We start from the raw sequence: 131,103 nt of genomic DNA, 5'->3' as shown, positions 1-131,103 counted from the left end.
ACCATCATTTAAATATTTATAAGGATAAAAGTTTTGTTCTTGTGACTGCCTAGTGTATTCATTTTTATATGCCCGAAAGAATTTCGGGCATATTATGTTAACCCCCGGGCGTCTGTCCGTCCGTCCGTCTGTCTATCCGTTCGTCCGTCTGTCCGTCCGTCCGTTAGCAATTTGGTTTCCGGAGCATAACTTAAGTTCCATTTGGCCCACAACATTCAAACTTCATAGGATGATTGTCCATATTGAGTAGAAGACCCCTATTGATTTTGGGGTCACAAGGTCAAAGGTCAAGGTCACTATGACCCTAAAACTGAAAACAGTTTCCGGAGCATAACTTAAGTTCCATTTGGCCCACAGTGTTCAAACTTCATAGGATGATTGTCCATATTGGGTAGAAGACCCCTATTGATTTTGGGGTCACAAGGTCAAAGGTCAAGGTCACTATGACCTTAAAACTGAAAACAGTTTCCGGAGCATAATTTAAGGTCCATTTGGCCCCAGTGTTCAAACTTCATAGGATGATTGTCCATTTTGGGTAGAAGACCCCTATTGATTTTGGGGTCACAAGGTCAAAGGTCAAGGTCACTAAGACCTTAAAACTGAAAACAGTTTCCGGAGCATAACTTAAGTTTTATTTGGCCGCCAGTGTTCAAACTTCAAAGGATGATTGTCCATATTGGGTAGAAGACCCCTATTGATTTTGGGGTCACAAGGTCAAAGGTCACTATGACCTTAAAACTGAAAACAGTTTCCGGAACATAACTTAAGTTCCATTTGGCTGACAGTGTTCAAACTTCATAGGATGATTGTCCATATTGGGTAGGAGACCCCTATTGATTTTGGGGTCACAAGGTCAAAGGTCAAGGTCACTATTACTTTAAAAACTGAAAACAGTTTCCGGAGCATAACTTAAGGTCTATTTGTCCCACAATATTCAAACTTCAGAGGATGATTGTCCATATTGGGTAAAGACCCCTATTGATTTTGGGGTCACAATGTCAAAGGTCAAGGTCACTATTACTTTAAAACTGAAAAAAGTTTCCAGAACATAACTTACTTTCTATTTGGCCCATAGTGTTGAAACTTCATAGGATGATTGTCCATATTGGGTAGAAGACCCCTATTGATTTTGGGGTCACACGGTTAAAGTTCAAGGTAGCTATTACCTCAAAACTAAAAACAGTTTCCAGAGCATAACTGAAGTTCCATTTGGCCCACAATATTCAAAGTTTATAGGAGGATTACTATTTCAAGGAGGTAATACTTTATTTAATTTATGTAATGTCTTACAAATGCTTCATCCTTAGAAAAGAAAAAAAATACTTTCGGGCATATAATGCTCCGCCTAGCGGTGCTCTTGTTAGGTCATCAACAGATAAATGAATGAAAAATTCAAAACGAAGAAATGAAAATTTTGCCTGTGTCTCCCTTTAAAATGTTTTTCTAAAACTTTTAAAGTTTTATGCTCCCACCAAATAATTGAGGGTGCATGCTGTCACCGCTTTAATCTTCTGTAGTACTGTTATGTGTTGAGGTCACTTGGTTCAAGGTCAGATGTGTTTCATTTTTAGCTCAGCTTTTTTTTTTGGTGATACAGTGACTGCCATTCATCCAATGTGTCACTGCTATGTCCTTCTGTAGCATGGTCACTGGTGTCAAGGTCACACTTGCTGAAAATAGATTTTTACACTTTTGCTCTAACAGCCTCTTTTTATTGACCAATGTGTTTCATTTTAACATGACTTTTTCGATGATAAAGTTACTTCATTTGCCCATTGCGGGTTAGTTCTGTCTTAGATAGAGATTAGGGATTTTTGTTTTACAACTGTCAATGTACGACTGTTCTATGTTTAATCCTTTTTAGTTTACCTGACCATGAAGTGGTCAAGGTGAGGTATAGTGATGGGGCTATGTCCGCGTCTGTCATCGTGCGTCGTCAACAATTAAGTTGTTCACACTCTAGCAGTCACAGTTTTTATTGGATCATAATCAAACTGTGTCAGAATGCTTATCTCAATGAAATACAGGCCAAGTTCCAATATCGGTCAACTCGGGTCAAAAACAAGGTCACAGGAGCTAAAAATAGAATTTTTTTGTTAACAATAGCGACTGCAGTTTTGCTCCAAATATCCCGGAAATTGGTCAGGTAGGTTTTTTTAATAATATCTAGGTCAAGTTCAAATATGGGTCATCTCCAGTCAAAAACTAGGTCACAGGAGCAAAAAATAGAAAAATCTTGTTTACACTTTAGTGTCTGCTTTTTCATCCAAATATCCTTAAAATTGATCAGGAAGGTTGTTTGATGATTTCTAGGTCAAGTTCGATTATGGGTCATTTCAGGTCTAAAACAAGGTTACACAAGCTAAAAATAGAAAAATCTTGTTAACACTATTGTGGCTGCAGGTTTGATCCAAATATTCTGGAAATTTGTCAGAAGGTTGTTTTAATGATTTCTAGATAAAGTTCAAATATGGGACGTCTCTGGTAAAAAACTAGGTCACAGGAGCTAAAAATAGAATTTATTTTTAACACTCAAGTGGCTACTGTTTTGATCTAAATATTTTGGAAATTGGTCTTTAAATTTGTTTTGATTATGTCAATTAGGTCAAGTTCAAATATGGGTCAACTGGGGTCAAAAAACTAGGTCAAAGGAGCTATAAGAAGAAAAATCTTGTAAACACTTTAGTGGCTGCTTTTTTATCCAAATATCCTCGAAATTGATCAGGAAGGTTGTTTTGATGATTTCTAGGTCAAGTTTGAATATGGGTCATTTCAGGTCTAGAACTAGGTCACAGGAGCCAAAAATTGAAAAATCTTCTTAACACTAGTGGCTACTGTTTTGATCCAGATATCATGGAAATTGGTCTGAAAATTTGTTTTGATGATGTCTAGATCAAGTTCGTATATGGGTTACCTGGGGTCGAAAACAAGGTCATAAGAGCTAAAAATAGAAAAACCTTTTTAATTCTTTAGTGGCTGCAGTTTTGATCCAAATATTTTGGAAATTGGTTAGGATAATTTTTTAAATGATTTCTAGGTCAAGTTTAAATATTGGTCATCTCCGGTCGAAAAACTAGGTCACATGAGCTAAAAATAGAAAAATCTTGTTAACACTTTAGTGACTGCAATTTTGATCCAAATATTTTGAAAATTAGTTAGGAAAATTGTTTTGATGATTTCTAGGTCAAGTTTGAATATTGGTCGTTTCTGGTCAAAAGCTAGTTCACAGGAGCTAAAAATAGAAAAATCTTGTTTACACACTCTTATGGCTTCAGTTTTGATTCAAATATTATTGAAATTTATCAGGAAGGTTGTTTTGATAATATCTTGGTCAAGTTCTATTTTGGATTGTCTCCGGTTAAAAACTAGGTCACAGGAGCTAAAAAAATAAAACTTGTTAACACTTTAGTGGCTGCTTTTGATTCTAATATCCTGATCAGGAGGGTTATTTTGATTATTTTTAGGTCAAGTTCGAATATCGGTCACCTGGGGTCAAAAACTAGGTCACAGGAGCTAAAAATATAAAAATCTTGTTAAGACTTTGGAGGGCGCAGTTTTGATCCAAATATTTTGGAAATTAGGAAAGTTGTTTTCATGATTTCTAGGTCAGGTTTGAATATGGGTCGTCTCTGGTCAAAAAGTAGGTCACAGGAGCTAAAAAAAGAAAAATCTTGTTTACACTTTAGTGGCTGCAGTTTTCAGTGGTTTTTAATAAAATATTGAAATTAATCAGGAAGGTTGTTTTGATAACATCTAGGTCAAATTCGAATATGGGTCATTTTAGGTGTAAAACTAGGTCACAGGAGCTTAGAATAGAAAAATCTTGTTAACACTCTAGTGGCTGCAGTTTTGAGCCAAATATTCTGGAAATTTGTCAGGTTGTTTTAATGATTTTTGGATCAATTTGAATATAGGTCGTCTCTAAAAACTAGGTCACAGGAGCTAAAAATAGAAAACTCTTTTTAACACTCTAGTGGCTACTGTTTTGATACAAATATCCTGGTAATTGGTCTGAATTTTTTTTTTCATTATTTCTAGGTCAAATTTGAATTTGGGTCACTTCAGGTGTAAAACTAGCTCACAGGAACTAAATATAGAAAAATCTTGTTATTTCTCTTGTGGCTACTGTTGTTATCCAAATATCCTGGAAATTGGTCTACAAGTTTGTTTTGATGATTTCTAGGTCAAGTTCAAATATGGGTCACATTGGATCGAAAACTAGGTCACAATGCCCAAATATGGATAAACCTTGTTCACGCTCGAGGTCACAATTTTTACTCAATTGTCATCAAACTTGGTCAGGATGCTTGTCTAAGACATTGCTCGGATGAGGTTGATAGGTCAGTGGAGAAATCTAGGGCTATCTTGGCTCTCTTGTTAAAGAATATTTAATAGATAAAATAATTGTCTTATTGTGATTGTTCTTACTCTTTGTTTTATACAAAGCTTGTATTAGAAATGCTATTTATTTGTAATACATAATATTATATTTATGTAGATTTGTTTGTGTTTTACTTTGATCCTATTAAGCGAATAACCAATGATACTGTTGAATTCATTATCTGTTGTTTTTTAGCTCACCTGTCATAAATTGGCATGGTGAGCTTTTGTGATCGCTTTTCATCCGGCATCCATCTGGAATATTCCTTAAATCTTAAAATTTGTTGAAAGAATTAAATTCCATGCAGAACTCTGGTTGCCATCGCAATTGAAAGAAAAAACTTAAAATTCTTCTGTTAAGAAACCAAAAGAGCTAGAGCTTAAATATTTAGCAAAAAATATTGTCTAGTCAGTGTCTACTAAGTTTGTTCAAATAAAATCCCTGGTGTCAAAATTGGCCCTGCCTGGGGGGGGGGTCATTTATATTCCTTATATGTATATAGTAAAAACTTTAAAAAAAATCTTCTTTTAAAAATCCCAAAGAGCTAGAGCTAAGATATAAAGCATGAAGCATCTTCTAATGGCTGTCTACCATTTTTTTTACAAATAAAAGCCCTAGGGTCAAAATTGACCCCGCCCATGGGGGTCACTGATTTTCCCTCATATTATATTGTAAAACTTAAAAAATTTTCTTTTAAAAAACCAAAATAGCTAGAATTTAGTATATAACATGAAGCATTTCTAGTAAGTGTCTACTAAGTTTGTTTTAAATTTAATAAAAGCCATGTGGTCAAATTGGGCCTGTCCCTGGGGGTCATTGATTTTCCTTATATGTATATAGTAAAAACTTAAAAATCTTCTTGAAAAAAAAACCCCAAAATAGCTAGAGCTTAGATATTAAGTATGAAACATCTTCTAGTGGGTGCCTACCAAAGGGTGTAGATTTTCCTTATATGTATAAAGTAAAAACTTAAAAATCTTCTTGAAACCCCCCCCCCTCCCAAAATAGCTAGAGCTTAGATATTAAGTATGAAACATCTTCTAGAGGGTGCCTACCAAGGGGTGTAGATTTTCCTTATATGTATATAGTAAAAACTTAAACCATGACATCATGAAAAAAATTCATCATAAAGTCGTTATATTTCACATAGTGATTGGTCACATCTTTTAGATGACCCCTTATGATTTTCGGGTCACTAGGTCAAAGGTCAAGGTCACAGGGGCCTCAAATGTCAGAATGATTTCCGTTGATTATCTTGAAAAGTATTCATCACAAAGTCTTAATAATATTTGACATATTGATTGCTCATACTTAGTAGATGACCACTATTGATTTTGGGGTCACTAGGTCAAAGGTGAAGGTCATAGGGACCTGGAATGGTAATATGATTTCCGCTTATTGACTTGGTTACTATTTATCACAAAGTCTTCATATTTCACATATTGATTGTTCATAACTATTAGATGACCCCTATTGATTTTAGGGTCACAAGGTCAGTGGTCAAGGTCATAGGGGCCTAAAATGTCTGAATAGTTTCGCTGATTATCTTGAAAAGTATTCATCACAAAGTCTACATATTTTAAGTATTGTTTGGTCATATCTTGTAAATGACCAAAATTGATTTTGACGTCACTAGGTCTAAGGTCAAGGTCACAAGGGCATTGGATTGTAAAATGATCTCCCCTTATTATATTGGTTACTATTTATCCCAAAGTCTTCATATTTCACATATTGATTGGTTATAACTACTAGATGACCCCTATTGATTTTTGGTCGCTAGGTCAAAGGTCAAGGTCAAAGGGGCATCAAAGGGCAAAATGGTTTCTGCTGATTATCTTGAAAAGAATTCATCATAAAGTCGTCATATCTAACATAGTGATTGGTCACAGCTATTAGATGACCCCTATTGATTTTGGGGTCACAAGGTAATAGGTCAAGGTCACAGAGGCGATAAATGTCAGAACAGTTTCCTCTAATTATCTTGAAAAGAATTCATCACAAAGTCTTCATATTTCACATAGTGATTGGCCATAACTAGTAGATGACCCCTTTTGATTTTGGGGTTACTTGGTCAAAGGTCAATGTCACAGGGGCCTTAAATGTAAGAGAGGTTTGTGCTGATTATCTTGAAAAGAATTCATCATTAAGTCTTAATATTTCACATATTGATTGGCCATAACTAGAAGATGACCCCTATTGATTTTGGGGTCACTAGGTCAAATGTCAAGGTCACAGGGGCCTCAAACGGCAAAATAGTTTCCGCTGATTATCTTGAAAAAAAATCATCATAAAGTCGTTATATTTCACATAGTGATTGGTCACAACTTTTAGATGACCCCTTATGATTTTCGGGTCACTAGGTCAAAGGTCAAGGTCACAGGGGCCTCAAATGTCAGAATGATTTCCGCTGATTATCTTGAAAAGTATTCATCACAGAGTCTTAATATTTCACATATTGATTGCTCATACTTAGTAGATGACCTCTATTGATTTTGGGGTCACTAGGTCAAAGGTGAAGGTCATAGGGACCTTAATTGGTAATATGATTTCCGCTTATTGACTATGGTTACTATTTATCACAAAGTCTTCATATTTCACATATTGATTTGTCATAACTATTAGATGACCCCTATTGATTTTAGGGTCACAAGGTCAAGGTCATACGGGCCTTAAATGTCTGAATGGTTTCGCTGATTATCTTGAAAAGTATTCATCACAAAGTCTACATATTTTAAGTATTGTTTGGTCATATCTAGTAAATGACCCAAATTGATTTTTACGTCACTAGGTCAAAGGTCAAGGTCACAAGGGCCTTGAATTGTAAAAAGATTTCCCCTTATTATATTGTTTACTATTTATCCCAAAGGTGAAGGTCATAGGGACCTTGAATGGTAATATGATTTCCGCTTATTGACTTGGTTACTATTTATCACAAAGTCTTCATATTTCACATATTGATTGGTCATAACTACTAGATGACTCCTATTAATTTTGGGGTCACCGGTTTGAAAGGTCAAGATAACAGGTCTTTGAATGGTAGTTTGATTTCAGCTCATTATCTTGAAAGATAATTATCGCAAAAACTTCATATTTCACATAGTGATTGGTCATAACCAACAGATGATCTGTATTGCTTTTGGGGTAACTAGATCAAAAGTCAAAGTCAGAGGGTTCTTAAATATCAGAATAGTTTCCACTTATAATCTTGAAAACTTTTTATCACAAAGTTTTCATATTTCACATACTAATTGGTCATATCTAGTAAGCTACCCCTATTGATTTCGGAGTCACTAGGTCAAAGGTCAACCTCACAGGGTTCTTGAATGTTTGTATGGTTTCCAATTATTATCTTGAAAGCTATTTATCACAAAGTCTTCATATTTCTAATATTGATTCGTCATAACTATTAGATGACAACTATTGATTTTTGGTCACTAGTTCAAAGGTCTAAGTCACATTGGCCTTAAATGTCTCATTATCTTGAAAACTGTTTATCACAAAGTCTTCATTATTTTCCTTTTTCCATAATTGAACACTTCCATGTAACCATTTATGGCAAGTTTCTATCACAAAATTACCAATAATGTGAGTTAAGGGCTTGAAAAGGGGGCATTTGTGTCGCTCAACATTTCTTGTTAGCTTTAGAGCCCCCTAAAAGGGGCCAATGAAACTAATATGAGCAAACTTGATAAAAGACTACTTAAGACAGACAAAGTTTGGTGATCATCCATCAATTATTTCAGTAGGAGATGATGTTCAAAAGTTTTTCTACTTTTAGATTTAGCTGCCCCTAAAAGGGGCCAATCAAATAAATATGAGCAAACTTGATAAAAGACTACATACGAATGCTACAGACACAGTTTGATGATCATCCAACAATTATTTTGGTAGGAGATGATGTTCAAAGTTTTTTTTCTATTTTTAGCTTTAGCAGAGCTTAAAAATGGCCAATCAAATTAATAAGAGCAAACTTGATAAAACGCTTCCTAAGAATGCTACAGACAAAATTTGGTGATTATCCATCAATTAGTTCTGTAGAAGGAGTGTTTTAAGGTTTTTCTAGTTTTAGCTCTAGCGGCCACTATAAGGAGCCAATCAAATTAATATGAGCAAAGAATGCTACAGGCAAAGTTTGGTGATCAGCCATCAATAAGTTCTGTAGAAGGAGACATTTAAATGTTTTTCTATTTTTAGCTCATCTGAGCATATGCTCAGGGTGAGCTATAAGGATCACTCTTCGTCCGTCGTCCGTCGAAAACGTCGTCCGTTGTCCGTTCACACTTTTCAAACGACATCTCCTCTGAAACCATAAGGCAGATCATAATGAAACTTCACAGGGATGTTCCTTGTGTGAAGCCTTAACAAAGTTGTTCAAAGAATTCCATTCCATGCAGAACTCTGGTTGCCATGGCAACCAAAATAAAAACAAACTTTAAACATCTTCTTCTAGAAAACCCAAAGAGCTAGAGCTTAGATATTTGGCATGAAACATCTTCTAGTGAGTGTCTACCAAGATTGTTCAAATAAAATCCCTGGGGTCAAAATTGGCCCCGCCCCAGGGGGTCATTGATTTTCCCTATATGCATATAGTAAAAACTTAAAAACATCTTCTTTTAAAGTACCCAAAGAGCTAGAGCTAAGATATTAAGCATGAAACATCTTCTAATGAGTGTCTACCAAGATTGTTCAAATAAAAGCCCTGGGGTCAAAATTAGCCCCGCCCCAGGGGGTCATTTATTTTCCCTATATGCATATAGTAAAAACTTAAAAAATCTTCTTCTAAAAAACCCAAAGAGCTAGAGCTTAGATATTTGGCATGAAACATGTTCTAATGGATGTCTACCAAGTTTGTTCAAATAAAAGCCCTGGGGTCAAAATTGGCCCCGCCCCTTAGGGTCATTGATTTTCCCTATATGCATATAGTAAAAACTTCTTTTAAAGAACCCAAAAAGCTAGAGCTAAGATATTTAGCATGAAACATCTTCTAATCGGTGTCTACTTAGTTTGTTCAAATAAAAGCCCTGGGGTCAAAATGTGCCCCGCCCCAGGGGGTCATTGATTTTCCCTATATGCATATAGTAAAAACTTAAAAAAATTTCTTTTAAAGAACCCAAACAGCTAGAGCTAAGATATTTAGCATGAAACATCTTCTAATAAGTGTCTACCAAGATTGTTCAAATAAAAGCCCTGGGGTCAAAATTGGCCCCGCCCCAGGGGGTCATTGCTTTTCCCTATATGCATATAGTAAAAACTTAAAAAATCTTCTTCTAAAAAACCCAAAGAGCTAGAGCTTAGATTTTTGGCATGAAACATGTTCTAATGGATGTCGACCAAGTTTGTTCAAATAAAAGCCCTGGGGTCAAAATTGGCCCCGCCCCAGGGGGTCATTGATTTTCCCTATATGCATATAGTAAAAACTTAAAAAAATTTCTTTTAAAGAACCCAAAGAGCTAGAGCTAAGATATTGAGCATGAAACATCTTCTAATGAGTGTCTACCAAGTTTGTTCAAATAAAAGCCCTGGGGTCAAAATTAGCCCCGCCCCAGGGGGTCATTGATTTTCCCTATATGCATATAGTAAAAACTTAAAAAAATCTTCTTTTAAAGAACCCAAAGAGTTAGAGGTAAGATATTTAGCATAAAACATGTTCTTATAAGTGTCTACCAAGTTTGTTCAAATAAAAGCCCTGGGGTCAAAATTGGCCCTGCCTCGGGGGGTCATTGATTTTCCCTATATGCATATAGTAAAAACTTAAAAATCTTCTTTTAAAGAACTCAAAGAGCTATGGCTAAGATATTTAGCATCAAACATGTTCTATTAGGTGTCTACCAAGTTTGTTCAAATAAAAGCCCTGGGGTCAAAATTGGCACCGCCCCGGGGGTCATTGATTTTCCTTATATGTGTATAGCAATTACTTGAAATCTTCTTTGAAAAAACCCAAATAGCTAGAGTTAAGATATTAAGCATGAAACATCTTTTAGTGAGTGTCTACAAAGTTTGTTCAAATAAAAGACCTGGGGTCAAAATTGGCCCCGCCCCGGGGATCATTGCTTTTCCTTATATGTGTATAGCAAAAACTTGAAATCTTCTTTGAAAAAACCCAAATAGCTAGAGTTTAGATATTAAGCATGAAACATCTTCTAGTTAGTGTCTACACAGTTTGTTCAAATAAAAGCCCTGGGGTTAAAACTGGCCCGGCCCCAGGGGTGTCATTGTTTTTAACTATATGTGTATAATAAAAGCTTAAAAAAATCTTCTTTTAAAAAGCCCAATGAGCTAGAGCTTAGATGTTTAGCATGAAACATCTTCTTATGGTGTCTACCAAGTTTGTGCAAATAAAAGCCCTTGGGTTAAAATTGGCCCCTGCAACGTTGGGGGGGGGGGGGTGGGGGCCTATATACAGGTGAGCGACCTCAGGGCCATCATGGCCCTCTTGTTAGCTTTTGCGGCCTCTAAAAGGGAGCAATCAAATTAATATGAGCAAATTTGATAAAAAAACACTACCTTAGAAGCTACAGACAAAAAAATTTGGTGATCATCCATCATTTAATTTAGTAGTAGAAGATATTTAAAGGTTTTTTTTAGCTCTGTTGACCCCTTAAGGGCCCAATTGAAATGACATGAGTAAATTTAAGTGTGGGTGTCACAAAGATGCTACCAAATTTGAGGTAAATCTGTCAATCAGTTTCAGAGAAGATGATTGTTGACGCATGACGACGGACGCCGGAGTATACCCCCTTTGATACTTATAGCTCACCCTGAACCTTCGGTTCTTGTGAGCTACACATACACAACGCCAAGTTTTATTTACATTAATAATTATAACTGCAATAATATGATATTTGGTTCCAATGAATTTCTACAATTCTAAACATTTCATGTTAATGTGTCTCTTACGGCTATAATTTTCAGTCAAACACATGTGTGAAGTTTCCAAGGCATCCGTGAGTGAAAGGTTTGGAGTCATTTACTCCGTAATTTAAGCTTGTGACTTCTAAAATGTAATGCTTTTCCTTGTTTTCTTATATAATGTGGCTTCCAATGTTAGACATTTTGTAGTCTCTTGACTTCCAATTTTTTGGAACTTAATAAAGTCGCGGATATACATTTGATAGAAGCGAATGTAATTGTAAATGATAAAATGATGATGTGAGTTTAAACAAACATCCATTTCCACTACTTCCGTAATCTGCAGATAAGGTTGAAATATACACCGTCTTCATATTAAATACACTTATGCAATACAAAAACCAAAGCCTGCAAAATGACATATAACTTTTTCATTAAAGTTTCACTTATGGTATAAAATTGATTTGAAAAGACATTGAATTGTTATAGAATATTTGGAAAATCATTGTACACGTACTCAATTGTCAGAGTTTCATGTGTCAGTTAAACAGGCGAAAGAAAAGCATAAAGAAACGTGAGACATACATAAGGCATAGAAAAATATTTTCTAAAATGTAAAACACTATCCTGAATAATGTCCAAAAGAAATTGAAAAAATACGAAATTAATTGAACAATCAAATTGGTCTCTTCTTTCACTTTTTCTTTTTCGCGACCGCCAACTTGAAGGCTATATTCTTCGTTCAATTCGCATTGTGTTACCGGTATAACCATCCAGCCTGCGGTACATATAAAAAACACAAGTCGCATAATGAATCCACGGGTGAACGTCATTTTTGAAATCGTCTTCCTGAAAGAAATGAAAACTGTTCAATTTAAAATAGCATCAATTTTTTCGGTCTATTTAAAACGAAATCCTTACTTAGATGTAGCCTTGTTTACTTGTACGAGTACTGACGTGTTTAATGTTGTAATTTAGGTTTACTACAATCGATATATCCTTATTTTCTTTGGTCGGAAGAAAGAAAATGCATGAAAGCTGTGTTTAAAAAATAATAAACGGGCTTCAGACCATTTCAAGCTATTTTAACAAATCCATTATGCAAACAAAAAACTGAATCATAACTAAGAAAATGAAACTAACTTATATATGACATAAACATGAGTTTTTTTTCTTTAATAACAACGTTAGCTCAATATAGTATAGGATACACATTTGTCTACAAACTATTCAATTTATTTTTCAGAAAAAATGTACGTCTCACTAACGGTTTTCAAATCCAAAATCTAGAAATTCTATAGTCTTCAAATTGATTCCCCATATCGAAAGTTGTTTGGAAAAAACCCCGACGCTATAAATAGAACGTAGCTATCAACCGATGTTAACATAACATTCATAGTGAGTATAATCATAGGCACTTGGTTTCGGGATAAAAAGCCTTTTAGAGGTTTGTAGAACTCAAATTTGATTGAATGTAATGATTTGTTTTAACGTAGATGTCTCTTTCCTAAAACCGTCATTTTTCCGATATTACTAAAAAAAACACAGTGTTTTTTTAGTAATATCGGAAAAATGACGGTTTTAGGAAAGAGACATCTACGTTAAAAAAATCATTACATTCAATCAAATTTGAGTTCTACAAACCTCTAAAAGGCTTTTTATCCCGAAACCAAGTGCCTATGAGTATAATTTCACATGTTTGTAAAAACAAGGCACATTATGTTCCGGTAACAAATGAATTTTTCACTATGCAGAAAGGGCAATTTATTTGTAAATTATGTGTTAAATAATAGTGACATAATTGATTTAGAACATGTGAAATGTTCATCATGTTGAATTTGATAAAGATAGCAAAAATGTAAACAAAGTAGCATCTTAACTTCCATACAAAATACTTATTCACACTATAACAGTAATAATTACCGAAAAGCAAAAGAAAAAAAGATAGCTCAGAAATATGATCAATAGGTAACCTATGAAAACGAGAACAGGACATAAAACAGATCAAAGGCAAAAAAAAGGTAAACAATATATCATTTATGTGCTTTAATGGCCTAACGAGCACAGAACTTTGTCAGGGTACAAATTATAATTATTTTTCTAGTATAATATCAGGATTTAGTTATAACCATATACCGGTAATATAGTTGGTATTAACAAATTTTACGTAGGATCAAATCTAAGTGTTTATTAAAATCTAAGAAAAGACGTACAGACTTCTGTCAAATTAACTTGAAATTTAACTGATTTATACCACGACATACAAACGGTGACCTTATAGGTCACACAATCGTACTATAACATGGCTAGCGATTGGTTGAAATTAGTGCAAGAGAAAACCGTAAGATTCAATGGGACATCTGGTGATTGGGTGAAAATTTATGCGTTGTTTTTAAGTATGGAAACTTATTATACACGTTGTAATAAGTTAAGCACATTTTGATATCGACATTAAAAAAACCCCTCAAAATTCATGCTAATTTTCATGAAAATTTTCAAAACGTTTTAAAAATAAAATATTGACAAGTGAATGTAAAAAGTGAAAAAAATGTACACATTAAGCACTTAATATGTTCGAAAAATACCAAAAATAGGTCAGAATATGCCAAAATGCATATAGCCATTACTGAAATTAAGTCACGCAGTAGTAATGCTATAACGTTATCAATGATATAAATCATTTTGCGACAATGATGCTTTATGTTCAATCACAACACTACGCACACGCACGCATATACACATGCATGTACGTGTATGTTAATATGTAGTCATTGTTTCATCAGTCCTGTCCTTTAAGGGTTAATTTTGAAGCACAAAGTGATGATAATTTACCTGCATGCAATTTCCACAGTGTATTATTCAAATATATGAATTTTGAAAGAATGAGAACGTGCCGTCTTACAACGTAACATTGGTTCTTAGAACTATCATCTGCCGATGCCCTGTGTCTTCTTAATGACGTGCACGTATCGAGGGGAAGAGAGAAGACGCACATACACACCAACATACGAGGGTTGTCCCAAAATGTCGTAGACTACATTATTTTCTCTTCAACCTGACGTCATAACTTAATAAAATTTACCAGATATCTTCCTTGGTCATTTGTGAATTTACCAGCCAATATATTAGGTAACGCTTTTTTTTTATCAGCCTGAGGGTTTTATATTAAACAGTACAACATACCCGGAGCAAGATAAAATATTAGTCAGTGTTGAGAGCATGCTTCTTAAAATAATGCCTTTAACTTCTAGCATAATAATAATAATGGGAAATACATTCATGTGGAATTACGTCATTCATTTTACGTCATATCACCAATAGACGTTTATGTAACGTTAATTTGAAAAAGTCTGTAGCATAATACGTAACAGCAGTGCTATTTTGAAAATACCCAAAATGGCGACGTCAGATGAAAATGCGGCGCAAGCAATGTCATTGAATACTGTGTTAAGTTGAAGAAGCGTCCAGCGTTAATTGACAACATGGAGAACATTATATTTTATCAAGAGAATGCATCTTGCCATAGATCTCAGGAGACACAGATTGTACTTGATGTGATAGGTTTTCAGAGACTACCGTACACCCTAAGACTTTGCAGTGTTTCCTTGTTTGAAATCACAATTACGAGGTCACAGGTTCGAAAACTTCAGCGAACTCCGCCAGGAAACTCAACTCTGCGAGTGTTGAGTACGTTGAAGCAGGACTGTTTTGAAAACGTTTATGATAAATTGGTCGCCCCACACTGACAGTGCATTGCGAAACCCAGTGAATACATTGAAAAACATTTCTAAAAATCTTATAACGTTATGACGTTTATGACGGCGTGCGCCGGGTATGTAAGGTAGCATTCTTTAAATTTTGATAACTTGGTCAATTTTGGAGGTATTTTGATTTTATTTCGAATAGACACACATAAAAGGTGTATTGACTTTTCCCTAGTTGGAGGACTCTATTGTTTTATAACTGATTGAGTAACAGCCTTTGTCTACGATATTTTGGGACAACCCTCGTACATATACAACTTACAATTTGTCTAGTAACAAAGTAAGATACTAAATGTAGCAATTTCAAGTCTAGAAATATATTAACTACAGTTTGTCTTAAAGTAACATATATTCCTAAAATATCCACTATATAACTCCCAAGCAACACAACAAAACCAACATTCAATGCAAATTTTACTGTAAGCAATTTCAATATTCAAACGAGATCAAAAATAAAAGTACTGCATTTATATTATAGAAACCATTAACCTGGATAAGTAAAATAAATTTATACGTTATCAAATGCATTTAAGACACATTCAAATTCACTAGATTTTATAATCAATTTTGTCCAGCAGCATTTCAGTATTTTAAACGAATCGCGGTAAAGGATTACTACTCTAGTAAATTGACTCTTTATAGAAAACAAAGAATTTAAACACTCAAATTGGTTGCACAGCTAGTGTTATAGGTTACTGTTCATAAGATAGTATTAACTAAATTAAATTGGCTAAGAACGGCGCTGTCCTTCGATCAATTTATTTTGGTAAATGCTTACTAATGAACAATGAAGTGTTTGAAATAAATTTTTAATAAACAGTCGATTTACTAGACAGATTAATAGGCACATAATTTAACAAAGAAAATATGTAACGATTCATTTGAAATACTGCAATCCTACTAGACAAAAATGATTTTGCAAATATGCTTATATACCAATGAACACTGACATAAACTAAATTTAACAATTCACAATACAAATTAAAGTCCACAGATATTTCCTCTCTTTTTTCGAAACCTTTGTTACGATCACTATGGAGATATATGCTAAGCATCTGCTTCTATCATGCTGAACAAGTTGATTGCACTAGGCGATGTGCCTTAGATTAGCAGGGTACGAAGTTGATTTTAATAACAATTAAATCTATTACCGATTTACAAGATATAACAATTCTGAAACCATGTTCAGCAAGCAGACAGCACAGTTTACACAATATTCCATCAAAATACTCGTTAATTTTAAAAGCGTCCAAGTCACTTCGAACAATGAACTTAAAAGTTGTAAAATGACATAGACGATTGAGTTTTCTTCCGATAACTTTTCACAACGTATTACGTAATCGTCTGTCGCGAATAGAGTCCAGAGAGCCCAGAAAAACAACACAGTGCTTATTAAACACAACATCGCTTGCAAAGATGAGCAAAGCTGCCACATTTTGTCTCAAAAGATGTGTCCGAAAATCAGTTCCTGAAAAGGAAAGATAAAATCAGAAAGTATTTGAATTTATTTGAATTATTCTCGGTTTTCATGACAATCCCTGACTCGAAATATAAGAAATATAAGCTTCACCACCTAACAAAAACATTTGATTATTGGAGTGAATGTTTCAAATTAATATTTGTCTTTTAAGTTTGCTATATATGATGTTGACGCGTTTAACGCTCATGGAGACACTTTTTCGAGTCACCGTTGACATTTTTTCTCGTTATAAATTGGCCTTTTAAGCTTTAGTATTCAAAGCATGTACGATGCCGAATAAAATAAGCTAAAAATAACAATTGATCAATAAAGTAGACTTTTACAATTTCAAGATAAAAACCACTTTTACAAGCGTCAAGTTTAGCCTATTTTTAAGCCATTCGTGTTATGCTCGGATAATATGAAAAGATATTTCGGTGTAGGATAATTATTTTTAAAGTCGTTACAGGATCCGAAATATGTGCTGCAATTTAACCTGCGGACCCGTTCCCGAACTCGTATGGAATCAAAAAGGTATTAAAACAAAAGTACATCATGCACAACAAATCATTAATAATTTCCTTGAATACAACTTCTATAGTGTGAAGTACCTATGTAATAGTTTTACTGTTTTGCTTAGTAACTCATACACATTTTCGAATTCTGGCTCCTGTTCAAATAATTATATAATAATAGTTCATATTCTCAAACACCCTGTTTCTATTCTTTAACAAAGTTTTACCTTTAATCATCATATTAGAAAGAAATACGAAAGTAAGTTTATATAATTAAAAATCTTACTTGTGTTTTTCAAATCCTCCTATTTGCGTTCACTAGGAACCTTTCAAAATCATATAATTACATCGAAATAATAAACAGGTAGCAGACGAAACAATCTAGCAGAAAAGACATGTACACACTGCAATGTTGATAATTACCTCAGACAAAGCATGATTGACGTAACGTAAATTCTCTGTAACATGCACTTCCCGTATAGTCAAGAAAATGTAAGTACAAAATTATACTTATTTATAATTAACTTTATTAATTGAGATACTGTTTAATGTAATAAGATACATGTATCAAGCGTAAAACGTGGGAGAGTGAGATGCAACCTTTCATTGTCTCTATGAACTAAAACTTTGAATTTTCACGTATCTACATAGTATTTGTAAAAGTAAACAAGAGAAGGGAGAGCGGTGGCCTTGACCTCAAGTTGCTTACATGAATACAGAATCGTATTGGTGTAAAATGCTGTACATTAATGTAACGAGGTCCTATATATTCTCAAAGTTTATAGCCAGGCTTTAAGTAGTCAAAACCAAACCTCGGTGACATAGACCTTTGACCTAAAAATCAAATGGGGTCATTAACTACTCATGACCAAACTCCAAACTAAATATATGATATTATAGGTCAGAGTTCTTATGTTTTAGTAGCCGATATTAAACCTCAAAATAAATAAGGATCATTTACTAGCCATTACAACCCTCTACATCAAATCTAATGATTAAAGACCAAATCGTTCTTGAGCTATTAAACAGAAAACCTTTTGGTGGTCAAGATAACGGTACCTTGGCCAAATGTCCTGGAAGAGTTATCAGCTAGTTATTGCTATTCTCCTTTCCAAATATTTCAACTGTAGGCCAGATCTGGTCAGGCAAGTTTTTAGTAGTCAACGCTATTGTAACCTTTGACTGACCTCAGAACCAAAAGGGATCATTTACTTGTCATGACTACCCAATTCTTTGTAAAGTGGACAAAACCGGTCTCAATGTATTAGTCGGACAGGTTTGTCGTTAGTCAAGGAAAACAATGCCCTTTTAAACCTTTCCCTTTTAAAAAATAAAGGGAAGAATCTATTTACTAACCACTGTAAGGAAAAAGCAATTCCCGGGTTTTATTCAACAAAAAAGCTTTTTTTGGTAAAGGGTTCGGGGGGGAAATTTTTAAACCAATTTGACCTGAATACAAAGGGAGCCCAAAAAAACTAGCTTGACCAATTTCCGGGTTACAATTATTTTTTGTATTGGGGGGGTTTTTAAGCTAAAACCTATCAATCAGCCCAAATTTTAATCTTAGTCAAGGCCTTTCTTTGATTTTGAATTTTTCATCTACTTAATAATGGTCATTTACTTGTCATGATCACTCTCCACACCAAAAATTAAAGCTGCAGTCCTTTAGTGTTTCAGAGCCCAAAAAACTAGGGAAAAAACCAAAGGGGTTTAAAGGGGGAATTTTTACCAAAAAACTTGGCAACAGGCCCCAAAAATTTTTTTAAAAAATTTTGGGGGGAAAAAATATTTTATTAATATTAACCCCACCCAAAATTTCCCTTTTAAAAAATCTTATTAGAGGTTATGGTTTTTGAACATTGCATTTTTTCAAAATCCTCCTTTTTTGGCTCTTTGGCCTTCTCGTGAAACTAACAGGAACCATTTGAAAAACTTTTTGAAGGATACCACATAAGATTCATCTATGTGCAGTTTGGTCAAAATTTAGTCATTGGTTTTTGAGTATATGTTTTTGAAAGAAATTGTCGCAGAAGCTGACGGACAGAAGGCGAAGATGACCAGGAGTATGCTTCTTTTTTCTCCTCTTTTTCTATCTATTCGCACTCAATATTCTGATTATTTACAGCAGTCAAGGACGTGTATTCTTTACATGTTCATTTACATATGTTATATATATTCGTCTTAATAAGTATAGGAGGAAGCGATACAAGAAAAGCAATACCAAGAGGAAATGAATTCAGACACTGGAAAAAGGTGCATAGTGAGCCATTGACACTAAAATAAGGTAAGCACATTACATAACATTTACTAATGCCAGGTTATATAAAATAACGAGACAAAATATCAATACTTTGAGATTTTGTTGACAGTAAACAAACACAAACTTTATTTATCTACACACATTTCAAATTATTTTTTTTTAAATTCGATCACTTACAAGTATGATGAGGGAGAGGGTGGTTGATTGTTGAAGAGATGGGAGATATGTACATATTTTGATAACGGAAAAAGTCGACGATATAAATTTGTTATACAAAGAGGGACACGATGACCTAAGGACATCTCGAAAAGGTAATAAATTAATTATCAAATACAGAAGTATGGGTCACATTCTTAGTCATTCCAAGTCAAACTTTGATATCGTACTCATTAAAGTGTAGTGTAAGAAGGGAAAACCAAACCTGATCATAACAAAATTTTACAAGGTCTCCGAAACCACCATATTACAAAGTGTATTATTTTAAAGCTATTCTTGCACCTAACTTCTTCAAAATTTCAAATTTAAACTTGAAAAAAATAGTTAGGGAAACTGGTTTTGCTCAGGCCGGCTAATAAAAATATTTTTTATGGGAATAAACGTTCTAAGAATAAATATCAAGACGTCGAGTGATTTACCTTACGCTAATAATAGAAAGTGTAAAATTTTGTTTATCATCTGGCCCCCGTGTTCACAAAAGATTTAATGGATCAGGATCAAGAATCAGGATCAAATTTAAAAAAAACCCTATATTTTCATTGTTTATCCTCATAGAATAAATATCCTGATGTATAAAATTTGATAAAACTGGACTTGAAATAGCAAGTATTATGAAAATTTTAGAATAAATTAATTGTTAATTTTGCAAGATATGGGCATTTTACAGTTGACCCAAATATTGATCCTGATCCTAAAATTGATCCTTATTTTTGATCCAAATATTTTTTTATTTGGATGTTGTTATTTTCTTGATTTTAATCCCAAAATAGTTTTTTTTCTTTGCAAATCAGCATATTTTTACATTTGAATATTTACAATTTAATTCAAAAAAACACAAATAATTTTTAGTAACATTAAAACAATGAAAAATAAAATCAGGGATCACTTGATCCTGATCCTGATCTTTTCTTAGTGAACACGGGGCCTTTTGCAGCCGATATATTTCATAACATTAAGCGAATATTGTAGAAAAATATTTGATAATCATCAAGTAGTTTTGATAAATTGGTCCGATCAAAAAATGCCCTCTTTTATTTTTCATAGCATGATACTGAATACGATATGTTCTAATCGCTTAAAAAGTACAAAAATAAAACCACAATTTCTAAAATTAATCTTTTGATATTGGTCATTACTGAGCTAAAAACTATCCTATTTGTTTTATGTCTTGTTGTTTCTCCAAATAGTGAATGATACCGTGTTTCTTGCGTTACTAGCGTCTGAAAACTTCTTGTCACAAAACTGACACTGGTAACGGGATAAATTTTCCTTTCATGTAATTTCCCTTTAAATGACGGGTTTCCCAAATTGGCCAGATTACTTAAAAACTTTGAGCAGTTATATACACGTTAGATTCCTTCTCCATCTTTTTATTGTGGTATTACTTTCAATCTGTCCAGTAAGAAGTTGTGATGGTGCCAGGTCTTTCAGCTGGTAACCGTACGGACTTCTTCTTCCCTGTAAGAAAATTTTAAATGTAAACTGTAACAATGCAAATTTGGGCACACACAAAAATCACGAATTTTTGTAAAATTTCCGCTGGAATGGTAAAAAATAATCTAAGAGATTTTGTGAACACAAGAAGCGTTTACTACAAACAAAAATAACTACAAAATTGGCAGAACTCGGTTTGATCGAGTCCTGTACATGAGGGATAATGAAAAATTGCAATATCGGCTCACATCGCTTAGCAACGGCTTGAACAGTACTCATTTTTCAAACACTTAAAATGCTGGAATCAAATAACCCCGAAGGACTAGAAAAATATAACGACAACTAGAGTTTAGAACGGGGAACAACCTTTTACAGTTCCACAAGGCACGTGGCAAATCTGCTGATGTTGAAGTAATAAAATTTTGGAAAAAAGTGCACTTAACAATATTTACAAAAAAAGTGATTTTTTTTCAAAAGTTGAGTGGTACCGATGCAAATATGTGGCATTGGATGGTAGCATTCGATGGCTGTTCCCACTGTGTTGTTGACAAAAGCTTAAAAGCCAATCTTTGCTGTAAAAGTTTTACCTTTGAGCCACGGCGAACTTCGGGTATTAATTTAAATATTTTGAATTTTTTACTGATTCCTGGTGGCTTTGAGATCTGGAACATTTGCGAAGAAAATAACTTTTAAAATTCACACAACATTTGTTTCCTAAAAAAAGCACTGATCTTGTACAACCAACATTAAAAACAACTGTTTAAGGAAGCAAGTTTTACACTTTAAACTTGATATAGACTCTAAAACTTTAAGATATATCATCATAAAACTTTGCAGGTAGAAGAATCTCATTGGGTAAGGATGCACAGTGAAACAGAACCGTGACATTGCCATGCCTATTTTTGGATAATTGTCCTTTGTCCATTCTTTTTCAAACTTTGATCTTTGTGCGCTGACATTACTGTGAAACTACAAGAGGTATCTAATATCAAGAAAATTAAGTCGGTATATAGATGACTCATTGAGTAAGAAATGCAAGTGCAAAGAACAAAAACTCTTGTCTTTGTTTAAGCTTGGAATTATTGCACTTTGAACTTTGTCTGGGACCATAACTCTGAAACTACAAAAGGTAAACTTTTCTGTGTCCAAAACCTATTCGGGGGGAGCATCACTGTAAGAAACTATGCAAGCTACAGTAATAATATCAAAGACCTATTGGTTTTTGAGTATAAGTGAGCATAAAGGTATTTTTAATGCCTTCAAACAATCAATATTTTTTGTTCTTCAGAGAGAGACAAGCAATTGACTGTTTAATAATGTTTTAATCTGATGGATTTAAAAGCGGCCCTTCAGTTTTTATTTTCAGTGGAAAAAACAATTTCTATGTTGTTCAAATTTAAGTATTTCAATAATTTTATCTTGGAAAAGTGCATCATATCACTGTTCTTCTTCAAAATAGTCAGGCAGCATATTGTTTCTTAAAAATATGAGACCCAACGAAATGAATTCTTCCACTTTAAAATTTAAATATAGAAAGCAAAACGGTAAGATTAGAGGTATTGACATGGTTTCCTATATTCTTTCTACTTATTTTATCAAACGGCAAATTTCATTTTCCATCTTAATTCTTTTTTGATTTTGACAATTAACGAAACGAATTTTCTAAAAAATAACATAGTTACCTTTAGAAAAAGCTGAAAGGCCGCTCTAAAGCATGTTAGAAAAAAGCCTATCACTGGTAGAAAGTAGCACTGAAATGGTGAAGTCTCTGAGTGGCATTTATACCTATAAGCTTTTCCCTACATTTCAATAATTTTGATTATTGAAATCATTTAAATTTGCATAAGACCACTAAGGTAACTTAAGGTTTTTGTTCCTATTTGAACACTCGTTTTTGGATTACAGAATGTTTACCTTAGTAAAAGTAAGTGCCTGACTCAAGTAAACGAGAAATTTTCATGAAGAAAATGCAAATGTAGAAAAATGCAAAGGTAGACTACAGTTTTGAAGTTTATTCTTTTTATTTTTTATAAGAAATTCATGGCAAAACAAAGCATAAAAATTTTAATTTATGTAGAAAAAAAAGCATATCCATACATAATTAACACAATATTTAATTGGCAATTACCTTTGAAAAAGTAAAATGTAATCATATCCCTTAAAGCTGCATGCCTCCAGATGAGCCAAAATATTTCTAGAAAATCAAACTTTGGAAAAATGTACTTCGATTTTAAGAAAAAGTAAAAACATTCAAGATTCGAGTAACATTTTTTTAAATTTGATATGAAGAGTGGATATTTGAAAGAACTTTTTCCAGATAGTATTCCATTTCATGTTTAAAATTTCAGATCATTCTGCTCACTTCGTTTTTCCAGAATAATTATTATTCTATTTGTGTAAAATGAACCAAAAATGAAAAGCGTTGCTACACAAGAAATGCACAATTCATACGATTTACAATGTATAATATTTCTTTGATATCTTTTGCATATCTTTCCTTTTTAAGTGCACCAGCTGATCTGTGTAAGAAATACAGTTTTGCATGCTTTTAAGTTTTTTATGACCTCAGTGAAATTCCTCTAAGATGTACTATAATAAATGCCTTTTTAATTTCAGCTTTCAATTATAAATTGTAGAAATTTGTTTGTTTAGATTAACAATGTAACTGGGACTCCTTCTAATGTTACAATAAATATTGTCTAATTCAATACGTTGTCAGGCAAATAATTTTGTTTAAGTAAAGCTTTTTGTCAGTTCTTATTTTCCATGCTGTTACAGATTTTAACTGTGTATAATTTTTCCTCTTTAATATAATTGTTTTAATTTTTTTAAAGCTGTTCATGTATGTTAGTCACACTGCTCGAATTTGACAGAATTTTCCATATGAAATTAGCGTAACAATTTGTTGGTTAATGCACCATGTATTGGTATCCCACGTGAATTCACACAAAAACAGTCATAATTTCTGAGCAGTATCCATCCTCACTGAAACCAGATGTTCACACAAAAATCAGTCAATAATTTTTCGTTCAGGATTCCCACCATCTGCTGGTATTCCCATATGAATCCACAAAAAACACAGTCCACCAATTCCTCACACTGGTATTCTACAAAAACTGTAACACAGTCTACAGTTTCTCAGTATTCACCATCATTATCATTAAATTCCCACAGAGGCCATTCCTTTCTCCATAAATGAATAAATATGACAGCACGAATTTTAAATGCCTGGACCTCAACTTTTTGTGGGTTAACAGAAAGTTTTAAGTATTTTCCTTTGTTCAAAATTTTTTATTTAATTTCCTGGAAGGGCAAAGGCTTTTTCATTAAAAAAATTTGAATATATGGACAGACAATTGGCCAATCTAACACTTGTTTCCATTTTTGGCATAAAAAAGATTATCAAAATTTCACAGACAATTTTTTGGAACATGAAATTGCAGGGCCTTATTCGCTTCGCCTATGTCTTCTGCCTCTCTCTGTCCAATCTCATTTCTCGCGCCTCTGTTTTTTTCCTCCTCCGTCAAATCTAGAGACAAAGGTTTGTATCTTTTAAAAGGAAATTTGGTCCCCGTAACCACCCTTTGAGTTACACAAAACGTTGTTTTCCCATAAAAGTGGAAAAAGTTTTTTGTAAGGTAGTTTTTTTTTTGGGGAATTCCTGACAACAGAAAAAGAAAAGGAAAACTTTTTTTTAAATAGGTATGACATTTTTCATCAGCCTTTTGTTTTTTAACCTAAAAATTTTATAGGTGTTTTAGTTTTAAAGGGGAACCCCCACTGCGGTTTCCCAAAAACCTAAAATTTCATTTAAAAATTTGATTTTTTCCGGACAAAATCAACTAAAAGGGACCTTAAAACAGAAAAAGATATGCAAAAGAAAATTTAGAAAATAAAAACTCAGAATATATTGAAAAAAATATTGAAATCAAAGTTTTTTTGGGTTTTTTTAAAAAACAAAAATTTTAGTTTAAAAGTTTTTCAACCCCCTTCGATTCTTTTTTTATTATTATTTATTTTTTTTGAATCATTTTTTACAGTTTTAAAAAATAATTTTTGGAAAAAAAAATAAGGGGAAAAAAATTATCTGAAATTTTTGGCACACAAATTATTGGGGGTAATGGGCCTACATCAAAATTGGAAATTTAAACTCAAAAAATATTTTTAAGTCCCCTCAAAAGTCAAAAAAACGCAGTGGAGTCAATCTAAATACCTATAGTAATTTTTCCACATACAAACAGTATTCTCCCATGAACCCCAAAATCCCTAAATTTGTTTTAACAAAAATTAAAGTTTTGAAAGGTTTAAAATTTCTATTTCAAATTTTTGTTACAAAAATTAAGCAAAAAAATTTAAAGGCCCAAAATTTAATTTCCCCCCAGAAAGGGTTTTTTATTTTATTTCTCAAAATCTTTTTTACTTGTGGTGTTTTGTTTTTTAATGATATTTTTAAAATTTTAATTTTCCCCCCAAATGGCCTTACCGGAAATACTTTTGTTTCTGTTGCTTTTTGGCATTTGGGAACAACAATTATAGCAATTTTTTTAAATTAAGTATTTTTTTTATTTAAAAAAGACATAATACTCCCCCGTTTTAAACATTTGGCCCCTTTTAGGGGGAAAAAATAATTTCACTTCAGTATTTTAAAATTTTTCAAGTTATAAGCATTTGATATGCTTTTTAAACACTTAAAACAAACATTTTTGGGGTAAATTCATTTTTCCCCTTTTCAAAGGGCAAAGAAAAAAGGGCCCCAATATTGTGGGGGAAAATGGGGCCCGTAAAAAAGCTTTTGACAGAGATGTGGGCATTATAGATATGCATAAAAAAGAGTTTGGGCTCGGGGGAAAAATTTCAAGAAAATATTTGGTTATTTTATCACTCTGGGAAACTACCACCTTGCAAATATTAAGCTAAATTACTGTGTCCATTTGTAATCATGATAGTTATCTTTGTGTTAAAAATCCATAATAAATGATACAAAATGCCCCGTCCCAATTTTTAAACCTGTCTAGTCCCTTTTAAAATGGGGTAGCAGGGCCCCTGGATTAATTGCAAAATAAGCCTCACAAGGGGCTTAACATTTGGGGCCACGCAAATTTTAAAATCCCCTGATTTTATTAGAAGTTGGGCTCTGAAACAACTTTTTTTTAATAATCTAAGTGGCCCTTTAAATTTTAAACCTAGAACCTGGTGTATGCACGTGACACTGTTTTTTCATAGTGGTAACATCTCTATGAATTTTTCATTAAACCACCCCGGGGCATGGAGAAGATATGCTAGACAAAGTTTCTATCTTTTATCATATTTAGTTTTACAAATTTACCTTGCATAATTTTTAAACCAAATTTCATGTTACATACCAGTATTTTTTTAAAATCACCGGGTTTTTGTTTCAATTCCTCAATAAATGATAACTAAATGGGGCCAAATATACACAATTTTTATATTTTTATTTTTAAAAATGACCCCTATGTGTACCCTGACCTTTGTCCAAAAGGGACCCAAATTTTGCAAAACTACACTCCCCCCCCACAATGGGGGAACATTTTTGCAGAGTTAAAATTGAAATCTCTCTATCATTAACGTTTTGCTCCGGACAAGCCTTTTCAAAAGACCCTAAGTATGACTTTTACCTGTAGCCTAGCTCATACGCATGAAAACTGCTTTCACAGTGTGGATCATTTGTAACGAATTTCATTATATCCCTCCAAAAGTGTAGGAGAATGCGGCCCGGAAAAACCTATATTTTAAAACACTTTAGTGACCTTGAATATCAAACTTTTGTGAATTTTGGACTTTTTTATATAGCCTTAAAAACGTTTTCACAAGTAGACCCTGATTATGACTAGTCTGATTATGACCATTGTATTTCAATCCCTTAATAAAAAGAAAGAAATAATACAAATGTTAAAACATTTTCCCTACTTTATCTGACCTTTAACCCCTAAAGTACCTTGAAACCCTTTAAACGGGACCTAAAAATTTTTCACCAAAAACCCCTTCCCATAATTTTTCAAAGAAAAATGGGGCCCCACAATGGTTTAAATTTGGGGCAAAGTAAAATTAAAAATCCCCGTAAGCATGTAGAAAATTTTTCTTTGGACAAGCATTTTTTCCAAAAAACCTCTAGGTGTGAACTTGAACTTTGACCTAGAAAACCTGGTTTGTGCGGGGCAAACAGGGGTTGTAAAATGTTTTCATTTCTATAAAGTTTCAAATTTAAAAATTCCCTTTCCCCCGGGGGTGAGGGATAAAGATTTCCCGGACAAAAAATTGGAAAAGTTTTTAAACGGGGCGTTTTTAAAAAAATGTTTCTAAGGCATTATGTTTCCCTTTTTAATTTTTATTTATTTTGAATTAAAATTTAATTTTCATTTAACAAAAGATTTAAAATGTTTTAAAATTTTTTTCCTTCCCCTTTTTGCACGCCCCCTTTTTAAAAAAAGGTTGTATTAAAATTATTTTCCCCCTTTCGGGGCGGGTTTTGGGTGCTGGGCTGGCGTCGTCCGATTTTGTCCAGAGCATATCCCCTACCCATGGAGGAATTTTTTGTTAAATTTTTAAAAATTTTCACAATTTATGAGAACCCCGGGTGCCGTTTTGGCATGAAAATGCCAAATTTGGTCAAAGGTCAATGTCACACAAAGAGGTCTTTTCCCCGGGCCAAAAAATTTCCGCCCATCATACGGGGAATTCCAATTAAAATTGACAAAAAATGTTAAACCAAATTATGAGGCGGGGGTGTGCACCCCAAATAACCCTTTTTGACCAAGGTCAAGGTCACCCACGGGGGTTTAAACAAATTTCAGAAAAGAAATAAGGGTGTTATTCGGCCCAATTTTAGTCATCATTTTCTTGGGGGATAGAAACACAAATGGTCATTATCAGAGTACTGATGTGAAAAACAAGTTGTAATTTAGGTTAATATTAATGCAAGGTCAAGGTCATTAAATATGATAGTCAATGTCACAAAAAGAATAAAATATAGAAATGAAAATTTTAGTCCAGAGCCTACTCCTACACATATGGATGGACCCAATAAAAAAACTTCAAAAAATGGGTTCCAACACAATGAGAAAACCCAGTGTTATGTTGCATGAACCAGGTCTCTTGGTCAAATCAAGATCAAAGGTACCCACCACTTAGAGGGCTAATTAAAAAAAAGAGGGCCCAATGGCCCCCTAATCGCTTACCTGACCCCCAGATCAAAATCCATCCGAACCCAATGACCTAGATATAAGCATATTCTGCTGGACCACAAAGTTTCATGGGACAGGTGAGTTCAAAAATGTGAAACCATCTTACGTGTTAACAAGGGTTTTTTCCCAAAATTTAGGCGGTGTACCTATTTTTTCATCCAAAAATGAAACCCAAAAGGTTTAAATTTTACCCTTTGAAAACATCAAAACAAAATTTCCCGACCAAAATTTAAAAGGATATTTGGAAACCCAAAACAGTAGCCACTAGAGTGGTTTAAAAATATTTTTCTATTTTAGGGTCCCGTGACCTAGTGTTTTATCCCCAGATGACCCATGGGTTTGAACCCAATCCGAAACAAGTACCCCAGACAAGTTTTCTGCCCCAAATTTTATGACAATTGATCAAAAAATTTTGGGGGGCCCCTAGATGTTATTAAATTTTTTTTTAAAATTTTTGCTTTTGTGACCTAGTTTTTTTTAAACCGGGGATGAAACCCAATTTTTCGGGAAATTTATTCGAGCAAGTACCTTTGAAAAGCATTTTCCCGATCAAGTTTGATTTACAACTTGGTTGTCCAAAAAAAATTGTGACCGCTTAGAAGCTGTTAACCAACAGATTTTTTTCTATTTTTACTCCACGTGGCCTAGTTTTTCATCCAATAAGACCCCATGTTTTCCGAAACGTCATCCGCAGCTATCACCTAAGAATAGCCATCCTGCCGCCAAGTTTGATGAATAGATTGGGGGCAAAAAAAGGGACCGCTTAGAGTGTTTAAAAGGTTTTTTTCTTTTTTTTAAACCCCTCTAATATTTTTTATCCAGGTTTCGACCCATTCTCTATGTTGGCATTAGTGGGGGCTTGTTCCGAACTGGGTCCACCCAAAGCTATTTACCCCTAAACAAAAGCATCACGCCTGACCCCCCTTAAACCACCTTCACATTTTTTGAAGAGATGTGACAGACATGAAATGGGGTCAAAAAATGGGACTGCTTAGAGGGTTTTAATTAAAGGGTTTTTCCTAAATTTTTAGCTCCGGTCAACCTATTTTTTTTTGGTTTCCCAGCCGGATACACCCCGGTTTAACCTTCTGGCGGAACTTATATCCAAGCTATATCTTCAGAAAAGCATCTTAATTTAAAGGTTAATGCGGGAGGAATTTTGGGGGTCAAAAAATGGTGGACAAGACCCCTAAATTTGTAACAAAGGGTTTTTCTTTTTTTTAAATAGCTTCCGCTTGGACCCTGGGTTTTCATCCGAGAATGACGTCTTTTTTTCCCAAACCCCTCCCCCCCCCCCCCCCCGACGCTACACCCAGACAAAAAAATTTTCCTTTTTTTTTTTTGGGGCGGGTTTATTTAAAATGGTATTAAGGGCCCCCGAAAAAAAGGGTAAAACCGGGCTTAGGGGTTGTTAAAAAAGGTTTTTTTTCTTTTTTTTTTTAAAAGCTCCCCGGAAACCCCCCCTTAAGGTTTTTTCACCCAAAGATAAAACCATGTTCGAACTCACCCAAAACCCCTATCCCCCTTTAAAAAAGCCATCCCTAAACCCATTTTGGGAATAAAATGATTTGAGGGGAAAAAATGTGACCCCCCCCTTTTTAAAAAATTTTAAAAACCCAAGGTTTTTTTTTTAATCTTTTTTTAGGTCTTTTGCCTAGTTTTTTTTGAACCAACCCCAATGGCCCAAAAAACCATACCGGAATTTTTTAATAAAAATTTAATAACAGGGACCCCTGACAATTTTGATAATGTTTTGAGGCAAAAAATGGGGAGCTAAAAAGGTTTTCCCCCCCCCCAAAATTCTACTTTTGCAAAAGAGGAATTTTTTTAAAAAACCCAGGGGCCACATGGGGGTTTACCATTGTGGGGAAAATGCCCACGGGGAAAATTTTTTTGGGTTTAAAGGGCCCCCAAGGTCAATGTCATTTCCAGGGGGAGTAAAAGGGTTTCAAAATGTAAATATGAAAAGTGTTATTCAGACCCATTTAGTAATCATTTTATTGGGGGATTGAAACAAAAAATGGTCATTACCATAACTAACTTGGGGTGTGAAACATGTAATTTAGGTTTTAATGTAATGCAAGGTCAAGTTCACTAAATATGATAAAAATAAGAAATTTTATCCAGAGCAATTTACTTCCTCACGCATGGTGGGATTTCTAATGAAAACTTCATAGAAATGTTTCACTCACTTTGAGAAGCAGTGTCAAGTTGCAATGAACCAAGTCTCTAAAGGTTAAAGGTTTAAGGTCCCCCACTTCTTAGGGTTTATTGAAAAATGCTTGTTCGAGCCGAACTTCTACATAGTATCAGGGGATTTTAAATGTAACTTGGCACAAATTTCACCATTGTGAGGGCTTATTGCGTTACAGTATTCAGGTACCTAGTACCAAAGTCAAGGTCACATAGAAAGAGGTTTCAAAAAGTTTGTGAAATGGCGGACCAATTAGTCATCTTTCATTTGATGGATTGTAAACACTAATCTGATAACTATCATTGATTACAAGTGTGACATATGTAATTTAGGTTATATTTGCAAGGTCAACGTCCCTAGAGATGATGAAATATCCATATATTTTTGGGATTATTGGCCAGAATGCATATCTGTAATGCCCGCATCTCAGTCAAAAGCTTTTATGACAGGGCGTATTTTGCGACAATGTTGCCCTTGTTTAAAAAAACTCTAAAAGTCCTTAAATAAAACCCATTGCTTTACAAATTTGAAAAGTCTTTAAATACATGAGGTCTATGACTTCAGGTGTGCTGTAATATACAGAGCCAATGGTTATAGTTTCATTTGTTGCCAGCTGAAAGGTCCATGCTCTTTTTAAATTACTATGTGATAAAGGCTAATCATTTTCAATTCCTGAGTTTTGGGTACAAGAAGTCAAGTTTACCCAAAAGTTACAAGCACTTAAAGCAAACGTTTCACTTTACACATATACACATCAATGATCTTGTTGAAGTTTATCATGGTTACCAAAAAATTTCCCTGTTATAATAAGTTCAGCAATACTAGTAAGCCGCCTTAGCGCATGAACAAGTAAAATTTCCTTTATAGTAAATTACAAGCAAAATTACAAGCAAAATTTATGCAGTAATATTGTAAAAGCACTTTTCTATTTTCCCAAGCAATTTTCCAAGTTACCTTTATTATATATTGTACAAGCCATTTATTCTGTATATTTTCCATAGTTAAAGCAATTTTCTGTCACAAGCATTTTTTCAAAATTTACAATACATTAGCATTGAGTTTCTGTATATTGCCACAAGCAATTTTCCTGTTTACAAGCAATTTTTAAGGTTACACGCAATCTGCAAATTTCCCGGTTAACAAGCAATATGCCAGGTCACAAGCAATTTTCCCGGCATTACAAACAATTATCTATCAACAAGCAATTTTCCACAGTTACATGCAATTTCACTACATAAAAAGTTAACACTTTTACAAGAGGCAATTTTCAAAAGTGTTGGAGCACCATACTAAATACTGTATTCACATTGACTTATATACAATAATGGATGAATAATGTAAAATTTGGCATAAAAAGCAGTATTTTTCTACTAATTGTGATCATGATTTCTGCAAGCAACTTGGGGTACTACTCCAACACTTTTCAAGATAAACTTTATAGATTTCATTGAGAAAAGGCTTCATTACATTCAACAGTTTTTATGCAAAAAAATCACCCTGTAAAATGCCTGCAATCTTTATTAACTACGGACTAAGTGTGACGGCTAGGATGAGTGGTTTACACCTGGGACTAGTTATTTTAGAACTGTTGGCAGTGTGGGTTCAAACCTCGTCAGAGGCAGGCTTTTAATTGTCTCCTTGACCAAGAAACTTTACATTTAAGCATGCATTGCGTAGTACTGGTTGGTTTCAGGAAAGTATATGAGAGCATTTCAATAAGCTTATAGTTTTCAACACAATCAAACTAAAATAAATTTGTATTTTTTTGAATTTTTTTTTTTTGTGTAACAAAATGACTTTTGAAACAATTAAGCTACATACAATACAGTAATACTTTAATTACTAGTATAAGAGAACTAAACAAACAATATAACAACAAACAAAAAAAAAACAATATTAGTATGCAAAAACAAGAAAAAGCATGCAACATGAACGCAAGACCAATGACTGCTTCCCATTTTCTTTATGGCTAAGTCAGCTTAAAGCAGCCTTCAGCTTCTATTGCCTTTTAATTCAAATTGCCTTTTAATTTTTGTTGGAAAAACAATTCTTTCAAATTGCCTTTTAATTTTTGTTGGAAAAACAATTCTTTCAAATTGCCTTTTAATTTTTGTTGGAAAAAACAATTCTTTCAAATTGCCTTTTAATTTTTGTTGGAAAAACAATTCTTTCAAATTGCCTTTTAATTTTTGTTGGAAAAACAATTCTTTCAAATTGCCTTTTAATTTTTGTTGGAAAAAACAATTCTTTCAAATTGCCTTTTAATTTTTGTTGGAAAAACAATTCTTTCAAATTGCCTTTTAATTTTTGTTGGAAAAACAATTCTTTCAAATTGCCTTTTAATTTTTGTTGGAAAAACAATTCTTTCAAATTGCCTTTTAATTTTTGTTGGAAAAACAATTCTTTTCAAATTGCCTTTTAATTTTTGTTGGAAAAACAATTCTTTCAAATTGCCTTTTAATTTTTGTTGGAAAAACAATTCTTTCAAATTGCCTTTTAATTTTTGTTGGAAAAAACAATTCTTTCAAAATTGCCTTTTAATTTTTGTTGGAAAAACAATTCTATGTTGTTTCAAACTTAGTATTTCAGTAAATTTATTTTAGAAAAGTGCATCATATCACTGTTAGGCCTACTTCAAAACAGTGCCAAAAGAGCTATTTATAGGTGCTTTTCTATGTTACATAATTATAGAGAGCGATCCGTTAGACTAGAGGTCTTGATCGGTAAGTTCCTTATATTTGTTTATCTAACTCATCAACGGCAAATTTCATTTTCCCCTTAATTTTTTTTATTTGACAATTATATGAAATGATTTATTCTAAATTTAAAATAACATATTTAACCTTTACAACTAGAACTCTGTGAGTCGGATGTGTCGCCTTGTGAACAATAAAGTTTTGGAGAAATGGCCAGGACAAAAATGAAATATGAAAATTAACAAAGGGCAATAGCTCAAAGCAGTGCTCAGTTTCTGTGCACTGCACTTCTTTTCAATAAGATCTATCATCCTATGAAGTTTCAAGTCTATAGCTTTTACAATTTATGAGAAATGGCCTGGACAAAAATAAAGTATGAAAATAAACAAAGGGCAATAACTCAAAAAATAAAGAATGCAGAGTACCAGTTCTTGAGCACTGCACTTCTTCTTAATGAGATCTAACATCCTATGAAGTTTCAAGTCTATAGCTTTTATACTTTAGGAGAAATAGCTCGGACAAAAATAAAGTATGAAAATTAACAAAAGGCAATAACTCAAAAATCAAGAAGTGCAGAGTACTGGTTCTTGTGCACTGCACTTTTGGTCATTATAAGAAGCATGCATACCAAGTCTGAAGTCAATCCGACTTTAAATGACTGACTTATGATCCGGACAAGCTTAAGGGCCCGGACACCGACAACAGCGCCGACACCGCCACCAAGTAACCCCTACATGTACCCTTTTTCAAGGCGACACAAAAAACTGAAGGCCTCTTTAAAATCCACTGATGGTTGGCTTCCTAAAGATATAGGTTCATGATAGGTTTCAACACAAACTAAATATTTGATAAATCAAGCAATAAATGAAAGTGCTATGAGAAATGATATGCAAGAGTGATGCAACATGTGAAAGATTGATAGAAGGAGAATGCTGCATACATGTAAGCTCCACCCAGAAATATTGCAGAACAAAACTAGAAATGTGTCGTCATGCCACGGATGCCCCTGCATGCAGCCAAAACTTCAGATGTTATAATATTTAGTTCCAAATTTGTTTGCACAAATTATTTTTTTCCAGACACTGAAACTTTTCAGTGTTAACTTTTTGTAAATTGCATATTGCATATTTCTAGCCAAATTAATGTCTACATACATATCCACAAAAGTATGAGTGATGAAACTGAAAATTCAAAATTTTTCCAACATTCAAGGGAGATACATGTAACTTTGTGCAAAATCATTGAACCACGACCAAATTCAAACTTGAACTGCTTATTCCTAAGATGTATCTATATGTCAAATTTGAGTTGAATGTGTACAACCATTGGGAAGATAATGAACTGAAACTTAAAATTTCTGATTTTTTTTCAAAGTTCAAGAGGGATAACTCTGTCAGCTATCATCAAACCATGACCAAATTGGAAATTGACCGATGCATTCTTCTGAGATATCTATATCTTTTATTTGAGTTGAATATGTACAACTGTTGGGGAGATAATGAATGGAAACTGAAAATTTCATATTATTTTCAAAGTTAAAGGGGCATAACTCTGCCAAAAATCATTGAACCATGACCAAATTTGATCTTGACCTGTGCATTCCTTTGAAGTATCACATGTCAAATTTGAGTTGAATGTGTAATACTGTTGGGGAGATAATCAACGGAAACTGAAAATTTTATATTATTTTCAAAGTAAAAGGGGCATAACTCTGCCAAGAATCATGGAACCATGGCCAAATTTGAACTTGACCTGTATTTTTTCATGACATATCCATATGTCAAATTTGAGTTGAATGTGTAATACCTTTTGGGAGATAATGAACGGAAACTGAAAATTTCATATTATTTTCAAAGTAAAAGGGGCATAACTCTGCCAAAAATCATTGAACCAAGACCAAATTTGAAATTGACCTGCAGGGCCATTTTACCCTTCTTTGCTGTAGCCGGTATTCGGCTACTTCCCCAAGCCAACTTACTACCTTTTTTCCCCAAAAAACAGTCTAAAATTCCCCTTCTTGTGGAGATTTTCCCTTTCAGAGAAATGTTTAATCGAAGAAAAAAACTTGTAAGCAAACTTTCTTGTTTAAAAATAGATCATTGTTTTTGTCCAATGAAAGCTAATTATTCAATTACCCACTAGAGGGGTACCTCGATTCAATATAATTGAACATGGGAAAACCCCGCTGAAAGTTATTTTTTTAGTGCACATGTGATTTTTTTACGACAATACGGCGACCGATTTACGATGTCGCAAATGTAAACAATGTCACAAAACAAGAAGAAAATACGATTGAGTGACATTTGTAATTGTTTATGAAAAATTGGACAAATTGTTGACCTTCCTGTAAATGCAAGAGATTAGATGTATCCACTAGCAAGTTTGTGTGTCCTAGTAGCACAACATGCCCAAGTGTGGTAAATAGCGAGTCTAGCACAACAGTGCAAGTAACAGTGATACAGTGGGAACTGATAATAATATGTTCCCTCTGAATCAAATCAAGAACCCTCGCATGTTCCTACGTAAATTTTCTATAATTAAGAAATATGAGTCGATGTATTATTGGGCAAATAAAAAGTGGCAATAAATTGATCTGTAAAAAAATCCCTTTAACTTATGTTGGACAGAAAGCTCCTAAAATAAGTATTTGCAAATATATTACGATATTTCCTCCAAATGTATGATTTAAATAAGTCTTTATTTATAGTAATAATGGTTAAACTGCCAGTGGAAAATAAGATTTTTTCCCCAAAAGTATGAAAACCGAGCATTTTTTCCCCACAAAAAGGGCTAGGGCGCCTTCCCCAAAACTAGTGAAAAGGCCCTGACCTGTATTTTCTCATGACATATCCATATTTCAAATTTGAGTTGAATGTGTGCAACCCTTCCTAAGATAATGAATGGAAACTGATGATGACGGAATGACAGAAGGATGTAAGGAAGGAATGACGAAAGGACGGAACAGGGTAACACTATATGCCCCGGCCATTATATGGTGGGGGCATAAAAATACATAACAGCTAGGCATAAAATTATCTAGGTGATGTAAAAACATGTGATATATTAATATAGTAAGGATTCTTTGGCACTGCACTTTCTTTTCCAGATGTCTATTACTGTGTGAAGTTTTGATCAATATCTTTCACAAACATAATTTAATAATATAAAGTGAGATAATCAACATAATAAGCAATGACGAGTTTTGTTTCTTTGTCACAGCACTTCCTCTCTCTAGTCTCTACAAATGTATGTCATTTAAATGAGACATCACTGATAGTTTAGATCAGAACTGAGAAGTTATACTCATAACAATCATTTTCAACTTAAGGGAGATAATTAATAAATTAAGCATGATAGAGTTATGATTCTTGGACATTGCACTATCTTTTTATGACCTCTATGGTTGTGTGAAGTTTAAATAGAAATAGAAATAGTTATTCTCCTGACAAGAGTGTGACAGACCACCAAACTAACATTTGGATATATTAATTTACTTAGGTGGCTGTTCTCCCAATTGTTTATAGCCACATAGCCATATAACTGCTTACAGATTGAATGACATCAAAGAAAAAGTACAGTAACTAATTGTTCCTGTAGCCACCAACACATGTAAGTACCATAAAGTATGCACTGACAGAGATGGATTGAGAAGGCAGCAGGGCTTTTTTACACAGGCTAGGAAAGCAGCCCTGCCCTTAATTTTGGTGTGAAATTTAACGGTATATTTGCAAAAGGGGAAGAAACTTGATGTAAATTCAATTTTTGAGGAAAACTGCAAGACTTTAAAGAATTTTTCTTTGGGGAAGACCCTTGCTATAGAAGGTAAAAAAAACCTATGTGGTGACTAAATGCTTTCCTTCTGGCAGGAGTATAGAAAACACAAATAACTTACTATGTTTTGACTGGAGATCACTTGTTCCCATCGCAACACTAGTTTCATAGCTCATATCCCTGCTGTTATCTAACATGGTAGACATCCCATCCGTCAAGCTTTCATCTTGTATAAAACCACTTTGAGGCAGCTCCATGCCTGTGATCTTTAGGTCTGTCTCAGAATCAGTACTACACTCTTGTTTAATGTTCACAGTACCATCGCTGCCTATGTTTAAATTACTTGTTTCATTCTGAGTCTGTTCAGAATATGTATCTATTGAAGGCACGTGTTCATTTATACTTGAATTCTCCGTATATGATGCTGATCGACCTTGGTTATCTTCTGCTTCAGAGGTCACAACAGTTTCAGACACTTGTGGCAAAGATTGTTGCGAGTCCATTGAACCTACATGTAGATTAGCACCAAGTTTACCGTAAAAATTTGATTCAGGTTCCATTTTGTTTACAATGTTGTTTGACGAATCATTATCATGTAAACCTGGCGACATGCGAGGCGTCACTCTAAAATTTGATCGATTTCCTCGGCCCCTATTTTTCTTATATGGCTCATGTCTCAGTCCCAGATCTACCCTCTTTGAGCTGTAACACATCTCCGAGGAATTTGTCCGGTATTCTGGTAATGCAGCACCGAACTCCATGCTCGTAGATTCCCGGGATCCATCTTTTGTCTGAATTTGCTCCCTGCTTTTCATGTGAAGTCCTACAAAAGATCACGGAAAAATTATTTTCTACATGTATAAAGAATCTACCCAGCTATATTACAAAATGTTGGTATTTATACTAAGGTGCCCACTCTTGCCTGAAATAATAATCAGAGGGGTACCTGTGGTCTTTTTCTGGCTTGACAGCTTGACAGTTACCATATGATCATAACAGTGCCAGTGTCTTTTAAACCTGCACTTGAAAGTTGTCATATGACCTTAACAGTGTCAGAGTGTCTTAGAAGACCCGACTATAAATGTGTCCACAGGACATGGATGCCTCCACATTCCACTGTTTTGTCTAGTTATGGACAGTCAGGGTATCAGAAGGTCTGATGGACAAGGTCAAATCTATATATGCCTCTCTATGCCACACCTTTTAACCTGTAACTTGCTGTACTAAAAGTGATTTTGTTTGTTTGTTTGTTTCATTTTACGCCTTTTCCCAACAGTATTTCAGTCATATAGGCGGTAGTTACCTAACCATCGTTCCTGGAGAGTTACAACAGTACTAGACTACCTTCCTCCGTGCTAAACTACCAAAGCATCTCCTGGGGATCAAACCCATGCCAGAGAGATACCTGGATTAGAAGTCATCGACTCTAACCCCTCGACCAAGGAGGCGGTCTATACTGACTGCATGTTTTTACAAAATATTATGTTGTAGTAGCTTTCTGAGGCTTTGTATTTTGCTATGAGTAGCGTTAGAAAATTGATATTTCGCAAAACCAAAGGTCGACTGGGATATCAATGCTCCCAAGCTGCAAGTAGCAAAGTAAATGGCCTCAGAAAGCTTCTACTATATAATTATCCTTTTATTATATACCTGTACATTTTTAAGATAAGTTGCAATATAATTTACTTTTATTAGTTATTTCAGAAGCTAAAACATAGCAGTTAAGTTATAATATTCACTAATTACAGATGAATATGTATTCTTTTAAGCAAAAGAGAAGCCTTTAGTAGTTTTGGTTCCTCGTTGCAAATGCTAAATGCTACGTAATACTATTATCAGATGGAAACCAACATGAAAAGTAGTCTGGCACTTATATATATATTACCCTATTTGTCACTAACATAAAAAGGATTTATCTATTCATTGAAGCCTATTCATTCTTCATGATTTGCATGTATTTTAATGAGAAATTTTATATGTAAATAGTAAATTATCTTATAATTTGGCTGCTGTCCACATTGTAACGTTTCCACAAAATTTGTGTCTGCTGCAAAAAAGCATGTAAATCATGCTTAAAGATTCTCACAAGTACTTACTTTTCAAGCAAAATCCTAAATATTGTGACTTAAATTCGTCATGACTGTCCAGAAATAACCTGCCCAACTCAGAGCCGTGGTAACTGATAGATCCATCTGATAGGTTAGCACTAAGAACTACGGTCTCTTCCTCAGTCTCACTAGAAATCTGTTCAACCTTATAAATATACAATAAAACATACATTAGATATAGGATATTGAATTAATAAATGCTCTGGCTCATGAAAATATGTGGCAGTTTATCATGTTTAATAAAAAATATATATTCCATATTTCACTCAAACAAAAAAAAATACCCTCTTAATATTATGCGAGCCTCTTTCAAGTAAAATATAGAGGATTTTTGTTTAGTTCAGTGTAAGATCGGAATATATTTCACCGAGTGAGCACCAAAAGGTATATTTCACTAGTGGCGCAGCTTTTGGTGTTCACAAGGTGAAATATATTTCGATCTTACACTAAACTAAACAAATTTTCTTTTTATTATATGCAAAGAAACGTTTTAAAAAGACTTTAACCTAATACTGAATGAAAAGCGCGCCAATTAATAATACGTGACGTCATTTACGACGTCACGTCATTAAGTTGGTACCCAGTACTGTGCACGCTGGTATTTCACTGAAACAACATAAGGGGCTTAAATTCAAAACAGTGAAATTATCAAAGTGGTAATTTCACTGTTTCAAACAGTGAAATTACCAGTTTTATATCACTGATATATTTCTATAAACCACCGAAAAGCATGTAATAAACTATTTTATTCAATGAGTTTAATTAATCAAGTAATGAATTTAAACAAATTCAAGATGATATTCCATTTATCACATTACCAAATAATATCTGTTAACAGTGAAAATAATCCTTTTTTGTTCATGATTCAGAAAAATTGTTGTCACTTACTATATGAGTTTAAATTTAATAATGACTTTATTGAACAAGTTATATTATAAAGCCAACTTGTTCAATAAATCAAGTAATGAATCAACATGTATATAAATATTATAATATTCTATTTATCACTTAACCAACATAAGAAAGGTTTACAGTGAAAATAAACCTTTTTTCGTTAATGACTAGCCAACAGTGTTACACAAACATTTACAGCATCTTTTAGCTATGTTTGTATTATGCAAATGACATCAAGTCAAAATATTTGCATTGCTGTGCAATACCATATTTACAGAGCCTTAAAAGTGGCATGGGTATGTCATAATGTGAATAATATAATTTATGCCATCAGGAAACAAGAGCTCCAAGACATAAATAGCATCCTAGTGCTTGACAATAAAACATTGGATTTTATAAAGTGACATCATGCCAATTCAAGAGTAAAACTAATTATGGTCATTGGTGTTTAGGTAAAACTCAAAATAACTTCACATTTTGTCATATTTGTTTTCAACTGTATGATAAATATCACTAGAATAACCAATAACCACAGTTACACACATACATATGATATATCTACAAATATTTGACAGAAATGATCAGTAACATTCAATCTATAAATAGAGTGAGGCAGTCTTCTTATATTTTAGACAGTTTTTTAAATTTTATCCTGAACATTTGTCATTATTAATTATTGTTAAAGCATTCTACAATAATTTGAAGTACATCATATTTGCCAAAGATTGGTTCTAAGTGAGGTTTTTTCCCTTCTATAGCAGGGGCTGTTTAAAGGTGGCTTCCGAAAAGAAAAATTCTTTAAAAACATGCCATTTTCCACCAAAATTGAATTTTTCTTCCCCTTTTGCAAATATACTGTATATTTTTTACCCCAAATTTAAGGCAGAAATTACTTCCCCAACCTGTGAAAAAAGCCCTTAAGCCTTTCCCTTTTATAAAAACATACCAGTTGTTGTATTTGACTCTTCAGAACTGCCTTTAGAATAACTTTGTATCCAGGAATTTCTTTTATTACTTCAAGGTCCGGCACCTTCATTCTTATGTTCTGAAATATAAATTTAATATATCTAGAATCTTAACCTATAATAATTGTAATGATCCTGAGAAAATGACAATGGGGAGCAGTCAGCCTAGTGGTTAAAATGTCTGCCTCTCAACACAGGGATCATGGGTTCGATTCCTACTTGGGTCACGACCATGTTTCTTTATATGACACCAGTACTGGAGCTGACTTGAAAGTGATTAATATAAGTTTCAAAAACTTGTTTTCGCAATCAAGCTTAAATATATATGTTTAAACTAAATTTTAACATGGCATGCCTATAGGTTAATGTTTCATATCCCCCATTTCTCTATGAAAGAAACAAAGAAATTAATAAAAGACAAAAATTATAGAAACATGTAATGGAAATGAAAGAGTATGTTTGGAAGTCAGCATATTGTTATTTTCTCAAGTCATGATGTCATTGTGGAAAACACCCCTGTCACAATGACCCACATGACCAAAATGTACTAAAAAATAGGTATAATAAAAAATACATCCATAAGAGTAGAGATTAGATGCTGTTTTATTTAAAATATTTTGATTTTACCAAACATAAGTTGACTACTTAAAAGTAAAACTCTAATTATAACAGCAACATAACGTCATTCTAAGAATGCAATTCATTCGTAATCTTTAAAGTGTGCAGGAATGATGTCATTTCATGCACGACACTTGTCTTACACAGAGTATTTCCTCGTTGAAATTTCTATAAAAACACCGCCATCTTGGCAAATATAAGCAACTAATTGGTCGATTTATTTCCCGAAAAAATACCCGGAATTTAAAACAAAAAACAAAAAAAACGACCAATCAGATGACGGTCGTTAATATTCGCGAAATTTTTTTTATGTTAATTATACAGAAATTTCAACAAGGAAATACTCTAAAGCCGCAGGTGACTTTATATCACATTACAATTATAGGTTAATAAGGGGAAGTCAAAGACCGGGCCCGCGAAGCGGGTCCGGGCTTTGGCTTGCCCGGCTATAGACTACACGTGTATAATTAAAGAAAATTCAAATAAAAAACAATTAAAAAATATATAGAATTCTATACCTATCAATGAAATTTTATAGTGTCAGTTCTAGTTAGGTGCCACCATTTACAATGTAACTCAATGATTAAAGGCGGTGTATTCCGATAACGGAACAAATCTCAACTTTTCGGATTAATAATAATCATCGAATGTTCCGAGTGAAAACCGAAGTGGGTACATATAATACCGAATGATACCTTTAAAACGGAAAAATGAAAGGATTTTTACCGACTTCCCAGTTCATAGGCTTTGCCTAATTTCATATTAGTGTGTTTTGAGTATTTTTATGTAGTTTTTATTGCTCAGCATGATCAAAGCTTGCGACATTATTTCGAATGATTGCAACAGTAGTGTAAATTTGTGTTTTCTGCGTAGCCATGATTCATGTCAACCTCGCGTAAATGAATAGTTTTTTGTTACTTCGGCGGCTAGTACTCATAAAATAAAAGCGATATAAGAAAAGTTTTACCTTGGTTAGATAGATAAATTATTAGACTACTTATTGCATTATAATTCCTTTCTATTTATGCTGTATTGTTTAAAATATCTGCGAGGCAAAAACTCAGATCAATTGGGCATAGACACCTTCTTATGGGAGTTGTTACCCTTGTCTAGATATAAGTACATAGTGTAATGGGAATGGACTTATAATTCATTTCTGACTTAGGATAAATGTTTTCTACTTTTAAACACATATTTTGTGAACATTCAATGAGCCGTACCCCTGTGGTTTATTTTAGCATATTATTCTGTTACGCCCTCAGCGAATCCGTTTGTGGGATTGTTAATTGTAAGTTATTACACATATCTACTGATAAAAATCAGTCAAACATATAATTTATCTATAAAAAAATAGAATAAACAACTAACATAAACTAATTTTTCTTTCTTTCAAACTATATTGTTGTTGTTGTCGTCTTCGTCGTTGTTGTTGTTGTTGTTGTTCTTGTTTACGTTTATGCCCCATACTATTTTTCTGCAATCGGTAATCATCGGGTATTTCCGTAGAAAGAGAGTGGGCGGATAGTAAAAATACAAATGGGCATATCAGAGACTTTTCATACAGATCTGTGCAAATATTTGCACGTATTAATAAAAATATTAAAAATTTTCTTTTAGTTAGATTACAGACGTTTCACTTCCAATATGTACCTGTAGAACAGTTTGCACACCAATAATTTTCATTGTGGACGTGTGTTATAAAACAAGTGTTCAAAATAAACGTCCTGACAAATCTACTGTTCAGTAATAACATTAAAATAAAAAAAAGAAAGAAAAATCAGAATCCCTCCGGAGCGTCCAAAACGACAAAAATATATTTATAAGAATGTCCCAGGCTCGGTTACGTTATAAGGTCTCAACCCGGTACGGAATTAGACCGAACACGTTGTAGTCTTTAAAAGTTTGAAGTGGCCCAATTTAAGTCATCTCTAGTTAGATTGGTCATAATTAAAGTGTATTTATTGCATGTGTGTAGTTTTTGTGTGTTATATGATGACTTTAAAAGTTTGTTTTTTTGTGTATTCTCCAGGAACTCATTTGTTGGCGGAAGGATTAAAGATGTACTACCCACCAGCTGTCAGGAGTTTTTAAAGTGGTGAATTTAAACAGTGTTACAAGAAAAGCATTGATGCAAAGCATCAAAGGGCGTCCAAGCAAGAAATGCAGAAAGTGAAGATGAACTAGTAGACATATGATGACAAGATATTCTTATAAACTTTTCAATGGTTAATTTGTTTTTACCAGAATGAACGGACGAAAGACATTGTTCATTATGAACTTTGATTGGCATGCTAGAGATTAGAATATTACTTGTTATTTCTTTATGATCGTGATTGTTAATAGCAACGGATATACATGTATACCATCATTTATAATCCATATGTGTAACGCATGATCAACACCTTGTGGAATTGTCTCTTATTATGTTATCGCTATTAGCGAAGACCCCCTATTAAGGTATCTGTTCACACTTAGTAAAAATATGACACTGGTTATATTACCATGTTGATCATGTTGAGCATAATTGTTTATTATACAATAATTGTAATATCTATTTTAATATAAAAAATACAGATTTTATGAATATTGCTTTCCTCTCTTTTTTTTGTGTTTTATGTGCTATTTTAATACTGAGTTTTTACGTTTACTACTCTTTTTTTTATCAAAATTGTAAAATAAATTTTAAGAATTCAATTGTCATATTGACCGACGATTATAAATCAAAACTTAACTGGAAAAAGTCAGTAAATTATTCTTAATCTTTCAATATATAATATTGTTTATTCTTAAACAATGTACATGTACATTTGTATTTTTCTTTATCATTTTTTAAATTATCAATCAATTGAATAATTCATAAAATCTAATTTGTAACTTTGAATAATTCCTCGGCATCTTTACTAAACACGAATAACAAATTAAATAAAATGTTTCAAAGTTGATAGTGTCATATTAATACCATAAAAATGTACCTTTTGCTCAATTATTGCACATATTTATTGTTTTTATCTCATAAAGTTAAAATGAAACATGCTATTGTTGTTGTTGTTGGTTTTTTTTTCGAATTGTATGTTATGTATAATAATGAGTTAATCTGTGTTTATTAATTATTGTAACCAAACTAAGTGACAAACATTCATTTTGGAAAAAAAGCTTATTTATCTGTAAAATATTTGTTCTGTTCTGTAACGATATCAAACATCTACTCCAAAACCGTGAGAGACCGGACAATAAACGTGTGATACTATTCGCCGGTCACTAGTAAATCCCGGTCAAAATAGACCGGGAGAGACCGGGAATTACCGATAGCAGTACATCCCTCTATAAATAGATTTTCGGAATGTTTAGGTCATCAACTCATCATTCTATTTTAACATACCATAATAACCCACTGTGTACTACAAAATGATAAATAAAAAAAAACGAAGAGACGGAAAAGGTTATTTCATGCATTGCGAAATTCTCCAGTTCGCTATTCATTGTACATATCGAGACATTTTTTTAAATCAAGCACCCTCATACCGATCGGAATGCTCGGCTTTTATTATGTGGTCATAATAAAAGGCTCGAGAAGTTGCTGTCGCCCATTCACAAAATCTGATTTCATTCCATAAGGGCGCCGCGCTTCGGCGCGGAGGCCAACAACAGAATGAAGATTTCTGAAAAATGTAGGTGGCTAACCTATTATATTTTGGGCCTCATTGGACTTAGATAGTGTTTATGTTTAAAGTGGAAGACAGTATATAATTCATCAAGAACAGTGGAATCCAGAATTAAGCCTCAAATGTGACTGATTTACTATAGAACAAATAGTACGAAAATTCACCGGGCCGAGTCCATAAATTGAGCCTGTTCATGCACGGTACGTACTGGAAAAATCAAAATACTGTCCACGGCCCTAGCTAGCACCGGCTTAAGCAGAATTCAATTTTTAAACATGGAAATGGTAAGATTCTGAATTTAAATACATATGCAAAATCAGATATTTGGTAATGAAACATCGGCACAATTGACATGCAAGTACGAGTGTAATGTCTTGTTATGAACCAGCAGCGTGATATGTCTTGAAAATGAAATATTTGATAATCTCTATTTTACCCGATGCTGTAAATAGCTTATACATGTAGCTGGAGCTCTTTGTTTTAAGGAACTTCTATTTAACTTTGCTGGTGGAGATATATATTGTCGACAATTTTCAACTTAATAAATATACAATGAATTTGAAATATGTACCTATATCCGAAGCGATTTACACATGTTACATATCTACTGAGTCAATACGTCACGGATGTGTATTTCCGTTATATGCATACGCCTTTTAACTAGGAAAAATAATTCCATGTTATTTGTTCAAATTTTTAATTACGAATTTCACTATAAAATTTACGTGACAGCATGTGCTATTCTGGTGGGCTGTGTTACTATCGTTGATTGCGTTAAACCCTACTCACCTTCATCCTGCATGCTCGTAATGGTACATCTTATATAAATGTTGCAATACAACAAACAATAATGGCATACTCTTATAATACTCGTTATGCGAAGTTAAATAAAATTCTTGTTTCTTCCTAGTTAGTAACTTTTAAACTAATCTATTACATGTACTTATATTGATCGTTCCTTGAACATTAACATGCAAATCCTGCATTCATAGTTTTATAAATTCCGTTAAGACACCCGGAAGATAAGATCGCCATCTAATTATTGCTAGGGATAACACTGCATGGTTCATATTTGCTTTGACCTTAGATACAGATTGTGGAAAATGCTTATAAATTGTAAATTTTGAACGGGACAATGCTAACAATATTACCTACAGTCATAGTTTCAGAGTTCAGCTGTAATTTTAGAATTAAGCTTTAACTGTACTGCTTATTGGTTCTTTTTTTACTTTTAAGATATCACTTACCCTCACAGGTGAAATTTTTCAAGGAGATTTTTGCCTCGCCTGAGACAAAATGCATCTTTATCACATAAATCTTTATCACTTCAGCACATAGAAAAATGGAATAAATGTAAACGTGCATGCACAGACAAAATATATGATAAACATACATAATAAATTCACAAATAGAAAGCAAACAGTAATTTGATACACTATTTCATTAGTGACAGTACGTTTGCTTTGTCATGTTATATATCATTATATGTTATCATATCATAATGTATAATTACATGTTTTTGATATTAATACGTGTTCAATATTATTAACTAAACAACTATACTCTTCATCCAGACCATAGTAAAAAGAACATTAAATGAATATATATATACTTGTTTCATGCATAAATTGTTCACAAATTCTTGGAATATCATACATTTCCAATAGCATAGGTGACAACAGCTGCTCTGTCCGCATGATGCTTATCAATGTTCTAATGATTCTGCATCAACACAATCTGCCTGGTCTGAAATTTCACAATGCAAGCATATATAAAGCAAGAAGGATGAAAATATAAATATACTAAATAATGATAAACAGCAAACAAATCACAAACATAGTATGCATCGCATACATAAAGATAGCTCTGCATTTTGCATGCCTTACGACTAAAACTACATCGTTATCCTTTTGTAGGTCTTTTGATTAATTTTCATTTTCAGTTACTTTGTAGGTTTCTATGGTTTCCCATTTGTAAAAAAAATATAATGACTACCGACCGTTTTTGTGCCCTGGCTTGTTTAGTGTCATGTCCTGATCCTGTGGTGGGGGATGCGTTTGTTGAATGCCGCCTTTCCTTGTTGATCTTGTTTTTCATATATTGTCCCGTACTGCACACTCATATGTGAATGAATTTGACCTTTTTGTGCTAAAGACAAAGGTTAAAAACATTAAATTATTTTTGTTTCATGGTTTTATCTAAGCTAACTTTAGGCCTCTCGTTTTTGCACTTGTCCTCGGAAAGTCTTTTTTTTTCTTTATTTTTGAGGTGATTTTGAAAGACTTTTAATTAATAAGGAAAGAAGTAAAATATCACTATTCATTTAATAAATAAAAGATATATTTCTCAATTAGACAAACTATTATATTCACGTAGTCGCTGGATACGAAGTCTAGAAATTATCATTCTTCTTTTTTCAAGTAGTCGTTTGTACATTATAAATAAATATTTTCGTTCCTAATTTAAGCCCTATCTTTACAAGTACTAATCACATGATAGAAAAAAAATATATTACAAGAGAGTATAGTACTAATGTTGATATTCAATCAAGTTTTCTATGTTAATGAATAGCACAGATAGGAGTATATTGTTAAAACTTGCAGTATTCTGTAAAAAAAATATATCAGCATTTAAGTAACTGATAACTAAGCTTATTTTTATAATGTAACCTTTCATTTTTATTTATATTTTAGTATATTTCGTGGATATCACTTTATGATATGTCATATTATATGTATATTATTGTATATGTGACTGATGCCTCTAAGAGGCCCAGCATTTTCAATAAACTGTTCAAACTGTTCATTTATGTCAGTCATGTATAAATCCGCTTTGAAGCCACGTTAATGATTATCCACACATTCGGTGATGAAATTTATATATATAGCAAATTGCCAACAAAATTCAATTAAGCATGTTGTATATAGAGAACAAAATAATGATGCTCTAATCAAATTAATTCTGGCGATATCTTTTTCGAACTAAGATGCAATTTTAAGATAGCTATAGAAAATAATGTATAACAGTAGACGTCCAATGGTAAATGAATTTCGGAATTGAGCAAGGAGTTATACAAGTACGCCACGGACATTACTCTTTTCAAATTCTCAATTAAATCTTATACAGCAGCATGTGAGGAAGAATAGAAAAGTAGATCTGATTTTCAGAAAAAAAACCACACATATTCTAAAGTAATTGGTATTACACTTACCCTGTCACACGTGACATCAACAGAAGCAGAGGTAGACAGTTATAAATATTTTTGATACATTATTGTGCTTTTCCACCATTCAACATACACGCATGAAACCAAGCAGACTAAGGGTGGGAAGTATAATAAATAAATGATGAAATAAGTGTCATTCAATCTATTCACAAAGAGGGTTTTGTCTTCTCATTAAACAGTCTTAATATTTTCTACATGTCTGCTTATTTGAGGGATAGTTTTTTATTGATTGATCGAAGCTTTTCATATCTGGAAAAAGTAATGACTCGTAAGCATTAAAATCAACAAAATTACATGCAAATTGTAGACTCGATTTGATTGAGTCTGTACACGAGGCTGATTGAGTCTGTACACGAGGGATAATGAAAAGAAAAATCAAAGTGCTGCAGCACTGAATGCGACGGACATGCAACCGCAGAGACACCAAGGCTTCTTTTAAACAAAAACAAAACACAAAATATATAACAGAGAAAATTTGTTCCGTACAAGTTCGAGATTTGTAGAGCAATATATTTTGTGTCCCAAACTGATATAATCCAGATTTTCTACTTTCAAGCACTTAAATACAGAATGAAATTCATGCTTAAAAACTCTGGTCAAACTTGTAAATCAGTGTCCTTATCGATTTATTCTAAGAAATGATATGTAAATAGAAACTGTCAACGAAATATTTCTAAAATAAATCCAGGCAAATAAACTTCAAACATAATACATTATACATTTGAGAATGCTATTTAGAATTGCTTCGTGTTATATCATAGTGGGCATATAGACAATAAAATATAAGTCATTTGTATTTTTATTTCTCTTGGATAATGTCTCATTAAAAAAAATTTGCTTAAAATCATCAGCAATTAATAGTGTATTTTTTAGATTTTTTTATTTACAAGGTAAAGATGTAGAGGCCAGAGCACATCGTTTTTATTTTAATTTAAATGTCACTTAAGCACTACAGTGTTTAGTTGTCCTTTTCAATTTCACACTAAATTCCATTTTCAACTTGTTTGCTTCTTACAATTGTATAGAATTTCTAAAAGTATTGCATGTAATCCGCTGGTTTATTAATTACATGTATAATGTGTACTCCCTAATCGCCTGTCCAAAAATCAGAACAGGTGAAGCAGAATCTATTTTTAGAATAGCGAAGGTTAATTCATATCATGACCTAGAAAAATATGTAAACAAACCACAAGAATAGAAGTAGAACTGATATTATAACTTCCTTACCATGAAAGACTACATGGCGGTAAAGTGTTGAAAAACTCTCTTCTTACATGCATTTTCAAAAATAGATATTTATACTAACTATTGTACTGAATCTAATATATTAATAACTGCTGAATATTCAGCTAAACCCGCGGTATGAGTCACGAAAATAGTTCTTCTTTTATTAATGCGCGAGTTATCCTAGAGTCACGAAAAACTTTTGATTTGTTAATAATAAAGTTTTGTATAATGTAGAAATATTTATTTCCTACTAATAATGTCTTGAAACTCAGAGGTTACACCTTTATTGTAGTATAATTTGCTGTCCTACTTTTTCGACAGCGGTAAATCGTTTCAGCAGTAATTTGCATATTGCGCAATAATACTACGGGACTACAACGTTTTTATCAATAATATACGTTCATGTTTTAACTTGGATAACTTAATTTGAAATTGAAAAGGCTAAATATAAAAGTCTTTAAGATATCCAGACAAAGTATGGGAGTTTTGAAGGTTCAAATTCATGTACTATTTCTTGGGCTGTTAATCGGTTTAGGACACATTGCGCGAGTGTAGCCAACGAAATCCCATGTGTAGATGACTTAGCTCTGAACGCGCCTGAGGGCGCGTCCGTCGCAAAAATCTTATTCTCCATCCACCCTAAGGCCTTACTGCGACTTTCCCGCTGCTGTTGGAGGAGGAATACTTCATGTCACATTGTATTATTTCAGGCACGGGCGGCACTTAAAGCAACTTGTAGCAGGATGGTGCCCTCACATGTCATAATTCAGAGTTCCGGGGGTACATATATTGATTTTGTGAATGTACTGGTTTGATTTTATAATATGTATATATTGTAATCCAAAAAGAAAACGAAAATCAAAAGTTGGACCTTCCGGAAGGGTTTCTTTGCTGATGCTCATCTCATGCCCTGTGAATCCGTGCCAACAACTAAATAGAATATCTTTCTGGTGTTCTACATCTTCAAGAAACTATATTTTTTTATTCAATGGCAATATTTTAATTTAAAACTTGGGAATGGTAAACCCAACATTTTTGTTTCGCTGAAATAGCAATCCTATAACATAGGTCGTTCCTATTTAATTATTCCTATTCAAGCAATAGGGATTCTTCTGTTTGAACGTGTAAATTAACTAATGAGCTTGGATTCAGATGTTTTGTCGTTCTTCTTTGTGCCAGCAGGGGTCTTAGGAAGCCTTTCTCGAGCTCTGTCTTCGTTAGAATATCCACTAATTGGCAGAACTTCCGACGACATCTAACTATCTTGTCTGTAGATTCTGTATGATTTTCTATGAACTTAACCATTGCGTCATTTTGAATTAATGTTTACTCACAAATGGCGATAATGATGCATCAATGTTAAATTGTTGTTTCACCGTCACAAATATCACTATATGTTGTTTTCGGTTTAAAAAATGTCAGGTGAAACAACTTGGTTTGTTTTATGATAATTTTAAAAATTGAAAAAAAATGAAAAAATTATGAAGACACTGATAACAAACATTTTAACAAAACGAAATAAAGCAAAATGATAATAAAAAGAAAAAGAAACAAACGAAGAAAACAATTGCGCATCAGGAGCGGTACATGTGTTGAATTATGAAAACTGTTAGTCATTAAATAAAAATTTATTTACCGAATTAAAGATATGCTCAAATTTGATATTAGAAAATATTGATAATTGATACACAGTTTATTTGTAAATATAAAATAAACATGTTTTGAGTTCAATCAAAGTAAATATGTTATGTTTAGAATTCTACACACTATAGGTGGTCACAATATGAATTATATAAAGTGTCATTAAAAGCAGAAAAAAATAATAATAAATGAAATAAACGGTCAACATTTTGAAAAAAATGACCAACTTTACTTGTCTTGTAATAGAGAACGCAGCTTCCCATACATAGTTTACTCATTCTTTTATTCAAATAAGACATATTCAGTAAGAATTTTAATAGATTTTCAAAAAAGTTCTTTGATTAGAATATTTTACTCAAAGATGAGCAAAGTAAATATTTAAATAGATGAAAGTGTATAATTAAATAAATGATATCAAAAGTTGATAAAATTGTTTTTATTGCTTCTACAGGGCATAATAAATAATTTATATCAGTAAATTAAAGAAACAATCTCCAGATATTAGTATCTTTAAAACGAAATTTTTAAACAGATTAAAAATTGAAAGATTTGTTGCCTTACAAAATGATACATTAGAAGACTGAAAACGACTGGATAAATCTAATCGAATTGTATGATATGTAACAAAATACAAGCAGAGAGTAAGGCTACTTTAGCAGTTATTTTTTACCCTTTTTGCCCCCTTTTCCTGTATTTATATAAATGCATGAACCTCTTAACTCTATAAAATGTCTAATTTGAAATAAGCGGGCCTTAAACGTGGTTTCAAATAAACAACAACGACAAAAAAATCCGAACAATTTGCTTGCATGTCAGATACATTGTTAAGTCGTTATCTTAATTTTCATGAGATGGAAATTAATTCCATAAAATGATTAAATCTATAACATAGAGGGTTTACTGTGTCGATAACCATCCAAATGACGCCTCATATCAAATTCTGGAAAGGAAAAATGAAAGGTATTATACACAGTTCTATAAAGAAATATTGACTTAACAAATACAAGCACTATTAGTTAATGAGGCATGAGTTTGTATTACAATTTAACATTTCATTCTATGGTCACTGTCAAATGATATATATTGATAAATATACCTGCTTTTAACATGAAATGCGATATGAATCGATAATGAATAGGCTATTTTTTACAATGTGTCTCATCCCTGTTGACGTTGTAAAATCAATCAAATTTGGTGACTGGTCGTACATCAGGAATATTAAAAAAATGAAAACAGTTACCAGATGGGTTTGAGCTTTAATTTCATAATTTGTTACTTATAAGTTATTTAATTATCTACAGAAATATGCACAATGTAGAAGGAATAAAATAATCCATAAAACCAGTCTGTAAAGTGGCAATAGTATTTGATTTTACATTAGCAAACATTATAACCTGTTCTATAAAGTGGTATACGTATAGATGTAAAGCGACTTGAACGAAAATAATTTTGAGATGAACAAAAATAATTTTGAGATGAACGAAAATAATTTTGAGATATTGATCAAATATCTTATCACACCATTATGAGATTAAATACTAACAAAAAAGTGAGTTACTGCAAATATAATTTTCTATGTATACTAATTGAAAAATACAGTAACAAAATTAAGCACATTTTCACCATGTGATACCGGTGATGGCACGATGTCAAAGTGACAATGTGGTGTGAGCGTTTAATTTTGTGTAGGATTAATATAATATATTTATAGCCACGGAAAACAAACTTGAGTTTTGCTCGGCGGCAAACCTTCTCGAAAATGACTCATTCTGTTATGTGAAACATTGACTCCCATTAACAAAGCGAATGGATTTGTCATTGCGCAAGTTTGCATTTAAAATACAAATTGATATGCATTGAATTGAAATTTCATTCAGTTCATTTATGTATTTATTTTATTAAAGTATTTCAAATGTTTACGTTAAAGTCATTTATAAACATATTTTTTTGCCTTTTGTCTTTAAACCACTACAAGCGTGCAAGCATTGTATCCAACAAATGTAATGGTTTTGCATCGATCTTTGATGATGATATTGACTCTAATTTACATACATAGTTCTGTTTCTAAATGTTCGGCGTTCTTTGACTCATTTTTTATCATTGTGTCATTTCACAACACCCAATGCTTTTACTTTGTAGCGGATTTGATGTGTAAAATGCATTACTTGCTCAAACACACATGAATGCACGACACTCGTGTGTCAATACTATTGTACTAAATAATGAATAATGTATTAAATGAATGTCTCATAATAGTTGCAAATATGTAAATCATGTTCGATTGCTTATTATTATTTTTAGTTTTTAACGAAAAGCATTTAAACAATAGTGAGTAATGCTAAAAAATTCACAAAAACACATAACAAGAAAAGGGGAAAAAAGAAGTAAAATCAACAACATGCAATTTTATTAATCTTTTGTTTGTGTTTCGCAAATTATTTCAATTAATGTCAAATTTCGTTCGTTGTCGGGAAACAAGTCATACGCTTGTAAGGAATGTCACGTGACTGTTTCCTACGTGTTATAACCAGTCATTCCGCCAGTGTTACTTGTGGTAGTCGAAAATGAATCTCTAGTGCGGTTCAAACTTACGATTGTTATTATATGCAAATATACACACATATACTTACATGTATTTAATTATATTTATATATCAAACTTAATGAGTAATTTGATTATGTAATGCTTATCACCCTGTACACAATTCATATTTTATGTTTTAAGGCTTTTAAACATCTGTGGAGTTCCTTTAAGTCTGTTTAATCGATGGTCGTACGTTCGCCGTTTAGGTAAAGTCTTCATCGAATAGATGTACAGCATTTCTAGCATGGAAAGTTTGATCTTAAGAAAATATTTAAGATATATCAAATTAAAGCAAATCAAATCATGGATGATACTAGTCATATCATTAAACGAATGAACTTTTTATCACTAGACTTGATTCAGGATTTACACTATCAAACAAAACTACATATTGAACAATTACCATGTAGGATAAAGTATACTGTGAACCTTTTATAGTGCAAGAAATCATAATGAAATAAAACTCCTGAATGTGATTCTTTTAAAAGCACATTATGTCTCAGAAAATGTATAAATTTGTTCTTCATTATAAAACGCAAACATGAGTTTTAAATCATTTATCAATAAATAATGGTTTCAGGGCATGTTAAATACGCATTACTTGAAGAAAGTAGGACTGGACGTGCATTCTTTTGTCGTAATAGAAGTAAATTGTAAATCAAGTAGTATTTTGATTTCAATACAAAATACTAAATCACCATAATTGTACTACATTGTAATTGCTAGAAAAGAACAGATGCAAAAGATGGTTCACATAATTGACCAATGAGTATCGTTGTGGAAACTTTAACAAGACACCAAAACGTAAAACAGCTTTTGAGAAATAAATAGTTTTATGTTACAAAATGGATATGAATAGAAATATTTTGAATATATTATCTTGAATTTTTCATATCAAACAGTACAAATAATGTAATAATATACTAGTCTCTGAAGATTGTAAGTAAATCGTGGACAAACTGGCGGTCACAAGTTATTGGAAAACACGTCTATCCCTGCTCTTAGATAATCATATACCATCCACTTTTATCGGCCATTTCATTTGATACTTTAAACTATCGCATCGGGATTAAAATGGGCGAACAAGAGAAAGAGCGCATTGACTAATTATTTAATAATCATATTGCTTCTTAATCTAAAAATTCACAGGAGTCTCCAGCCATTGGATAAAAATCTTTAACAAGACGTTGTACCACTACAAAAACAAAATCAACCGCCAGAAAAAGTTTTTAACAATTGGGTGAGTTTTATATGATTGATGTTGTAACATTGTGTATGATAATTCTTTTTTTCGTTGCAGTTAGATTATTGGGCAAATTTTACGTACTGAGAAAAAAATATAATAACATATAGCTGTCCAAGTACCATACAAAACAAACTTTTACGGAATCCAAATATGATGCATAGACTTTGATAACATTATTTTAAAGGTACTGAATTATATATAAGCTCGTTTAGTAAATATTTGTAAATTGATGACTAAAAAGTACCAAACATAATGATGTCTGATCATAACGCAAATTCTTCGAAAGTACCAAATGAAAATTTGATAAAATCAAATATTGTGATTTTTAATTTAATGGATACCTTTTGTTTGAAATAAAATTGTGCTTAGGTTAATGAGTTTCAAGAATATTATAAATATAACAAGAACATTAAGTTTGTACTTGTATTGAATATTTTGTATTATATTATCTTCAAAATAATGCCACGTGTTTAACATCATATTATAATAAGTCTGTCACCTGAAAGAGAAAAAATATTACCCGTAGACTAGACGACATAAATGATATCATGAAGTAGTTTTAATTTTGCTTCAATTTAAAACGCTTCGGCTTTACTTTTTCTTAAACAAATAGTGTCTTTTAAATTATCTTTAGAATTTAAATTTAGAGAAAGTCAAAGGGAGAGAAGGAAGGGATCATGAAATTCTTTAATAACGTGATTTACAAAAAATTATACAAGTAGTCATTTAGTTATATACGTCAGATTTTCTAATGAACAAAACATTTCAATTGTTGGTTTTTATCTAAAATAACGTAATTTACTTTTAACATATGCATATATTGCAGATATATCTTAATGAGCAAATGGTTGTACTTCCAACTTAAAAATTAAAAAAGGACGATTTAACTTAGGCAATGTTGTAAGACAAATGAAATAACGGTTTTTTGGCGAGTAAAGAACACAGACAAGTAGTTAAAAAGAATTGACGTTATGACAAAAAGTTGAAACAGTCGTGTTTAGCGGTATTTAATCTTTTTAATTCAAGTATTTCATATTACAAATTTAAAGACATATAAGGCAAATAATTGCAAATATAAAAATTGAAACAAAAGTATTTCTTATTATGTATTGTTTTGCAAACAGAGCTAAGCAGGTACATGGAAAAAATGAAGAACCGTCGTCTTCTTAACTAAAATCGTCACAGAAGCATAACCCAATAAATGATTGACCACAGTTTATGAAATGTGTATGGGCATTTTATTATCTTCTTGTACCATTATACTTAAATATAGCAAACGTCTTTCACTTTTTTTTATTTTATATAAAATAAAGCATCGGATAAGTAATACAATGTCACCGATCCCTTCACAAGATAAAACATGTTCGGTTTCCCTGGAATAAAATAATGTTCTACGTACAAATAATCTTTTCATTCAGTGTTCATTTTGTTATGGACATGACATAAATGACATAAAGAAATTATCAATGCATGTATTCCAGAATTGTGTTTTAACAAATTCATATAAATGTTCGCTGTAGAATGAACGTATGAGAGTCTTAGAGGTTATTTAACGCACATAAAACGGATGCAAGATTTCTAGAGTGAAAACTGTAAACTAAAAAGGTTATTAATAACTTATAGCACCAATAAAGCTACTTTTAAGAATGGACATAATTTGAATTTAAAACGTCAGCTTATTTTGATTTGTATTTTGTGTATGTATGTTCATACGTACGACGGAGCCTGGAAACGACTGTTGTCTTTATGCATGCACAAAATAAAAACAATAAAATTAGTTAATACATTAATTAATGGAATACCACTGAGGTCCAAGAGCCTAAAACATAAAATTTGAAATACTTATATAGAATATTAAAAATAAAAAAAATATATGCAAAAGATAAAAAATAAAAGAAATAAACTCAGAAATAAATTGAAAATCGTACTTTTGTGCTTTTCTTATCCTGATTTCAACGCTTTTCAATTTTAGGACATTTTTCACAATCGCAATAATTGTTCTGGAAAAATAATATAGGACCTGAGATTTTGCACTCAAGTTTTTAGTTTTGACCTATGTCAAATTGAACATTAATTTTGAAAGAAAATTATTACAGAATTGGATGCAAATAAATATAAATAATTTTAGCATAATATTTAGATAAAAGTGTTGTGATGATCAAATGTAGATTTATTTGAAAAAAAAAAAACAAAAAAAAACAACAAAAAACAAACTCAAACTTACTGCTGTTTTAAATGATGAAAAAATGAAAATCGTTTACTAAAATATTTTTTTTATCTAATGTTCTTTAAGTAAGAAAGGTTAGATATAATTTTAAAAAAAGTTCGATAGAAAATGTAAAATGTGAGTAGTTAAATTATTATTGTGATCGAATATTACTATGTCGTATTTCACCCAATACACAGTGATCTTAAATCCAACATTTCTTATGAATAGTAAAAGGTTTGAAATATCGATTTGCCTATAAATGAAATTGAATAGAAACTTAGTAAGAACATGTAAAACATTATATTCAGGTTTGAAAAAATATATAAATGTGTTTAATAATTTAATAATCATATGTAATTGTATTCATAAATATATATTTGCCAACGTTAAAACAATTTACGTTGAGCTTATTATATAAATGAACTGTACTTGCTGAAGACTAATTTGCACATGAAACAATGTTTGTAAAGGAAAATTCCGAAAAGATCAGATTTATATATGAAAGATTAAAGATAGATAAAATTTCTTACTCAGCTGTCTTGCTCTGTTCATTATAGATAATAGAAAGTGTAACATCTATTAGTCCCCCTATCACCGGCTCAAGCAGTATTCAATTTCACGTGATAAGCACGTAATGGCTATCTTTTCTACTTGCTCATTTTTCAACTTTTAACGCCATCGCTATTTCGAAAGTGTACTGAATATAAAATTCTTGTTTCTTAATGCCCAAATGTTGTCATATATGACCACGACTTGCGAGTTTGCGACTTTAAGTATTTCTAAATAGCTATTTATTTATGATTAAAAACTGTTTTGAGAGCTCATTTTCTAAATGTTGTATGACTATAATAAGTGATATCAATAGTATATATTTTTATACGTATTTTTCTATGTTGTACTTTAAAGATTGTTTCATTGTGGGCGACTTAGCACATCTTATACTATCTGGGAAGCTGACAATTTTGTTACTATTTTAACATTCAGTTGATCTTGGCAATTTCATTGAACTTTTAATATATTTTGTTTTTTAATTACCTTGCAGGTTTCTATGATTTCCTAATTTTTGAATAATTTATAATAACATCCCATTCGTGTTAAACCGAGTGCCTTGTCCTTTTTGGTGTCCTGCTGAGCTCGATCCTGTATTTGGGGATGCGTACATTGAATGCTACTTTACTTGCTGACCTCGTTTTTACGAAGTCCGTCTGAGAACGGTAACAGGAAACAACTGAATATACGAGTAGAGTTTTTTTTCGTACGAGTTTTATTTGTAAAGAAAGCTATTGTTCAGCTTTTTTTCAATTAAAGAGGTATCAATGACTTAACGATCGTTGAACATTACATTGTTTTATTTTGACTAGTTACACTGTTTGGTAATATTACTTTTATGATTCAACAAGACCGATTTTCTTTTCGTCTGTTATCACCATCTTCTTCATTAACATATTCATGGGAACGGTCTAATGGTGTTTAATGGAGACTTTGATTTTATAAAACATATTGGTTTTATCATAAATTAGATACCCATTAATCACTCGCGTTTTTTTTTATTTAAATACATTATTTAATGTTAAGACAACAAATTGCGACACATAAATCTGAAGCAACTCGAAACCTTTATAAGATCATAATGTCAAGATAGTGTCTGTACAAAAAGGCGCTTTTTTGCGATATTTTGAAACGCGCGCTTGCTCTTGCTAATTAATCTTAAAAAAAAGACTTAAAATGTATGCCTTTGACAAAATGTTTGCATGTTCTAAAATAATTTAAGACTAAATTTGTTCTCGTGATAAAATAATAATTAAATAATTTGGCAATTTATTGAAATTTCGATTTTACACATTTTTATCCCATTGAAACCACAAACTCATGCGTATATATGCTTTGAAAGCTTGGCATCGAAAGGAAGCGGCTTTGTATATCTATTTTACTTATTTATTAATTGTTTGCAGAGTGGTTTTTAATATAATGTTGCCTGGCTTATATTACAGGTGGTCATATTTGGCTATTTGTGTATATCTGCTATGTTATGTAAGAAAAGACTCGACCTTGACTTCATTCAAAAATAGTTTATTCAGACTTCTTTCTTGTTTAAAGTGCTTAGTGACGGAAATCTTTACATGCATTAAATTGATACATAACTCAATTTAATGATACATATGATTTTACAGCTATGGACATAAACTGTAAAAAAATCCAATCAAGTACTTTATTGTGCTCTAAAATGTTACAGACAGGCGTTATATTTTCATTAAGTTAGCATACAAGCCTAAAAGCTTTTTGTCATAAGTTTAGACTGTGAGACCGCTTCCGTCATATGACTGGCCTCCTTCAAGTGTTTAAATTTGTCCAATATTAACGTAAGTGAAAGCAATTGATAAATTTACGACCTTCTTTCCTATCACCATGATAGTAAAATAGACACCGAATAACACTGCAAATAGCCTAGGTGTTTTATTGATTACCTTTCGCGCCCAATAATGTAATTTTTGCGCTAAAATGCTCATTCTAATGTATCATGAATGTTCAAGTCAATGCCGACTGCGCGTAAACTTCGAACAATATGATTACATAGGCCAGACAGACTGTGGATTAGTTACAAAATAACATATTTATGTCCTTTGACATGTTATTTATACATATGTATATGAAGTTATTCGTGGTTTCGCGTGAGTAAATAAAAAATTATTTAGACATTTAGCTTTTATCAAACTATGAAATTTAGATGTATAATAATTCACAAATAGGACATTTGTATGACGTCATATACTATCACTGTTTTCTTCCGAACACGTTATTATTTTTACACAGTCTGGCACATCATGTTTTTAATTCTTACAAAAACTTTTTCTATTCATATGATAATAATCTTCATATACGGAACCTTATCTAAACTTTCATTAAAATTCGCATGATTTTGAAGGCGCGTTGTTATAATATTTACCTACGGTATAAACTGATACCTTGTGAATATTTCAGAGCTTTGTTACAATCATCTAATTAAGTTTAAATCACAATTTCTGGGTTATCTTAACTTAAATATACTAATAATTAGAAGACGTGAATCGTAATAAATCCGATTAGCTAATTGAGGGAAAGCTTTTGTTCTACGAACCCCATGTCCTTGTCACAGCACGATATATTCTTCCCCTTTGTGACAATTCTTTGGAAGACAGTATGTCAACTGTTATTTCTTTTAAATCAGTACGGCTTTGGTGAGAGAAAAAACATGTGACTTGTAGAACTTTATGGTGCGTTTTCTTCCTCTTGGGATATAGCAATTTGTTTGGTCAGTGTGCATTAGACGCAGACAATGTTATAATTATACTTTGATAGATTATAAAGAAATATAAAGATAGTTAATATTGCATCAACAAATTACGGTGGCACGGAGGTGACGTGTGTTTTTTTTATTTATGTCGTGCGCATCAGATACTACAGATCTAGTACGCACTTTTTCTTTAAATTTTGGCAATTCCAAATACATGTACCGATTAGTTTAAACAATATTTTATTTTAATCAAACATAAGTTCGCAATGTGATTATAATCAAATACAAAAAGGAATACTAATTAATTCAAAATTATATTAAATAGATTTGCTTTATTTGTGTTTTGGACCGAAAGCCTCACATATTGCAAATAAACATATTATATGGTATATTTTTTTTTTTTTTGTTTTGGGTTTTACGTCACATCGACACAGTATAGGTCATATCGCGACGTTCCAGCTTTACTGGTGGAGGAAGACCTCAGGTGCCCTTCCGTGCATTATTTCAGGCACGAACGGGCACCTGAGTAGAACCACCGACGTTCCGTAAGCTAGCTGGATAGCTTCCTCACATGAAAGAATCCAAAGTCCCTGTCGGGATTCGAACCCACAGCGGTGAGGGGCAAGTGGTTTGAAGTCAACGACCTTAACCACTCGGCCACGGACGCCCCTATATGGTATATAGGCTTAATAAATAGCAAAAATGTAGAAGAACAATAAATATTGTTTTTTGAATATTCAATAGATATTTTTATTCAATGTTATTTTATATTATATAGTATTTGCCAAGTTGCAAAATAAAAGGTATATGTTTAGTATGTGATATTAAATAAAACAATTCTGAAATAACTTAGGTATCATACAAGATATTTGTCCACAAAACTGCTGTAAAAGAACATATTACACAGTGTACAGATTCTTGTCTGATGACCGGTATTGTTGATTATATGTCATGATTAATATTGACGAACGCGTTATACAATTTGTTAAATATATACACGGACCCATTTGGCTGGTCAAAAAATGAATGATTAAAGCCTTTTCTTATCCTCAAACCCAAGGGACAAGTAGAGCAATCACTGAGATCGTGAAATTGAATATCTTGAAGTGAGTGAGGAGATATACTTGATATGAAATCACATCGTGGTCAGCGTAAATCGTTTATGCTGTTATTTGTTTGACGGCTGATCAAAGCTATCCTATCTGACCTTTTTGTAACACCATACAGTAACTTAGAACTGTTCAAAGTACATCAGCCATTACAATAACAAATAAAACTCAACAGAATATGCATGCAAATCTAATTTTCGATTAATCTTACATTAATCTATTTCATCGGTATCATTTTAAAGATTAAGATTTGATAATATTAGTTTTAAAAGGCTTGGTTTTAGCTCATTATTAACCATTCAAAAATGAATATGCGAGTCTATGCTCTTGACTCTATCATTTTCCGAGCGCCTGATATAAACATCTGACATGATGATAGAATGCGATTCTTTAACTAGTCAACAATGTGATAAGTTTGTGATATTCCAACGATACTTGCATCAGATATGGTATTAACCGCACAACGGAAACACCCATATTGAATTTCTTATTATTTTTAGTGTTTAAAAGCTGAAGAATTTGTATATTTTGTATGTAAAATGTAAAATGGTGATATATTTATGATATATAATTTACAGCTCACCTTAGCGCAATGTTTTCAGGGTTAGCTATTGTGATCACCATGTGTCCGGCGCCCATTGATTGCCATCTCTTTTACAGTTTACTTGAAAAAAAAACCATCTCCTTAAAATCCGATTGCTATGATATTATGCAATAATCCTTTGATGATTCTATTTAAAAAATGACTAAATGGTTCCTGTCGGACGAACATGATGGCCACCAGCGGTAAAACTAGAGAAACCTTAACATTTTATATTCTCCTCAGCCACAGGGCAGATGTTGATGAAATTCTACCGAAATAAGGAAGAAAAAATGCCAAAATGTCGAAGGAGTAAACTGCCCTGACTAAATATAAAATGATCTTTTAACGAAATTTTCTCTTCAACCACGTTAAAGATTTTTACGAAACTCTACAGGAATGCCCATTTGGTGGTCCTTTAGACGACAAGAGCTAGTTAAATTACATACCCGCTTCAAAATTGTGTAAGTGCTTAATGAAACTCTTCAGGAATGTCAGATTGTCGTATTTTAAAAATAAACAAAATTCATTTTGGTTGACTGTATTTCGATGACCGCTAGGACAACAACGTTTCAAACGCTATCTCAAACTCACTGTAGATTTGGACGAAACGTTACAAGAACAGTTGTTCCTGTCTGCTGACCCAGATGACCATCAGATCTTAATATTAGCTTTCAACGACATCTTTTCAAATGCTTTAATTTTAAACGTATTAAATTCAATTGGAATTATCCTCGGATGGCACTTTACAAACATGCTTAAATCTAACATGAAAGCTATTAGTGTCCAAAATAGAAAATGGAATTTAATGACATTTTTCCAAACTGCTAAGCAGATTCTGGTGTTTAATGCATCTTAGCAGTACATCGTATTACCGGTGTATCAGGACTGAAGGATATAACCTATAATGAAATCATATCATTTAAACCATATCTCTAAGTAAGAGACGTAGGGCATTTGTGGCATTATTGTTTTTACAAATGATATTTGTCTTTTAGTAGATTATCAAAATCTGGTATATCGTTATTTGCGTTACGAGTATATTCAATATACTTATTTGCAGACAATATGTAATTCTTTTACTGGTATATGTCTATCATGCAAGTTTTAAAAGCAAATATTTTCTTACTATGTGGAATATATAGACAGTGTAATATGCAAATGCAGGGCATTAGATGTTGTCACATATGCCATTTACCTACTTTTTGTGTTCAAAATTTACACGACTACTTTCTGTGTCTGCGTTATCACGCTGATATATGTGGACCCTACGCCCCCATAGCAGCTTAGTAAATATACTACCGTTACTTACGATACTAAACATTAAACCGATGCGTGGATCCATGAACAAATGGATTTACATAATTTTGCTCACCGGGCACACGTCAATAATAACTGATGCTTTTAGAGAGAGCATTAGAACTGATGTACTACAATCTGCTCAGTTTGAAAGGTCAACAACATTAGAAAAGTTTGTAATTAAACAACTGAAATGTTCTCCAAACGTGGTTTGTAATTATAAAAAGGAAATCCTTATATGCGCAATACCTGCGAGTTTGTTTAACAACGCGAACTTTTAGAAGATCCAGCTTTCCGCCAAGAACCAAAAGAGCGGCTTTCCGCTGCCATCCAGCTCATTAATGTTTTTCAGACATTGACGTCAAAATATAAGTTACAATTATTTAAACGTCACATAAACGAACAAGCTTGCAGACAAATTCTCATGACATAACATCACGCTTGATTACCGTCAGCTTAACAACAAGATCCTTGAATGCTTCATTTTGTCACTGACAAACGGTAAAACAGATAGAGCATCATACTAAATTGTGCACGAAAATATGATACTACTGAATCATTAAAGTGACAAACTGATTCGTTTTGTTAATAGTTATCTATTACACAATCTTTTCTACCTCCAACGTTTCGAGGGGTAAAACCCCTCTTTTTCAAGGAGTTTCTGTTTATTTTTATAAATCAAATACTAATCGTCTTACATGTCTTATCTTACACTATGTTATGTATACAGGAAATAACATAGTGTTAGATAAGACATGTTAGAAGATAAATATGTGATTTATAAAAATAAAAAGAAACTCCTTGGTTCGTGTGTTTTTATTCCAATTTTCACATGATTTTGTTTTTTTAAAAAGGTGTGTTTTTTGTACATTTTGCCGTCCAGTTAGCTCAATAGGTAGAGCGTCGGACAGTGAATCGGATGATCTGGGTTCGATTCCCGGACGAAGCAGGTCACTTTCCTTGTGATTGATCATGAAATCCTTTCTACGGTCATTCGCACTATACCTCTGCTCTGGCATGTACAGAAGGAATCAGTTCCTTGCGAAAGTAAAAGCATCTAGTAAATTGTTTGACAGCATTCCCAGGAACAATGCGGTGGCTGATCTGTGCTCTGGTAAATTGAGTGTAGCTTACTGCCGTGATCCGGAGTGTAAACTACTAACACCACCACCATACGTTTTGTTCCATTATTCCTAAATTATATCGCGAAATTGAGTTAAATAACATACTTTTTTTATGAAAATAACAGCATAAATTCTGTACAAGTACATAACAACATCAATTGTACTTCCTTAAAAATGCCATTAAGAGTCAACTTTAACTATCGTAGCTATTTCGAGCGCGTGATTAGGCATTTATAGTTCATAATCAGTCTATTAGAGTCTGTAATTAACAAATTGCAGTATAAAATCGGCAAACTTCGTAACTTTCCGTATGTAGCCTTTACTTGATCAGAACGAAGGCTACACGATATAAGTTTGAACTTTTCACATGAACGCCTATTTTGATATATTGATTTCATATTTGGTATTTTATATATGATTTTAAGTTTGCCTTGTGCTCTGTCCTGATTTTGTTTAGTGTCCTGCTGGGCTCCTTGTCGAATGATCTGTGTTGCTAGGTCGTGTGGGGGTTTGGGCCCCATTTCCCTTGTTGTTTCTTTTTTTTCATTTTGTCGGTCAAAAGGTCTACTGCCCTTAAGATCGCTTGGGCCTTATGGATAATAGTTTGTTCAAATACGAACGCATAATATAACGCTTATATGAAGAAATTTACTATACCTTCCGGAATCTGTCTATTTCAAACTTGAAAGGTATGAATATCAACATATTTAAACCAACCGAGCAATCAACAAGGTGTTGATTTGAATGCCAGCATTATCGGAATAGTTTGTCTCTAAAATTGTGGTTTATACGTAAATCATTATGACTGCTTCTATCACAGAGTATGGTCTTATATTTTCATCACGCAACATAAGATATTCATTTATGATAAGCGACTCGATTCGAAAATAATGAATTATATGAGAAAATATGAAAATAAGTCACAATGTTTTTGTTGTTGTTTTTTTTTTCGCAATAAAAGTGATGTTCGCATGGTTCGTTATCACGCTATGTAGACATTAGGGTGTTATAATTGTTACGGAACAAGTCTTGTAATGGACAATAATATTGTCGACCACTAATGTTTGATAATGTCCGTACAGTAAACACTTACCAAAGCTTAGGTTTGGTCTAAACATTATTTCAAAACTTTACATATTTTCAGTCAAACAAATACTTTTGTAACTGAATAAAATACGTGCACCTATTTTATTTATTTAAATGAAATATTTACAGAGCATCCCTATTTGCACTTAAATTGTTCTTTTCAGACTGGGGAGAGTTTGGACCTAGGGGCTATGCGATGAAGTGAATCCTAAAACGTGATGTCATTGTTATCGTTTTTTTCTAAAATAACAACTCCTTTTTAATCAATGAAATATTCACACAAAGAGCATTCCTTTTAAGTGTTTTTTACTTTACAGTTAGTCACAACTCAAATTACTTTCAGTAATAGATATGCAATTTAGATAGGGGAAATATGCCGCGGTCAGACAATCTTGTATAGACTAGTCTACTGCATGTCCTGTCTCTATGGAGGTAGTAGCGGTTCTGAGATAGTCATTCTCAGAATTTTACAGAAAATTATACTTGACTGGCCTCATTTGAGCTTGTTGTATTCTTCTATGCGAAAATAGTAAGTAATTTTGTTTGTTGACGTTTTGTGATACACAATTATAAAGAAGATAATTTTAATATATTAATGATTAAGAGTGGGTGACGGAAACGTTTTATATTAATGTCAGAAAACAAAACAAAAACAGAATGAACCATAATGACTCAAATTTTTATATCCCGAAATGATTCATAATTTATACCTATAATTAAAATATTTATGAAATATAAAGTACATAAGTGATACAAGGAAATATGGACTTTGGTACTAAAAACATAATGACATTATTAGGAAGAAAAGCGCAAATGCACTTCAAAATAAAATAGAGAAAACGGAATCCTTAAAGAACTTCCAAAACGACAAAATTAAAAATGTTGCATGCTCGGTTTGATAGGCTCAACGTAATAAATATCGTGTATATTAAATTATTTCAGTTGCCTAATATTACAATTTTTGTATGTTTTCTAGAGTAAGAAAAAGTGACCACGCATGCTACTGAGGTCCTCGTGATAATACCAAAAAAGCATAGTAGCTGATATCAAAACCATTTACTTTTTTTTACTTTAACTTTTTGACATGAGCTTGAGCAATCTCGTATATTTGATTGTGTTGAGAAAAAACAACTTTAACATTTACTAAGTCATGACTTTGGTTAAGCAAACATCTTAATTATTTTGAAACTTATTCTGAGATAATAAATTAAAAAAATTTCTAGTACAATATCAAAATAAAAAACACAATTTCCTCAATATTATACTTTTTGTAACACACTCGAGCTCTTAAAAGAAAATGGCGCCAATAGTGCAGATTACCGAATGTGTAATACATTATAAAATTGTCATGTTGATGTATTTGTTTAAGTTATGTAAGGATTAGTTTATGTGTTTTATGATTAGTTATACAAAACATTTCCATGTAGTAAACTTCGTATGTGAGATATCCGAGTACAATTTCAAAAAGAAATTCAGATTTATGAGAGAAAAATTGCACGGGTTTTAAAATCGGCTTTCAGCCAATTATCAGCATCGCCCATGAACAGACTCAATCAAATCAGTCTGCATTTGTCATGTATTTCTTCTCAGACTGGGGAGTTTGCGCCTAGGGGCTATGCAATGAAGAGAATCCTAAAAAATAACCTCATTGTTATTGCTTTTTTTTAAAATAAAAAATAGAGCCATTGAAATAGGACATCTGGACTCCTTTTAATCAATGATATATCAGAAGTTTTTGTCATCAATTCCTTAGTGTTGATTTGTTTAATACTGAAATCAAATTTAGACAATTATTTACATGCCATTTAATACATTAGCTAGCAGCCACACCCCACTTATATAAGCAAGCTTTACTACACATCATGAAAACACAATTTTCACTTTTTTCTGAGAGAGCTCCCTTTTATATATTTTTATAACCATTAACAACAGTTGTCAAGTGTATTGAGACAGCTGTAAAATGTTGCACCATACTTAACTGCAATGTTCTTAATTTTTCTCTGGCCCTTCTGGATCATTGATTCCAGTACATTAAGTTTTGAAGAAAGCCGATGCGAGGCGGCCTGGAAGATCTTGCATTTTTCCATAATCGCCCATGAACGGACTCAATCAAACCGAGTCTGCAATTGTCAAGTATTTTTTTAATTTTCATTTTGTAATTGGTTCCAAGGGATCTCCTTATTTCCAGATTCGATATTGTTATAAAAATGGCAAAATATATTTGTCGTCACCCAATGGCTTTCCATTGCTATTAATTGGAGCAATCCATGGTGTATCAAAATACTGAAACAGAGCTTTAAAAAATACACAGTATGCCTTTATATTTTGTGACCCAATAAAAAGTTATAGTTTTCGACATTGATTTAGAATAGGATAGGGACATGCGGTAAGTGCTTGCCGAAATTCGTTCCTTAAAAGGATTTCAAACATTCATCATCTTTTTCTTTTAAAATCTTTTTTGAGTAAAATACAATCAACATTTAACACTTCATCTCTAAGAGAAAGGCATTTTCACTGTCTGTAATTATGCTCTAAATTTTTTCCGTGCACTTAATAGAATATGGCGCCAAAACTGGAGATCACTGAAAGTATAAAACCATCACAAAATGAAGTATTAATGTATTAGTTGCTTTTTTTATTTTTTTTTGTCAGTAATGTGTTTCACCTTATTCTTTTTTAAAAATGAGAAAAAAGGAATAACAAAAAATGCTGAAGAAATAAATTAAACCCCTCAAAGGCATAGTGGTTTTAGATTAATCACAAGCTCGTGCATTATATGTTTGTAGATTGTTTGTGGAAAAAAGCCAACAAAAAAAACAAAAAAAAACAATATTGTACATCCAATTCCATCACCCCTGCACCGGTTTGAAAGCATAATTTAAATTTCTCATTAAAATATCGAAAAGTTATTATGCTTTGAACATTTATATGATATTTTCGTTTAAGGACGGTGTCAATTTTAGATGATTTTAGAAACAGCTGAATATAGTTATTCAAACGCCCTTTATTCGAAAACCTGTTCTTATTCAACGTGCTATTATGTTTCTATTATATATTGTGGAGTACAGTATTGAACCGTATACAACTGTAAAACCTATGCTGAACGGGGCGATAGGATTTTGCAGCTTTGAACGATTCCAATAAAATCAGTTTTGTTCTTATAGAGTATATTGACCATTTTATTATAATCCACCATTTTTTGACATTTTGACAGAACTTTGTTTCTTCAAATACAATAAGAGTCTGATATGAGTTTTAGGACTTTGAAAATGAAAACAAGCTCGATGAATTAGGATATGTATTTGATATAATAGATATTTTTTGGACTTTGAAAAAAAAATGGAAACGAGGAAATGTGGGAAACCATATGTATTTGATATAGACTTTTTTGGACTCTAGAAATGGAAACGAGGCTAAATTAATATGATTTGGCCCAATAAGGATTTCTATTTAAACAGCATGTGAATCAAAAGTTGAAGGTCCTTTGGTTATATTTTATTTGGTGTGAACAAAATGGTTGGAAAAAGTCTGGACTTTAGTCTTTCCAGTAAATTTGATCTATAAATCACAATTAAATTGATCTCTATAGTTATCGTTTTTGTAACTCAAAGGTCATTAAAGTTCTAAAATGATCAAAGTGGTGAAACTAGTTCAATTGATATTCTCTCTGTTTCACTTAAAAAACATGTTTAAATTTCACTTTAATAATTATAAACAAATAAATGTTGAAATTCTCAGTTCATTCTTATCTTTTTAACATTTACTTCTATTTCTTTTTTCCATTTCAATTCTGAAATAAACCTAAACAGATATTCATTTTAAAAGCCTGGTAAGATATATATTTTTGTCCTATTTAAAAAACGAGGTATCTTCCTATGTAAGTGTAACAGGGAATTAGCCATACTTTACTGACTTAAAGTGTCTTGGAGTTAAAGCCAACAAATAAAAATCAACGACTTGATTATTTTTGTATTTTGACAAATATCTTTTTTTCTTACAAAATGGGGTTAAAGCGTTTACAATAAGCTGAACATATTTCTATTTTTAAGTTCTTAGAGTTCACAGACAACTGTAAGTGTACTTATTCAATTTATATCAAAGTAACTGAATAATTGAAAATTTATTATGGCGATAGAATTTAATCGCATTTAACATTAATTCATACTAACGACTTACTAATTACTTAGCAATTATTCCGACAAGTTACTCAAATCCCAATATCACCTAATTTAAACGATGCCACTAATTTCTTGCTGTCTCGTTTTCTGTGAAATTTAGTGAAATTATTCGAAATCCATTGTCACCGTTAACGTACATCATTAATTAAATGAAGTCTTGGTCATTTCTTCAGTTTTCTTAATTTACCATCAATTTGCTCCATTATTATGTCAATGTCTTTCATTTAAAAGCCGAACCGTTAGGTCTATTAACAGTATGGCAAAAAAGTTGAAGTTTTTTATATAAAAATCTGGAAACAAAATGATCCCTAGGAAGCATTAATCAAGAGAATTGCAGAATCGGTTTGATTGAGTCTGTACATGAGGGATGCTGAATAAGTGCAACATCCCTCACGTCCCCTAGCACCTGCTTGAGCGGTACTCAATTCTCAACACTCAATAGTGCTGGCATCAATGATCCCGAAGGACCAGAAAAATATAACAACACTGAAGTGAAGTACGGGGCAACTTTTTACAGCTGCCACACAGCACTTGACACCTGCTGTTGTGAAGCATAAAAATCTGGAAACAAAATGATCCCTCGGAAGCATTAACCACACCAAAATTACAAGAGAATTGCAGACTCGGTTTATTTGAGTATGTAAATGAAGGATACTGAATAGTGCAACATCACTAAATTTTCATGAAAATTCGCATGATTTAAAAGGCGCAATGTTATCATATTTACCTACGGTATAAACTGATACCTTGTGAATACTTCAGATTTTTGTTACAATCATCTAATCAAGTTTAAATCACAATTTCTGGGTTATCTTAACTTAAATATACTACTAATAAAAAGACGTGAATCGTAATAAATCCGATTAGCTAATTGAGGGAAAGCTTTTGTTCAACTGCTGTAAAAGAACATATTACACAGTGTACAGATTCTTGTCTGATGACCAGTATTGTTGATTATATGTCATGATTAATATTGACGAACGCGTTATACAATTTGTTAAATATATACACGGACCCATTTGGCTGGTCAAATCATGACTGATTAAAGGCTTTTCTTATCCTCAAACCCAAGGGACAAGTAGAGCAATCAGTGACATCGTGAAATTGAATATCTTCAATTGAATGAGGAGGTATAATTTATATGAAACCACATCGTGGTCAGCGTAAATCGTTTATGATATTATTTGTATGGCGGCTGATCAAAGCTATCTGACCTTATTGTACTAACATACAGTAACTTGGAACTGTTTGAAATTTATAAGCCATTACAATAACAAATAAAACTCAAACGAACATGCATGCATCTTATTTTCGATTAATCTTACATTATATTTCATCGGTATCATTTTAAAGATTAAGATTTGATAATATTAGTTTTAAAAGTCTTGGGTTTTGCTCTATAATGGTTATTAACCATTCAAAAATAAATATGCGAGTCTATGCTCTTGACTCTATCATTTTCCGAGCGCCTGATATACACATCTGACATGATGATGGAATGCGATTCTTTAACTAGTCAACAATGTGATAAGTTTGTGATATTCCAACGATACTTGCATCAGATATAGTATTAACCGCACAACTGAAACACCCATATTCTTATTATTTTTAGGGTTATAAAGCTAAAGAATTTTGTATATTTTGTATGTAAAATGTAAAATGGTGATATATGTATGATATGTAATTTACAGCTCACCTTAGCGCAATGTTTTCAGGGTTAGCTATTGTGATCACCATGTGTCCGGCGCCCATTGATCGCTATCTGTCTTTTACATTTTACTTTATAAATAAACCATCTCCTTAAAATCCGATTGCTATAATATTATGCAATAATCCTTTGATGATTCTATTTAAAAATGACTAAATGGTTTCTGTCGGACAAACATGATGGCCACCAGAGGAAACACTAGAGAAACCTTAACATTTTATCTTCTCCTCAGCCACAGGGAGATGTTGATGAAACTCTACCGAAATAAGGAAGAAAAAATGCAAAAATGTTGAAGGAGTAAACTGCCCTAACTAAATATAAAATGATCTTTTAACGAAATTTTCTCTTCAACCACGTAAAACATTTTAACGAAACTCTACAGGAATGTCCATTTGGTGGTCCTTTATGACAACAAGAGCTAGTTGAAATACATACCCGCTTCAACATTGTGTTAGTGTTTAATGAAACTTTTCAGGAATGTCAGATTGCTCGTATTTTAAAAATAAACAAAATTCATTTTGGTTGACTGTATTCGATGACCGCTAGGACAAAAACGTTTTAAATGCTATCTCAACCTCAATGTAGATTTGGACGAAACGTTACAAGAACAGTTGTTCCTGTCTACTGACCCAGATGACCATCAGATCTTAATATTAGCTTTCAACGACATCTTTTCAAATGCTTTACTTTTTCACGTATTAAATTCAATTGGAATTATCCTCGGATGGCACTTTACAAACATGCTTAAATCTAACATAAGTGTCCGAAATAGAAATGGGAATTTAATGACTTTTTTTTTTCCAAACTGTTAAGCAGATTCTGGTGTTCGATGAAACTTAGCAACACATCGTATTACCGGTGTATCAGGACTGAAGGATATAACCTATAATGAAATCAAATCATTTAAACCATATCTCTAAGTATGAAACTTAGGGCATTTGTGGCATTATTGTTATAACAACTTATATTTGTCTTTTGTTGGATTATCAAAATCTGGTATATCGTTACTTGCGTTACGAGTATTTTCAATATACTTATTTGCAGACAATATGTAATTCTTTTACTTTTTCTTTTATATGTCTATCATGTAAGTTTTAAAAGCAGATATTTTCTTACTATGTGGAATATATAGACAGTGTAATATGCAAATGCAGGGCAATAGATCTTGTCACATATGCCATTTACCTACTTTTTGTGTTCAAAATTTACACGACTACTTTCTGTGTGTGCGTTATCACGCTGATATACGTGGAACCTACGCCCCCATAGCAGCTTAGTAAATATACTACCGTTACTTACGATACTAAACATAAACCGATGCGTGGATCCATGAACAAATTGATTTACATAATTATGCTCACCGGGCAAACTTCAATAATAAATGATGCTTTTAGAGAGAGCATTAGAACTGAAGTACTACAATCTGCTCAGTTTGAAAGGTCAGCAACATAGACAAGTTGAAATTAAACAACTGACATGTTCTCCAAACGTGGTTTGTTTTACATATAATTATAAACATGTAAACATGTTATTTAAAAGCGGATGCCTTCAATTAAAAGATTGGATTAAGAGGCATATCATATGCTGTGCACGAATACAATCAAAAATGCTAGACATACACGTTCGCATTTTCAAAAGTAGTTTTTAAAAGGAACACATAACATGTCTGGATCTAACGAACGCCCTCCATTTGTTTGTTTGTTTGTTTGTTTTGGGTTTTACGTCACATCGACACAGTATAGGTCATATCGCGACGTTCCAGCTTTACTGGTGTAGGAAGACCTCATGTGCTATTCCGTGCATTATTTCAGGCACGAACGGGCACCTGAGTAGAACCACCGACGTTCCGTAAGCTAGCTGGATAGCTTCCTCACATGAAAGAATCCAAAGTCCCTGTCGGGATTCGAACCCACAGCGGTGAGGGGCAAGTGCCGCCCTCCATTAAATTGTGTACTAACATATGATCTTACTGTTTCATACAGATTCATTTTGATACGCTTTGTTTGCATTTGAATAACACATTCGTTTGAATTATTAATAATTTTATATAAAAGGCACACTTCAGTACACTAGTACATTAGCAATAATTATCTGTAGAATTCGATTAAAAGTTCAAAAGATTTAACAATGATATAAAAAAATATGAGAGAAATCATTGGAACATTATTTTCAGATTTGCATCCAATCAAAAATGAAAAGCAATTCTTGAAAACAATACGATTTGTCTGTTTTTATTCAATTTCTTACATAATTTTTAAAAGGTATGATTTTTATACCTTTTTGCCGTCTGGTTAGCTCAAAAGATAGAGCGTTGGACAGTGAAACGGATGACCTGGGTTTGATTCCCAGACAGTGCATTTCACTTTCGTTGTAATTGATCATGAAATCCTTTCTACGGTCATTCGCACTGTACCTCTGCTCTGGCAAATAAATATATAGATGAAATTTCATACTCAGTTATCTGGGTCTATTATTTATAGATTATAGTAAGTGAAACATCTCTTAGTCTCCTTATCACTGGCTAAAGCAGCTTTCACTGCAATACTGGTACAAAAGAACGACCATTGTTATTTCCTTTTGAAATGAACTAAATATGACTTATAAGTCTCGTAATGAATATCCTTTTCTACTTTTTCAATTTTTAAACAATTAACGCCATCGCTATTAAGAAGATGTACCGAATATAGAATTCTTGTTTTTTTTAAATGCCCAATAATGTCATATATGACCACGCGAAGTTTATGCATTAAATATTCCTAAATAGCTATTAATCTATCTTGGGAAACTGTTTTGAGAGCTGATTATAATAAGTGATATCAATAGTATATACTTTTATACGTATTTTTCTATGTATTGCTTTAAAGCTTGTTTCCTTGTGGACGACTTAGCAAAACTTATACTATTATCGAAGCTCACTCACAATATTCTGTTGATGTTTAAAAAAACATTAAATTTTTATTAATTAATGACATCCTGTTCGTGTTTTATCTAAGTAACCTGTCCTTTTTAGTGTTCTGCTTGGGTCCTTACCGGTGGTCCTTTTTGCGGGATGTGTACATTGACTGCTGCCCTTACTTGTTGACCTTGTTTTTGTCGGACGAAGTTCACCTGAGATGAGTGTTAGGGAAGAACTAAATATTAGAAGAATTATCATTGGCCATTTGAAAGTTACTAACTGAAATCAGGGAATTCCATTGGTCATTCTAAAATTAGCAAAATAATCTAGAGGATCTTTCAGAAACATATACACGCCTAAATTTTTAGTTAATCTAGAGGAGTTCGTAAATAAACTTTGTAGTTAAATTTTCCGGATATTTAAAATCTGTAAATCTTGCTGACTTTCTCCAATCGAAAATCTTACAGGATTTTACCCAGCTTTTATAGTTTTATAAACTCTATTGAAAACCATATTCAAGATAAGAATTTACTGAGTTAAACTGACATTTTATAAGTTTTGCCCGAAATAACGAGAAACGGAAACGCATGTGTATGAAAATACCGATAGGCATCAAAAATAATACGAACCCCTCCCTCCCCCGAACTTTTGTGGTACTCCCAGCGTTCATGATATTAAATGATTATTGATATTTTCCATTCATATAAATGTTTGTTTATTAATATACATTAATGAATCATATATTAATGTGTATCCTGAAACGTCTGTGTAAGGTACATTAACGTTAACATAAAAATTTACGTATTTTGCAGTGTTTCATTAATTTAATCATTCAATACTATGACAAAATTCCAGTACTCTATGCAAGTAAAATTAGCTTTTCTCGTCCCAGTTTTATTTGTAAAGAAACCTCTTGTTGAGCTTTATTTCAATTAAAGAGGTGTCAATGACTTTACGTTCTTTGAACATTACATTGTTTTATTTTTACTAATTACACTGTTTGGTAATATTACTTTTATGATTCAACAAGGCCGATTTTCTTTTCGTCTGTTATCACCTTCTTCTTCATCAACATATTCATGGGAACGGTCTAATGGTATTTAATGGAGAGTTTGATTTTATAAAACATATTGGTTTTATCATAAATTAGATACCCATTAATCACTCGCGTTTTTTTTATTTAAATACATTAATGTTAAGACAACAAATTGCGACACATAAATCTGAAGCAAGCTGGAATCTACATAAGATCAAAGTGAATATGTGAGCGAAATAAAATATTCATTTTTAATTTTAAAAATAAATTTTACGAAAGACTGGCCTTGGATGTCAGTTATGATGGTGACTGTCCAACAAGGCACTTTGTTGCGATATTTTGAAACGCGCGCTTGTTCTTAAAATATACAAAAAAAACAACTAAAAAACTCTGACTTCAAATTTATGCCTTTGACAAAATGTTCTCATATTCTGATGTGATTTAAGACCCAATCCGTTCGCGAGATAAAATAATAATGAATAATTTCGTAATTTATTGAAATTTTGATTTTACACATTTTTATCCCATTGAAACAACAAATGCATGCGTTAACAGGCATTGAAAGTTTGACATCGGAATGAAGTGGGTTTCTAATATAATATTTAAATACCTATTTTTCTTATTCCTTAATTGTTTCCAGCGTGGGTTTTAAATTTAATGTTGTCCGGCTTATATTACAGGTGTCGTTTGTTAATATTTGGCTATTTTGGTATATCTGTTTTTGTTATGTAACAAAAGGAGACTCGACCTTGACTTCATGCAGACACTTATCATTCAAGGATTGTTTATTCAAACTACTTTCTTTATTGCTTAAAGTGCTTAGTGACGGAAATCTTAACATGCATCAAATTGATACATAACACATGTGATTTTACAGCTATGGACATAAACTGTAAAAAAATCCAATCAAATACCTTCCTGTGCTCTAAAATGTTACAGACAGGCGTTATATTTTCATTAAGTTAGTATACAAGGCTGAAAGCTTTTTGTCATAAATTTAGACTGTGATACCGCTTCCTTCTTATGACTGGTTTCCTTAAAGTGTTTAAATTTGTCCAATATTAAAGTAAGTGAAAGCAATTGATAAATTTACGACCTTCTTTCCTTATCACCATGATAGTAAAATAGACACCGAATGACACTAAAAATAGTCTGGGTGTTTTTATTGATTATCTTTCGCGCCCAATAATGTAATTTTCGCGTACTAGTTGGCAAGCCAAAATGCTCATGCTAATGTATCATGAATGTTCAAGTCAATTCCGACTGCGCGTAAACTTCGAACAATATGATTACATAGGTCAGACAGACTGTGGATAAGTAACAAACTAACATATTTATGTCCTTTGGCATGTTATTTATACATATGTATTTGAAGTTATTCGTGGTTTCGCGTGTGAATAAAAATTCATTTAGACATTAAGCTTTTATCAGACTATGAAATTCATATGTATAATAGTTCATAAATAGGACATTTGTATGTTTTATACAAAATATGACATCCTATACTATCACTGTTTTCTTTCAAGCACGTCATTATTTTTACACAGTCTGGCACATCATGTTTTTAATTCTTAAAAATAGTAAATGTGTTAAACTTAGTGTGTCTATTCATATGGCAATAATCTTCATATACGGAACCTTTTCTAAACTCACATGAAAATTCGCATGATTTTGAAGGCGCGTTGTTATAATATTTACCTACGGTATAAACTGATACCTTGTGAATATTTCAGAGTTTTGTTACAATCATCTAATCAAGTTTATATCACAATTTCTAAGTTATCTTAACTTAAATATACTGATAATTCGTAATAAATCCGATTAGCTAATTGAGGGAAAGCTTTTGTTCTATGAACCCCATGTCTTTGTCACAGCACGAAAAATTCTTCCCTTTGTGACAATTCTGTGAAAGACAGTATGTCAACTGTTTTTTCTTTTAAATTGGTACGACTTTGGTGAAATAAAACATGTGACTTGTAAAACTTATAATGGTTGTAATGTTTTCTTCCTCTTGGAATATAGCAGTTTTTTGATCAGTGGGCATTAGACGCAGACAATGTTATAATTATACATTCAATTTGATAGATTATAAAGCAATATAAAGATAGTTAACATTGCATTAACAAATTACGGTGGCACAGTGGTGACGTGTGTGTTTTTTTTATTTATCACGTGCGCATGAGATACTAATTTTTAAATTTTGGCAATTCCAAATACATGTACCGATTAGTTTAAACAATATTTTATTTAAATCAAACATAAGTACGCAATGTGATTATAATGAAATACAAAAATTCACTCAAAATTAAATTGAATTGAATGGATCTGCGCTTTATTTGTTTTTTGGACCGAAAGCCTCACATATTGCAAATAAATATATTATATGGTATATAGGCTTAATAAATAGCAAAAATGTAGAAGAACAATAAATGTTGTTTTTTTAATATTCAATTGATATTTTTATTCAATGTTATTTTATATTATATAGTATTTGCCAAGTTGCAAAATTAAAGGTATATGTTTAGTATGTGATATTAAATAAAACAATTCTGAAATAACTTAGGTATCATACAAGTTATTTGTCCACAAAACTGCTGTAAAAGAACATATTACACAGTTTACAGATACTTGTCTGATGACCAGTATTGTTGATTATATGTCATGATTAAAATTGACGAACGCGTTATACAATTTGTTAAATATATACACGGACCCATTTGGCATGATTAAAGGCTTTTCTTATCCTCAAACCCAAGGGACAAGTAGAGCAATCAGTGAGATCGTGAAATTGAATATCTTGAAGTGAGTGAGGAGATATATTTAATATGTAATATCATCGTGGTAAGCGTAAATCGGTTATGATATTATTTGTATGAAGCTATCTGACCTTCTTGTACCACCATACAGTAACTTTGAACTGTTCAAAGTATATCAGCCATTACCATAACAAATAAAACTCAAATGAACATGCACGCAAATCTAATTTTCGATTAATCTTACATAACTTTTTCGTCGGTATCATTTTCAAAATTAAGATTTGATATTATTAATGTATGCAATTTGTCTAACTTTTAAAAGGCTAGATTTTGGTTTATACATAATCTACTTTAGTTTCATTGTGTATGAAGTTCTAAGCTTATAGATGTACTTTTGAATCCGAGCTGTAACCAACCAGTTCTGTGCAATGAGTGTAAATTCTCTTGCTCAAAGAAACAAAGCCTTGTCCCTGACGGGGTTAGAACCCATGCATCTAGTGAACATTAAATTACTAGGCCGACGCGTTAACCATTTTGCCATGCCGCCGCAGGCTTAGTTTTGGGACATTATGAACCATTTAAAAATGATTATGTTGGATTATGCTCTTGACTATGTCTTTTTTTTCAAATCGCCTGATATTCACAAGCTGATAAGCTGAAATAATGTGATTCTTTATCTAGTCATTAATATGATAAGTAAGTTTGGGAAGTGTGAGCAATACACGACCCAGATATGGCATCATTTGCACAACTTATATACTCCTATTCTTATTATTCTGAGGCTATTGAGATGTAGAATTTGGTAAGTTTGTGTGTGACATGCAGAATGGTTCCATGTGTATGATTCTCGACTTTTTGCTTGCTCCGCCGCCGTTTTATTTCTGAAATCTTTTTCCGTGCCCCCACGGGGCGAAGTTTTATTTATTAAACTTTGCCCCGCGCTCCCTCTAAAAAGCGTGTTTTCGCTCCGTGCCCCGCCATTTTAACTAGTAAATTTTCGAATTTTCGCTCTGCGGGGTCGCGGGGCGAAAACACGAATTGCACAAATCAGCCACCAATCACTATCATTACTTACGGTATTAAAACATTAAAGTGATGCGTGGATCCATGAACAAATTGATGTACATGCATATAATTATGCTCATTGAGCAAACGTCAATGATAACTGATGCTTTTAAAGAGAACATTCAAATTGATGTACTACAAGTTGCTCTGTTTGTGTCATCCAATGAATGGTCAGCAACATAGAAAAGTAATAATTAAACAACTGACATGTTTAAAGTTATCCAAACATGGTGCGTTTTTCATATAATTATAAAAAATAATCCTTATATGCGCAATACCCGCGAGTTGTTTAACAACGTTCTGAACTTTTAGAGATCAGCTTCCCGCCAAGAACTAAGAAGTGGCTTTTGTTGGATTATCAAAATATGGTATATCGTTATTTGCGTTACGAGTATATTCAATACACTTATTTGCAGACAATATGTAATTCTTTTACTTTTTCTTTTATTTGTCTATCATGCAAGTTTTAAATGCAGATATTTTCTTACTATGTAGAATATATAGACAGTGTAATATGCAAATGCAGGGCAATAGATCTTGTCACATATGCCATTTACCTACTTTTTGTGTTCAAAATTGACACGACTACTTTCTGTGTGTGCGTTATCACGCTGATATACGCGGAACCTACGCCCCCATAGCAGCTTAGTAAATATACTACCGTTACTTACGATACTAAACATTAAACCGATGCGTGGATCCATGAACAAATTGATTTACATAATTATGCTCACCGGGCAAACTTCAATAATAAATGATGCTTTTAGAGAGAGCATTAGAACTGATGTACTACAATCTGCTCAGTTTGAAAGGTCAACAACATAGAAAAGTTGTAATTAAACAACTGAAATGTTCTCCAAACGTGGTTTGTAATTATAAAAAGGAATCCTTATATGCGCAATACCTGCGAGTTGTTTAACAACGCGAACTTTTAGAGATCAGCTTCCGCCAAGAACCAAAAGAGCGGCTTTCGCTGCCATCAGCTCATTAATGTTTTTCAGACGTCAAATAAGTACAATTATTTACACGTCACATAAACGAACAAGCTTGCAGACAAATTCTCAAGACATAATCACGCTTGATTACCCAGCTTAACAGCTTCAATTTGCCACAAAAACAGATAGAGTATCATACTAAATTGTGCACAAAAATATTATACAAATGTACTACTGTATCATTTAAGTGACAAACTGATTCATTTCAATACGCTTTTTTTTGCATTTGCATCATATATTCGTTTGAATTATTAATAATTTTATATAACTTCAGTACACTAGTACTGACTAGCGATACTAATTTGTAGATAATTATTAGAATTCGATTTGAGTTCAAAAGATTATACAATGATATTAGACATTTTATAAGGTTAATCATTGGAACATTTTTTTATTTCAGATTTGCATTCAATCAGAAATGAAAATCAATTCTTGAAAACTCTACGGTTCATGTGTTTTTATTCCAATTTTCACATGATTTTGTTTTTTAAGAAGGTGTGATTTTTAAACGTTTTGCCGTCCAGTTAGCTCAATAGGTAAAGCGTCGGACAGTGAATCCGATGACCTGGGTTCGATTCCCGGACGGTGCAGGTCACTTTCGTTGTGATTAATCATGAAATCTTTTCTACGCTCATTCGCACTGTACCTCTGCTCTGACACGAACAGAAGGACTAAGTTCCTGCTGAACGTGAAGGCAACCAGTGCTTGTAAGTTGTTTGACATCATTCCAAGGAACATGCGGTGGTCGAACTGTGCTTTGGTATATTCAATGTAGCTTACTGCCGTGATCCGGAGCGAAAACTAACATCACCACCATACATTTTGTTCCATTATACCTAATTTATATCGCAAATTCGAGTTAAATAACATATTTTTTTATGGACATAACAACATAAATGCTGTACAAGTACGTAACAACATCATGTGTACTTCCTTAAAAAATGTCATAAAGAGACAACTTTAACGACCGTAGCTATTTCGAGAGCGTGATTAGCTATTTATAGTTCATAATCAGCCTTTTAAAGTCTGTAATTAACAAATTGCAGTATAAAATCGACAAATTTCGTAATTTTCCGTATGTAGGTTTACTTGTTCATCACGAATGCTACACGATATAAGTTAAATTTTTTCAAATGGACGCTTATTTTGATATTTTTATTTCATATTTGGTATTTTATATATGATTTTATTATTATGACTGCTTCTAGCACAGAGTATGGTCTTATTTTCTTATTTTTTGATCACGCAACATAAGATATTCATTTATGATAAGCGACTCGATTCGAGATAATATGAAAATAAGTCACAATGTTTTTTTGTTCGCAATAAAAGTGATGCTCGCATGGTTCGTTATCACGCTATATCACGCTATATGGTTATTAGTGTGATATAATTGTTATGGACATGTCTTGAAATGGACAATAACAATAATGTTGCCGACCACAAATGTTTAATAATGTTTGAACAGTAAACAATTACCAAAGCTTAGGTTTGGTCTAAAAATTATTTCAAAACTTTACATATTTTCATTCAAACAAATACTTTTGTAACTGAATAAAATACGTGCACCTATTTTATTTATTTAAATGAAATATTTACAGAGCATCCCTATTTGCACTTAAATTGTTCTTTTCAGACTGGGGAGTTTGGACCTAGGGGCTATGCGATGAAGTGAATCCTAAAACGTGATGTCATTGTTATAGTTTTTTCTAAAATAACAAATCCTTTTTAATCAATGAAATATTCACACAAAGAGAATTCCTTTTATGTATGTTTTACTTTACAGTTTGTCACAACTCAAATTACTTTCAGTAATAGATATGCAATTTAGATAGGGGAAATATGCCGCGGTCAGACAATCGTGTATAGACTAGTCTACTGCATGTCATGTCTCTATGGAGGTAGTAGCGGTTCTGAGATAGTCATTCTCAGAATTTTACAGAAAAATATACTTGACTGGCCTCATTTGAGCTAATTGTTTTCTTCTGTGCGAAAATAGTAAGTAATTTTATTTGATGACGTTTTGTGATACACAATTATAAAGAAGATAATTTTAATATATTAATGATAAAGAGTGGGAGTAATGGAAACGTTTTATATTAATGACAAAAAAAAACAACAACGAAAGAACAAAAACAGAATTAACCATAATGACTCAAATTTATATCCCAAAATGATTCATTATTTATACCTATAATTAGAATATATATGAAATATAAAGTACATAAGTGATACAAGGAAATATGGACTTTGGTACTAAAAACATAATGACATTATAAGGAAGAAAAGCGCAAATGCACTTCAAAATAAAATAGAGAAAACGGAATCCTTAAAGAACTTCCAAAACGACAAAATTAAAAATGTTGCATGCTCGGTTTGATAGGCTCAACGTAATAAAATATTGTGTATATTAAATTATTTCAGTTGCACCATATTGCCTAATATTACTATTTCTGTATGTTTTCTAGAGTAAGAAAAAGTGACCACGCATGCTACTGAGGTCCTCATGATAATACCAAAAAGCATAGTAGCTGATATCAAAACCATTAACTCTTTTTTTACTTTAACTTTTTGACATGAGCTTGAGCAATCTCGTATATTTGATTGTGTTAAGAAAAAAAACTATAACATTTACTAAGTCGTGACTTTGGTTAAGCAAACATCTTAATTATTTTGAAACTTATTCTGAGATAATAAATCAAAATTTTTTTCTAGTACAATACAAAATAAAAAAAACACAATTTCCTCAATATTAGTACAAAAAGAAATTCATGAGATTGATGAGAGAAAAAATGCACGGGTTTTAAAATCGGCTTTCAGCCAGTTATCAGCATCGCCCATGAACAGACTCAATCAAATCAGTCTGCATTTCTCAGACTGGGGAGTTTGGGCCTATGGGCTATGCGATGAAGAGAATCCTGAAAAATAATGTCATTGTTATTGCTTTTTTTAAAATAAAAAATAAGCCATTGAAATAGGACATCTGGACTCCTTTTTATCAATAACATATCAGAAGTTTTAGTCATCAATTCCTTAGTGTTTATTTTTTTTATTACTGAATCAAATTTAGACAATAATTTCTATGCCATTTAATACATTAGCTAGCAGCCACACCCCACTTTACTACACATCATGAAAAAAATGGAACATGCTATATTTTCACTGTTTTTCTGAGGGAAGTCCCTTTTATATATTTTTATAACCATTAACAGCAGGTGTCAAGTGTATTGGGACAGCTGTAAAATTTACTCAATTTTGTTGAATTTTCTCTTGTCCTTTGGGATCATTGATTCCAATTCATTAAATTTTGAGAAGTATATACCGTCTAAGCCGATGCAAGGGTTTATGGAAAATTTTGCATTTTCTCATTATCCCTCATAAACAGATTTAATCGAACCCAGTCTCCAATTGCCATTTTTATGCTTTCATTCGTCCCCATTTCTAGATTTTGTAATAAAAAAATGGCAAAATATATTTGACGCCATACAGTGGGTTTTCATTCATTTGAATTTTGAGCAATCCATGGCGTATCAAAATACAATAACGGAGCTGTAAAAATACACAATATGCCTTTTGTGACAGAGTAAAAAGCTAAAGTTTATTTTTTGAAACAGATCCAAATACGTGTACATATGGATTTTCGGGAAGTGGGGCGCTGAAATTTCTTCCTTAAAAGGATTTCATACATTAATCATCTTTTTCAATCAAAAACATGTTTTGAGTAAAACACACGCAGCTCTTATCGCTTTATCTCTAAAGAATAAGACATTGTATCGGTATTTTAATATGCTCTAGATTTTTTTCGGTGCACTTAATAGAATATGACGCCAAAATTGGAGATCACTGAAAGTATGAAACCATCACAAAATTAAGTATTAATGTATTTGTTGCTTTTTTTGTTTTTTTGGTCAGTAATGTGTCACCTTATTCTTTCTTAAAAATAAGGAAAAGGAATAACAAAAAATGCTGAAAGAAATTAAAACCCTTAAAGGCATAGTGGTTTTAGATTAAGCACAAGCTCGTGCATTATATGTTTGTATCCTCTAATGAAATTAATTATGCAAGAGGGATAATTCGAGAGCAATGCCACAGAGCAAATACAGTTGTAGGTTGACAGAGATGGTTCGTGAAAAAAAAAATATTGCACATCCAATTCCATCACCCCTGCACCGCCTTGAAAACATAATTTAAATTTCTGAATAAAATCTCGAAAAGTTATTATGCTTTAAACATTTATATGATATTTTCGTTTGAGGACAGTGTCAATTTAAGGTGATTTTCGAAACAGCTGAATATGGCTATTCAAACATCCTTTATTAGAAAACCTGGTGTTATTCAACGTGATATAATGTTTCTATTATATATTGTTGAGTACAATACTGTACTGTATACATCTGTCAAACCTATACTGAACAGGGCGATATGTTTTTGCAGCTATGAGTCCAATAAAATCAATATTGTTTTTATACAGTATATTGACATTTTTTTCATACAACCATTTTTGACATTTTAACAGAACATGTTTCTTCAAATACAATAAGGGTTTGATATGAATTTTAGGACTCTGAAAAAGAAAACGAGGCTGGATGGATAATGATATAGGATTTATATATTTTGGACTCTGAAAAAAAATGGAAACGAAGATATGTGGGAAACGATATGCATTTTGATATGACCTTTATAGGACTCTAGAAATTCGACCGGGCTAAATTGATATGATTTAGCCCAATAATGATTTCTACAGCATGTGGATCAAAAGCTGAATGTCCCTTGGTTATATTTTATGTGGTGTGAAACAAAATTTGTTTAGTCCGGACTCTTGTCTTTCCCAGTTAATTTGGTCTATAAATCACAATTAAATTATCTATATCGTTATTATTTTTGTAACTCAAAGGTGATTGAAGGTATAAAACGATCAAAGTGGTGAAACTAGTTCAATTGATATTCTCTATTTTTCCACTTAAAACACATGTTAAATAATTATAGATAAAAAATGTTGAAAATTCTCAGCTTATTCTTTTTTAACATAAACTTATATTTCTTTATTCCATTTCAATTCTTAAATAAACCCAAAAAGATATTCATTTTAAAAGCCTGGTAAGATATATATTTTTGTCATATTTCAACAACGAGGTACCTTTCTATGCCAATGTAGTAGGGTGCACTTACAATACTTTATTGACATATACTGTGTTGATGCGACGTATAACCCAACTAAAAGTCAAACTATGTTATTTTGTATCTTGACAAATATCTTTTTTGCTTACAAAATGGGGTTAAAGCGTTTACAATAAGCTGAATATATTTCTATTTTTCAAGTTCTAAGAGTTCACAGACAACTGTAATTGTACTGATTCAATTTATATCAAAGTAACTGAATAATTGAAAATTTATTATGGCGATAGAATTTAATCGCATTTAACATTAATTCATACTAACGACTTACTAATTACTTAGCAATTATTCCGACAAGTTACCCAAATCCCAAATCACCTAATTTAAACGATGCTACTAATTTCTTGCTGTCTCATTTTCTGTGAAATTTAATGAAATTATTCGAAATCCATTGTCACAGTTAACGTTCATCATTAAGTAAGACAAGTCTGGGCCATTTCTTCAGTTTTTTTTTTTACTTTACCATCGATTTGCTCCATTATTAATGTCGATTTCTTTCATTTTAAAGCCGCACCGTAAGGTCTATTGACAGAATGGCGTAAAAGTTGAAGTTTATATATAGAAAGCACAGGCTTTTAAAGTAACCCAGAGACGTTTCTCACAATTTACAGATAAGCACACATTTGGCATACTCTTGCCGTTGACGTCACGTCGTGACTATTAGAAACAGATATCGGCTCAGTCTGTACTTTTGGCTTCTTAAAGTCCGTCTTTTACATCCCGCGTCTATTCTGTATTTTTGACGTTGTTATATCATAAAATGGAGTTCAACTTAGTACAAGTATATACGAGTACATGTACTAACTTAAATCATATATGTTGAGAGCTTACATGTGAAGAATAATGAATGTAGAAAAATGACATTTCTAGAATGTCCATGCACTAATTTTTTTTAAGAAGTTTAAAAAGTACATATCGTTGAAATAATGCAAATCGTTTCCTATAACAAAATGACTTTATGCTCGTTACGTAGTATTTAAGATATAAAAGTAACAATTGCACATTCGCGTACTTTTACAAAAACACAAACTTTGATGCATTCAACTTGGTATTCTTTTTTAGATATTGACCTCAAATTTGGAAGGCATATTGTAAAAATACAAACTAACAGACTAACATGATTACTCAACCTGGAAATTATGAAAGATGGCCACACAAACCTAGAAAATACAATGTATGACAAGACCTGTAGCTGGAAACAGAAACAAATGCCCATTTAGCTTTGGCCAGTAACAGAACATGAACTTTGTTTCCAACCCAACGAATACAAGGTTACTGTAAAAAGTGTTATAAAAAAGATTAGAAACATTTACAAAATCTTTCTTAAAGTATTATTACTGTTTCTTATTATCTTGAAAAAGAACATTCATGGATGAATGACAAAGAAATGACCAGGCACAACCATTAATTTGACATTCAAATAACCATCGCCTTTCTGGTGTATGCTTGTGATAAATCAACTTAGTCTTAACCCTTTGAGAACCAAGTGATCCAAACCTTTGAGTTGGAAACATAATGCTTGCGGAAAGTTATATACATTTATGCAAAATTATTATTATATCCATTATAAATGACAAAGCCATGGACCGATAAACCGGATACAAAGTTCCGACACACGAACATACTAATACTTGGCGCTTATGTTTTTTTTTCTTTGATCTTTTTGTAGCATTTCCCCACATATAGTTGTCAACATTTCCACATAACCTACAGTTTTATGATTCCTATCTTTTCTAAACAAGATTATGGAGAAACTAAAGCATAAAAATTCATTGGATGTTTCGGACGTTCCAAAAGCTATATGCCCATATTTCAGAAACAAAAATCTCAAAGTAACTAAATTGGAATGGCATCAAACTTATGACATATTCTTGCTTTTCAATTTGGAGCAATCCATTTTGACATGTATCTGTTATCATAATAGAAAAATAGAGTAGTAACAAGAAGTATCTTTACAAATGATACTCGGACGAGGTAAAACTACTTTTACTTGTATAAATTATTCCGGAGTTTTGACATAGCATTTAATGATTAAATCAATGGAACACTGCAAGATATGTTTCTAAATGGAACTGTCATGTTTACGTAAATTTACCTTACACAGACGTTTTATGTACACATTAATATATGTTTCATTAACATGCAAACATTTATATCGATGGAACACATCTATTATTATTTAATTTCATGGAAACTGAGAGAAACAGAAACTTTCATTCAAAAACATCTAAAAAATCTATTCCTTAAAACGAATTGCATGTATCCAGTTTCTAAGTCATTCCAAAATCTATTTTTCAGTAAAAAATAAATCATTTTTCTTTCCAGATCTCCTTATGAATTTCACATTGTGTTTTTAAATGCTTTTGCGCTTTTGTCATATACTTAATAGAAAAAGGCGCCAAAAATTGAGATCACTGAAAGTATAAAAACATCATAAAGTGAAGCGTAGATGCGTTTGTTACATCATTTGTTTTTGTGTCAGTAATGTCTTTCACATTTCTCTCCTTCTTAAAAATGAGGAAAAAAAAAGAGAAAATTCTAGATAATTAAGGAATAAAAAAACCCAAAGGCATACTGGTTTAAGGTTTGTCTCATTTTTTTGTCCTTTGGTTTTTCTTGACTTATTAAATAAATTTAATTATATGAAAAATAAACTATATAAAATACTCATAAAGCAAAGAAACAAAAAAATCACAGCCTAGTATTGATTGGAACTATTCGTGAATTGTTTAAAGTAAACTTAAATTTTGCACTCCCGTATAATAATCAATTCAACTACCCCCGCACCGGCTTAAAAGTATTATTTGATTTTATGATGAAAACCAATTACGGTTACATTTTGATTTTACTTCTTGTTATGATCTTGTTATGATCAATTTCAGCCCTGCGAAATATTTTAACACCTGCTAAATGATTTTGCTTATTTCTCGTTATGTTCATTTTCTGCCCTGCGAAATATCTTAATACCTACTCGATGATTCTACTTTTTCATGTTATGTTTATTTTCTGCCCTGCGAAATATTTTAATACCTACTAAATGATTCTACTTATTTCTCGTTTTTATGTTCTTTTTCTGCCCTGCGCAATATTTTAACACCGGCTAAATAATTCTACTTATTTCTCTTAATGTTCATTTTTTCATTTTCTGCCCTGCAAAATATCTTAACACCTACTAAATGATTCTGCTTATTTCTTGTAATTTTCACTTTTTGCCCTGCGAAATATTTTAACATCTCTTTAATGATTTCACTTATTTCTCGTTCTGATCATTTTCTGCCCTGCGAAATATTTTTAAAGTTCTTTGTCACTTATTACCTTTATCCTCGGTAAAGTGAAGTCTGACCCATTGGTCCAGTTTACTTAATTTGACATCAAATTGCTCAATTGTAAATGTCGACTTTTCCCATTTTTCAAGCCATACCGTTCGGACAATCGTCAGAATGGCGTGTGGCGCTAAAGCTTGGACTTATAATTATACTAAGGTTTTATTCAGAATACTCATTGTACTAAAGTAACCGAGAGACCTTTCTTACATCCTTAAAAGAAAAAGTGCAAAAATCCCATTAGGCACACTTCTGCTGTTGTATCTATTATACGTCGTGACTTTAGTAGTACATTTATTTGAAACAGACATCGACAAAATGTGTACTTTTGGCTGAGATTCCATCTTAAATACTTACATCCCGCATACTTTCTGTATAAATGACCGTTGTTGTTTCATTAAAACGATCTTGACTTCAAAGTTCAACTCTACGCAAATACATATTAACACAAACATGTTTACAAGGTAGATGAGTTTAAGATTAAAAGAAATGTTATAATAGTTGTACCGCTGGAATAATATAACTGTATTATTTTTGAAAAAGACCCTGTGGTCGTAACAAAGTGTTAAAGAAAGTACTAGAAGACAAATTTGGGAGGAAAATTTGTGCGGAAAGCTGCAATGATTTTGGTTAATATAACAAAAGCGACTCTTTACAATTCATTTGTAAATTCAGTTTGATCAGTGTTGATACGCGTGATGTTTTATCTTTTCCACTAGGACAAATATCCGTTTAAAAATGTGCACACACTGATTAAAAAAGAAAAGTTGTGCAAGATCTTAGAATGCTTATGAACGAAGTAGCAGTCATCTTAAATGACGCGCAATAAAATTGTTTGTAGAAAGCGTAACATTATTTAAAAGAAATGTTAAGGGAGATCACTCACTGTGCATTTTATCTCAATCTAAGGTTACCTTGAAAGATTTTACACGTTGAAAAATTTCCTACAAAAACTTGAGAAAATTACTTTTTCAGTCGTTTCAATTCAACTCTGTTTATACAAATAAATTATCTTTTGCTCATTTTTAGGTTTAATCTATTTTCAAATTTCAAATGTAATGACCTTAGTGGAGCTGCTTCTTTAATTAATAGAAAATAGATCAAGTAAAGTATGTATAGTAACAATTGTTAATACATGTATAAGACTTCTGCGATGACAAGATGTAACGGGATACTAAAGAAAACGACTCATTTTTGTAATGACTCTTAAACAACATGTAGTTGAATTCAGAACTTACGAATACATTTATTTATAGAAATATACATTAAGATTTCCCAACATCTTAAAAGTGCATAAATCTTATCACCGACATGTACACTGCGTTAATTTTTAATTTACGAGAGGTGAATCTAATCTTAGACAATTATCACTGTCTATCTATTACATTATTAACAAGTTTCTATTATAACGAAAGTAATTATTATCAAACCATCATCCTGTCTGATGGATGTAGCAAGAACAATTGGGTATAATTGTACTTATAATTATTATAGATAAAAGGTTGTTAATAACACTGGCCGTTTGTAACGTCGATTTTCATTGGTTAATCGAGACGTTTATAAAAACTTTATACAACCAATAATATTAAGCTTTAAAATATTACGGACTTGTATCGTCGCTTTTCATTGATTAATTGTGACGTTTATATTATTAGTTATAGATATTTTGACAAGTTATATGGTCCGATATAAACGGTTGTTTGGGAATATATAACTCGAAACCGCTAAGTGAGATTTCTTCATAAAATTGAGTGCAGCCATGTATATAGGAATTTTATAAACACCACGATTATACAATGAAACGTGCAGTATTTTAAGAGCCCATAAATCTCTTAGACATCATTTTAATAATATAATAGTCAGCGAAATAACTTTGTTTTAGATTAAAGGCCAATTGGGCCTTCAACCTAGGCAAAAGTTGGGCCCGGACAGATTATTATATATGAACATGTGCATGATATAGTTTATGGAATATTGTCTTCCATTCGTCACCAGTATCAATTAGTGTAATATTTTGTGTAATATAATTAAGCAATTCAAGACATACACATTGAGAGCGCTGTGAGATCAACGACGAGCAACTCTGTCTATATGACGGCTTCCATTGCATACATTTTGTACATGTATAATCAGGATACTGCCCGGACGCATGTACTATCCTCAGTTTCATAATAATACTAGCCCAAGGTCACGTAACATAACATAAAAACTGCACACGCAATTGCCTGTCTGCAAATCAACATGCAATACAAACCATGCAACAAACACGCAAGTAAATCCCAAGAAAATCATGAGATTCATTAAAGTTTAATGTTAAGGCCTTGACTCGGCGAATCTTTATAAAGATATCATCCACTTGTTTTTGCTTGTCTTATTATTTAATATCAAGTGTTTTTTAGGTTTTAATGATTTATGGCCAGATAAACTATTACAGTTTCCTCCGAAATTGCTGCATTATTTATGCTCGGTAATTGTCTATTCAAAGTACTTAATAAATGATTGATAACCATTATAAATTTTTGTAATTCCGTCATTTTTCGCATCTAAGTTTTAAAAAGAAAGCTTTCGTAAGACAAGATTTGTGAAAATCATAAACACGGGTATTTTGCATTGTCAGTGGATTGAGAAGGTAAAATCTGCTTCGAATGTTATTGGTTGTTCTTATTTTTCGGTAACTCAGAATATTTCAAATTTTAATTACTTTAAACATGTAATAAAATCACGATTACTTGATCAGTTTTTTCAAGTATTGAATTGTAATGTTTTCAATTCTGCTAAGTGTTTTAATTATAGAATATATAAAATTCAATTTAAATTAGAACATTATTTACTATGTTTACCAAATACCTAGCAATTATTCTTTGTAAATTTAGATGTATCAATTCTGACCTTCCTACAGAGAAAGGTCGCTATTTTGGTATCGAAAGAGAAAATAAATAAAACCTGCTCACTTTGTAATCAGCAAGAAATAGGTGATGAATTTCATTATATTTTTAATATGTAGTCATTTTACTTGTGAAACACACAAGTATATCAATAATTACTATTCAAGGTTTCGTAGTACTGTACATGTATTTTAAATTTTCATGAGCGTCAATTTGGTAGGTAGTTGGTAGTTGGATACTCGAATAACTAACTACCTACTAGCTGATAGTTCCCAACTATTTAACAAGTGGTAGTTGGTAATTCAATCCACTATCATCAGCATGAAATGTTAGAACACATCTCATATTTTTAAACAAAGTAAAGGAGGGTACCAAGATGTTTATTCACGCGAATCCCTTACTACCTCGAAATACCAACTACCGTCTGGTAGGTAGTTAGGATTCACACGAATAACCAAATGAGTTCCCTGGTCGACTTAGGGAAACGGTGTGATACCATTTGGTAGAATTCACTTATCTTATTATATATTTTGTTACTTTTTTCATGAAAAATTATGTTCTGGTTTTAGAGAAAAATATGTTTAATTCGAAAAACCAACTACCTTCTGGTTGGTAGCTTGAGATGCACGCATATAACTAACTGTGTCCCCTGGAGGACAAAGGGAGACAGAGTGTTTACATGTTGAGAACCTACATCTTTCTTGCTATGTATCCGTTATTTTTATTCCGGAAAGTTATTTCTGTCTCGAGTAGAAAACATGAAATATTCGAAACTATCTTCTGGTTGATAGTTGGGGATTCGCGCCAGTAACCCACTGAGTCCCCGGGTGAACATAAGGGGACAGCATGTTGCTATATTGGAGAATCTTTCATGCTTTTTATTTTTCCGTTACATTTATTTCGGAAAGGCACTTTTTAGGGATAAACATGCAAAGTTCGAATAACCAACTATACCTTCTGCTAGGTAGGTAGAGATTAACGCGAATAACCAACATACTTTCTTGGTCGATTTATGGTGAAGGGGTGTTTCTATATCTAAAAAAACACATATCTTGTTATATAACTGTTACAGTTGTTAAACGTTAGCATGTAACATCCGAATTACCTTTTAGTAGGTAGTTGGGGATTCACGCGAATAACCAACTGAGTCCCCGTGGCGGGTGACACCATGTTTTTTTTTAATTTATCTATCTTGTCATAATCTGTTACTTTTATTCTAAAGAAAAATAGATAAAATTAACTAAGATTTTAATAAACTAAAACTATTTTGCTTGACGTGTGACTAACGTAGTAAGGGCCTTTTTTTTTGCATATTTTGACATTTATTTGGTAATTTGTTAATTTATTTGGATTGAAAGTGTTGTTTGCAATATGTAAATTACTTTCTTTGTTTACTTGAAAATATATAATTACCTTTTATTTACATTACATTTATAAAATTTTCATGAAAATTAGCATGGGTCTGGAGCTTTCCTGCTGTAACATACTTTTTTACCTAACTTCCAGAAAAAGAAATATTTAACTTCCAGAAAAAGATTTTTTTTTTAACTAGTGAAAATAGATTAAATAGATTTGTCTCAAACCATATTTTATCTTGAACAATAGTATAGGTTTCATATAACTTATTGTCAATATTAGAACTGCGATTCTATTTAACGGAACATGTTTTTTTCGAGTACGATTTTTTTTATCGCTTGACCAATGTCCGTTTACTACTTGTTTGTGTTAAATGTGTTTTATCATAACCCCTCGAGCAAGGACACGAAAGTCAGCTATTGTAAAACACTTTACTATTTAGGTGTAAAAATATAATTTGCATAACTCAATTTCTTGTTTACTAAATAAATGTGATAATGTTTATAGGCACTTCCAAAATAGTTATAAATCAGAGCGGGCGCTGTGGTGCAGTGGTAACACTGTCTGACTACGAATCTAGGGGTTGCGAGTTCGACCCCCCGCTTCTCCACTAAAATTACTAACATTCTTTCGTATGATAAATAAACACTACTCAAACACTGAACTGACATACAAGACACTATTCACACACTGACACACATAATACAACTCTAACACTGACCAGACACACAGGACACTACTCATACATTGACACATGACACTACTGATGTACAGAACACTACTGACACACTACTGACACACTGACACAGACACTACTGACAAACATTACACTACTGACACACAGGACACTACTGACACACAGGACACTACTGGCACATAGGACCCAAATGACACAGACACTACTGACACACAAGACACAGTACACAACATATTCAGACACTACTGACACACAGATACTAGTGACTCACAGGATACTACTGGCACACATACACTACTGACACACAGCACACTACATATTCAACACTACTGACAAACATTACACTACTGACACAGACACAACTGACACACAGGACACTACTGACACACAGGACACTACTGACACACAGACACTACTGACACACAGACACTACTGACACACAGAACAGTACTGACACACAGGACACTACTGGCTCAGACATAACTAACACACAGGCCACTACTGACACACAGGACACTAGTGACTCACAGGATACTACTGGCACACATACACTACTGACACACAGCACACTACATATTCAACACTACTGACAAACATTACACTACTGACACAGACACAACTGACACACAGGACACTACTGACACACAGGACACTACTGACACACAGACACTACTGACACACAGACACTACTGACACACAGAACAGTACTGACACACAGGACACTACTGGCTCAGACATAACTAACACACAGGCCACTACTGACACACAGGACACTACTAGCTCAGACACTACTGGCAAACAGACACTACTGAAAATCAATAAACTACTGGCACACAGGACACTACTGACACTACTGACACACACAGTACACTTCTGGCTCAGACACAACTGGCACACTGGTAACTACTGACACACAGACACTACTAACACACAGGGCACTACTGACACACTACTGACACTACTGATACATGCACTACTGACACAGAACAGTACTGAAAATCAATATACTACTAGCACACATGACACAACCGACACAAACTCTACTGACACACAGGACATTACTGGCACAGACACTACTGACATACAGTACACTTCTGGCTCAGACAAAACTGGCACACAGTGCACTACTGGCTCAGACACTACTGACACACAGGACACTACTGATACATGCACTTCTGACACACATGGAACTACTTAAACTGGAAATTATGTACACAGCAAACATGCCTCACAGGACACTATGTACACAACAAACATGACTCACAGGGAACTACTCAAACAGGACGCGAGGTACACAGCAAACATGACTCACAGGACACTATGTACACGGCAAACATGACTCACAGGGAACTACTCAAACAGGACGCGAGGTACACAGCAAACATGCCTCACAGGACACTATGTACACAACAAACATGACTCACAGGGAACTACTCAAACAGGACGCGAGGTACACAGCAAAATATGACTCACAGGGCACTATGTACACGGCAAACATGACACACATGACACGATGTACACAGCAAACATGACTCACAGGGCACTTTGTACACAACAAACATGACTCACAGGACACTATGTACACAGCAAACATGACTCACAGGGAACTACTCAAACAGGACAATATGTACACAGCAAACATGACTCACAGGACACTATGTACTCAGAAAACATGACACAAAGGGCACTACACAAGGACTGATCTGACAAATATGGCACACATTGTAAATATGACTCACAAACATCACAAAACTCACACAGAACACTTAGCTTACAGGGCACCTTCAACATGCTTGAATTGACACACAGAGTATCATCATTGTCTTTAATTTTAAATATTGATAAACATAAATTAAACATATTTTTATCCTGAAACAAAGATAAATAATCTAATGATGATTGTTACTTTATTAGTACTAGTAATTCGAACTTAGCATATTTATATGACAAGATGGATGACTTCTACCAAATGGTATCTTCCCGTCTCCCTACGTCGACCAGGGAACGTAACAGGTTGGAAAAGTTTTTTTTTTTTTTTTTTTTGAGGGGAAAACATGCAAAGTTCGAATTACAAACTGTGGATTCGCGCGAATTACCAACTACTTCTTGATACCCTACTTTATTCTGTGTAAAAAAATGTATGATTTGTTCTAACATTTCATGCTGATGATTGTGGATTGAATTACCAACTACCACCTGTTAAATAGTTTGGCATTTCGAATAACCAACTACCAGATGACTACCAGCTAGTAGGTAGTTGGTTATTTTCGAATTTCCAACTACCAACTACCTACACAATTGACACTCATAAAATTTTCAGGAGTTAATGTGTAGTGATAACAGAAAAACTTTACTTAATCTAATATTATGTGTTAAAGCAATTAAATCATCTTCCTTATTTACTTATTTACTTCTTTGCCATATTTGTATTATTATTTGTTTGCATTGTTTGATTGTTCACTCTTATGCCCTTAGGGGCTATGAGTTTCTATCAAAACTAGAAATGTGTCCATAGGACACGGGTGCCCCCACCGCGCCACTGTTCTGTCAATCTTTTTACTAAGTCAAGGGAAATAACTCTACAAATACTGGATAAATCCACAAGCGAAACCCCAGGTGCAAATGTAAATATGCTGAGCAACCTGCCCATAAGGTTTAATGACTATGTCAAATCCTTTTTGAGTAACTTGCGACACAAGTTGAAAATTGCAAAAAATTTCTAAGTGAAGGGCAATAACTCTAAAAATACTGAATAAATCCAGACGAAAATACCTGGTGCACAACTGCACATGCTGATCAATATTCCTGTAAAGTTACATGACTCTAGGTCAAATACTTTTTGAGTTACATGCGACACATGTTGAAAATTGCAAAATTTTACTAAGTCAAGGGCAATAACTCCGAAAATACTAAAAATATCCACACGAAAATACCTGGTGCACAACTACACATGCTGATCAACATTCCTGTAAAGTTTCATGACTCTAGGTCAAATACTTTTTGAGTTACGTGCGACACATGTTGAAAATTGCAAAATTTTCTAAGTGAAGGGCAATAACTCTAAAAATACTAAATCCAGACGAAAATACCTGGTGCACAACTGCACATGCTGATCAATATTCCTGTAAAGTTACATGACTCTAGGTCAAATACTTTTTGAGTTACATGCGACACATGTTGAAAATTGCAAAATTTTACTAAGTCAAGGGCAATAACTCTGAAAATACTAAAAATATCCACACGAAAATACCTGGTGCACAACTACACATGCTGAACAACATTCCTGTAAAGTTTCATGACTCTAGGTCAAATACTTTTTGAGTTACATGCGACACAAGTTGAAAATTGCAAAATTTTACTAAGTCAAGGGCAATAACTCTAAAAATACTAAAAATATCCACACGAAAATACCCAGGTGCACAACTACACATGCTGATCAACATTCCTGTAAAGTTTCATGACTCTAGGTCAAATACTTTTTGAGTTACGTGCGACACAAAAGTGAACGGACGGACGGACGGAAGGACGGACAGACGGACAAGGGTAAATCTAAATGCCCGCCACTAACGTGGGGGCACAAAAATAACAAGGACTGTGACGAAAGAGCCGGACTTTCACGAAATATCGATCGATGTCATACCTTCAAGATTCTGGTTCACAGTCTGAGCCAATGCCTCTTTTTATATGTTTATACTAAAATAAATAAGTTTTCTTACAAATTTTATAACTGAAATTCTGGCGTTTAATGTACGAATATTATTCGTGCTTGTTACAAACTAAAAAACATTAAAACAAAATATAATAGTCACATTTAGTATTGTTTAAGATGATAAGCACTAGAAAATGTTTTTATAACAACCCCCTGTCGCCCCATAGAAATTGTTCTGTTATTACAGTGTAAAATGACTGAAATTGCACCCTTATTATTCATAAAATTGCAACATTGATACATTGATTTTTCTTCATTAAAGAGTATAAAGCTATATAACTGCTTCAAGAATTTATTGTTTCTATTTTAATAAAAACTACTTCCAATATGCTTATATGAAAGAACCATGGAAGTAAATTGCCAGAAATGAAACAGATAAATCTCTACTTCAAATTGTAGACCGGAATATTTTATTCTGTTTACGTTTAATTTTCATGCGCGTTAAATTATAGAGACATTATATGTTACAACTATTTCGAGAATCGACGATGAAATTAAAGAAACTACAAACTACAATTTAACTGTTGAGAAATTATTTGAATTTATAAAATATAGCTTAATACCATTTAAAGGCACATTATGCCTCAAAAATCAATAATTTTGAATTCTTTAGAATCGTCAAACATGTGTTTAATAGCGTTTTAGCAATTATTTTGGTGCAGAAAATAGCAGTGAACGCGCAGTAATGTGTTGTAAAGTTAGCAAAAATATTAACTATATTCATACCAATTGTCGACAGAGCTAAAGTTGCAAAAAATAGTTCATGTATATTGCAAATGAGAAGTTCTTTGAAAACTGTAATAAGATACAAAAAAATTAAGAAAAGGATAAATGAAACTGGTAGCATTTCTGAGACATAATGGGCCTTTAAGATTATTTTTTATTCACGAACATACCGGAATATATGAATAAGGACAACTATTCACTTTTTTATATTTTAACTTTCTTTTATTTTCCACCTTCATTTCAACATTATTTTTTCTGTACTGTCTACAGACCATTTTTCACGATCATTAACGGAATATCGTCGTAATTAACGGGCATGGCACTTTACCAAATGGCCCTCGAGGTCACTTAACTGCTTGAGAACATCAAAAATGACAATAAGTGTAACAGGGCTTTACTTCGCTTATCACAAATAATGAATGTCAAACTCAATGTCTTGACTGATAATAAGTCAATGCCTTATGCAGAGACACGAGAAAAACATATTTCATCTTTTGTGATATTTTCTTTATATTCTTTTGTCACCATTGTTTTGTTTGACTATTATCTCCACATAGGGAGTGTACATGCCTAATTTAAAATATGAATAAGATTTCTAACTTTCAGCATAGGAATGGTTCGATTAAAGCGTGTTGATGGCTTAAACATATTACTGAGAAAATAGGGATTGTTCGATTAAAGCGTGTTGACGGCATAAACATAATACTTAGGACATTAGGGTTGTTCGATTAAAGTATGTTGCCGGCATAAACATATTACTAAGGACATAGGGATTGTTCGATTAAAGTATGTTGCCGGCATAAACATATTACTAAGGACATAGGGATTGTTCGATTAAAGTGTGCTGACGGCATAAACATATTACTAAGGACATACGGATTGTTCGATTAAAGTATGTTGCCGGCATAAACATATTACTAAGGACATAAGGGTTGTTCGATTAAAGTATGTTGCCGGCATAAACATATTACTAAGGACATAAGGGTTGTTCGATTAAAGTGTGCTGACGGCATAAACTTATTACTAAGAACATAGGGATTGTTCGATTAAAGTATGTTGCCGGCATAATCATATTACTAAGGACATAAGGGATTGTTCGATTAAAGTGTGTTGCCGGCATAAACATATTACTAAGGACATAGGGATTGTTAAAGCGTGTTGCTGACATAAACATATTTATAAAGACATGAACAAATTACTGAGGACATAAACATATTATTTAAGACATGTACTTGTAATTAAAGACATAAAAATAGTGCAGAGGACATGAAAAATGCACATAAAACTGAAGTCATTATCGTATTTCTGAGAACATAAACATAATAATCATTATTATAATCATTACTTTAGGACATAAACTTATAGCTGAAGACATAAAGGTATCGAGGATATGAAAATATTTCTGAGGACATGCAATTAAAACTTAGGACATTATCGTAATTCTGAGGACATACATTTAAAAATTAGGACATTACAGTATCATATTTCTAGAACATAAACACATTGTGAGGACATAAACGTATTACTGAGGACATAAATATATCATTTAGGACATGTAATTATAACAAAAGACATTATTTTATTACGGTGACAGAGGACATTAAAAAAATGAACTTAATGAGAACTTAAAACAAAGGACACCATCATATTTCTGAGGGCATAAACATATGATCAAGGACATGAAGACATACATGTAGCACATCTATGCTTGTATGTAAAATGTTTTACGTAAAAGAAACGAAGAATGTAATATCTATTATAGATATTCATAGTTTATGCAAAGTTTTTGTTATTTTAAATGAGCCACCCAGGGGCATATACCATGTGCCTTTTATGTGATCTTTGTGGGGCAGAAACATGTACTCAATACGGACCAGTTAATATTATCTTTCATAATTGTTTAGCTTTTAATATTTCGTTAATTTTTAAGTGTAAAAACTGTTAAATTTAATTAATTAACAACCTATACATTGAACGTTTCTTGAAAAGAAACAAGAAAAATACAAAAAAGTATGATTTCGTAAAATGAAACTTAATTAATTAATTAATTTATGACAGTTCAATATTTTAAATAGAATACAGTGTACTGGGTTTCCCCCCTCCACAATTCCTGTATAACTTACACGCTAGTATGAGCGGGCTCTACTATTTATCCCATATAAAAAAAATATTAAAAAAAATTATGACAGAAAATATAACCCGGACTTTTTGTACTGGTCCCCCCCCCCCCCCCCCCCCCCGACACACACATATTACAAAAGTCATGTTATAAAGGCACCGTGTGCTCCTTACCGTTTAATAACACAAAAGGAGGTAATTTCTTTGGACGTTTCTTTTGTCCATCCTAATATATAAAATAAACACGAAGGAATTGATACATTGTTTTCTTAGAACTTCTGTTTTGTCATACAGACAATTTCTATATGACAGATTCACTATCCGATTTGTTTTCATTAGTAATAATTGCTGCTTTCACTACATTGCTTTATTTCATCTACATCAACCGTTCGCGTTTACTCGGAACCTTGGCTTTTTATAATCAATCATATACTGTCGATGGACAGATTTGAAAAAACGAAAATAGGACAAATCTATACGAAAGACCCATGGGGACATATGACATGAATTCGTAAAGTTGAAATCGGAAATTTATGAAGTTGAAGGCGTGAATTCATTAAGCTGGAAATCGTGAATTCATAAATTTTAAATCGGAAATTCAAGAAATTGTGAATTTATGAACTTGAAATTGTGAATTCATGAGCACGAGATTGAAATCGTGAATTCGTGAAGTTGAAATCGGGAATTCATGAAGCTGAAATCGTGAATTCGTGAATTCCGTATGTTGAAAACGTGAATTCACGGAGGTAAAATTGTAAATTCATGAAAATGAAATTAAGAATTCATGAAGTTGAAATGGCCCTACCGGTCTTTCGTACATCCATACTGAATTATTTATGTTTGCTTAATGCCTCAAGTAACATGTAAAGTTACGTCATATGACATTTACATGGATTGATAAAAAAAACAATCATAAAACGTTATCTTATTTATCGACAAAGGAAATATATCAACAATTGTATTATAACACTTAAAGGGTAAAATAAACAGATTTAGCATCGACATCTATGAGGGTTGGTCCTGATATTCGTTAACCTTTAATATATTTTCAAGAATATTCACTGCTAAGAAAAAAAAACAAAAAAAAAACAATGACATTGTTACAAACCGTTATCTTTTCTCTGTTATTTGTCTTTAGTTGTACAAAATGAATTATCAGAGGAACAATGTCATATAGGCCGTATCTAGGCCAAAAAATATCTTGTTAAAATGAAACTCTAGATCAAAAATATTTTACACGGACATGCCCCTATACATTCCATAACTAACATTTTGTCTTCACTTTAAAATAAATCAAGCTGCATACTTTTGGTCAACTTAAACATTATTTATCGATATTTGCATCCTTTGGATACAAGACAAAGACTGATTATCATTCAAAAACCATGTCAGTAAAATTAATAATTCGTGAAGACATTCTGTTTACGTAACAACCGTTTTTTAATATAACCATGAAAAGATATTCACCCCTCCCGGGATTCAAAACTGAAACAGCGTTTGACAAACATTACAATTCAGTCACGGAGACCCCTTCTATAAAAAAACAACACCATTCTTTAAGGCAGTTGCCCATTAAAAATGCTTTCTCATATTGAATATCATTAATGACAAAAACAATTGCCTATTACGTCAACATGTCAATTAATGCTTGTCTTTTTTAACGACAAAAATGATAATCAAAATTGATTAATATGCATAAAATTAGAATAAAAATACGATATTCATGAATGCTACATGAAATCCAATGTTTTTTATTCGTAAACAACTTCGATGATAGAAAATATTCGTCACCATTACAAGAAAAAGATCCCCTTAATAAGAGTTATTACAATATTAGATATGCTGTCTTTTTTAAAGGCACAATATGCCTCAGCAACAGTCTTTTAACTTTTTAAGAAAGGTCAAACATGAATTACATAATGTTGAAATAATGTTTTAGATAAAGTAAGGTAAATGTGAAATAATTTGTCACAAAAGCATCAGACTGAGTATGTAATCAATGTAGAAATTTGACTTCCATGCCCAATACTAAATCACTATAACTGTACTTATTGCCAAAACGCAACAGATGAAAGGATGGTTTTGGTTTTAAGATAAATAAATGAAAGCATTTCTGAGGCATAATGGGCCTTAAAAATTCGTTTTGCTTTACAATATCGTTAGAATCATAACGATATATACATAATGACGTCATATACCACGTGGTATGACCATTCTCACAAACGTGACCGTGAAATGGGAAAAAATCACCGGACGTACATGTTGCGAGCCGTTCATAATAAATTACAATCAGGCATTTTTAAAAATAGGTATAAATGCACTGTAATTATACTATTGTTATATTGAACTCTATAAGGCTAAGTTCTTGTAAAAAAAAGTGAATATGGAAACATGTTCACCGGAAGTGTCCAGAATAATACGTTTTAATAAAGTTAATACAAAAAAAAGAAAATGCTTATTTTATTCAATACTTTTCTATTAAAATTTGTACATGATTAAAATTTTTTGGGTTTAAAAATTACAAACTTATCACATTGGTTTTAAAAATAAAATTTTTAAAGAAAACCAATGATGTTCAAAGGGAAAAAAAACCTTTTTAAGGAATACGGTTTCCGGGGAATTTAAACGGTGTGAAATGATTTTTTAAAGGGAATGCCTTTGTGCAAACATTTCTCCCACACACGTCTTTTAAAATTTTTAGCTTAAATTTGGAGGTATTTATTTATCAACTTTTAAACTTTCTATCTATAAAAACCCTTTCTTTTGGATTACAAAGACATGTATAAAAATGAAAATGTACATCTTGAAAAGGGTTTTTAAATGTGTTTTTTTGAAATTTTTTCCCTTTTTAAAAAATAAAACTTTTGATTTAGATCATGAAATTTTTAAAAAATTTCATATGAAAATTTTAAAAAATACAATTTTTTTCTTTTTTTGAAAAAAAAGTTTACATCCCAAATAAAAATTTAAAAAGTGACAAATGAAGTGTTTAATATATATAGAGGATGCTGAATGAATGAATATTTAACACTTAATTTATTGAACGAGTTGAATAAAATTATATTATGCTAGCGTCTGGCAAGAGCATATTATTCGACGAGTTAAATAAATAAGTATTGAATCTACACGAACATAATATTCTATTTATCACATATCTAAAAAAATTAGAAAGTTTTATAGTTAAAAAAGAATCATTTTCCGTTGACGCATAGTTTTGTTTCAATAAAAACGGACTCTGCGATAAGATATCCAAATTACAGTTCTTTTCGTTTAGATGCTACTCGAGACACTGTGATGTTGATATTTTTACAGAAGGGTTAAAATGTAATTAAACCATAACGAGTCAATCCTTATTGCTCCGCGCCCATAGGCGCGGAGCTATTTGTGTTTACTATTTTTTTTGTCCATGGGCCCGGATTTGAGCAATAAATCCTTTCGATTAACAGCTAAAGGTAAATCCGCATTCATAAACTCCTTTCGATTTCTATATTGGTTTCCCCGTCGATGATTCGCAGCATGTCATATTAATGAATGAGAACCGGAAAGCAGTTCCTGCGTTACATAAATTCGAAAGCTATAAATAGCTATAAATGTTATACATTTGTTATTTCCTTTTTAGTTAGTACATGCAATTATTTATAATTTGTTACATTTTGAAATACATTTACACACAGCATATCAAGTATACTATTAGTGATTGAATTTGTCAATATAAAAAAAGATTTCAAGCAAAAGATTTAACAATTTTGACTTTTGATAATTATTTTAATTATATAATATATGAAATTAAATGTTTAATAATAACATTTGATATATTTGGTTCTTGTTTTGAAAATAATTAAACTTTAGTATATTAAGTTACATTTCATTTGCTGCCATTGATTAGCCAGCCCGCATAAGCTCCAATCGGTTTAGAGCGCGAGACTTTAATCTCGACATTGTGCGTTCGCGACATTGTGGGTTCGATTCCCGGGCTGGCCCAACTAAAATTACTAATCAGTCTTTCGGATGAGACTTAAATCGAGGTCCCGTGTATGGGTGCTTAAACACTTGGCAACGGTTAAAGAACCAGGAGAAGCTTCTGGAATTGGGGCATCTTTCTATGTATCTGTAATTGCACATAATCCTCCAAAATCTTAAAATGATTAATACTCTTAATTCTGGAGGACTCGCCCATATGCGGCAACCGGTCGCGAGTATAAATAAACGCAAATAACACACACACACCGCCGCCATTGATACAGCTTACCATTCTGTGATGATGGTATTGAATGCTGACAATTTTCGGGGTCCGTACTCGACAGCCAGAAAGCTGCATTTTGTAGCTTGCGATCGGCAATGGAACCCGCCTTTCAGGTTATTCGCTCTGTCAGCCAAGTTTTTTCACAAAAAAAATTTGAGCAAAATGAGAGTAGTCATCAACCAAAGCTCGCATTGTTAAAAAGATGAAAAGCTATTTGCAAAGATATACTTCCAATTCTATGTTTAAAGACTTATTTTAAACAAAAATAAAAAAAATTGATAACAATAAGAATTTTATCTTGAATGGGCTACATTTTCTGAAGACCAAAAACAATTCTCTGCAAATCTTTATGCACATTTTCCCGTGAAAAATGGCAAAATCCAGTTTAAAGTCTAATTTATTTTGGCAAACAAATGGACTTTTGCCAGAAAAATTACAAACAAAAAACTTTCTTAAAAACAATAAATCTAAGGAAAGGTTAGTTTACCTGACCTTCCGAAAAAAACAATGGCCTCCCATGGCAATGTTGTAAAAAAAAAGTAACAGTACCATTGATTTTCAAATAAACATCATTTACCTATTTCTTGTGTAACAATGAAAAACAACACACTTCACATGGTTACACATAAAAAGGGTTTAAGATTTTTAAAGTTTGATTGTGTTTTCATTTTAATTGTTAAGTTCCCATACAGGCCCAAAAAAATGAGATTGTTTTCTAAGCCACACTTTTACAAAAAAAAACAATGGAGGCCATGTGCTTAGAAAAAGGAAAACCAATGAAAAAGATACTGAAATTTATTTGGGAATTTAAGTTTTGAAAGATTTTGTATTTGCTGCCCAAAAAAATAGCTTTTGTGGCAATAAAACAGACTTTTAAAAAAGGATTTTGCAATACCATAAAATGTGCAAAAAACTTTGCAACAGAATGTTTTGGTCTTTTAGAAAAATTAGCTAGCACATCAAATCAATGTAAATGTTTCTTATTGTTATCATTTTTATTTTTAAGTTTATAATATGTCCTTAAATATAAACCTGGAAGTGCATTTTCAAATCGTTTATCATTTTACAATAAGAAGCTTTGTTGTTATATGAATTTTGGCCACTACTTTCACTTTTGGACAGACTTTTAGTTAAAAACAAACGTGACTGACAAAGCGGAATCACCTTAAGCATAGGTTATAGATAGATATCATGACAACAACAGAAACATTGATCTGCAGTTTGAACATGAAGTGTAATGTTTTTTTTTAATGAATGGTTTTAAAGGCAATTCAACATAAAATATATATTGATCTACCCTAAAAATTTAATTTACAATAGTTTTTTTTGTATATCCACTCAATGTCAAATAGCTTTTATATCTTTGTCTTGCACGAATATGATTAAAAAATAAAAATTTTTCCTCAAAACCCCTCCCTTTAAAATTAAAGGAAAACAGTCTTTTTTAATTAAAATTATAAAATAGGGAAAAAACCCACCATGAAAACCCCGGAAAAAAATAAACAAAAAATCCTAAAATTTTGGGTTTTTTGGGAAAATTAAATCCCTTTTTTTTCTTTCCCAGAGGTGTTCTACTTTCAAGTTTTTAAAAAGAAACCCAATTTTTTTAATTTGACATGAAAAAAAATATATGCAATATAACAAAAAATATTAAAATATTAGTCCTTTTTTTTTCCCAATTTTGATATATTTGTTACAATTATAACAGCCCTGATTTTTCTATAAATTTTAATCTTCTTTTTATTTGAAACAAAAAACCCCCAGAAAAATTTTAAAACTGAAAAATTTAAACATTTATAATTTCTAAAGTCTTTTTGATTAAAATTTGAATTTTTAACTTTCCTTAAACCCAGGAAAAGGAAAATCAGTGAAACATTTTTTCCTTATATTAAATATTTCCCTCTTTTTAAACCGAGGGAAAAACTTGTTTATGGACAGTGCATAAAAATTAAGTATAATTTTTGGCCAAAAAAAACCCAATGGTTTAAAAAACTTTCCCGGAAAAAATCAAAATAAATACTTAACCCTGAAAAAAAAAAACATAACCTGTCGTAGGAAAAAAATTGGAAAAAAGGAAAATCTGAATAATGAGAACTTTTTTTTTGCCCCGGAGCTTCTAAAATTTGCTGCATTGCGGGAAACATTTGTCCTTGTATTATCGTTGATATTCTTCTTTTAAAGAGGGCTATGAAGGGAAATACTCCCTTTTAAATTTTTAAACAAAAAACCCCGTTAGGGCCAATTTGTAGTACTTTTTTGGGATTCCAAGAATTATATTCGAGTATTTCAAGGATGTAATGGACTGGTACAGGCGCATTATTTTATATTTCTTTGATATTGTTTTTGTCCGTTCTAAGCAATGATGCAAAAAAAGACTTACATATTATTGTTATTGTTATTTTACACTTTATCCTTTCCAAATTAGTAGATAATCTTTTAATATCAAACTTCAACACGTGAACTTCACGCTGACGACATCGATCAATCATGTAATATATAAAAAAGTACATTAATTTAGCCTAACGCTGGAAAATCATGCAAAAGTCATAGAAAGTTATAAAGGATCTCTATCAGATATCTTAAACAGGAAGACCGTGCGTGATGTACTAAATGTGTACTTGATGTGCTAAAATGGCTCAACCTAAATAATTATAGATTATTCTTTAAAGGTGTCACGCTATCGCCGTATTCTAGACATTGGACAAATTTTACTACGAGTACAAAAACCCCGCTCAAGTCCATAATGTCTTCTTTCCAAAAACAAAGTTCATAATGATATTAAACACATGACATTTAATAAATAACAGCGAGCATTTTGGTAACGCGGTTATCTTCGATGTGTGGTTTCTCAAAACTTTTGGCTGAATAACATCAAAATTATTATTTCGACTTTTCACTATGCTTCTTTATATGACACCAATGGTAAGGAGGTTGACTCGAAAGTGATATATATAAGTTGTAAGAACTTGTTTCACAATCGAGCTATAATAAATTTGTTTAAACTAAACTTAACTCAACATTTTAGTGAAGATGTGAAATTTCAAACAAGTACTAGCTTATCTTGGTCTGCACTGATCGCAAGGGTAGTATCTTTTGTCGCTGCAGACTTAGTTAAAAATTCCAAAATCATGTCATTTTATTGATATAAATAAGTGTGTTTGTGTGTTTTCCTCATACGTAATGATTTCAGGTTTGGGCCCCAGAAACGTCCATATGTGCGTTTATTACAGCGTGTTTATTTTACAGCTTACCGTCTGTCGCCCACCTTATCAGTTTTGGATTTGTCCGTACATTATTTCTTAGTGTTTCTATCGTCGTGATATGTGTTTTATTTTGTTTAAAAGAATTGAAATTAAAACATTACAACATTTCGTTCGAGCACAATAAATTTATATACGTGTATGAACACTTTGTCATCTATGTACTTCATAGACATACATTATAGAAATCACATCCTTTGTATAAAAAGGCCACTTAATGTTTTGTGTACTTAAAATTCATCCAATATGAAATATTCATAAACATGATTAGCAAAGTGACATTTCATGCAATAAAAGTTCTAAGAAACTATGATATTGTTTCTTTGAACCATTTTCATGACATTTTTGTTGGCCTCTGTGAGATGTATATGGGTGACAAAAATAGCTTCAAAAGCTAAAATTGTACTTTTATCAAGTGATGAAATATTTTGACAGTATTTATCATGACTCAAGATTTTTTTATAAGGTTTGACCCAGAAAACGATATATTTAACATATGGTCGCCTTTAGATACTGAATAATGATGATGTGAGACTATGTCTATATGATGGTCCAAATCATTTTACTTAATTGAAACAACTTTATTCTTAAAAGGCACATTATGCCTCAGAAATCCATATCTTTTTAATTCTTAGAGATGTTAAACATGTATTTAAAAAAACTTTAAATAATGGATTGAGAGCATATGAGATATTCAACAACTGAAAAAGTAGCGCTGAACATGCAGTATCATTAAGGTTGCAAAATGTAAACAAAATACGTGCAGTATTTTGACTTATATAATTATACGAATTCACTTTAATAATACAAATTTACAGCAGACCTTAAGATACAAAAAAAAAGTTAATGTATGTAGCAAATGAGTATATTTTTGGAAACAGTAACAAGATACCAAAAATTAACAGTTTTTGAGATATAAAAATGATACCATTTCTGAGGCATAATGGGTCTTTAATTATCAAAATCATCATATCTGATATGAAGATCTGGTGAAAATAGTCAATGTTATTCTGACAATCCTCAGAATTAATTGACCTTAATTGCTTTTTAATATTCTAAATGTCACAAAATGGAAATGAAAATACTCGAAATGTAAATGCTTGTTAAGTAAAGAATGGAATATGGCGACATTTGTCCGCCATTTTGTTGCCAGAAAAACTCACTACTAAAGCAATTGGTGCTCTTTAGAGAGACATTTTCTTGGCGTATCTAAAACTATGTATTTATAGAGGGTGTCAGATAAAAAGTGTGCATGCATTTCAATTAAAAACTAGGCTTTTATTGTGAATTCAAGGTGTTACTCCGAATTTCGTTATTGTTTTAGAAATAAATTTGTTAAATTTGCATTCAAATCGAGTAATGACCTTTCGATTTAAATTAAGTTCTGAGTACATTTTAAATATCCTATTTTAGGTGTTTCACTTGATCTATGTAAAAAAAATAATAAATTTATGTTTTCAGGCATTTTTACCTCAGTGCAGCTCCTTTCACAGCTGTCTTGATTTTTATGTTGAACTGTTCAACAAGCAGGTGTTTCTTTCATGTTGACAAATTAGGCGGTGCTTGAGTTTCTTCATATTTCTAGTTCTTTTGATGTCGGAAATTCCTTCTTACTTTAAACTTTTTTTATCGTTTTAATTGCAGGTCGAGGAAGTTATTTATATAATTGCTGGACGTTCTTGACCTAACTGATAACAAAATACATAATGAAACTCATTGAAGAGAATTTTGCACTCTTTATCTTATTTTGTTCTTTTTCAGAAATAAAATATCAAAGGACACCATGAAGCCCTGTATGAATCTAATTTCGGCATTGATCCTCGCCGCTGTGTGTCAACTTTTCATGTTTTTACCATACGGATACGTTATGGACAATGACGTCGACAGTGACGTCATCATTAAGACATTACATAATGATGATACAAGGGACACTGACACGAACGCTGACTGGAATGATATCGAATTAACAGACAATAGAAAACGAGCACAACTTTCTCTAACTGGCGGTTTACGATCTTTAGCAGACATGGTTTACAGTCAGAGAAACAATGAAAGAAATGCGCATCGAAATGCGCTGTTGTCATTAGGTAAACGAAACTTCCGGTTGCCATTCTTTAAAATTAATTTCGGCAGATTTGCACAATCATACCCTTCAACTTCAAGCGTATCTAGACGGCGCTCTCAGCAACTTTCCGTTTCCGGTCCACTCTCAGCACTGGCCAACATGCTTGCAGCCGAAGGACGCCGACGCAAACAATCGGAATCATTCAATAACAGAATGAAGCTTTTAGAGATAGGGAAACGGACAAGTGAGGTCAGTCACGTGGGATTAAGTGATATTGATTCGGATATACGAAATAACGACTATCTTTGACGAGGGGAAAATAACCAATGAATACATGGCTTATTTAGAATGTTATGAACGAATCACAAGAGGAAAAATTCATATAAACATCAATTTTGTTTTCTTAATGGAAAAAAAACTACAGTTGAGTAAAAGTAAGACTAAAATCTACTAAAAACTGGGATTATCTTTAAATGCGTTTATTTGATACAGATTTCGTTGCTTTTATTTTCTCCATTTCTGTTTAACTTTAAGATTAAGTAATCAATGCGCTTCTGAGTATATGATATGTAAAAGTGGCACTATTAATCAAAGAACGATTAAATCCATGTACGAAAAAAACACAATTATTCTATTTTTTGTAAAATTGACTAGAAATGGGTCAATGTTTGTTTGTTTGATTGGGTTTTACGTCACACCAAAACAGTATAGGCTCCAGCTTTTCTGCAATGATCTCCCATTACAGGATTAGCTCTCTGCAAACACAACTTTTTCGTCAAGATTTTAAACGATATAATATATTTACAAGGCGGTATGATATAATAACTTGAAAAAAGAAAGGTACCACTTTATACACTTTTATTTAAACAATGTCACTCTTTCATGAACCACAGATATATGTACATATCATAATAATTTAACAAATTTAAATGTCAATTCAATTAACAAAAAATTAATCAAACTGTAAACGTTTATATATTTCTATGAAACAGTAAAACATATCTGTACAAGAATTTTATTCATAACATATTTTGCCCTTCAAAACAGAAATAATAACCTAAACACTACAAATCACCATGTTATTAGAATTTACTCCCGTGAAAATATAAGTTATTTCTTGAAACGTGATTTCGTTTTCAACGTGATCGAAATGGAAAACTGCATTTTGAATAAACCTGAAAACACTAAATTGCTAGTTTATCATTAATTTTATAGGAAAAGAAGAAGAAAAAACGAAAAAGAAAAATCATTAGTATGGTGCATCTATTAATTTGCCAGTGTCATACCCCATTCAAATTTCTCAAAAATATTTACTACTCACCATTTGATTAAAGCCGCCGTCATCTTTATTTTCTGTTGGAAAAATCCCAACGTAAACCAGAGGCTCGCATAACATAATTTTATTCAACTCGTTCAATAAAACTGTATAGAAGCTGCACTCATTCAATATCCTCTATATATTACATAAACATAAACTTACATTTTATAATCAGTGTCAATATTGGTCATATTGTATCATTCCTTTTTATATTTACTTCTCAATGTATGTAGAAGAAAAGACATGTGCACGATAAACACGAAATGCGCAAATCATAAAACTGCGTCATCTATTTCTCGTGCTGCACGTGCAAACGCCACCCTGTTTACAAAATGAACTGCGAGGTGTTTGATGTGTAAAAGGGGAAAAACGTAATATATGAAATGAAGACTTAAGTTTTTAAAGAAAACGATTATTAGAACAACACTTGAAACCATCCCCGATAGTAAGGAATTGTAGAATATGACCAATATTGACACTGATTATAAAAATGTAACTGGAAAACGATTATCAGAACAAAACTGGAAATCAATTAAAAAACGGGTAAAATATAAAGTTACTCTCTCCCCCACACACACCCAAAAAAGAAACATAGTTGAGAAATATGACCTTTCGATAGTTTTAATAGTTTCACTTAGTTAAAAAAGTAAATACATAATTTAATTAAATGTATTGAGAAAAGAATTAATACTTAAACCCAAATACTAAATTTACAATATTTAATTAACAATACATGTAGTCTTATTCTTAACAAATATCACCTTTGACACGTATTTTAATTAATTAACAAGATTTATATTACATTATTAACATTATATTATTATGATTACATTTTTAAAAAAATGGCACGGGAAAAGAGATAACAGGAATAAATTTAACATTCATAACTATCTACATATTATTTATATTGGCGTCATCAATCAACACACGGACATATTATTTTATTGCACAACTTCACATGTTTTCTTGTCGAACACCTAATTACAGAAGCATTACAGAAGCATTACAGAAGCATTACAGAAGCATCACAGTCATTCAGTAATTTTTGTTCAGCATGTAAATCATTTAAAAACGTCACTGAGATGTTTTGACATGTCTTGATTTGAAATTTTTTTAAGACATTTGTATAATTTGATTAAAGGGACTCCACTGAGATTTTTGTTTTACATAACTGGACTGGAAATGATTTTTCGAGATTAATATTATGTTTGATGTAGGTCTAGACTGGTAACTTGTGTTCAAAATTTCAGATCATTCGCTCACTCAGTTTTTCTTTAATGATTATTTTTATGGCAAAATTGACCACAAACTAAGGTCAAGACGAATATCTAGTGTGCAAAATTACCAATAATTCGCTAACTCGCGAATTCGCTTTTTTTTTAAAGAATTATTATTTCTAATGAGCACAGTGGCCCAAAACAAAAATCGTTTAATGATGTAAGTATCGCCTTAAGTAAAGTTTAGTAAGCATTTACAAAATAACATTGGTCAATAAACGGCACATTGTTTGAAATTATTTTTCTTATAAACAATTATGTAACAGACTGATTATTCTATAATTAGGCGATTTGCAAAAAAAATAACGATGTACAAAGAATTTCAAAATACAGCAATTATATTGGACAAAACATAATTTAAGACACAAAAGTTGATTTTCAATTAAATTCTTAGTTTCATCCTTAGCATATATTCCATTTCAAGTGCTCGCAGTTGATCTATGTAAGAATTTCAAAATTTTATGTTTTAGGCTTTATGCTGTTCATTATATTTTTTGTGAAGTTTATAATTTATCTTTTCTATCGGAAGCGTGTTTGAAGAAAATGTACGAGTGAAATCAGGATAAACTTCCTTATTTACCGACGTCAAAATAATGTTACAAAAAGTAAAGTTGGCAAATCAAGCGTTCATTTTTGTAATCATAAAACTCTTAGACTGTTTCCTTATTAAAGGAACTCCACTATAATTTAACCTATCCCCATGAAATCTGATTTTGTTACATATATATGCTGGTGAATTTAAAACAGACAGATATGCTAAAGATTAAAAACAAATATACTCAGAAATAATTAAAAAAACGTATTTTAATGCTATTTTCTGTCCGATTTGAGTAAAAGTGTTTTTTAATGTTGGTTCAATTTTATTCTTAACTAGAATAATTATTCCGGAAAAACGGAGTGAACGATTGACATTTTGCACACAAGATATTGATCTAGACCTACATCAAATGGAATATTAATCTCAGTCCCGTCATAACAATAAACTTCAGTTGTGTCCCTTTAAAAACAAATCTTTCTCTTTTATGGATTAGATTACATAAGTACTAAAAAATATATGATCATTCATTCTAAAATCACGTGGAACCATGTCCAATGATATCTTGGAACATCACAATGTTTTTTGTATCATTTTACGCCTTTTCCCAACAGTATTTCAGTCATATAGGCAGGTAGTTTCCTAACCATCGTTCCTGGAGAGTTACACCAGTACTAGACTACCTTCCTCCGCGCTTAACTACCAAAGCATATCCCGGGGATCGATCCCACGCCAGAGAGGTAACTGGATTAGAATTCATCGCCTCTTACATCACAATGAATATTGTACAAAAATGAGTCATTTATGTAAAGTTTGTTGAAGACCACAAAGAGAAACTACCCGCCAAATATCTTTGGGCAGTATAGTCTATAAAAATTGAGTGACCCAACAGTAAAACTATAAATAACAAAATAACTTTGAATATAAAAATACTGCCCCCACCCCAAAAAAGTTGTGATTTATTCACAAAAAATAGAATAAAATAAAATACAGTCTGGGTATTATACGGTGGCACAAATGTGACGTGTGCACTGAACCCAGCATCTCAAAGATGATAATTAAATATGTATTTACAAAAAATAGCTTTGATAGCTTTAACAGAAAAACAAAAACACCAACAACATCCCCGCCCACAATGAAAAGAAACAATTATAAATAGGAGAAATGCAATAAAAATTTCCTCTTTTACATAATTATTCTACATCCTTATTCACTTCCTTTCAAATACGCACGCGCACGCACGCACACGCGCAGGCACTCATTATTTTTAATTTCAATCACTTCTAAAAAATTAAATTTAACGTATCCTGCAAACATACACAGAAGACAATAACGAAACTAATAAGAAAATAAAATGTTCAATTTTATAATAAATGATCCGAATGTGAATGTGAATGGGTCGTCGAATGACTTTGACATGGAGTGTAACAGTTATTCATACTGCGCATGCGCATCAATTCAAGATGGCGATATTTCGGCTTCCGGTCCAAAACATGTGAAGAGCGGTCTTCTGGAATAGAGACATAACACAATAATCGATCAAATAAATGTATGAAGGTGTAAGTGTAAATATTGCAATTAATTAATACAAAACTGTAATATAAGTAATTGCTTGAAAATATATAAAGAGTGTTCAGTTTTAAGCTGTAAGATAAATAAAATGAAATCACAAGATTCAAGCACCAGAAGGTCATAGACCCATGTGCCCGATATTCACATACTATATATGGCTACATAAAGTGGCGGCGTGGCCGAGTGGTAAATGCATCGGATTAGTAATCTAAGGATTGCTGGCCGCGTTGGTTCAAACCCTTTGCGTTAGCAAGACACTTTACGCTCAAAGGTTAGTACTGGTTGGTTCGAGGAACTGATTTGAGAATGTTTCAATAAGCTGATATCTTCCAACACAATCGACTACTATACATTATTATTAACTTATTTACATAAACATATTACATAAAAGAAACAATTTAACAATTATCGCAACTAAGAAATGGGATACATGTACATCAGGAAACTAGTTTCTCTTCTTTACTTAAGGGATAAGTCCGAAATATTAATATGTTACAGACAATAATAAGCCAATGTCTAAAATTATAACAAACCTAGAAAGCTATGTTTTGTTTCAATTTTTGATGATAATTTGAACGACTTCCTGAAGATATTGGCTCTTTTCCGGAAGTGACGTAAGAATGGCGGTGTTGATATTGTGTAAAGCACGGGGTTCACAGCCGAGTTCAAAGGGAGGACGAACACAGCTACCCAAGCAAACACCTGAAATGAACCATTTAGTTATCATTTTTATATATTTACTAAATTCGTTTAATTTATACAAAAATGTACATTTCAATACATAATAATATATATTAATTATATATTACCTATATTTTTTCATATAGGTAAGCCGCTCGTCAAACTTCAATATTGATAACCTTACATAATAATGTATATGAAAAACCGTCCTAAGATTACTGGTCAATCCGTAATATTATGTCAATATGTAATCATATTTTTAATAAAGGTTTTTAAACAGTATAAGCATACTATTAAAATAATATCATAAAATTCAAAATAAAACAATACGCTCTACAGGTGTCTATAAGTAAATGTATAAATGAATGATAAACAGAAATTTCAGCCTGTTCAAGATTCAGAATATACAGATGGAAAAATCAAAAGATGCCATGAGATGTGACATTGGTAATATAGATAGAAAAAAATATTTAAATAATAAAAACCCTGCATTAAGCCAAACAGCGCCAGAAAACTTCTGCTACATCTGTAGTAAATATTAATACCATTACTAGTAACTAAAGAAACATTTGTTTTGAAATTATTGCTCAAAGTGAGTTATCTTGAAATGAATATTATGACTGCCGGTTTGAGAAAACAACAAACTTAATATCAATGATAACGTTGACGTCTTTTGACGTCATTTGTAAAATGACGTTACGGTTGGTTTTATCAAGCTGGCATTCACTTATAGAGTATCATTCTTGCATAATTTTATCATTTTTGAAATTAAATAATACAGCTCTCGTCTCATATTTTATTTTACACAATTTAATTACAAAAAGGAGAAAATTATGTTCCTACCTCTATTGGAATTTCCGCTCCTCCAAGCGATGCAAAACCTAAAAGAATGATTGGAACCCAACAAAAGAAGTCGGTTGCGACAATGATGGTCATCCTGCGTGCCATAGCACTATCATTTTTATCTTGTATTTTTCTGACAGCGCTTCGAGTCTGTTTAGCAACGAAAAACATACGTAGATAGGAGAAAAATATCACTAAAAATGATATAAAGTTCAAAACAAGAAACACCGCCACTGAGTACTCCCAGCCCTTTGGTTTGGAGCTTGTGATATGGAACGCTAGACACACCCCCGAACGTCCGTAGAAATTTCCAAAATAATCAATTCCAGTCAACGGAACAGCGGAAATCGCCAAGACGAGAGCCCATACAAAACACATGACGTAGGATGCGTCTCTAAGTTTTAGTCGTCTAAAGTGCAGGGGAAATATTATACAAACAAGTCTGTCCAGCGTGATCACAGTCAGTGTAAGGACCGACAACTCGCTCGAGAATGTCGATATAAAGCCCGCGAATTTGCACAATTCACTTTCCCGCCAAAATCGGTCGTGAAGTATGTAGTTTCCGCGATAATAGAAGTCAACAATTGCAATAATCATCATGTAAACACCCATGAGGAAATCACCAATGGCGAGGTTTGTAATAAGGAATGAGTGCACCTGAAAGTATACCAAACCAAAAATATAATCATTAAAGGGACTCCGATGAGGTTTCTGGCATTACGAGACTGGAAATATTTTTCTGAGATTTGTGTACCATTTGATGTAGGTTTGAACCAATAACTTGTGTGCAAATTTTCAGATCATTCTCACCCCGTTTTCCAGTATATTCAATTTTATTGTGCGAATAGACGTAAAAATGATAAACGTTGCAACGCTTTTGACTGAAATTGGGCTAAAAATCACACAATAATTTTTTTTTTCAATTAAATATTTAGTATATTTCTTTATTATCCATCTCAGAATATTTCATTGTAAATGCTTCACTTGATCTTTGTAAAAAATTGAAATTTTCATTTTTAGGCTTTGTGACCTCAGTGGGGTTCCTTTAACAAACTGTACGAAAATGAAAATACAGGAAATAAAAATACGCATTTTATTTCATCAATATACCACCAGAGACATATAGAAGTTATTTCATCTACAAGTATATAGTCAATATATTTATCAATTATACATATCAAGCCCGAGAAATATTCTACAAAGGGTAAATAAATTTTATGAAATGTTGTTATAATGGACTTACAATATATAAGATGCTTATCAGCAGACGAAAATAGCACTGAATATGAAATAGTTCGTCATGTAAAAGCAAAACATAAAATCAGTGTACTTAACACAACCGTGGAGTAACGTTTTTTAAGGTGTCGCAAATGAAAAATTTTGACCAGATGAATTTTTGAAATGGATTTTCCATTTTTTAGTTTGGAACAGTGCATTTGAAGTTAAAGGGGTTTTAAAATCAATTAAAAAAATAAGTTACACACAGTGCAAATAATCAAGTTTGAGAAATTCGTAATAGAATATTTCCACTTAAATGGTACCCGATAAATAGATTTATGTCACACCCGTGCCGATTTTGCGACTCCGTAAATATGGTATTTCACGGCCGTGCATATATTTTGACGTGACGTCATTAGTGTTATACAAACATAGTGTTAAGACGCGCTAAATGTAAGCGTTATACTGTAGGCGCGTCAATGAAAACTGACTCTTATTTCACTTTAAACGGTATTTATTTTGGGTATGTGATAAATAGAATATTAAATTCGTGTAAGTTCATAACTGAATTTATTGCACTCGTTGAATAAAATAATAATATGCTCGCCAGAGGCTCGCATAATATAATTTTATTCAACTCGTGCAATAAATTCAGTATTGAACTTAAACTCATTCAATATCCTCTATACATAAAACAAGGACATTCCAAAATAAATTACGAGATTTCATGATATGACGCGATCTTTTTCTTGTTAATGTTGATATATTAATGGATCAGCTATTCGTATATAGTAAATAAACTATATAAATATTATACATTAACATTGAAGACGGATGTACAACAAAATGAATAAAAGCTTTTCGACATCTGTTCCTAACTCTAAATACACACTGCTTTTAGATAAAAGTCATGAACCTCTTGTCAATTAAGCAATTCTATCATATGTATATGCATCATGCTTGAAATGTTCGATCTTTCAAGAGTTCGTACAAGTTCGGTAAAATTCGACAGTTTCCGAATTTATTTTTAGAAGGAAATCAGTGAGTTGACTTTAGGACTCGTATTTTATGCTACTCTTAACACAATTTGAGTGAAAATGGTTGAACGCTTTAAAATTAATGGTCATTTTTCACAATTAGTATTACTATTCTGGAAAAGAAACGGAAAGGGCAAATGATCTGAAACTTTGCACATAAGTTATTGGTCCAACCCTACATCAAATTGAACATTTATCTCGAAATATTATTTCCAGTCATGCCATGTCATGTAATAAAAAAAAATTGCCATAAGACCTTGTTATGAAACACAATTTGCCTACATGGTTTTTTAGAAAATAAAAAAATCTGAAAAAAAGTCCATTTGCATAGATGCTTAGATAACCAGAAAAAATATATAATTATTATTAAAACAACACCATATCAATAAAAAAAGCGCCAGAAATAAAAATAATATATGGTTGCTATGGATACCATCTGATATATGAGTGTATTTACTCAAATGAAAATTATAGTCTTGGAAAATACGTTGGTTCGAAAGTTCAGGAAATAAAACAAAAATGATGTTCTCGTTTTGCAAATATTTATGAAAAGTTTATATTATCATAAATAAAAAAATAATTTAAAAAAAACGCGTTAAAGAGATATGCTGATATATAAGGAAAATATTATCCGTCCAATTTGTCAAGGGAAGTAACTTAAGGAACAGATAAATAATAGAAATGATTGTATTACTTCCCTTTATTAGTAGAACAAAGTATCACAATATTAAACGGTTCATATCAGCTAAAGAATCGTTACAAAATAACACACAGATAACACACAAAATAAGCCACCCTTTCGCAAAAAGTTGTCTGTAATAAATACTGTAAATATAGTGGTCGAAATAATTCATCCAAATATGTATCATAAAAAAAGGAAACCAAAAAACCCGAGATCATTATATTAATAATATTTAATAAAGGACATAGCCGATGAATCTGCTAGGACGATTTTTGTTTAAAAAGAAAGATTCAGACAAAAAAAAATATGTTTCAATATTATAACACAAATTCATATATGAATTCATATATGAAATCACCTTTCCGTTTCTCAGGTCACGTGTTCTCCATACAACGACCACAATATTCCCCCAGAAAGCGACCAGGCCAAGAATCCATATGCTGACTCGCAGAACAAAGTTAGACATAAGATCTGTACAGGATGAGAATTCGTCAGGTTTTGGTAAACATTCACCAGTAATCTGGGCAGCACAGCAAAATCTAAACTCATCTGTGTATCTGAAAACAGAACGAATTTCGCGTGAGACATGAAGAATTTCGCGTGACAAATAACGAATTTTGCGTGAGACATATTTTGCGTGAGACATAACGAATTTTGCGTGAAACATAACGAATTTTGCGTGAGACATAACGAATTAAGCGTGACGCATAACAGATTTCGAGTGAGATATAACGAATTTTGCATGGGACATAACGAATTTTGCGTGAGACATAACGAATATAGCGTGACGCAGAACAAATTCCGAGTGAGACATAACGAATTTTGCGTGAGACATTATTAGCGTGACGCATAACAAATTTCGAGTGAGACATAACGAATTTTGCGTGAGACATAGGGAATTTAGCGTGACGTATAACAAATTTCGAGTGAGATATAGCGAATTTTGCGTGAGACATAACGAATTTTGTGTAAGACATAGCGAATTTAGCGTGACGCATAACAAATTTCGAGTGAGACATAACGAATTTTGCGTGAGACATAGGGAATTTAGCGTGACGTATAACAAATTTCGAGTGAGATATAGCGAATTTTGCGTGAGACATAACGAATTTTGTGTAAGACATAGCGAATTTAGCGTGACGCATAACAAATTTCGAGTGAGACATAGCGAATTTTGCGTGAGACATAACGAATTTTGCGTGAGACATAACGAATTTTGCGTTAGACATAACGAATTTCGCATGAGACATAACGAATTTCGCGTGAGATATATGGAATTTAGCGTGACGCATAACAAATTTCGCGTGAGAAAAGGTATGGTGAAATTTACTAGGCTGCACTTTAGTTTAAACAATATTTATTCGTAATCTTTTAAATTTACATAGTAAAATATATTATATATGTTTTTTTACAGATTGAGTGAGAAGGTTAGGAAGTTTTTTTTTAAAAACGCTCTTTTGTAATGCCCTTTTAAGTGAATTGGTCTATAATGGTAGGTTTTTAATGCAATACATAATTAGCTTGAAAGTATTTAGCTAGTATTTAGCATCAGACATAACAACCTCAGAAGAATATAGGATTAATTAAAAATGTCGTGTGGTCGTATGTTCGAAAATCACTAATAAAATGACAACAATTTAAAAAAGTGTTTTTGTACGGAACCGAGAGGTGCAATGTCTAAATGTTCTTTAACAAAACTGTAACTCTAACGAGTTCAACAATCTTAGCTCAGATCTGTTTACAAATAAAATGAAAAAAAGTACGTACAGATGTTCTAGAGTTTGTAAACCATTGAACACGTTGTCCTCTAGTATCTCAATCCTGTTGTTAGATACATCCCTGAAATACACGGTGAAATCATGAAGTTCTATCATTATAATTGTGAGAGATGAGTTCTAAGATACGAAATATTGAGATATCAAACATGGGGTATACGTTTTTATAACTAAAGGAAAATGCGCGCATTCTTTATTCATACATGTACTAGTTGACTGATCTGACGAATTGATAATATTCTGATATATTAATATTGACTTACAGAAATGTTAGAAGTTTTAACCCGTTGAACACATGGGTCTGTAACGTAGTGATTTCGTTAAAGGACAAGTCTCTGAAATAAGAAAAAAATACAAATAAGTTAAAAATATTCAAGTATATGCATTATTTTGTAATGAAGGATAACGGGATAAAGTAAATATATTTTCACGAGACGGATAAATGACAGAATGTTTAAGCACGTTAAGATCGCTTGACACGTGCAATTATATATACATGCATTTTTGGCCCCACCAACACAGTATTGGTCATATGGCGACTTTCCACCTTTACTGGTAGATAAAGACCTCAGGTACCCGTCTGTACATTATTTAGGCCCAAACAGGCACTCGAGTTTAACCACCGACGAGTTATCTCACATGTAGAATCCGACGACTCTTGCGTGGTTCGAACCTACAGCGGTGAGAGGGCAAGTGGTTTGAAGACAACGACCTTAACCACCCATACACGAACGCCCTTTCTAACAATAAGCACTAAGAGCAAATATTATTCTACAAATAACACTTATCTCTCATATTAGCAAATAACACGAGGCGGAACTCATAGATTGAAGCCAGGGGAGAGAACTATAACATTACTTTTTCTTTAGTCTATACAGATTACTCGCCCCTGGAAAGTTTTGTAAAATATTATAGATCGAAACAACACCATGTAACATCACATTAGGCTGTATAGTAAAAAGGTTAAGTGAGGTATAATAAAAAAACAATTGATAATCAATCTATACTGATACCCAAAATATTTGTTACAATTGCAATATAATTTCCAAACAAGTATTACACAAATGAATAAACCTTTTAAAATGATAATTTCGAAACCGACAGGTTACATGTACATCTAAATATCAAATACTTACAAGAATTTAAGATTTTCAAGACCATTAAAGGCTCCCTCATCCACTTGTAATATGAAATTGTGAGACAAATTCCTGCAGAAAAAATGATAAATTAATTAAGGTTCTCATGAAATAAAGCCTTTGAAAATCAAATTTGTACTTTCATGTAATGCTGAGCAGTTAATAATAATGCTGATGACGATTTCGTCAAAGAATTTACAGGAACAATTGAGTCAAAATAAGAAATAGAAGAATAAAACGTATATATAGATATATGTTCTTATTTTGAGAATTTTTTAAGCCTTACCAATATTATAGTAAACAAAATTAAACTCTGCGTCAAAGGCGTTTTGTGTCATATTGTGTTATATTTCGCTATAATACGTACTGGCAAATGCAATTCACATGTGATATAATGAAGTCATTTAACATTAACGTAAAATTTATTTTAAAGGGACTTCACTAATATTTTTAAAAATGAAAAATAAATAAACTGGTATTATAATTCCTAGATTCACGTATCATTTAATGTACGCATTGACCAAAAACTTGTGAGCAAATTTGCAGACCATTTCATCACCCCATTTTTCCAGAATCATCATTTGTACGTGCAAAGTGATCCAAATATGGAAAGCGTTGCAACGTTTTTCACTTGGAATGAACAAATGATCACACAAAGAGCCATTTTTAATTTTTTTCTGAGCATATTTCTTATTAATTCCTTTGGAGATTTATTCATTTTTAGTGATTCGCTTGATCTACGTAAGAATTCAATATTTTTATGTTTTACGCTATTTCGACATCAGAAGATCTCCTTTAAATAATCATCATTTCGGATTACTTACAGCGTCCTGACATTTCTCAAACCCGTAAATGTGTTTAGAGAGAGCTTCTCTAAAGCTTGGTAACTTAAATTTCTGAAAATAAATACATGTAAATATGTTACAGAGATCTTAATTTATCAGAGAGGTATTCAGAAATTTCAAATATATCTAAGGAAATATTGAAGCAAATTTGAACGCGTCAAGGTATTTCTTTATGAAATCTATGCATGTTTGAAAATTGTTATTATTAATAATAACTGTGCTATGTCTTATAATAGCGACAAATTTTCGATGGGATTAAGGCCCGATTCCTAACGTTTTGCAGGTAACTATGATCCACTTTTAAACATTAATTTAAAAGTAATGTGAAAAACTGTTAAGACGGTTGGCACTAGGTCGTTTTGATTACAACCACATTTACGCAATACTGAGACTAGTTAAAAACAATTGAAACTTGTGATTTACACAATTCACAATTCTTGTAATTTAGAAATTCACATTCATTGGCAAATCAACCTGTTTTTTTTTGCTGCATTATGGGCATAGATTTACCAGAAGAATTAAAAGTAGGAGGCTTATCATTTTGCAATAATCCTTCGTTGTCAGAAGAGAAAATATATTTTTCTGATCATCCTATAACGCTCAAATAATCAACTTTACTAGATCAATGCTCCCATATCTACGCAATACTCACAAGTGATGAAGATTTGACAACCCGATAAAGCCTAGTGGGGTAATCTCCCGTATTTTGTTTCCGCTTAAGTACCTATAAGATAAAGAAGGCATCAATTAGGAAAAGCATCTGAAAAAGACATCAAAGTAGTGCTTGAAATCATTGGCATATGTTTTGATGGTCTACCCATTGTAACCGACAACCGTCGTGATTTTTATGAACTTTTATCTATAGCACACACAGTTATCAAATAAAAAAAATCTACCAACAAAGCGTCTTTTTAAAAAAAAAAGATATATCTACTGTGTATCTAATTTTTTAAAAAGACTTTTGTCGGTAGATTTGTTTTTATAGATTTAATAAGTGTCTGTGTTTTTGATAAAAGTTTATAAAAATCACGGTGGGTAGTCGGTCACAACGGGTAGTCGATCAAAAAAACCCAAAAAAAACCCAAACAAACAAACCCCCCCCCCCCAAAAAAAAAAAACACCCCAAAGACCAAAGTGCCTATGCTCAAAATACATAAATATGTCAAGTTTGATTTTACTAATGTTTATATGTAAATATGTAAATATATATTCCCAAAGTTATGTAACATAAAAAGTTATACAAGTTGATATTTACAATTGTTTAATATTAAAACCAAAGAAAGATAACTCTTGCTAAAACTTACAGTGTCCTAAGATTTGTCAGCCCTTTGAAAGTTCCGTTGCTTATATTTTCTATCAGATTATTTTCCAAATTCCTAAAAATAGATACAAATATTTTTATAATATATAGTAACATAAATGAAGGATAAATGAATCAATGTTAACTACCCTTTATTTGCAGAGCTTGTGTGATGGTTTTACCCGGCTTTGAATTTTAAAGTCAAGGATTTCTATTTTTAACTAGTAAAGGCTGTGCGGGATAGATATGTTTTTCTTACACATTTATAAAATTAAAACAATATAAATGTGTATATAATATCATCATCATCATCATCATCATCAGCATCATCTTCATTATAATAATAATCATCATCATCATCAACAACAAAATCATCATCACCATCATCATCATTATCATCATCACCACAACCATCATCATTATCATCATCATCATCATTATCATCAAACAATAATAAAGCTAGGTGAATAACGTTAAATACAACCATGTGTTCTATCAAAATCAACTCACAAAATATATGAAAATGCATCATGTAAGATAGGTATGTATGTGCACTGTTGGGTTTTTCTTTATATAACCATTATCTATCCATTCTTAGAAAATAAAGAAGGAAACAAAATATACATACAATGTAAAGAGCCTCCACAAACTTTTGAATGATCCGTCTGGAATTATTCTTATTCCATTATAATTCATATCCCTGAAAATAAAGAAAAGATATTAAACACTGAAAGGCGTAGTGTAATGACATTCTATATATTGTGCCTTTTAAATTTTTTTATTTAAACATTAGAAACTAGATTTTCCAGTCTTGCCGTGCCAATATCCATGATGTAATATATAGAGGGTATTGAAGGAGTGTTGGTTTATTTCCAAGTTTGTTCCACGAGTTAAATAAAATCTAATCATATTCTGCGATGGATTTATTACACTCCTGCACCGAAAATGATGTTAAAGAAAACGTTTCCGTAGGAAACTAGTAACATATCGGTTCGATTTATCCGGCATAGGCCGTCTAAAATCAGTTGGACTTCCTGTAATTTACAGGGAAGAACTGAATATAAGAAGAATTTTCATTGGCCATTATAAAATTACAAACTGAAATCTGGGAATCTCATTGGCTATTCTAAATTAATGTGGTCGTTGGTTATAACATATGCAAATTAACTAGGTTTCCTTCGACCGAGTATCTTTTTAAAATAATATTTCTTGTTTTTAGAATTATGGAACTTTATGATATAAAGATATGATTTCTTTTTCTTTTTTGCATCCTTTCGTGTTAAATATTGAGTTAAGAAACTAACTTACAATAAAACAATTTTGCTGAGGTTTGCAAACATTGTCTGCGTTATCCGTATTCTGTTACCGCCCAATTTACTGGAAAAAAAAATTGAATATATCAGCATGTATTTTATTTTATTTTTTTGTTTCATGCAGGTTTTAAAGACACATTATGCCTTACAAATGAAAAAAATAGGAACTTATTTTAGAAAGGTCAAAAATAAGCTTTATAACATTTAAAAATGATTTTAGAGTATGAAAGCTGCTTGTTACTTAACAAAATAGCAGTGAATGTAAAATAAATGTCATAAGAGGAGCAAATTGTAAACGAAGTAGTAGTATTTTGACTTCCATACAAATATTAAATCACTTTACATTCACTTACTCCCAAAACAACAGTAGAAGAAGCCATTTCAAGTAATTGGCAAATAAGTTACTGATTTTAAACTATAGAAGAATACAAAAAAAAAAGAAAAAAAAAAAAGAAGATTTTTAGGGCATCATGGGCTTTTTAAGTTTTATTACTAGAAAGAATGTTGAGGTATCATATCCTTAACACGCTCAATACATTTTTTCTGTATCAAACAGATAGGTAAGTCGAATACATTATCACAATAAATTCTAGGTCTTTGTTATTATCTCAATTTTTCTATTTCATTTCTTCAAGGTATTTAAATTGCCTTACATTAGAATTCAAGCTAAATTACTTATTCAGAAAATGCAATTTAAAATGCGATTTTGAAGCTCAAATGTGTTAATCTTAACTAAACAGACTGTTGTAAAAGCAATAACGAAGAAAAAAGTAATGATCTACCGCTGTTGAATATTCAGATAGCATCGATCGATGCTTCTTAAAAGCCAATTTAGAAAAGAAAGTTACCGTTTGACTCACAAAAGACAAACAAATTGCAAGAGAGTAAGAAGTTCAAAGTTCGTTCTATATAACAAAATAACTATTACTCAAAATTGACCATCGTTAAAAAATGTATGTGCATTTCTACTGATCTAGATGTGCAATACACACCCAACAAAAATAATAAAAAAAGCAATAAAAAACGACAAGAAAACAAGAAAACCCCAACAAAACAAAACCTTTCAACAGCAGCAACAACAACAACAAAAGAAAAAGATTGCGATGGCCCACATGCACATAATACAGAAAGGTTAATATTCAAATAAATGTGGACTTAAGCATATATTCCATTAACATGATAAATCAAAGTTATTTATTGATTCTAATATAACAAGTACCCACAAATACACTACAATACTACATTTACAGGGGTCTAAATGTTAAACATATTGATATCAGTTGACACACGACACGATTATTATCTTGAAAATTGCTACACAGGGGGTATGGTGAAACACATTTGCAATAATTTCTAATTTAACATCAAGCAAAATAGTTATATATGACCATATTACTCTGCCGTTATTTAACAAATGCAAATGTTGATTATTTTTTGCAACATTAATTGTTAAATTACAGAGCCTCAATTGCTTTGAAACACATTATCACGATGGTGAAAAATTATACACTTTGACACCAAGAGGAAAACTACGAAAGACCGGTGGTGACATTTGACGTTCACGAATTCATGATTTCAAGATTTTAATATTTCTTTTCTTTTAGAGTGAAATATTAAATTATGAAATTGTGAATTCGTGAATGCAAAATTTGACGATTTCTCTTAAAAAGAACCTGAATAAATGAAATACTAAAACCGCGTACGATTTCTCTTGAAAACCTGAATAAAGGAAATAATGAAATAATGAATTTGTGAATTCACGAATTCAAGATCTCATTTTCAAAGTGAAATCGTAAAATAATGAAATCGTGAATTCATGAATTTACGATTTCAATTTAAAAATAAAATCGTGAATTTATGAATTCACGATTTCATTATTTCACGATTTCATTATTTTATTTAATATTCAAATTTTTTAAGAGAAATTGTGAAATTATGAAATCGCCAATTCATGAATTCACGATTTAAAAATAAAATATTTGACTCTAAAAATAAAGAAATATTAAAATCTTGAAATCATGAATTCGTGAACGTGAAATGTCACCACCGGTCTTTCGTACAAAACAGTTGTTACCAATTCACAAAGCAAATGCTTAGCATTATTACGTAACACTATGACGTGTATAATTGACGTATTTGCACTTACTATTTTGTTAAATCCTCTTTACTAAGGTCTTGTGGTAGGCGAGTTAGATTTCTATTTTCACAGTCCATATCTATGTCAAGACAATCACATTTCATATCCGGATAAGGGCATTTGAAACCTATGAAAATATATACGAAATAATAAATATAGGAAAACTACATCCGGAACATCCTCGGCTATAATACAAAGACTGACGAAAAGGACGACAAGTTGCGATTGGAAAGAAGCCAAATTCCAAACCTGAATCGGGAGCAGTATTTAGTTAAAAACCAGATTTATATGTTCTGTAAACAAGGATGTTAACAGACACAACCTAGTTCTCAACTGCAACCAGGAGCAGTTTTGTTAAAGTAAGATGAGTATTGTTTAACATGATAAAAGAACCAGTTTTATATGTTCTGAAATGTAAGATAATAACATAAATTACATTACTAAAAACGTAATTTAGCAAGCGGTGCTATCCGCAAGTCCAAACGGTCGGTGACATCGTCATCTAGTGCAGAATTTACCTTTGTCAACTCAAGATAAATAGAAATGCTTTACAATCTCAAAGGTGTATTTGACATCTGGCAAATGTCTACTTTAGAAATGACACTGAACACTTTTTTCATTTGTAAGAGAGATTATTGCCAAATATTGCAGCTCAAAAATATTAATTCTATCATGATATCTACCCTGATAGGTAATCATGTATGAATACATAAAAAGAAGTATCCATGACCGAGTTTCTAAGGTCATTGATCATCTGTCAATTCACCTGTCCAAAAGCACTGTAGGTTCAATTTCCAAGATGCAATGTTGTTTTTATTGAATTACAATCTGACTGGTCTACGAACGTTCAGTGTTTCTACTTAAGGCAATTCTCTACCAGTAAAGATGGAATAAAGCTATATGGCCGTAGGACTTCAGTTTCAACAAGCCAACACAACCTCAAAGACATTATAACATTCAACAACAGCAACAACAACAAAAAATAACAGCTGGAAATTAAAATACAAACCACAGTCAAATTCATCAGCGTAAGTCATCTTACAATCTATTCGTCCGTCACACTTTTCTGTTTCGTCAATACAATATGATCGTGGACATTTATACTGGCCCGTGGAACACGAATGGTTATCTGAAATAATGATAGAACATGACTTCGTTGTTATGTAAGGTCATGGCCAAAAGTTCCTTTTAAAACATAAAACATTACTTAATTGTTGAGTACATTATTATAATCGCAACAAACTGACACCTCGTCAGAAAGGACAATTTTACATCTTGCTATGTTTAATTGATGCAAATGTATATAAATAAGATACTTGAACAGACAGATCTGTATTTGCAATCATACTGAAAGTCTAGACATTTTTTTAGCATTACGCAATAGCTTTTAATTTGTTTTGGTGTCGTTTCTTAATTCCAAAAAAAGTTACTCATTGGTCAATTACCTGAATCAGATTTAGCTTTTTTGGCTACAGGAATATCAATAGTGATTTTGTATAAATGTCAAAACACTACTTTGCTTACATTTTGCTTTTTGTTTATTATACATTATATAACATTCGAAACTTCGTTAGTCTCGTTTCATTCTCTTAAACAATTATTAAAACATAAACATAAAAAATAAAACGATGTTTGCCCTTTTCTAAAAAAGAACCAAAATAATAGTTTTTTTTTTTTGGGGGGGGGGGGGTGTGGGGAGGGGGGGAGCCAAATTTAACCAAATTTAACAAATTTAGGGTCTTTAACCCTAAGCCTTCTCTCGGCAACAAATTCTTCCAATTTAATCAACGCAGACATTAATCAGCCATCTAATTGTGGTTTGCACGGTTCTCTATTCAGTCAGTACATATTTTGTAAATTTCCATAAATTAATGAAAGATGGACAAATTCATTTATGATATTTTGTATGGTAAGGGTTAATTTATAGATACTCACGACAATGCAGGAGATGCGAGCCATCGACACAACCATTTCTTCCTATGCTTTTACCATTGTAACAAACATATTTCGAATCTATACATTGACCATTGGAACATTTAAATTCACCTTTCTCACATTTGCGTCTCACTACAATAAATAAATAAATAAAAATAAATAAATAAATTAAAAAGCTAGTCATTTAGTCAGTGAAAAGTTGATTCTAGTAACAAAATATTACAAAAACAAAATAATGATTTTCTTCTCAACTATCTTACATCACGTATTTCACGAAATATGTATTCTTAATAAAAACAAATATCTTTTACATTGTTTTTAGTAACTGACAAGATTTTTCTAACAAATATTTAAAAAAAAACCACAAAAAAAACAATAAACAAAACAACTTTTCTTCACAGCTTTCTTATATCAAATCAAGACAACGCAGTCGTGCCATTGTGAACAAGTGTCGAAACATTTATGTTAGAACTAAATGCGACTTATACAAATCTATAGAATAGAAAGTAATTAATTCCTTTTACAGATCATACAACATGGAGCGTTTGTCATCCGCTCCAATTGGTTGTCTTTCGTGAAAAATGGCGCAATTTATCATTGCACGAAGCATACGATATTCATGCTCCCCAGCTGCTTTCATTCTTTATCGCAATCAATTCACTCTGGCAAAAAGGTAAGAAACTGATTCAGAAATTCTTCGCTTGTTTAATCAATTTAAGTACATGTTCGCCCACACCAAATATCATTTTGTCGTAGCATATTTTCTCGAATTTTAAGAGCACATTTGATAAACATCACCAAATTTGTCATTGTCTTATGATTCACAGATCTAAGCAGTTCAATAAGCTTAAGCAAACTTGGTCGAAGTGTGCAATATTCACTTATATATCGTTTTTTTATGACTCTGTATCTCGCACATTGACGCATAAAGTGATATTCGTCCTCTATCTCGCCATTTTCACATATTTGACATATAGTCTATATTCCCTGTCTATTCTATTATTTCCATAACGTCCGGTTTCTATACGTAAACAGTGCAAAAACGTTCTCATTCTTGTTATGAAGAGTCTCTGTGATTTGTTCAACAAGGTTAAATAAGGTTCATAATCAAAATTCTCTTTAACATGTATTTATATACCAATAATATAGGTTTGCCATCAATATCACTTCTCCATTCCTGAAGGAAACAGTCAATCAATCATTGTTTAAAACATGGAATCAAACTTTTACCGTCAGTAATACTGTCCCGTATTTCCCAAAGATATCCATATCCATAGTTTTTTAATGAAACCTTTAATTTAAATGCCCAGATCTTTTTACCATGAATAGCATCATTTAACAGCTCCATATATACGTTTTTAATGATACAATTATTGGAATTTTAAACTTTAAGCCAGAACTTGAATATCTTAACAAAACTATTTATATAAAGCGGATAGCGCCCTACCTCCCAATAAACAGAAACATGACTTACTGACATTTAAACATTAAGTAGTCTTTTACAAAACTTTAACTGCACTCGTTCAATTTCTTAAGCTTTTGAATTACCCAACACTTCTGCTGCATAACTTAATATAGATTTACAAATGAATCAAACAGCTGACATTGAACTTTTAGAGTAAAATCAAATTCACGGATATTATAGTTACTAGTTAACAAATTCATAGCTTTCATAACTGTACAAATTTGATAATAATTAGATTAGCCTAAATGCATGAA

At 32.2% G+C, this 131,103-nt stretch overlaps 3 protein-coding genes and 1 long non-coding RNA gene across 4 annotated transcripts; 1 reads left to right on the top strand and 3 right to left on the bottom strand.

Annotated features, from left to right (window-relative positions):
- Window positions 1-11,215: 11,215 nt before the first annotated feature.
- Window positions 11,216-42,786, bottom strand: LOC132713278 (uncharacterized). The gene is made up of 5 exons (XM_060695793.1): window positions 42,695-42,786; window positions 40,690-40,788; window positions 38,838-38,994; window positions 36,863-37,564; window positions 11,216-12,079 (listed from the first exon to the last, which is right to left on the bottom strand). The coding sequence occupies exons 2-5, from the start codon at window positions 40,777-40,779 to the stop codon at window positions 12,060-12,062; spliced, it is 969 nt and encodes a 322-aa protein (XP_060551776.1). The 5' UTR covers window positions 40,780-40,788; window positions 42,695-42,786; the 3' UTR covers window positions 11,216-12,059.
- LOC132713277 (uncharacterized) lies at window positions 15,396-18,259 on the bottom strand. Its single transcript, XR_009623426.1, has 2 exons — window positions 17,255-18,259; window positions 15,396-16,462 (listed from the first exon to the last, which is right to left on the bottom strand). It is a non-coding gene; the product is annotated as an uncharacterized LOC132713277 (long non-coding RNA).
- Window positions 42,787-54,661: 11,875 nt separating the features above from the next.
- LOC132713282 (uncharacterized) lies at window positions 54,662-110,415 on the top strand. The gene is made up of 2 exons (XM_060695796.1): window positions 54,662-54,905; window positions 109,477-110,415. Exon 2 carries the CDS (start codon window positions 109,499-109,501, stop codon window positions 110,087-110,089), a length of 591 nt encoding a protein of 196 aa, XP_060551779.1. The 5' UTR covers window positions 54,662-54,905; window positions 109,477-109,498; the 3' UTR covers window positions 110,090-110,415.
- A 206-nt stretch (window positions 110,416-110,621) lies between these two features.
- LOC132713281 (G-protein coupled receptor GRL101-like) lies at window positions 110,622-130,732 on the bottom strand. Its single transcript, XM_060695795.1, has 16 exons — window positions 130,615-130,732; window positions 129,385-129,516; window positions 128,459-128,578; window positions 127,459-127,576; window positions 125,308-125,376; window positions 124,628-124,699; window positions 124,004-124,075; window positions 123,352-123,423; window positions 122,679-122,750; window positions 121,855-121,926; window positions 120,982-121,053; window positions 120,711-120,782; window positions 119,302-119,500; window positions 116,007-116,663; window positions 115,016-115,184; window positions 110,622-114,420 (listed from the first exon to the last, which is right to left on the bottom strand). Exons 1-16 carry the CDS (start codon window positions 130,730-130,732, stop codon window positions 114,275-114,277), a joined length of 2,232 nt encoding a protein of 743 aa, XP_060551778.1. The 3' UTR covers window positions 110,622-114,274.
- Between the last annotated feature and the right edge of the window lie 371 nt (window positions 130,733-131,103).

This window comes from Ruditapes philippinarum, unplaced genomic scaffold, assembly GCF_026571515.1.
Source record: "Ruditapes philippinarum isolate M1 unplaced genomic scaffold, ASM2657151v2 ctg4006_1_1_1_1, whole genome shotgun sequence".
In the NCBI taxonomy this organism is placed as follows: domain Eukaryota; kingdom Metazoa; phylum Mollusca; class Bivalvia; order Venerida; family Veneridae; genus Ruditapes; species Ruditapes philippinarum.
Note: the sequence above shows the minus strand (reverse complement) of the source record. Positions and strands in the feature narration are given on the sequence as shown.

Bases quoted from the DNA above. Each gene is read 5' to 3' on its own strand.
- LOC132713278 (XM_060695793.1), bottom strand. From the start codon at position 40,779: ATGAAGGTGCCGGACCTTGAAGTAATAAAAGAAATTCCTGGATACAAA. The intron at 38,995-40,689 runs GTATGTTTTTAT...TATATTTATAAG, and splicing joins AGAGTCAAATACAACAACTG to GTTGAACAGATTTCTAGTGA. The intron at 12,080-36,862 runs GTAAGTTATTTG...CATTTCTTTCAG, and splicing joins TGATCTCCAGTCAAAACATA to GAAGACGATTTCAAAAATGA.
- LOC132713282 (XM_060695796.1), top strand. From the start codon at position 109,499: ATGAAGCCCTGTATGAATCTAATTTCGGCATTGATCCTCGCCGCTGTG.
- LOC132713281 (XM_060695795.1), bottom strand. From the start codon at position 130,732: ATGGAGCTGTTAAATGATGCTATTCATGGTAAAAAGATCTGGGCATTT. The intron at 124,700-125,307 runs GTAAGTTAGTTT...CTTTATTTTCAG, and splicing joins CTCAGCAAAATTGTTTTATT to GGATATGAATTATAATGGAA. The intron at 124,076-124,627 runs GTATGTATATTT...ATCTATTTTTAG, and splicing joins TTGTGGAGGCTCTTTACATT to GAATTTGGAAAATAATCTGA.